The 144,179-nt window shown below is 38.2% G+C and overlaps 6 protein-coding genes across 7 annotated transcripts in view; 2 read left to right on the top strand and 4 right to left on the bottom strand.

Moving 5' to 3' along the window:
• LOC134639832 (cytochrome P450 3A40-like) overlaps nt 1-2,309 on the bottom strand; it is a 6,123-nt gene extending 3,814 nt beyond the window's left edge. Inside the window, exons 1-5 of the mRNA XM_063491286.1 lie at nt 2,260-2,309; nt 2,055-2,148; nt 1,793-1,845; nt 1,160-1,259; nt 611-727 (exon numbers count right to left, since the gene is read on the bottom strand). Of these exons, the coding sequence (XP_063347356.1) occupies nt 611-727; nt 1,160-1,259; nt 1,793-1,845; nt 2,055-2,148; nt 2,260-2,309 (414 nt within the window). The remainder of the gene's footprint in view (nt 1-610; nt 728-1,159; nt 1,260-1,792; nt 1,846-2,054; nt 2,149-2,259) is intronic.
• A 2,464-nt stretch (nt 2,310-4,773) lies between these two features.
• On the bottom strand, nt 4,774-27,375 carry desi2 (desumoylating isopeptidase 2). The gene is made up of 5 exons (XM_063491832.1): nt 26,732-27,375; nt 16,641-16,713; nt 16,316-16,409; nt 13,719-13,860; nt 4,774-6,639 (listed from the first exon to the last, which is right to left on the bottom strand). The coding sequence occupies exons 1-5, from the start codon at nt 26,768-26,770 to the stop codon at nt 6,355-6,357; spliced, it is 633 nt and encodes a 210-aa protein (XP_063347902.1). The 5' UTR covers nt 26,771-27,375; the 3' UTR covers nt 4,774-6,354.
• A 2,586-nt stretch (nt 27,376-29,961) lies between these two features.
• Nucleotides 29,962-34,626, bottom strand: mtrf1l (mitochondrial translational release factor 1-like). 2 transcript variants are annotated; one of them, XM_063491547.1, is made up of 8 exons: nt 33,283-34,626; nt 33,090-33,169; nt 32,813-32,917; nt 32,565-32,643; nt 31,432-31,595; nt 31,129-31,246; nt 30,606-30,742; nt 29,962-30,378 (listed from the first exon to the last, which is right to left on the bottom strand). In XM_063491547.1, exons 1-8 carry the CDS (start codon nt 33,680-33,682, stop codon nt 30,166-30,168), a joined length of 1,296 nt encoding a protein of 431 aa, XP_063347617.1. In that variant the 5' UTR covers nt 33,683-34,626; the 3' UTR covers nt 29,962-30,165. The 2 variants fall into 2 exon arrangements, with proteins under 2 accessions (XP_063347617.1, XP_063347618.1); XM_063491548.1 differs by lacking the exon at nt 33,283-34,626 and having other exon boundaries at nt 32,813-32,895.
• Nucleotides 34,627-40,768: 6,142 nt separating this feature from the next.
• Nucleotides 40,769-43,769, top strand: fbxo5 (F-box protein 5). Its single transcript, XM_063491830.1, has 6 exons — nt 40,769-40,887; nt 41,422-41,992; nt 42,084-42,254; nt 42,415-42,505; nt 42,861-43,082; nt 43,247-43,769. Exons 2-6 carry the CDS (start codon nt 41,439-41,441, stop codon nt 43,499-43,501), a joined length of 1,293 nt encoding a protein of 430 aa, XP_063347900.1. The 5' UTR covers nt 40,769-40,887; nt 41,422-41,438; the 3' UTR covers nt 43,502-43,769.
• A 14,260-nt stretch (nt 43,770-58,029) lies between these two features.
• On the bottom strand, nt 58,030-63,714 carry vip (vasoactive intestinal peptide). Its single transcript, XM_063491437.1, has 6 exons — nt 63,556-63,714; nt 62,579-62,683; nt 61,960-62,064; nt 61,089-61,214; nt 60,257-60,362; nt 58,030-59,574 (listed from the first exon to the last, which is right to left on the bottom strand). Coding segments are annotated over exons 1-6 (453 nt in total). The 5' UTR covers nt 63,558-63,714; the 3' UTR covers nt 58,030-59,565.
• Nucleotides 63,715-85,402: 21,688 nt separating this feature from the next.
• anapc1 (anaphase promoting complex subunit 1) lies at nt 85,403-143,789 on the top strand. Its single transcript, XM_063491695.1, has 53 exons — nt 85,403-85,562; nt 86,362-86,601; nt 86,966-87,130; nt 87,346-87,388; nt 87,474-87,571; nt 89,037-89,119; nt 89,345-89,418; nt 89,503-89,648; nt 89,727-89,884; nt 90,151-90,279; nt 90,414-90,632; nt 91,008-91,103; nt 91,221-91,311; nt 92,118-92,183; nt 92,299-92,436; nt 92,547-92,690; nt 95,246-95,306; nt 97,592-97,647; nt 98,489-98,620; nt 98,934-99,008; nt 100,893-101,015; nt 101,801-101,970; nt 104,976-105,067; nt 106,036-106,184; nt 107,045-107,123; nt 109,262-109,298; nt 109,521-109,594; nt 110,040-110,218; nt 110,352-110,438; nt 110,529-110,668; nt 110,883-111,001; nt 111,307-111,437; nt 112,193-112,333; nt 114,272-114,424; nt 114,655-114,736; nt 115,181-115,272; nt 115,692-115,826; nt 116,348-116,430; nt 117,516-117,594; nt 117,706-117,780; nt 119,573-119,625; nt 119,703-119,856; nt 119,964-120,157; nt 123,890-123,976; nt 125,150-125,267; nt 128,131-128,208; nt 129,566-129,633; nt 129,784-129,922; nt 131,794-131,880; nt 136,105-136,200; nt 136,855-137,044; nt 141,797-141,928; nt 142,165-143,789. Exons 2-53 carry the CDS (start codon nt 86,386-86,388, stop codon nt 142,305-142,307), a joined length of 5,949 nt encoding a protein of 1,982 aa, XP_063347765.1. The 5' UTR covers nt 85,403-85,562; nt 86,362-86,385; the 3' UTR covers nt 142,308-143,789.
• The last annotated feature ends 390 nt before the right edge of the window (nt 143,790-144,179 follow it).

Raw genomic sequence — 144,179 nt, 5'->3', positions numbered from 1 at the left:
GGCAACGGGTGAAGTGTCTTGCCCAAGGACACAACGACCGAGACTGTCCAAGCCGGGGCTCGAACCGGCAACCTTCCGATTACAAGGCGAACTCCTAACTCTTAAGCCACGATCGCCCCACTAATAGGTGCAATGACACCTTTTGAATAAGGGGGCAGCCAAAAGTGTCTGTTATTTGGTTATATTTTGAGCCGTGGACAACATGTAGCTATACTTATTTGCACACTTTGGGAACTTAAAAAAGGAACGGCAAGTACCAGAACACAATTCACTTTAAATTCAGGGCTTTAATTAATGTCAATTGAAGTGGAAATAGTGAAACGAGGCTATTAGGAGCTACAAAAAATGCCTTATTTTAGTGATTTCCTGAAATACCTCAAATTACCGTGTACCTTTATGGCAGTATTATTCAAAGAAACAGCTAAATGTTAGTGATTTTATATATTATGTGTAAAGGTACCAAAACTTTTTAATGATGCCTGTATAAGTAGTTTGAGGGAAAAAACCCAATATAAAGTGATGACATTTGAACAAGAAATAAATCTATTACTTTTGTTGTAAGCACACATGAAACATAGACGTGGTTAATGAACCCACATATGATATCGACCTGTTTCAGTCTTCCGCTGGTGAAGCATGGAGACAGAGTGTTGCGAATCCGTTTCCACCTTTCGTCTTTCACTTCTGCCACTGCATCATCCAGAGGTTCACTGAAGAAACCAGAATCCTTTGAAAAGGAAAAGGAAAAACTACTCTTAGTGTTTACAGTTTGTTTCCACCAACATCTTCCAGTCCCCTAACAACTCGTGTAGTTTGCTCAGATAATGTAATATCATTTGTAATATCTTGTAGCATCATTTCTGTGATAGCTCTATATTATGCATTTTCATGTAGGACTTTGTTTGGACAGATCAATGCATATGGAATTAGAACAGTTTGGACAGGCCAGAGTAAAATGTAATTATTAACCTGCCCTTCTACCCCATGTTAATGATATATCCAGGGGGGAGGACATATGTGACATATGTCAATTTAGCTTTCCAAAAAAAAAGCAAAAGATAAAACTCTTTTGGGGAGTGTTGCGCTGACAGGACGTCCAAAGGTTTCACGATTTGCTGAATTTTCAGTCTACTGTACGATAAAAAGCGGAGCCTCTTACCCTGCGGTTGGTAAATAAAGAGTAGCACTCTTTCACCATCACAGTTTTAACAATCTCAGGGTCGGTCACCATTAACACCGGCGTATGTCCATCGTACAACCTGCAAAAAAGAAAAGAGCCTTTCACAGTAGCATAAATCACAGCAAATCATTTAAGGCATTATTACACATCTGGATATGTAAACCACCTTCAGTTAATCAAAGAGGTTTTTTCATCTGTGCAGGTAGTAAAATTACACATTGATGGTGATTACATCGATTACACATGATGCTATGAATGGGATATCACAGTCCTATTATTAATAAATAAATAAATGACAATGGAGTAAGAAATTTTATAGAGTTTATTTTTGTAGGTTTTCATATGCTTCTCATTTCAGATTCCCTGAACTCATATTTTGACTTGAATTCGTTTGGCAAAAATCTTTTATCCCTAAAATAAAGAAAATTGGATGCTACGCTTCCACTAAAAGAGATCTGCTTCAGGCCAAAAGGAGAAACAGCTTCATGAAAAATGGGAGCCAGTGAATATTTTTCCCACCCTGTCCCAGTGATCATGGCTCACAGACAGAATTTGATATCAACAGACCTCCTGGTGATTTCTTGTATGTATACTGATGAAGCAAGAACTCACCCCCAGATGTCCCCATACTTGGCATGGCACTCTCTGTCAAAAGCAAGAAATCCCTACAAGAAGTTACAAGAAAAGCTGTTTTAGTGTTAAAAAGCCACTGAATAGGACATGTGCATCCAAAGTATACAGAGAGATCAGGCAGGTCACTGAGACTGATGATCGATAAGTTCATTAAAAAAACCCTCATCTCGAGTTCTCAAAGATCAAATCAGTCAGCTCTTCATATCCCAGTCTCTAAGGTGAGTTTGGTTTCTGTGCGTACCTTCCTCATGCCCAGCATCGTTCCAATAAAAGGCAGGGGCCTCGGTCCAGGTATCCCCAGCTTTTTGAAGAACCGATATGGCCATATTCCATATCTGTGTTACAAAAAAGAAAAAATCTGGGATCATCAGTTGGACAGTAAAAAAAAAAAAAAAAAAAAACTCTGCCAGGATGACACCCAGCTATTGCTTTGGAGGAATACTCACAGTAATATCAAAGTAAAAAGCAGGGCCAGCAAAGTCCAGGTGAAAAACATTTTAACTTTGTTCCAACAAACAGGAGAGGAAATGTGGCTGCGAGCTGGAAAACAAGCGACCTTAAAGCCTCTCCGTGGCCAACGGACTCTGAGACAAATAATATGTACAAAGGTTCAGAGGCTTCTTAATCTTCTTTTGTTTGCATTTTCACTGTTTGCATTAACAGTTGAATCAGAAGAAAAAACACCCTTTTGCCATCACATAGGGGCTCTGTAACATGTCACCTAACCTAATCTATCTGGCTTATTATTATTATTCTTTTTCCACAATAACCCAGGAGACCCAAAGAGATAAAGATACTGATCAAACATCAGCGGCACGGGTTACTGTGACATGATTAAACCCATCAGTGTGCCAAGGGTCAATGTTTAATAAACCAATGAATGGAGTTTACAGCCTTAAAATGCACTCTGCTACTACTCACACTTTTTAATTATATGCACTTATTTATGGCTTATTAGTGACAAATATGCACCACATAGTTTTTTATTACTTTATTCATGTTAAAAAAAAGTGTGATCCCAAATGATTTGATGAATTTAAAATACAATTAATAAAAAGACATGTTTTGAGATATATTTTTTGAGTGTCATTTCAGATTTTAACTTTCTTTTCAGGTAACTTCACTTGCAGTATACTCGTAAGATTTTACACAGCAGGATAGAATAAAAGTAATCTGTTCTTTAACAGGCCTTAAAATTAGGTAAATAAAACCTCAAATAACCAAAACATGACTTATTATCCTATCTTATTATTTATTTAAGAAAAAGCACTTACGAGAGTTGATGAGATGACTGTCAACACATGTGAGCACCTCTAGGAAAGCAGAGATTTGGGAGTTTGCTGAGTTGCATTTAGGTGTGTTTTTAACACAATGCCAAGGATCAATGACCTTAAATAACTAACTTCTGCTGCTGATCTGTCTAGGATAATTTGAGTTCATCATTCTGTAGTGAGAAAGATTACTCATAGGTGGGTTTAGTTCTCAGTAGAAAGACGTGTCAACCCTCCAAGTCACACTCTGTACTACAGCTTATTTCTGAAATTAAGCAAAGTCCTCCTAAAACAAATATTGATCAATGAAATAAATGTTTAAACCCTAAAGAGAACACTCTGCTTGCAAACTAACATGTTTAAACCAAAAACAAGGGGAATCTTTAATCACATTACTAGAACTAAATCTGTCAGAGCCATAAAACTAATTCGCCATGACACAAACACAGTCACAGATTGTATATTTTCTTTAATAACTTTCCAACAGATACAAATGTGTTCGGCTCCATCTAAAGTCTCTGCAAGTTCACTGTGAAACGGATGAAGTCAGTTTTTCTGTGTTTTGAATGATTGAGGTTTCCCGGTCTGCATTCATAGCTCACAAAGGTGGCGCAAAAATCTCACAAGTTATCACTTTAAAGGATATTTACTCCTCTGAGAAAATAAATGCACACAAGGAATGAGGATGATTACAATTCATAGGTTGCCAACGTAAAAAGAAAAAAAAGAAAGTGACGTTACAGCCATCTTTGGTCATTTTAATTTACTATACCTTAAATTTGGCAATCACAAGTAAAGTAATAACTAAGCTTGTTGATGATTAGTGTTTAATGATTTATTGTGTATTTGTCAACAGACAGATGATTGTATCACAGCTGAAAACCACCTGAAGCTATGAAGGTTACAGGAAACCTCAGTAACAGTACAAATAACAGCCAGCAGAGGGCGTCGTCAACAACAGTACGTGTGAGTGTGCATTATAAAGTTTATTTAGTGAAACATGAAAATAACTTTTAAAAATTAAATCCTTTCACTTCAAATCAGATAAAATATGCTGGTTTTTGTGTCTTTTACATGATTCCTGTAAAACTGCTTCAGTTTTGTTAGAAAGTCCCGAAAACAACATTTTTACCCGATAGTTGACACTGCCACAAAATGTTGCTAAAAATTAGCGTGAGCACAAAAAGAATACAACTAATCTCTTAAAGATGCAGACGCATTTGCAAATACACCCTGAAAACAGTGCTACATTTGTTAAGATTGATATTTTTTTGCAGTGTGTGAGAGATGTGTAGTAAATTTGGCCCAGATGGCAGCTCGTTGAAACCGCTTATACTATAAGTGGGGGCGCACGCTCCTACATTCATGCACAGACAGGAGAAGAAAAGAAAAAGAAAAAGTGTGCAGGCTCGCAAACAAGCATACAGGATGTAAACAAAAGCTTTTTCTTTAAATCTGAGCAAAGAGTAGAAAACTGCACTGCCACAGTGTGCTGCCGAAAAGCTCTATGGAGTGACCACTGCATTAGAAAAGCAACAGCGACGACGCAAATGAGCATGTGGGATAAAAAAGTTTAAAAGATCATATGTTACAAAGCCTTTTAGAGTCCTGAGTTTGAAGGCAAAACAGACAAAAAGGCCAGAGTCTTTATTTTGTAGAAATACTATAAGGAATTTTTTTTTTTTAAGGAAAAAAAAAAAAAAAAAAAAAAAAAAAAGGGTATCCAAGATCAGTTAGTCTTCATAACATGTTTTCAGAACATCCATGGCTCTTGTTTGGGACAATACACAATATGCAGCATATGTCTCCTTGTTAACAGGATATATATTTGTCTGAGTAAATCATGAGGTTTTCCCCACCAATAATCTTCCGATAATCAAACTTAACTAAACTGTGCAGCGATGTTTCAAAACAGCACCACGTTGTGTCGCTCCTAACTGGACACAGTGTGAAGAAAAAGACTGAGAAGTGCAGGCTGAAGAGAGGTCAGTTAAAGAAGAGCCCGTCTGCCTTCGCTTCTTCTTCAGACACATTTTTATACATTACAGACTGACATTGTGTCCTAAGTGTGAGCGTGGACCTCAATTTTTTCGGATAAAACGTTTTGCTTTATGCTTTTAAACTACTGGGAGATTTCCAGCACAACCAGAGTCTTCTACAGTTGACCAACGGAACACTTGTGGGTGCTCTAAGGCACCTTGGCAGCTGCTACTGAGAAAGAAATGTTTCCCATCTTAAATCAATCCCCCCTTCACTAGAACCTAACTACGAAATGATTTAGAAACATTTTACATTATTGGTGGTGAAATACTTGTTGCTACTTCATAATTATTAAGTAAATCCACGTCATTAGTTTGTTTTAATCAAAGCATGTGAGGTTATTCAGGATGGGAGGGAGGATCTGACATCATAGAAGAAAGGCGGGGGTCTCTGTGAAGCTAAGAAAGTCTTATGGATTGACAGTGGTTCTGGATCTGTTTGTTCTTGTCTATGCAGCTGATTGTAGTTCTGGTTTAGGCTGTTTACAAACCTACAGCCTGCTGTAATAAAAAATAAAAGGCAGAGGATCCAGCAATTTGAGGCAAAGGGTAAGAATTCCCAAAATCCACCTGTTACTTTCAAGATTTTAGCAGCCACCTGTCCCAGACCACATCTGAAATACAGCAGGCGGCAGTGGAAACATTTACCAGCCACAGATCAAATGATATCAGCGCTCAGCTCCTGGACATTTAAAACCACCAATAACTGGGAGGTCGCTCAAGACAATAAAATCCCCTCACAGACCTGCTGTACTTAAAAGTATAAGGCAGAGCATCCAGCACTTTTAATTCTTGTAGCAGTCCTCTGACATTTTTAACACAGCCATAAGCCTTAACAAACCTAAATCATACCCTTTTGGTGAGGATCAACACCACTGATAATAAAGCACTGGTATAGTTTGGATGTGGCTGGTAAACACATGAAGGAATTTGGCAGGTAAAATAATGAAAACATATTTGATGTGAAAAAGTTAAAATCTCAGATTGTTGAGAGCGAGGGCCACAGGTTTCCTGTCTTTGTCAGCAATAAGAGCTCCTTTCTTCGGCAGGAAGAAAACATTTCACTGCTCTGGATTTCTTCAAGTGTTTGGCTGACACCCCACCATGCATGAGGATAAGTCTGACAGGACCTTCGGCTGTAGATAGATCCATCAACTGCAGCAGGTTTTCTGTTACCTGGCTGCCAATGTAACGAGTCCAGCCCCCAATTTCCCAGCATGCCATGCAGCCTCTACCTGCGGGGCTGGTGACGAGAGTGTCGAGGCAAGGAGGAGGATGGGCTGGAGGACGAAGAAGGTGAGCAGGGTGACATGGAGGCCAGGGAGGCCAGGGAGGCTGTGGCGGCGGCATCCTCTGCCTCCTCCAGTTCGCCTCCGTGGAGCTCCTGGCTCACACTGGACTGTAAGGCAGCTGGGGTCAGCCACTCTTTGGGCAGGCAGCTCTGGAGGAATGGCACGCAGGAGCTGAAGTAGGCCAGGCGATTGACCCAGCGAGGGATCTCCCTGCCACACAGGATCTGAGAAGAAAGACAGGAAGGGAACATTTTAGTAAGTTCAGTACACAAGAAGTGAGTCCTTAAAGCAAATGTATATTCTTTTTTATGTGAATGAATAATATTACATTTTTCAACTCCATGCAAGTCGTCAAAATCAAGGGAAAAAGTAATCAGTCGTGTTTAGTGCCTATCATTTACATGTTTTGTTATGGTTTGCAGGTTTGTGGTACGTAATGAACTATATTCACACAAAAACAGCACAGACCCCTTTTTGCCTAGCAACTTCATATCTGTACTTTAACAAAAACACTTGTTACTCCAGCTACTAAAGAACTTAAAACCTCAGTCCTGATGGATCAAGCCATGCAATACAGCCATAACAGCAAATGATACAAAGTAAAATAAAATTAAATCAAAGAAGTCATTTCAGAGACAAAAGCTCTATCCACCTACTATTCAAGTCTTTTTATGTTAGGGACAGAATAAAGTTTGCTTAAAGGGAGGTGGAAGGGAACTACAGTGACTCCTCTCAGACAGAAGATGAACTGAGGATCTGCACAAAGACCCAGTACATGACAAACAAGGGTTAAACTGAACTGCGAATCATGCAACCCTACTATTTTTATGTCTAAGACTACAAATAACTGACCATAACTGGTGTATTTTAATTAGTAGTCAATACCACTGGTCCCTAACCTTTTTTGCGCCAAGGACCAGTTTATGTCTGACAATATTTTCATGGACCGGCCTTTAAGGTGTTACGGATAAACACAACAAAATAAAACCATTACCGGTACCAAAAAAGATTTATTCATAACACAACATCAAAAGACCCAGGGAAATCGAGTTAAAGATAACACCGATAAAAAAAAATAATGATAAAAACCAATAAAAACCCTGAAAACCATAAATTTCACACCCGTGCTCAACTCTCGCGGCCCGCTACCGGTCCGTGGCCCGGGGGTTGGGGACCGCTGGGCAATACAATACCAGTACAAATCATTGGTTACTAGACTGACAGAAAAATCAAAGGTTTACTTAAATTCAACTTATGTATGAAGCCCCAGTTCAAAACAAAATCTGACTCTATTAGCTTTACATTATAGAGTAAAGAACGAACCGAATGAGAGAGAAAAGACGAATGATACAGTAATGCTCCCAAGTCCTTTTAACAGGAAAATACCTTGAGAGGGAAGTATGGAAGGTTCTGCCACTGAGAAACACATTTTTGCCTTCCTTAAGTCAAAATTTCAGGATGTTATCTAGAACATTTAGATCATCTTAAAATTTGAGTTAAGTATCTAAAAATGTCAACTTATAAACTTAAACTTCTGGGAAAATAACTGGAAATTGAAAAGAATAACTTGAAATTGCGAGTCAAGTCAAAATTTTGACTGGCAGGATTGCGTAGGGCTTTTGTTTCAGTGGTGGAAATAAGTTTCCATGGGGAAGAGAGTGAGGGACATGAGCTGCGTAGAGAGAGTAACAAATAAAAAGTTGCAGAGTTTACTTCCACGTATTATATTATAGTATTTTCTGAATTTCCATATCACCAGTGAGTTGTGTCAGTAGGCAAGTGAAGTGCTAGAGCTTATATAAAATAACTGACTATGCCAACACTGAGGGAGATTAAGAGCAGTAATAAGTATTAAATGATATTCAATGAGGTGAAAACTTATTTATAAAAACTGTCACTTCTTGGTTAGTTTGTTCTCCATAAGAGAACTTGTCAGTGTTGTGAGAATGCTGTGGAGGAAATGAATCTGAAACAATGACTGCATAACCAGAAACTACATCCTGCCTGTGTCTTGAACTTCCAGGAAACTGAATCAGATTTCCTGACTTTCTATGCCATAAATAAATCTGTAATATGACTCTGTGCTAGTGATTTCTCAACCTACTGTAACAGTTTGTTCACGAGTACGTCTAGTTGGACCTTTTTCAGTCTGTGGTTGATGTTTCTCTCTCACAATCTTCCTTAACAACTAACATGCTTGCACAGGCAGACAGTCTATGTTAGGGCTAATTATGATTACTCAGCGCTATTAGAGGTTATTACAGCATAATGGGAAAAGTGGCTTCCAAGAAACTCAAAGTGTTTTCCCAGTGAAAGGGCTTAATTATGCTTTGATCATAACATTTATTGAAGCTGCTGACAAGCTGCTTTTACAGATGTGTAAGGAGACAGAGACAGTGGGTTTGCTTTTATCTACAAAAAAATTCTGACAAAGTGGCTGATTTTTGCTGATGATACTAGATTGCATAGCTTGTTTAGGCTCCAGCGATGAAGTTCTTCCACTTCTTCAGAGACTCAGCAAGGACTGCTCCTTGCAGAAGAGAAGGAGGTGGCCTACATTCACCAAAAGAAGCATCTAATCCTTAAATATCATCTCTTTAGTGTTTGGCTGACATGTGGCTGATATATAAGCCTCAAGCCTTCAGATCACCAACAGGCAATATTCATCCTATATAAAACGGTCTTTTCTAACAGATGCTGAACATGGTCCCACTTAAGCTCATGTGTGTCTGAGCTATCAATTCCTTTATCAATGCCTGCAGGTGCTATTAAAAGGAGTCACGGCAGGAAGGGCAAAGTGGTCCAAAGTGTAATTTCTATAACAGGATTACTTCAAATGGGTTGGAAACATCAGCAACAACAGAAACATTTTTCTATGCCATGTATTTGACACAATGTGTATGTGCACCACAAGCACTGCTGCTACTCTTTCCCAGCCGAGCAGCTCATCCGTACAGATTGTTAGCACAATTTTATTTGACTAAGAAAGCCTCAATGAAAATAAATATTCTTTCATTTTATCCAGTTTAGATGTTGACTGAGAGACTGATGCTACTACTGGCATTAGGGAGCAGTCTGTAGTCTGTTTGGGATTTTAGACGATAAAGCAGTTGTATGTACACTGAAAGTCTGTGCAGGTATTCCTTGTTTCCTCATTTACAATTAATTCCTATACAGTGGTCGTCGCTGTTTTGCAGATTTTTTGTGCAATTTTGCATGCTTTTTTTTTTTTTTTTTTTTTTAAAACAGCGCATTGTGTTCTGCATCCTGATTAGCTGTAGATTACTGTCAATCAATCTCGCCCTGTGCCTTCTGTACAGTACAGAATGCCTTCAGCTTGTCAAATTTACATAAATCTTCGATCGCTAGCAGTGTGACTCTGAAGTGCTGCACTGTATGTTTGTTAGTTTTCTCCCCAACAAACACAACAATGTCGACAAAACGTTTTGCACCATCAAAGACACCCACGGGAGCCTTTGGTTTCATTCTATAATACTGAATAGTGCTGGGCGATATGACGATATATATCGTGTGGACGACAGAAAAGTGTCTATCGTGCCATTTGTCTTCTATCGTTTATATCGTACCAACCCAAATTTTATAAAATATTACATAAAATATATCATTAACCCTTTACAACCGGTCGGAGCAGGCACACTCCGTTTTGCCTAACTATTTTTAAACCCCTGTAGAACTGGAACCACGTAAGGTAGTGCAATATTTTTTTTTTTTTTGCATGTGAAACCGGAGGAGTTGTACTTACATCTAATGCCATTAGCTTGTCCAAGGTCACGGTTTCCTTCCACATATAACTTTGCAAAAATTGCATAAGAAGCACTTGCAGCAACAAAAACATAATATTCCAAACTTGCAGCAACAAAAAGATAATATTCCAGAAACACGCTTTGCCGACGTTCATAAGACTTCCTACGTTGGCATATACGTCAGCGCGAACTATCGCATGTCCGCCATTACCTGCCCGAAACCGGAAGTGACGTCATTTTCGCGAAAGGGCCTTATAAGCCTATGTTGGTGTTTTTAAAAGACATGTTTGACTTTATGCTTTTCTGTATCGTTTCTGGGATGCTTAGAACTCAAATTACACTGTTGGAAATAGTTTATTTTGATGCATTATATTATTTATTTTCATTTTTCCTGTAGTATATAAAAATTAGTGTATCTCAAAAATAAAACTATGAAGACACTCAAAATAAATTTCTCGTGGTTGGAAACTTTTGTATTTACAGTTTTGAGGGATACACCTCTTAATTTTTTTTTTTAACTAGAAATATATGTAAAAAACAAAACAAAAACGATTTTCAATTTTTTTGTAGTTTATTGCACTACAAGTTTTTGCAATTTATGTAGTTACTATGGACTTAATGCATACATATTATTACAATTTGGGCTATAACGGTTGTATTGATATATGGAAACTTGAAATACTCCCACAAGTGGCACTACAGCATGTAAAAACATAAAGATAAGCTCTGGCGGACTTGGTTCTATGGTAGGTCTTAAAGGGTTAAATAGCCTGTGGCAAATAGATTAGTGTTGTCTTCTCACTATACATACTCTTAACTTTATGCAAGAAAAAACAAAGTATAAAAAAAAGATATTTTTCGCAAAGAAACTCCGTCTCGTGGTTTGCGAGCTGGTGCTGCTGTACGTGCACCCGGATTTGCGACATGCTTTACGGTAACTCAAAACAAAGACTGCACCCTCGGCACTCGCTGTTTACAGACTGCGTACTTTCTAGATGACCACAGGTCAGGTCGTATATCGTGATATATATCGTTATCGTGATATAAAATAATTCATATCGTGATAAATATTTTTTCCATATTGCCCAGCACTAATACTGAACTTATTTTTCTATGAAGGTTTGAACTTTTAGAGTGTTTAAACAAGAGAGAAAAGTGTGAACATATTCATGCCTGTCTGAGAAAAGTGTATAAAGTGTGTAGTGAGGGGTTTTACAGCCTAAAAAACAAATATAATAATTGCAAAAAATAAAGTTGGCTACTTCGCAGATTTCACCAATCACGGGTTATTTTTAGAAGGTAACTCCCGCAATAAACGAGGGACCACTGTACTCCTATATTTATTTTTATATTTTTGTATTCAATGCACTTATTGCTCTGTCACAAGAGCTAGACCTCCAATGTGTCAAAAAGGTGATCCTTCAACCTGATTTTTTATTTTCAGGTAGAGGATGAAGTTACAGGATGGGACATCTTACAAACAAATAAATAAATAAATATAAAAAATAAATGATGAACATGCCTCTGGTTTGGCTTCATCTTTGCCCTTGGACATTCATCATTATTTAATTGGAACCAGTTGGTTGCAGCTTAGTTTTCAAAAGCCTGAGATAGTCAATTTTACACTCTGTCCAAGTTTAGGGTCTGTGGTGAAATCGCAAGCATGCTAAAGGATGGGATTTCCACAGATGACCTAAAAAGAGCAGAAGTGCTCCCTGTGGTCCGCTGGTTCACAAGAAATCGATTTTAAATGAGAAATAAGTCAGGCATGACTGTAACTTTGAAATTCCTGATTCTTATCATACATTAGGTCTGGCTACATAAGACAGAACCATTGATTTAAAGCTGGAAAAAGTCTTGCAAAGCCAAACACAGTTATACGCATGCAGTACATATGGTACTTAAAGATAATCCACTCCCACAATCATGAGCATTTGGCTATGGTTAGCTGAAGGATAAACTACTCACATGCTTTTGTGGCAAATCTATCAACACAACCAAACAGCTGCATATTTAAATACTACAGTATTAAATATCTCTTTGAACTCTTCAGCAATATGTACATGCTTTAAATGTGCTTATCACCTCACAATGTGAAGGAACTTTCCGCGCACATCTGTGTTTCGACTAACAACCTTTCTTTGAAACAAACAAACAGTCTTCCAATTGGCTAGAGCCCCACATTGTGGCCAACATTTTATAAAACAGAGCCAAGTAAAGGTTTATAAATCTAGTCTTCTGTCAGACTACTAGGACTACAACACACTGAAAGGTTATTAGGAATTTCTACTGATCTGCTGTTAGAGTTCAGTGGTCTGCAGGGAGTACAGTATTGATTTTTCAAAAAGAAATCTGACATCTAAGTCATACACATCAAACATTCTTTCTGAAGATTTAATTTTTATGCTTGATCTTTCAAGCATCCTGCATTCCTGCAACAACAATCAATGTGTCCTGCCATTTTTTACTCTGTCGCTTTGAGTCAGCCTCTCAAGGTAATGCGGTTAGAGTAAGCATAAAAATCAAATCCTGAGATGGAAGATGGATGACTCTCGATGGTAAACCTGCATGTGTGCTTGATTTTATTTCCATGTACATGTCTGAATTTTATTGTATTGCACTGATGTGAAGTACTGTCTGCATTTAAGGTTTAGAAAATACCATGGTATGTTGTAAGGATGTGTCTTTTATTAATTGTCTGTGTTTCTACGCATTTGTTTGTGTGTGTGTGTGTGTGTGTGTGTGTGTTTGCGCGCATGCGTGTGTGTGTGTGTGTGTGTGTTTGCCAGCTGGCTCTGCATGTCTGGGCTTGTATCAGTGTCCTAATCCCCAACTCAGCATTAGATGCTAACTGTAAAACTCCCTGCTCATTAGTCACACCAGGATAAGCTGATTGAAACTACGTGCGCGTAAAACTATACTATATAAATAAACACGTGTGTGTGTGTGTGTGTGTGTGTGTGTGTGTATTTATATCCTTGTGGGGACATCTCATTGACATAATGCTTTCCCTCGCCGCATACCCTAACCCTAACCCTAAAAAATGAATGCCTAACCACCCTAAACCTAACTATAACCTAATTGTAACCCTGACACTAAAACAACATTTTGAGCCTCAAAAATGCCTTCAAACTCGTGAGGACCAGGATTTTGGTCCCCACAAGTATAGTAAACGTCCAATTTTTGGTCCCCACAAAGATGTTAATACCCGTCCACACACACAGGTGCTGTTCTTACACAGCACCTTCTTCCTGTATTTACTGTTGTTGTTCCCGCCCCAGACACATCTGACCAATGAGCGAACAGTCTCACATGGTTTTTTGAGTGATGCATTTTGGTTCGCTTGGTGTTTACTTGGATGTTTCTCTGTGTGAAAACAAACCAGATAATGGGGAAAGCTACAAGTTTACAAACTCATCAACTGATTTCAACCACAGTAAACAAACTATAGGTGCGAAATCACCGTAAGACTTGGCTTTTAAACTCAGCGCAGCTCAGAGTAATGTGCAATGAAATGGTGTGTGTTTTATTTAACCCACCTCCGACAGTGCTGAGGAGAAGTGGTTGCAGTTCTTGTGCATGAGGTGGTAGGCGTTGCCTTTGTACTCCTTCCCCATCTCTTCCACGATCCGCTCCACATCCTCTTCTGTGAAGTCTGTGCTTCCCAGGACAATAGCTTCTCTGCAGAGACAAACAGGCAGAAGGTACTGATGTTACTGAAAGAGCATCTTCTGGGAAAGCAATGTTTCTAATCCAATTCTACTTTTTACCATTTTCATTTATTGATATATTCTTTACTGTTTGTCTTTACTGTTTCTGTCAGTGGAGTCTGGCTGAGCGTGACTGTTCCACTTCGTGTTGGAAAAAGCTGTCTGACAGCAGATAAAATAGTGAAAAATGTTCAACACTGTGTGCATTTAAACAACTGATTTTTTTAACATTCTATCCAGTACAACCATGTTGCACATTTTTTGAAGAAAACATTGACATATTGTTTGTTATTTGCCATTCAGCCAAAAAAATAAGTAATTAACTTTGAGAACATTTTAAACGTGATCTGAGTTTTTGGCTTTAACATCAAATGAAATAAAATGAAATGAAATTATTATGATTTTAGTATGAGAGAGTGCTTTATTCACTGGGATAGGCCTCAGCTCTGTGGATAATAAGCAGGCATTTGTCACAGATGATCCATATTTGGTCTAGTGGCCTGCTTGGAGACAGTTACTGTGTGTGCGTATGTGTGTGTGTGACAGGCGGAGTCTGTCTAAAGCCACAGGGCAAATCAACTAGAGCAGAAGTAATACTCAGCAGCAGAGTAGGTCTGAGTAGACAAGCACACAAACATACTGAACTGATTTTCTGAAATCAATTGTTGTGTTTTGTACATTTGGGCTGCACATTCCTAAAGAGCATCATGTGCATCTTTCGCAGGATGGAAAAAAACAAAAACAAATCAGAAACATTGCACATTTTGCTGCAGTCCACTACAAAAACAGCTTTTAAAAGACAGCTGGCGATATGGTAAAAAGCTGCACTGATTTGCAGTGTATTTGCAAAACTCTAATTATTAGACTATACTTGAAAAGTACATCAACAATTATGAATTTTATTTAATTTTATTACAGCCAAACACTGTGTTCAAGCCTAAACACAATTTAGCCTGGTGAGTTAAATAAAATATTATTGCCCCCACAGATGTCATGAAAGTATAAATGATCCATAAAGAAAAATGTCCAACTTTCCAGCAGTAATAGTATATATATTTTTTTCTTTTTGTTGTAAAGGTTTAATACATCCAGCCTTGAGTGGCCATAAGAGGAACTGCAGTCTGCAGTTTGTTAGTGTTACGTTTTCAGCTTCAGCGCGTTCCTCAAAATAAAGTAAAAGAGAAAACTTGCAGTTTCAGTTCAAGATAAATTGAGCTTTTTTCACATCTCAATCTTCTGTTTTATTCAGTCTTTGACCAAGACATAGGCCATGAACTGTTACAAAAAGGCATTAAAATGTTTGACACATTATGTACAGGAGCTCGCTTTGCTGTAGGAGCAATACCCAAATTCATTAAACAGCTCAACTAACAGCTGACCAACTGATCAAATGAGTATAAAGAACAGGCACATGAATCTCTAACTTATCTAGGGAACAAATCAGTGCTTTCTAACTTGGCCAATGGCCGATTGACCAAAACAGTCACTATACACGCGTACTGTATGCGCTACCCAGCACCTACCAGCATCTCCACCTAAACCAAACTACTGTCAGTAGTCAAAAGACATTTGACACACTGTCTGACTTTCCGAGCTGATCACTCTGCTCTACACATAATCTTATTGTGGAAGAATGACATGAACAATCAGGCATCTAATGAGCAGAATGGACTTAACTGAGATTGTCCTTGCACAGCAAACAACCTAAAAGGCTGTTAACGGTTATTAAAACCTACACCAAGTAAGTAATGATAAGTGACTTCTAATAGCTGTTTAGATAGGTGCATATAAAATAGGTGCCTGCATCATGCCTTTGGGGCAGAACCTGGCACTCTTAATTAGAAAATGTTCTAGCATAAACTTAAAAGTGGTCTCAGGTGTGCCTTGAAGTTCAGCCCCATAGGAACAAAGGATGGCTGTGTTTGTCTTTGTTGTTGTGGGTTGCTGGAATATCTTGCAGCACAGATTTTCTATTTTTCCATGTTTAGAACTATTTCTACTGATTCCCAATAACTTCCCCTCCCTTGTGTGCCAGCTGGCAACCCTTGCAGTTATTCATTTTTCCAAAGATCCTGTGTTACTTCAACCTACTGAGGTAACTGCGCAGATAAGGGTGGACCCAAATAGATTTATGATACATTCCTCATTGGCATCATTTTACTGCCCAGCCCTTGGAGCGTGAACGACTGTCCTCTCGTCACTACTGAGTTTAATAGCTAATAGACTAACAAACTTCTGAGCGGTAACCTGACTGACTCGCCATTTGAATAACATTCTACATTAAACAGGCCAACTCCTTTACTGTAAAAACTCCATCAAGCATGTTGTGAGCTGCCTAGGCTGTTGCGAAAGATATTTAGCAAAACAGAACACATGCATATCTGTACTTGTATGTCTCATATAAACACCAATTATCCCACACTTACTTGAACTTAAAGGTCTCGCCAAGCTCAGTTGCATCACCTGGTGTAATCTCAAAGATCCCTGAGAATGGGTACGGGTGTCCGCCATAGGCAAACTCTAAACACACAAGAACACACAAATTTGAGCTGCTGATGTAACAAAAGCCATTAGCAGATAACATACAGTTTTATATATACACTATATACAAGTATGTTTAGACATGCCCGGAAGGGAAAACAGTGGTGTGTATATATATATCCTGAGCTATAAAATAAGCATCCTCTCTGTAACACTATCCTTAGGCAGATGACTTGATGTAGGCGGAGTCTTATGTCTGGGTAACCTTACCTCTTCCATAGATCTCAATCCCTGAGTGAAAGACTCCGATGCCCAGAGAGCTGGTGAACTCATTGATCCAGTACTGAAGGAGAAACACAGAATAACACATTTGTTAAATAACAGTAAAATAATAATGCACGTTTTCTACACCTATTGATTTAATATATTTAAATTTTTAGTCTACAAAATGTCAGCGAAAACAATCCATCACAATTTCCCACAGGCCAACATGAAAGTTTTTCTTGTTAAACCGTTCAAAATGTAAACATATCATAGTAAAGTGAAAGAAACAGCAACAAGAATCAAATTAAAAAATATGTGCTAAAACAATGTAATATCAAATTTATATGGATATTCTTCAGGAAGAAGACAACACCTCCCTCTCACTGAGGTAGAAAGAAGGAATGAGGAGTATGCACAGACAGCTCCAGGGCATCTCTAAGTCCTTGCTGTTACAGACAGACAGTGAATCATTGCATAACTACAAGTGATAGTTCAAATTTTTTACCTCTGAAAGACGGGAAATTCCTTCAAAATGTAGCCTCCACTGCAATAAACCCACAGACGGCAGCTGAAAAGGCAATATGTTTGACATCCTGCAGCTATGCAAACCTTATTACTGAATTGTCATTGTCCTATTGTACCTTGGCACTTATCCAGACTTCATATCAGAATAATCAAATTCAACGTAAGCTACAAAACACATTTACAGACTTTTCTGTGGGAATTTATGACCACAGTGCAGATGTTATCCCTGATGCTTACACAAGATTTCTTTACATGCAGACAATGAAAGTCAAGCTGCACAAAAATAAATCAATAACTGCTGCACTAATCTTTGAAACTGCTATCCATCTTTTCTGTAGTATGTCTGCTAAACATTGTGTCTACAAGGTGATTGGGCAGGCTGTTGCTAGGCAGAATTTTCACTCAAAAAACATTATTTCACAAAAGATGGAGCAGAGAAGAGTTTTGGTGAAGCATCTCAGGAAGCTGAATAATAATCTCTAAATCTAATATTTGTTCATACATCAAACATCTTTCTACATCTATACTGATCAATCCAGTATGCACTCTCAAACAAGCTGCAGGCAGATGCAAGTGTACTGATGTGATGTAACATGTATTCATCTTTCAAGATGATGCATTTTAGTGAAAAACTAGTCATGTTGCTTTTTTGGGGGAAATGCTATTCATATCTATGTGTAAGTATAGAGTACTATAATCACTGCATTACAAACCTGAAGCAATCACATGATTGGTCAGGACAGGTCTAAACCTAAAACCTTACTGCTGTGAGTCAACAATCCTATCCACTGCTTCACTGTGCCATGTCATCAGTTAATTGATTATTCTCTTGGACCTGATTAATTTTAAAGTTTGATGCTGTTGACGTTTCTTCAAACCAAATCAAGTGCTGATCAGCATGATTAAAACATGGCAAGATCACCAATAGCAGTTCCTTTCTGCCAGTGCACTGTAACAAAGGTGACAGATTTCTTACCATGCAAATCTGTCTACAAAAACAAATTGTCTCAAAGTCTACAAAAAATATACACCTACACAGTCATGTAAAAAAATAAAGGTTTTCTAATCTGCAGTCCTGTGAAAAACTAATTCTGATTCTTTTTTTCAGCCATTATGTTGCAGATTTGCAGTTGTGTTTGGGATCGTTGTCCTGTTGCATGACTTAATTTTGGCTGAGCTTTAGCTGCTGGACAGATGGGCTCACATTTGATTCTAGAATACTTTGGTATACAGACGAATTTGTGGTCAACTCGCTGACTTCAAGATTCCCAGGTCTTACGGCTGCCAAACAAGCCCAAATAATCACCCCTGTAACACCATGCTTGGCAGCTTGCTCCTGGTAACACTTCCAAACAAGCCATACATGTCTTTTTCTAACAGTTAACTGAGGCCTGTAGAGTCTGAGATGTAGCGCTTGGAGTTTTAACAGTTTCTTTGAGCTCTGTGTTATGCTGACCATTTAAAGACATCAATTCTGATATTAGGAATCTGTTGAAATCGATTTTAAGTATTATTTGGATTTGTATATTATATTAGAGCTTTCCATCCTACATGTTTGAGGCATTACATGCGTTTAACCAGAGTGACAATAAACAACTTGATTACGTGAAAATGACATATTTTATTAGTGTGTACACACAGAGGCTTTCCTTCTTGACATGGAAACAGCTTCCAATGCAAACTACAGTTATCAGGTATCACAGAAGACAGCATGCTATTTAAAACAGTTATCACATTTCCTGTCTGTCATTATGCAAATACATTATGTGGCTGCTTAAAGTCACTTGTGGCAGAGCTGCTGATCTCCGCCACATCTGCAATGCAAAATATAACCTCTGTGGAATGTAAGAGTTTAAAAACGAACTGATCACAAAGGCTTTGCGGATGCTACCTGCTGGATGCCCTTCCGGATGCAATGCTCCCCGTTTTTCCAGTCTTGGGAGTGGAAAAAAAGCACTAGGAGTACACTGGATGTATTCTTCAACTCTACTAAAATATCTAAAACAGTTACAGTGCACCTTAAACGCTTTATCCACTATCTGATGTGCTTCTTTCAATTTTTCCTTATTTGAATTCAGATGGCTGGGGCTGCCGTGTTCACAGCCAGAGCTCTGTGATTGAGATGACCATACTAGGATATCCTCTCACTGACATCATACAGAGCCAAGAGCCTCCAAATGCATGAAACCAAGCTGAAACCTAAGCTTTAGGCTATACTATAGCCACATAGTCACATATACACACATACATACATACATACACACATACACACAATTTTACACCCTTAAACTTTGAGGGAACTGAATTTAAAACAGAATCTGCATTCTGATCAAATACAACATTTACTGAGGCTTTGGCACAACTTTTGTTTTTTCAAACCCACATTTCAAACTTCTCATGCTGCTGGGTTTCTGTTTCCTGAACTATATATGGGTCAAATGTTGTGCAAAGAAAGCCACAGCATGAGTCTGTCAGTAGTTTTGTTTGAAGAAGCAAAAATGCCACTGTATATCCGCATTTTACCAGAGTCCAGCTACAGCTTGTGCATTTAGAGCTTTCAGACATATCTCTCACTATAGAGACCTTTTTGATTTTGATAAAGGTCAGTAATAAAGGACCAACATTGAGTCCAAAAACTAACACAATAAAGCATCTCATTTTTCCATTTCCTAACATTACTTCTGGTAGGGTTTTTCCCACCAAAGTGTTTCTCACATCAGCTGATCTCCTACGGATATGAAATCATGTCTGTATCAGTTCTGAAGAGGTTTCTTTGAGCCCAGGAACAGCAGCCATCTGTGTGTGCACCAGCTGGTTCTCACTGACTGAGAAGCCTTGGCTGCTGGCTCCTTTTTAAAACATTTTCTACATTTCTGTTACAGGAATGGTGACAGAAGCCAGTTTAGAAGACTTGAACACACATCAGCATTTGAGCTGCTAAAAATAAACAGATACCCCCAAAAACTTCCTTAACTGACTTTATATAAGGCGAAACATAAACAGCAGGTTGGTGAACTAACACCCAATGGCAGTGTAGTATGTGCCAATATGTCCTTGTAGAACGTGTGTAGGAGTTATTTTAAGAAAACTAATCTGCATCGAAATGCAAAATGACTGTCTCCCGCTCCGTTAACAGGAGTAACAAAGACAAATAGTCTGTTACGCTGCTACTCCTCGCCCCTGTCGGTGGTGAAATAAGACTCTTATCTTAGACCTCATTACTTCAAAGCTTGTTAAAACCTGTGTGCTGTAGAGAACAGGCTGAGTGTTTATGAATGAATTAAAAGACAGATAATGAAAGGAACAGGAGACAGAGAGGTGGATGAATGCTTGCTGTAGTTTGCTCTGTAGTTTTCTTCTGTTTTTAAGTTGTTAAGATGTACACCGCTGATTTGAAAGTGTAGCGGAAACAAGCGGACTGAAACTAAGCTCAAAACAGAAATCGATGGAAGGAAACTACTATCAGCCACAAGATGGGTTCTGGTGAATTTTACCTTCATCTGCAACAATAGTTTGCTCTAGTTTTACCCACAAAGTTATCTTAAATCTCCTATGCAAAGTGCGTTACATTTTTTTTTTTTTTTTTTTAAACACTCAGCAGGTTTACACTGAACTAGGCAATTGATTAATAAAAAAAAATTAAGATCATTGCTGATTCCTGTGAGCTCTTTGTACTGCTGTCTGTTGATTTTATTAACACAAAATTTTGACATTCCCATAACCTGTGGTGTAGCGTTAAGACACTTGCCTTACACACAAAGGATTTCAGAGTTCAGATATTGTTTCCATTACTGATAGGCTTTAGATTGCATTGCATTAGTTTTTGTTTGTATATAATAAAGTGAATACTGAGTGAGTGAATCAAATGTGAGGAACTTGTATTAAGAGACTGTTTATTATGGAAATAAAATCTCCAGTTTCATGTCTGCTGTTAGCTCTAATTAAAAAGACTGAGAAGTACAGTAAATTAGGTCTGGTTCCAAACTCGGACTGACTACAATTACATAATAAAAACAGAGGTGAAAGCTGCCATCATTGCAATGTTTAATAAATGATAACCTTGACCACACACCCAAGCTATAGTACTATTTTAATCGGTTTAGATTTCTTCCATTATAGATGCTGCACTACATTCCACTAGCAGAGATTTATGTGACTGTAACAACACAGTACACTCCCAACTTCTTTTGTCTTGGCCCACATTACCTTGTAAACTAGGTGGCAAAAAAGAAAAGGAGGAATCATGACTGCTGCATTTCCCTAATTGATCCACACAAAGACACTGCAGCCAACACATAGCCTGCTCTGCTGAGTATCAGGCTACATTACACAGTTAAACCTAATATCCTAACATGTCCTCTCACACGCTCGGAGACAAAGAAACCCGTGGTGCTGGCTGGCAGGCAGACAGGTGGTGTGCAGATAATGCTGTCTCATTAGAGCAGTGCACTAAACCACTCAGAGCTGTCCAGGAAATCCACTTAGCTGAGATGTGAGCAGGACTGTGGGGAGGACCTGACAGAATGGGAATTGGGGAAAAAGCAGTGGTTTGGGGCTGAGGGGGCGCCTGTAATCATGTCTGTACATACACTCTTGACAGTCACGTGACATTATCGATCCTCAAAGGGGATGGGGACTTATTATCAATCTTTTTGAGTAGATGCTCACAGTTGTGCTCCAAGAAGAACAACAGAGCAGGCAGACTCACACACACACTGCATAAAATGCCACCATGGTGATGCTCTTGAGATTGAGGTAAGGATCCTGAGTTGTTACTCAACTGTCTTGACCTCTGCAATCATCTGATCTTTGCAATTTTCTCACCTCCTTTTACATTAAATGTTAGCCCTAAGCTTACACCTCCCAATAAAACAGGCCCCATTGCGACCATCAAATAAACTGCATGACAAAACACAGCCTCCTTATTCACTTCTATGAGAACATAATCGCAGGAAATTAGAGCTGTTTGCTCAAGTGGATGACTAAGAAGAAACAACCTATAAATTAGAAAACTGGTTTAAAGTGACATAATCATCAAAGTCATCTAAATATTTCCTGATTTACAACTGCTGTTCAGACATTTTTTTTCAAATCTGATACCACTTTGGGGGTTTAAAAACTTTAAAAAATGAAACAGTTTTGTTGTCCCACTGACATTTTAATGTTGTAAAGGTTTAATGAATGCAGACATTATTACTGAGGTGAAGTATAACATTTTCTGAGAAGTCTTTAGAATTTCTACAGTTGTAAAGTGGCCTCACAAGAGCAAAACAACAGAGCCATCTCTTCTGTCCTTAAAGTGTTTTGACTTTATTTTCTGTCCTTAAAGAATATTTTAGATGGTAAAATATTCTAACTGGAATTTTGGCAACATCAGAAAAAACAGTCCAACATCAGTCCAAGTTAGTAAAAGAAGCATATCACTCTCCATCTATCAGTGGTCTGTTATTCTCTGTTTCCTTAAATCCAAGATTATATTTTGTAAGCTAAAACGATAGCCTCATAGAAATCCAATTTTTATTTTTTCTATTTAACTAAAATATTAACATTTTATTCCAGCTCAAAGAGAGTTATTGTGGAAATACACTACCACTACTTTTCTTATTTAGGAGTTATGATGCATTTGCAAAGCATGAAGCTAAATCACTTAGCTTAGATAGTCTGCTTTTCTCCAAACTTTACAAATGCACCCATCTGGGCTTGATTATTAGATTATTATTGTTAATATAATAATTAATGTTTTAAAGGTAAAATGTGCACAACGGGGTGGGGGGGTGGGGGCTCCACAAATAACTTCTATTTGTATCTTTCCAATGTGGACTGGTAGTTGGTACTAGTAATGATTCATGGCTAAAATATGCATAGAACACAAGTAAAAGAAAACCCTGTTCCTGGTGGCCCAGTAACAGTGACTCAATCTATAAGCTGATGGTCCCCCACCAAGTGACTCAACCAGCCTCCAAGCAAATCAGTCAAACAACACTCACTGGAATTGATCTATGGTGCAGTAGAGCAAAATTGATGTTTTTTCTTTGAATGCAAAACACATTTACACAGAACCTCCATACAAGTGCAGTACTATGCAACAGTTTTAGGAAGGTGTGAAAAAATGGTGGTAAACAAAGAATGGTTCCAGAAATATAAATAATTATTCTTTTTTTAAATCAGTTTTTTAAAATCAATATTTGATGTTACTACCAGCATCAATTCCTATAGGTACACTTGCACAAAGTCAGGGATTTTGTAGGATCATAGTCAGAGGTATGATCAACCAATTATACCAAACAGGTGCTAATGATCATCAATGTCGCACGTAGGTTGAAACACAGTCATTAACTGAAACAGAAGCAGCTGTGTAGGAGGCTTAAAACTGGATGAGGAACAGCCTCTGCTACCAAGGTGAGGTTGTGAAAGAGTTTCATTTCATGGCAAGATTGAGCACATCAACAAGCACAAGGTAATTTACTGCATCAGTAAGGTCTCTCCCAGACAAAGATTTCAAAGCAGACTGGGGTTTCAAGATGTGCTGTTCAAGCTCTTTTGAAGAAGCACAAAGAAACTGGCAACGCTTAGGATCATAGACGCAGTGGTTGGCCAAGGAAACTTAGTGCAGCAGATGAAAGAACATCAAGCTTGTTACCCTTCAAAATTGGAAAATGTCCAGCAGTGCTATCAGCTCAGAACTGCCAGAAACCAGTGGGACCCAAGTACACCCAGCTATTGTCCGGAGAAGACTACCGTGGCCAAAAGTGGTCTTCATGGAAGAGCTGCAACCAAAAAGCGATACCTCCGATGTATGCACAAAAACATAGAAACTGGGGTACAGAAAAATGGCAGCAGGTACTCTGGACTGATGAGTCAAAATTTGAAATATTTGGCAGTAGCACAAGGCAGTTTGTTCATCGAAGGGCTGGAAAGCGGTACCATAATGAGTGTGTGCAGGCAACAGTGAAGCATGGTGGAGGTTCCTTGAACGTTTGGGGCTGCATTTCTGCAAATGGAGTTGGAGATTTGGTCAGGATTAATGGTGTTCTCAATGCTGAGAAATATAGAAAGATACTCATCCATCATGCAATACCATCAAAGAGGCATATGATTGGCCCCAAATTTATTCTGCAGCAGGACAACGACCCCAAATATACAGCCAAAGTCATTAAGAACTAGCTTCAACGTAAAGAAGAACAAGAAGTACTGGAAGTCGAATGTGTCTGAGATTACATGAAGAGACAAAAGGATGTGAGGAAGCCTACGTCCACAGAAGATCTGTGGTTAGTTCTCCAAGACGTTTAGAACAACCTACCAGACGGGTTCCTTCAAAAACTGTGTGCAAGTGTGCCTAGAAGAATTGATGCCGTTTTGAAGGCAAAGGGTGGTCACACTAAATATTGATTTGATTCAGATTTCTCTTTTGTTTATTCACTCCATTTTGTTGCTTGATGAAAATAAATGATTAGCACTTCCATTTTTGAAAGCATTCTTTGTTTACAGCATTTTTTCACACCTGCCAAAAACTTTCGCACAGTACTGTATACTTACACTTAAACTGAGGTGCAAAACCATTAGTTCTGCTGTACTGTTATTATCGTCGTGGGGGTCATTGCATGTACAAAGCAAAACTGATTTTTATTTAGGTCAACTGTCAAAAGTGAAGGAAAGGAAGCCAATTAACAACCAGCAGACAGCAAAATGTACCCACCAGTCAGTGATCATGCCACTAGCAGGTCACCCCTCCTACAGTACTTAGGTCTGAACTGTCTGATTAAAAGAAAGAGGAAGCCTTTAAAAAGTGCTGGAATGAATGACTGGACTCCTGCCACAGTGTGAATGTTTGCCGCGGCACCAGTTTCCACACAAACATCACAAATATGCATGGTTCAGAGTGGATCGTTAGGCAGAAGCAAAAAACACACAATTTCTTCTGTATGCAAAATATGTCCTTCAGTCTCTACTGTTGATTCTCAAATATATTCTAAAAATCCTACACATGTGTCTTTTAGATGTGTATGAGTAGCATCTGAAAGCAACGGCCCCTGCAGCTATTCACATGAATGGAAGCAAGACAGAAATAAAAGCTCTTCAGACTTTACAGAGAATGCAAGTCATGTGGAAAGCAAGAGAAAGTGAAAGAAAGTAATGAAGAGAACAGGAAGGGAGAAAAAGGGGAATAAAGAATAAGAACCTAAGGAAGAAAGGAATGAATATATACTAATGTAGATAATTTGTAATCGTGCAACACACTACTTCTTTCTACTGACTCTCAAAGGTCTGTTTAATGAATCTCTGGCTTTCAGTGTTAATCCATTTCAACCCATGTGACCCCAAACCTCTGCAGATATATTGACCAGCAGCTGCAGAGGGACATCAGTAAATAGAACAAAAGCAGGACCAAGAAGAAAAGAATCGAGTCCTAAAAAAGGCCCTTTATATTTTACCAGGGAGTAACATGTTCAAGTATGGAAGACCGACATGATTCACAATGGACAGGTCACAAAGGAATAACAGCATCTAAATGCAGCAAAAGCCAAGTGTACATACACAGGATGTTGTGGTTTTCCAGCCAGGAGTTCATGCACACTGTCCCAGAGCACTACCCCGATCTGTTTTATAACCTCAAGCAAGACCCACTTTAAATGTAATCTTCAGCCATATTAAAGCCATATCAATCAATGATTCATCAATACATCAATTTCCAGAACCCATCCCCACTGACTCATCCCAGCATGGTGACAACATAGTGACTCAATTTATTGAACCTCAGACTAATGCTATAACAAAGAGTCGATAGCATGTCCTATGTAGCAGAAATTACCATGCGACTTTCACATCTGCTTTTGGTTTGGTGTTTAGAGTGAACTGAAATCCTTAAGATGCAAAACTAGGCTTAGTTAAATAGTGACTTCCCGTAAAGCCTAAACTTTTACTAGTTGTTTTTTTTTTTGTCTGTAGCCCACAGTGGACCAGTTTTGTGACAGTCCTGTCATGGAAAATAATTAAAATATAGCCAGAACAAAGGGAGATTAAATATACGGACCAGCAAGTCAGCTGTGGGTTTCAAGTTGCTTAATTTTCGTTCTTGAATCTTTTCACACTGCTTTTCCTGTCGCCATTTGCAAACCGGTTTATTTTTGGTTCCACTGAACGGATACCAAAACAATGTTGGATCTAATACAAATAGACAAAAACCTTTCTAAAAGCATCATACGACAATAACGCGTACATGAATTGGTTCAGCCTCTTGCAACCCTGACTCACTCACTGTGTTTTGCAAGCAAACAACTGAGGGGGAATAAGCAAACTAATTACTAAAGATGGAACTGCATTAAACGGCAGTTGCTTTGGTGTTGTGTTAGTATGCCGAATTGAAGAGTGGTTCGTAATTACGCGAAAATGCTTTTAAGTGCTCTTCTTCCATTATTGTACATGTGCTGATAACCGAGGAGGAATTAAAATCGCATTTTTATAACGCGCTTCAGCGTTGTGTCCTGGCAAAATAATACTCATCTCAAACATACTTCTTAGATCAAGTGATAACAAATAAGTAAGAAAACGTTCACGTTTCCGCTTCTGCTTACCATATCATAGACATTTAGGATAATCGGCTCGTTTGCCATCACTGGGCATCAGGATTTTCTTCTCCCAGCGTCCCTTCTTCTCTCCGGGTTCTCTTCCTTCGGTGCGAGATCCAAACTCTCGCTCTCCTCCTCTTATTATTATTATTATTGCTGGCTCTTTCTCGAAAGATGTTCACCTTGGTAATTCAACTTCGCAACCCGGTGTAAAAATGCTAGAGTTCCGATGATGTTTTCACCGTCCAACATCTGACTGACTTTATCCAAATATCCCCCGACAGAGCAGCAGCAGAGGCGGACAGATGAATCTATCGGTTACCAAAACTGACTTGCTAAACCCGATCGGCTACCGAGGTCGCCGCGAAAAAACACTGACTTTACAGGGAGAATTTTCTCTTCCAGAAGACGCCGTGCCGCGGAAAAAAGTCAAATTCATTTTCCCAAACAAACTGCTTAGTTAAATCACATAATGTAGGTACATAAAAAGGAAATTCCCTGTGTAAAAAAATGACTTGCTACTCCCTTATTAGCCCCGGCTAACGGTAGCAATGGAGCTGCAGGCAGGATGCGACTGCTGGGAGAAATTGGACGATGTTGAGGAGTAAAGCGATGAGCCCATCACTCTATTAAGCTCCCTTAGCGCACTGAGCATTATGGGTGATGTAGTTTATAAAGAAAACGAGCGCCCAACCAAACTACACTGCTCAAAAATAAATAAATAAATAAAGGGAACACTTAAACAACACAATTTAACTCCAAGTCAATCGCACTTCTGTGAAATCAAACTGTCCACTTAGGAAGCAACACTGATTGACAATCAATTTCACATGCTGTTGTGAAAATGAAATAGATAACTGGTGGAAATTATGGGCAATTAGCAAGACATCCCCAATAAAGGAATGGTTTTTCAGTTGGTGACCACAGACCTCAATACCTATATGCTTTCTGGCTGATTTTTTTGGTCACTTTTGACCAAATGCTGGCGGTAATTTCACTCTAGTGGTAGCATGAGACGGAGTCTGCAACCCACACAATTTGCTCATGTAGTGCAGCTCATCCAGGATGGCACATCAGTGCAAGTTGTGGCAAGAAAATTTTTTTGTGTCTGTCAGCGTAGTGTCCAGAGCATGGAGGAGACAGGCCAGTACATCAGGAGATGTGGAGGAGGCCATAGGAGGGCAACAACCAAGCAGCAGGACCGCTACCTCCGCCTTTGTACAAGGAGGAACAGAAGGAGCACTGCCAGAGCCCTGCAAAATGACCCCCAGCAGGCCATAAATGTGCATGTGTCTGCTCAAACGGTCAGAAGCAGACTCCATGAGGGTGGCATGAGAGCCCGACGTCTACAGGTGGGGGTTGTGCGTACAGCCCAACATCGTGCAGGACGTTTGGCATTTGCCAGAGAACACCAAGATTGGCAACTTCGCTACCGGTGTCCTGTGCTCTTCACAGATGAAAGCAGGTTGACACTGAGCACATGTGACAGACGTGACAGAGTCTGGAGATGCCGTGGAGACTGCTGCCTGCAACATCCTCCAGCATGACTGGTTTGGCAGTGGGTCAGTAATGGTGTGGGGTGGCATTTCTTTGGGGGCTGCACAGCCACATGTGCTCGCCAGAGGTAGTCTGACTGCCATTAGGTACCGAGATGAGCTCCTCAGACCCCTTGTGAGACCATATGCTGATGCGGTTGGCCCTGGGTTCCTCCTAATGCAAGACAATGCTAGACTTCATGTTGCTGGAGTGTATCAGCAGTTCCTGCAAGACAAAGGCATTGATGCTATGGACTGGCCCGCCCATTCCCCAGACCTGAAATCCAATTGAGCACATCTGGGACATCTTGTCTCGCTCCATCCACCAACGCCACATTGCACCACAGACTGTCCAGGAGTTGGCGGATGCTTTAGTCCAGGTCTGGGAGGAAATCCCTCAAAAGACCATCCGCCACCTCGTCAGGAGCATGCCCAGGCGTTGTAGGGAGGTCATACAGGCACGTGGAGGCCACACACACTACTGAGCCTCATTTGGACTTGTTTTAAGGATATTACATCAAGTTTTTACATCTTTAATCAAAATTGTATTTTTAATGCTAAAATCAAATTATTGTTCTGGTCCACGAATCTACTATTTTTCTGTTTTTTTTGTAAAACAGTAAAGCATGTTATTTTTTTTTTATTAAGATGCCAAATTAAAGTAATCCACTTGCATTCCTGAGCAGAAAAAATAGTTATGCTTGATTCATTTGTAACCAGTGAGCGAGATCAAATTGAGGTAAACAAACGTGAATTCAGTTTGGTATTTAAATAATAAATAAAAATATAACTTTTAAACAAGTTTTTAAAAGATTTCTAAAATATTTGTGTTTCCTTGGTTTTAGGACAGATGGTCTAATAAATTTATTAAGTACTGTAAATCACTGGGCTTGATTTTCAGACTTTTTTTTTGCTACCCCATGCTCCAAGATAGATGACAGTATATGATTAAAAGCACCGCGCAAGAGATTAAATAGCATTTTGTACTGAATAACTGTTTTGCATTTTGGTGGAACAAGTTTTTAAAGTCTTTACTGAAGCGTTTCCATAGTTTAGTGGTTAACATGTTTGCCTAAAAACATCCCTAGTTTGAGACCAGAGTTCATAACCCTGGATAAATAGGAGGGTTGTAGAAAGGCATCTGGTGTCAAATCTGTGCTAAATCAAATATATAGCTCCATCTGCTGTGATGACCTCTTGGGTAGTAAGGAAGCAGAGAAAATTTATAATCCTGCTTAAGCAGTACGAACATTTAACATAAAAAAAAAAAAATCACCCAAAGTTTTTTTCAGCTTCTCCCTTGGTCACAGTGAGTCACCACAGTGAGTGGGTAGCTTCACGTGTATGATTCGGTGATTTGGCTTATTGGGGTTGGGTAATAGATCAGGAGGGGCTAGTGTCACCTTGCCCTCCATCTCAACGCACCCCCTGCAGAAGAGCTCAGACTGTCCTGGCAGCAGATTCCTGCCTTGTCCTGGATCCAGTTAATACTTGTTACACATCTGGCAGCATTTTTTGAAGGCTGCCCAGCATGAGACGATCACTGGAGAATCCATCTGCTATTATAATGAAAACAGATGAAGAATCTGCTGTGTTCATTTTCATTTCTGTTGCGTTACATGTGTTAGAATTACATTTTAGAATTTCTCTTTCTTCAACTCATGAGGTACCAAAACATAAGACTTTGTGATCACTGTGCAGTTCAGACATTTTATTTGCCACTTTTTTTTGTTTGTTGTGACGCCGCTTATCACTTTCAGATACGCATCTCGTATCAGGCACTGCTGAGATTTGTGCCCACTTTCAATGCATCATCTTCTCTTTCCCCACACAGTTTTCACAGTCTAGGAATGACCAGCATTACATTATTATCTGAAATAAATGCACATTCTGTCAGAGACAAACTCATGAGCCGTCCTGACTGTTTTCTCCCAGCAGTTCCATGAGAATCTCCTGGTTGGAAAACTCCTGAAGTGAGGAGTTCATCTCGTCCAGAAGATCCTCTCCCAGCAGGAAGCTTTTTAAATCGTGCAGAGTCATGCCGATCCGGTGGTCTGTTATGCGATCTTGGGAAAAGTTGTAGGTCCGAATCTTCTCTGATCGTCCTTTAGTGCCGATCTGGAGGAGAAGGAAGAGGAGAAGCACTGAATTTAGCAATGTTTGTTATTTCTAGCAACAAAACCACTAATATCTTACCCCTGTTTTCATTATATTTTCACACCAGTCAAATTCAACATCATGTCAGTGTTTTAGAGACAAAGCATCACATCTGTATTTTATGTTGTATTTTATGATTTCCACCTGTGGTTTACCTTTAACTGTATTTGTATCTCGCTGTGTCCCACCTGTATTTTCCGCTGGTTGTAGCGTTTGCTGGTCTCCTCTTCCAGCTTCATGCTGTACAGTTTTGCTCTCAGGGACTTCATGGCTTTCTCCCTGTTCTTCAGTTGGGACCGCTCCTGCTGGCATTCTGCAACCACACCTGCCCAACAAACACACAATAAAGATCTACTTTACTGCATTTATCCATCCTTACATTTTCTTCCCCTTATCTAATTCAGGGTCAAGGGGGATCTGGAGCCTATCCACTGGATAAGAACCAGGGTACAGCCTGGATAGGTTGCCAGTCTGTCGCAGTACTAATACATATGCACAAACAACCATTCACGCTCACATTCACACCTACAGTCAGCTTACAATCACCAATTAACCTAGCTCCTTTCAACCACTTTAAACAGCACTGTCATCTCCTTTCATGAATAGTCTATCAAAAACAGTCTATTTTCCCCATTTGTGGAAAGAATAAAAGATGCCCGAAACTTGTTTGCCATGTATTGCATTCAGTTTCGTGCTATGTCCAGTTTTTACCTGTAGGAAGATGAACTATCCTGACAGCGCTGTCTGTGGTGTTAACATGTTGACCTCCAGCTCCACTCGCCCTCTTAGTGTCTATCCTGAGGTCCTTTGGGTTTATTGTGAAAGAGATCTGACAAGAACACACACAAACACTACGAATTACATATACTACATATATTTAGATCAGCAGCAGCTAAACAGAACAAAACACTCTGGAAACTTTGTAAGTTTATTGAGGATTCATTTGAGCAAACTGAGCTGTTTTAACAGCATCCTTGTTATTTGGATACATCCATCTATCGTGTGCAGCTGTACCTCAGTGGGCTGGGGCAGCACAGCCACAGTCATGGTGCTGGTGTGCATCCGGCCCTGTTTTTCAGTCTTGGGAACCCTCTGAACGCGATGAACTCCTGCCTCAAACTTCATCCTTTTGTAGCTCTGAGGGCCGCTGATACTAGCTGAGGCGTGACGTAGTCCACCTGTTCATATGTGAGCAGTGAAAAAATGTAAATTCAGTTTTTTATTTGGCAAATAATTAACATAGATTAACATAAATAAATCTAATATTTGTGTATATTGTTTTTTGGGTTTTATTTTGTTTTTTTTACAATAAGTGGTCTAAGGAATTTGTTAAGCACTGTAGCATAAAAAAGCTGAATTCCCTGATGTTGTTTTATTATAACAACCACTAAAATGTCACTACTCTAATACAAAAACAGATGGAAAAAATTTAGGTATGTTTTGAGTGAATTGAGTCTTTTAATGTGACCATGAATAAAGTATTTGATTTGGTGCATGTTTTTAGATTACAAGTTTAAAAATGAACTTTTCCCCACTGTTTACTGGCACTATTTGAATCCATACCGCCGAACATTCAGCATCTCTGTGACACAAGGGCTCCCTCTTGTGCTTGATATAAGTTATTACAATTTTACTAAATCAAAACCTCAGGCCTTTGCTGTTTTTTGTAAACACATATTTCGCAAATCTACTTTTTCTTCTTTTTTTAATTAGACAACACCTCATAACCTAAATTTCAGTCACTAAGAATAATTCTTGATTAGTTTTGATTCTTCTCTTAAATTTGTTAAACAAGCATTTCTGTTTCTCTGTGAAGTTTTCTTAGTGTATGGCATTATTTTTGTTTGTGCTTTCTTTTGTCTTTTAGGATTATTACTTTGCTATGAATATATCATTGAGTAAATATAGTAATTTGAAATTTGGCTTCTGTAAACTACATGATTTCATATATATGATGCTGAGCTTGTGTCTTTAACTGAACAGATCTATTTTAATTTCTTTCCTTCATTTGGAAATCCAATAAATAAATGAAGGGAATCTTTTTTAAAAAACTGTAATGATAGTTTTCTTAAAAGGTTTAACCCTGATATGATGGCAAAAATAAATTTGTGGAAGATTTTGTAATAGAAATGTATGTGTCCACTGACCTAGCTCACTGGTTGTGTGCTCCAGGATGTCAAAGGACCAGCCGTGGTGATGAGCAAAGCCCTGGTACATGTCAAACACCTTAAGGGGAGAGGAGAACATAGAAGTTGGCATGTAAATAGAGAAAAAAAACCCTTTCGCTTTATTCTTTATTGCAGATGGCATGTGTGTCTGTGAGCATCCTGTTTTTGGCCTGCTGCAATAGCAATATTCAATTTAAAATAACTAATACACATATGTACTTCCTGACCTCAGCAGTGAACAGCATGGCTTCTTGACCACCAACGCCAGCGGTGACCTCCAGGACGAGGTCACTCAGATCAGTCTCCTCCTCTGGAATCAATAGATCCAGAATCTGATTTGATGATGCATGTTGATTAACAAGAGAAATGTGATAATGTGTCAGCTGTGCGACAAGTGTAACAACACTGAAAATGCAAAGAGAAACGCTGTCAGCGCGCTCAATAAGATTTACCAACAGCTCGGTTGAGACCTTGATATCACAAAGTGAAAAATCAAGATTCTACCTTTTGTCTAAGAGTTTGAATATCTTCCAAACAGCCTGCTCTCTCCACCTCTGCCAGTTCCCGCAAAGATGGGTCTTCATCTTTGAGGAAAAACAGACACAAATACAATTTTTACCATGATCTGAGAGTAATTCTACTCTCACAAAGTGAGAGCCAACTGTGGCTTAGTAATTAGAGATCTTTCTCCACAAACCTTTCAGAAGCGTCTCAGTCTCTGCAATCTCTTTTTGCTTGGTGTCCAGCTCTCTGATGGTCTGGATAAGAGGAGCCAGCAGGGACACTTTGGTCCTCTTGGCCTTCAGTTCATCCTCACTGCACTGCTCCTCTCCCAAATTACCACTGATGGCTTGTAAACATTCGCTGTACTGTGCCTCAGTCTTCCTCAGGTGCTCCTGCAGAAACTTCCTGGCAAAAATCTCATCCACTGACAGCAACTTCACCATCAGTGGTGTGCTGGTGTAAAGAGTTCTTTTAGCTCTATTTTCAACAGTTTGGTTTAAGACATATGGTGGTTTTTGAAAGCGAGGTATCCATAGGTTATAGGCAGACTCTTTTCCTCTGGGCAGAAGGTTTACAAGTCTTCTGTAAGCCATTTTACATGTAGATGTGGCTGAAATATTCACTGCGTAGTAAACAGACTTGATTTTTGCCGGTCTCTAGTCCATTTAGCCAAATCTCATTCAAAAATACAAAAGTTGGTATTTATTTATGTTTTAACACAAATAAATTACTCCCAGATGCTAGGGACCATTTTTAACCCGAGGACAACACAAGGGTTACGATACAGCCTATATAGTGAAGAGAAATTCTTCAATTCGGCGTAAATATAACACGGTAGTGATAATTTTACTTTTTTAAAATTTTGTAACAGGTTCAAATCAGTGGTGAGCAGCTATAATGCGGAATACTACAACCAACAACAGATTATTCTTTTGGATTTAGAAAATCTTTGACAAAACATGGCTGATGGGCGGGGTTTTTACTATTAAGTCTGAACTAATCTACAAAAACATGATATGAATATCTGAGGAGGTAAACGACTCACTGAAGGTTCCCTGCTAGCTCAACGTGATCATGAAATCAAATGTCAAGCCGCCGAATGCGTTAATCCATTTTTCCAGTTAGCGGTGGCTATATCGGAACAGGCTCCAGTCATTAATTCTTTAAACATTGTCTAGAAACGTCCTATTAACATCATTTACAAACAGCTTGCGTCGTTACCACCTTGCTAAAGGGCGCAGACATATTGAACATTTTCTTCTTTTTTTCATATTTATTGCGGTTGGGAAACAGCTTTACAGTTTGCTGCTGCCACCTTCTGGATGGTGCTGTGTACTGCACCTGGCCACAGTGAAAAACTAAAGAATGGGTTACCAGTCCAATGTTCCCTCTAAGCTGCGCACGTGCGCAATTGCGCACTGCTGGCACGGTCTCTGCGCACAGAAAATCTGCGTTGCGCACAAAAAAAATCTAACCTGAATTGAAATTAAAATTAATACTTCAACAATCCTGTTTTGCAGTGTTCGTCAGTAAGTGACTGGCTGCTCCCGTATGGGATTAGAACGATGCCACCTTATCCCATAGTCCAGCCAATAATGCGATTTACATTCGTATATACGCAGCCAATCAACGTCGTTGACAGGCTATGACAGCGTCCTTATGTGCCGACACGGGGGTTTTAGCTGGCAAAGCGGCGTGGCTGATGTGGAGTGAAGCCACGTTAATGACAACGTGTACAACCATTGGAGATGTGAGCAGGACAGACGGAACAATTGACGGAAAAAGTGTGGACTTTATACCAGTTTTTAAATTGTGTTGATAGGCCACGTAAAACCAGAGTTGTGATAAAAAATATGCAATGTTTGGTTTTCTTCCTGAATACTATCGTTGTTTATATTTACTGCGGGAAGAAACGGTAAAAACGGCGTTTTATAAGCACTCTCCGCCTGTGAGCAAAAACAAACCCCACCACCCTCTCCCTTTCCTATTCGTCCAAAAAAGTACCATGTCGACCAATCAAAAAATGATATGGCAACGTGGCATCTAGTTGTTAAGAAACGGGGGTGTTTTGAGATGTGAGAGATTTGAGACGTTTAGCGCAAATCTTGTGTAGTTAGTGTGTAGTGTAGTCAATAGTTTTGTTGTGTGTGTCAGAAAAATGAGACGACTGCTGAATGTTACAGGTGTTACAGGAGTGATACATCTCCTGTTGTCAGGCCTGCAGGTATCAGGCTGTTGTTCTCCTTTATCTCATAGTGGACAGAAATTATTTTTTGGAGTGGCACAAATAATTTGTGTGGCATCAAATTTGATGCAGAACAGCTGATTGTTCTGTAAATAGTTTGAAATGTTTATTTAAAAATGCCTTGGCTGCATTTAAAAAAAAAATAGCTGCAAAAAACTTTGTTGTTTGCCAAACTGAGTTAGTTTTTTGAAGAAGTAACTATATAATTAATTGCCCAACATTGGTCATTATATACTGTATTTTGCAGACAGAGAGTTACAGGACTCTCTCCCAGACCACAGACTCATACTCATAATACAAGTCAGAGCTTTATAAAAAAAATTTAAAAAGAAAGAAAGTTGTGTTTTCGAAATTGGAGTTCAAGTTATTTTACTTCCAATAGTGTTAACATACTACACAGGTCATGAACAAGATTTTTTTTATTTTAATTGTAAGTGGGCTAAAGCAGTTAATTAAAAGTAGTCTAACGTAAATGTAAACGCTGTAATTTGATTATTTTAATAAACTATGTAACTTGGATGGATTCGATGCTGGCGTGACCACAGTGCACACGTCTGATGTCGCTCACAGTGGTCCAAGGGATCGCTCAGGGAGTTTGTGTGTTCGCTCATACACGTGAAAAATTAGAGGGAACATTGATTACCACCCATGATCTGAAATTGTGGTAAACAATAACAACAGCAACAATAACAACAACAATAATGATAATAATAATAACGCTGTTCCCATGCACAGTCACAGTAGCTCTACTCAACTATTTAGCCATAAGCTTGCAAGTTTACTGTAGTAACTTGACCTTTTTTTTTAACCTCTTCTGATTTCATTATGCTTCCAGCTTCAGTTTGACAGTAATTTCATATTTACTTCTAATTTTTGACTACCAATTTGTTAACTTGGAAGAGATAGTCTAATTCAAATTAGACTACATACTGATGTTTTTGGTTTTTTATGGTATAATTTATCATATATTCCCAAACCGGCATGAAAGTTGAATAAAAATGGCATTTTCTTCATATTTGTGACTAAGAATTTCATGTCATTCAACATGTTTATTACCCATTTCTGAAGGATATAACTATTTACCCTTCAGAAACTGTCACAACTGAAGAAGCCTCTCAGATGAGAGGTGAACCGTCTTCATGTAACTTAAAGAAGTCCAATTTGTTTCTTTCCAATCTCCTTAGACTTCTAAAAAAAGAATTTAAGATGGAATGACCCCCCTGTTATTCTTTGACCAAACTTATTGAAACTAACCTTAGATATGAGCACATCTTCTTCTTTGAGCTAATGATATAAATGAATACTAAATTCAGTAAGTTTCCCATCCTTGATGAACTTGTCAACAAAATCCACACTGTAAATGCTACTTGAACAGACAAGGAAAAGACAAATATCAGATATGTTGTCATAAATTATATTTTAGAAATACATTTGAATGAATTTAGCCTATTGGATGTGCAAATGTGTAATGTTAATAAATCCCTGACCCCCAAGATAAACATATCCTTTCCATATATAATTATACTAATCAGTCTTGCATAATCTTGCTGCTACTAATTAACAAGGCTACTTTGTTTTTAATTAACTGTGGGGGTGGGGGGTTTCGAGTGGCCTCTCATGGCATTTGGAGTCAATGATATTGCATGTGAATTGTAGACCCCTCCACTGCTTGGGCATGGTGTGAATCATTAGGATAAATTAACATGTCACTTGAATATAATGCTGAAACCCATATTATACTGGAAGTAACTGGCAATCAAGAGGATGAGCAGGGACCATATGTGGTCTGGGGTGCAGGTATTTCACTGTGTTCTGTCTTAAATCTGGGAATGTATGTGCATATAAACAATAATTCATCGGCACACATGCATGAACAAAACTCTCTAATATCAGCATCAATACAAACACATCATTTTGCTTGGTACATACTTTGCATTACTGCTTGCTCTGGCCCATAGTAGATTGCTCAGTGCTTGAAATAGACACCAGGAAAAATAGCACACAGTTTCCTTATGTGAAATTTAATGGAAAATATTACTGCTTTTAAAGTTTAAAGTCGTATACAACAGACTGTTAAATAACATTACTACATATACACATTTAGCTTGCAGAAACTGTAAGCTAAATAGCAAAGAATGGCCTTTGTGGCTTTTACAAAAACGATTCGGTCACCTGAGCATTTTATTGACTTTAAGCTGCTTTGAAATGTATCTGTGACAGCTTTCAACCAGAACGACTAAACTTGTAAATTAGAGTTTGACAACAGGATCAAGAGACTAAACTTATCAGAGTGGACTCCAGTATGCAAAATGAACCCTCACATACATCTTCAGTGACCCTCTCTCATGTTTTCTCCCAGTTGATCAACAATTCCCATTTCACTGTCCTGTAAATATTAAATTATACAGAGATCCTGATGATGTTTTTTATGACTTAAATAACAGAAAAGTGTTAGAGATAAAAGCTGAGATACTGTCTGGAAATAAACCTACATTACATCCCCCAGCTTCCCCCACTGGTTTCAGCGAAAAAGCTACTTAACACATTCCAGGCAGGGTGTGAACTTAACCATCCTGCACATTATCTGCATTGTAGAGCTTTTGTTTGTCAAGCAGTGGGGATCATGGCAGAATTGGGGAAAGAGTCTCTTATTCATGTTTTCCATGTAAGAACAGGCTCAATAAAACCCAGTGATGAAAATTGTTGTTTCCATTTAAATGTTTGAAGCATCCTGAAACGGGAGTGTTTGTTTCAGTCATAAATATTAATCAGGTACACTTATTAAACATCCGTGGGCCTTTCAAACTTTTCAGAAACCCTGCAAATAATTAATTGGTAATTGAATTTACCAGTATTTACCAAACAATGGCTGATGTTCATCGTATGCCTAATTGGTTAAAGGCTGTGTGTTAAAGATTTTTAATAATAAATTCTATAAATTCTTTAATAAATTCTATTTAAACAGTAGTATCGATTTTCACCCAAAATATCCTAATTAGTGCATGCAGAATTTTATTTTTTCCAGTGTTAACAACACAGAATTATTCAATAGTAACTCTAATTTCAAGCTGCATTAGATTCCGAACATACCAACTTTAAAAAAAAAAGACTTTAACCTCCTCTAAGACCCGAACTCTTCCACGGCATGCATTTTTAATTTCTCTTTGATATTTGGTCACATTGGGGCCCGATGAATGTAAAAACAAAGAATTACCAGATTTTTTTTAATTTTATTTTTTACCTTATTTTTGTTTTTAAGAAAAATAAGACCCACATATGAGGATATTCGTTTAAAATTTTGATAAAACTATAGCAGTATAATGTCCTCGTAAGTGGATATCAGGCCCTTGTAGAGCAAAATTCAGTATTTTGGTCTAAATAACCCAAAATGTGATGTCCACATATGTCAGGGGTGTCCAAACTTTTTTCGCTGAGGGCCACATACATAAAAATATAGGAGGGGCCGGGCCACTTACTAGAAATTAGGTATATAACCTTAACTTTACTGTATTAAAAATCACTTAAAAGTGGTCAAATGTGTTATATTGTTGAATATAATTAAAGACAAAACTGCCTTCATCACAGTTTTCCATAAATGGATCTTTATTGGTTTATTCAGAAAAAGCTTTGGTAGCTCATTCTCAGAACAGCAGCCTCGGATTTCTTCTTAGACAGAAGATTTACAGCACAGAGAAAAAACAATAAAGGGGAAAATGGGACGGGTAAATTTCAAGTTTGTTATTTAAGTTATTAGGCTTAGCAACACACCTATCACACGTTAGTTTGAAACGATTATCACCATTAACAGACTGAACTGGACTTAATAACAGGAGTGCATATAATTTTAGTAAATTATTCTGGTGAGTATCAGCTGCGCTGGGTATGTAAATCGGACCATCCAGCTGCGGTGCTGATCGTACGCCACTCGTGCCAAAAATCCGGACAAATGTCACTTGATCAAGGAGCAGATCTGCATCAGATGAGATCAGCTGACTTTGCGTGTGCGTGCGCTGTGCACAGCGGTGTGTACTCTGTGTGTTAACAAGAAAAACGCATATAAGAAAGCGGTGCGCAAAAGCAGGGTAGTGACAGAATTGATGCGCATTATTGATATTTGAAGCATGTGTACCTGCACATTAACACACGGGTACTGTGGAATATATTTTTACTCACCTAAAGCGCTCGTGCTCTCGTCCACTCCCCGCAAAGAAATTAGCAGCTGTGCGGTGTCTGTGGCATCAGCGCTCTCATCGCATGCGATGGAGTAAAAATCAAAAGCACAGCTTTATCACACAGCTGCAGTTTAATGTTGGCTGACGAGTCTTCAATGCGTCGCACAACTGTACTTCTGGACATGCTGACGTTGTTGAAGTCCTGCACTGTTTCCGGGCACATTATTTCGGTGACTTTAACGAGGCCGTGTTTTATGAGGTCTCCATCTGAAAAAGGCTTGCCATGTCTTGCGATGAGTTGGGCGACCTCATAGCTGGCTATTGGAGCCTTTTCCTGGACAATTTGAGCACGAAAAAAAATACTGTTGCTGACCCCGCAGGAGAGCTAGCATTTGCTTTAATTTCTGCTCTGGCTCAGCACCAGTGTAGGATGCATAGGCCTGATGTTTGGTTTAATAATGACGTCGTGCATTATACTCTTTCATAACGGCCACAGTTTCATTGCAGATCAAACAGACACACTTCCCCTTGAATTCTTTGAAGAAATATTCACTCTCCCACCTTGTCTGAAATTTTCTGCATTCACTTTCTATCTTTCGCTTCTTTGGTTTTGGCCATGTTTAGTAACTTGGGGGTAAATTTCTTCTGTGATTGTCCTTTTTGGTGGAGCAACTGCCTTGATCAACAGCAGCTCCCCCTGGTGTTAAAACTAAGAAGTGCAATACATTCAAGAAAAAGTTGAAGTGCGGGCCATATTCTATTCTATTTATAAAATTACTTGCGGGCCAATTGAAACTGGACCGCGGGCCGCAATTGGCCCGCGGGCCGGACTTTGGACACGCCTGACATATGTGGACGCCAGGTCCTAGGAGGTTAAAAGGCTTATTTCGCGTGTACCATGATGTAGAATGAAGTGCCATATTCAAAATATAGGATTTGGAAATATTATTTTGTTTTTTGCACATTTGCGGTCTGCAAAATATGCTAAGTTCCGGAGGATGCCACGATTTTCAAATCGGCTAACGTTTAGAAACTTCTTACGTTTAGGTGCGTGAGATATATCTTTTTACATTAGCTTCAAACGCTGAATGGCGCTTAGAAAGGCCATGTTTTTTTCACGACAGTTTTGCAGTGGGAACACGTTCACTGCGTGGTGACGTCACCGAAACTGAAGCCAGCTTTCATTTGTTGACGTTTTAAAGAGACAACCTCCCCTTGTACTGTGATTGGTTTGCGCCATTTGCGCACCGATTTCAAAAGAGTGGCTGCAACTGGCGGATTTTCAGTTGAGGAGTATTTAATCTGGGAAGAGCGGGCGACAGTCGAAAAGATACTTGACCTGCTAAAAGGACTCTTCTGTGGATAACGATATAACAGTAAGGTAAGAGGAGTTACGTACCTTTTCTAAACCTTTAACAGCTCTTTAGCGGAATGTTATTCTGCTCGCGGTATGAGGAGTTTGTCGTAAGTAGCTTCTTAGTTGCAAACTACTTACCATATTATGATCTAAGACCACGCAAATGTAGCTCGGTAGTATTACATAATTTTATTTAACGCCCACCACACTCTCATTAATGTCCAGTTCATGTTATTTGACATACGTTTGACCAAAGACACCATAAATGGGCGAAAACCGAGTAGCTTCACGTCATCGCTACATTTCCGCCAAATTTGCATCGCGCCAAAATCAAGACTTTGGAAAACTATCTTATTGAAAAGTTTCCAACCTTTATGTCCCCTTTTAAACAACAGTGTTTATATTATAGCTTTATTCCCTGTCTAGCCACTCATAGGTTAAATTTGATGTTTAATGTGGCCTGGTTAGCTTGCATTTGGGAAGCTGTGTTGCATTCAGTCCCGTGGACACCGTAAAACCTAACTTAACACAATCTTGTTATTTCTCTCCTGTACTTAGAAATCTGCAAAGTGCATATGTCTCATTCTAACGGAATCATGAAGTTTGCCGCGCGCGAATCTCCAAGAGCCTCTGCCGTGAAGGCCAAAGCTTCCCCAGTGAAAGAGCCCATCCCCATGACACCTCAGTGTTCCCCCGTAAAGGTGACCACAGTGTTGTTCTCTCCCAAGAACAACACCAGTGCAATCCACGACAAGGAAAACAGCACTGGCATAGTGCATGACAGGACTCTGGAGTTTGAGGACAGTGGTTATCTGTCTCTGCAAAACAGTCGGATTGAATATCACCATGAGAACGAAGAGGATGACCACATCCTGGGAAAGCCCACAGTAGTGTCGTCTACTGCTATAAATCAAGGAATACCACATAATTCTCCTTCCAAATGTCAAGTAAGGAGCACCCCTATTCAACTGGAGGCAGTCTGCACTCCTGTGGTTCGTCCCCAGAGGAGAACTGCAGTATACTCGTCGTCCACCCCATCCGGCCATCACAGCGACAGGCACCTGCCTGTACTGAACTTCCAGCGGGTTGTGTGTGAAGAACTTGCTAAGAGCTATGAGAAGAATAAGAGGTAAGATTTTGACATCTCGTTTGACTGGGTGTTCATCTGGATTGGTTTACACTTGGGCAGCTATGAAATGTTGTCTTTCTGTGCGTGTTAGGTACGACTGGAGCATTGTCACAAAAGTTGCAGAGAATTTTCTTTTGGATCGGGTGATTGGACGTCAGATGGGCTTGGAGTACATCGATATCTTTCAGTCTCTGCTGGCCAGAAACATGAGATGTATCCTGACAAAGATCCTGGCCTTTCTGGAAGACTTGGACCTCATTAGGTAAGCTACAAACCCTTCACTTTGTCCTATCTGGATAAATGTATTTGGCAGTAAGGAAATTTGAATTTAGATGATATCAGAATTAATTTTTGAATCTTTGTAACTGTTAATTTTGTGCTCTTATTAATCGCATGTTACTTTTCCTTTTTTAACTTCACAGTTGTAAGACAGTGAGCAGGACTTGGATGAAAATCATCTGCGAAGATACAGCAGCTCTAAGGCGGTGTCAGCGAGCTGAGCAGGAACTCGGGGTGAGGAAACTCGCGCAACATGACACTGATTCAGACAATGCTTTTGTGCTTCAGGCCATCAGTGTGATTCTTATCAAGTAGTTACATCGTAAGAAAGACCACAACCTACCATACAGGTCTTCTTACAAGTTATTTAAAAGAACAGCTGTACATGTAAGGAAAACATGTAACGGGTGGTCGTTAGAGCTATAAGAAAGGATGGCGCATTCACAATTCATGTCATTCTTTCTATAAGGCAACCTGAATAAGAATATTTAGTTTCGAGTCTTTATTTTGTTTTTCTTGCAACAATATGAATAACAGTATACTGCTAAAGCTGCAAATGTTCTAATCTATTTGATTAATTCATTTTTAGGAATCAAGAAACTCTCTGAGACAGAGGGGTATTGGTTTGACAAGAGATGTGGCCGTCTCCAGGATGGTGCTGTCCTGCATGCAGACCATGGCTTCCTCAAAGACTCCATCTTCATCATCCTCCTCGTCCACCCCCAGCTGCATGACCACCAGACGGGCTGCTGCCTCTCAGAGGGGCAGCACACCCACCTCCCGATGCTCACGCTTCAACGAGTACATCCAGGTGAGCATCGTTTTCAACAATTCACTCTGATGCAACAGAACTGAAAAACAACCTGATGGCCAAGATTAATTTTCCAAATGATGTTTTCACTGTAGGAAATGCATAAATGTTCCTTATGGCCTTGTTTTTAACAAACCACCATGTTTCATTCTTTCTATCTCCAGGCTGCCAGCACTCTGAAGCAACACGAGTCTCTTCGTGCCTGCAAACGCTGCGGCTCACCAGCGACACATCTGAATGAGGTTCAGAAAGCTACGTGCACTCGCCTTAGTTGTCTCTTCACCTTCTGCACTCGCTGTCAGGAGTCTTTCCACGGCTCGACCCCCTGCAGAACCGTGACTCCCCGAGCCAACTTCTCTAAGACATCACCGCTCCTACCGGGGAGCGCTCGCAGCAAGAGGAACGTCAGGCGACTGTGACGGAAGCTTTGTGGAATTTTATTCAGATTTATTTTATTTTTTAAAACGCAGCTAACCTCTGAGCCGTTAGTGTTTCCACTAGCACTGTCCAAACTTCGGACAAGAGTGGAAGTTTTTATATAAGCTCGACCTGAAAATGTCTTCACTGCATGTATTTTTCCTAAAACCTGTATACGGAAGTCAACCCTGAGTGAAACACTCAAAGAACGACTGACACAACCGAACACAAAATATAACCTGATTGTGAGAAGTCGATGCCAAAAACAAAATAAAGACTTATTTTATTTTAAATGAAATGTATGTAAATATATTGTAACTTTTAGATAATGTAAATTGTTTAGTAGTTTTAAATAAATTTTTGATACTCAGGAAATATGAATAAGTATTAAAGTTTATTGTATTGTACTTCATTTCCTCTAAATACATGTTTCTTTAAAACCTTACCTTGTGTTATTCTACTTATTTTTAAAAACACAACATTTATCTCAGGGAAGCTGAATAAAGCTTCTGCACTCATCAGTTTAGTTTGCAATAAGAAGTGATGTGCCTTTGCCATCAGTTTAACACTGCTTTGAAGTTTGAATTCTGTATATTTAAACTGCTAAATCAAAATTTAAATTTTCGCAGTTTAGTTTAAGTGATACTTAAGTCGGTTTTATTTATATGGTACCAATTCAGCTTAGCCTGTTTCATTACCTATAGAAGACAGTAGCGGCATTTAAATTAATGGCAAGCATGAAAGGAAAAGCTCTGCTCTGCTCTGAAATCCTACAGCAACATAACTAAAGGATAGTGGTTTAAGGTCTCCTGATCCTGCTTTTATCAAAAAGGAAAGTGAAGCGTTCACTTAAAAGTGCAGATGGTCTGTTCCCTGATCAAAACTGGGAGCTGTTTCCACACAAGTGGTTTGATGGCTGAAGGCTCTTTCTCCTTTTCTACTTTCTCAAACTCTGAAATGACAAACATGCAGCCTGTAAACAAAGCACCTTATTGGGTTAATACTATACTACAAGATTTTTTTAAACATGTAATACTAAATAATATGACTATTAAACTTTAATGCTTGATGACTACTTTCAGGCTGGATTGCAGAAACCTCAGAAAAACTTTGAGTATAACACCAACTACTGCATTTAAAGCTCCTAAGTATTCAAAATATTTCTCTTTTTAATAATTTCCCACAGAGCCGCTGTAATCAATATGCAGCCCCAATGGCCACGTTTTATACATCAGATGTGAACAATTTGTTTTCAATTCTATTTGCCAGCTTTTATTACAGCAGAGGGCAGTGTTGCTTGCTACCTCTCCATCTCCTGTCCACTGAAGTAATCTATAACTGTGACTATGACTTAAATGAAAAAAGCCTCTCAGTTCCAAAGCTCTCTTGTGAAATATTAAATTTCTTTAAATACGATGAATTAAAGCCTGATTGTAAAAGCATTTCAAGCTGTATAAACAGCAACAAACTATGAGGAAAGGTCCGGGAAATCACATAAACAGGCAATTTTACCTAAAAGATAAAAATCCCATATACAGACACACAGACTAATTCAAAAGGAAAGTTAAGCTTTTCTGTATTTTTTTTTTGACCATTTGTCAACTTATGAAATTTGACTGTTATTTTGCTCTTCACTTGGAAAATACAGGACATTTAAATGAACTGAAGTGATCTTGCAGTATCTTTCTGCAAGATACTGTGGATTATAGGATAACTGGTCATGTATGCTTGTACGGATTTATGTTAACACTGTTTAAATAAAACAGATGAATTATGGAGAGTCTATTTTACAGAGTATTAAAAGAAAAAAACACATTTACGCCCAGAAAATGTACAATCCGGTCTCATGTTTTATGAGGTGTACCTGTAGTGTATATACCTACCATGTACATCTTCTTACACAGGGTCAGTTTTTGGGGAAAAAAACTAAATAAATAGTACTTTAAAAAGTGAATTCATTGTGGCAGGCTAGCATGGTGACTCATGCTTAGGACAAACATGAAAAAGTACAGTTTTCGCTTCCTCTTGCTGTCTTTATACTCATGAGTACAGCACTGGACCCAGTCTTGCAAATTCAGGCCAGAGGGGAGTGTTGACATTAATCACATATTTACATAATTTTCCTCAAAATTTCATGGTCCAACATCCTTTTATTACAGTGAAGATTCAAAATAAATTATTTTCGTTCACCTGTGTTAATCTTCTTTATCTTGCTGTACGATCATCGTATAGCCACAGTCCTGTGAAACTCAAGGCCCCACCTGGCTCCTTGATCACCTCATAAAGGAGCTGCCTTGGAGGCGCATTTCCTCCAAGCTTCAGCAAAGATGCGACTCTCATGCAACTCTCATGTGCACATTAATCTTCAGTGGTGAATCACCACTGAAGATTAATGTGCACCTTTCTTTGCTGAAGGGCTTAACATGTAGTTAGTGAGGGAGGTGATGCTTTCAAGCATCCATACATTTTCTGCTACATATTGTTACGCTGGGGAAGATCCTTGACTACATTTTCCTCAGCGGTGTTCCACCATAATAATTTGGGGTTGTGTGCTCATGTAGGAGTGTTACATGATGTTCAATGAGGTCTTAATAACACCACAGTGAACCTGAGGAAGCCCTTGCTGTGGCATTCATGGGTATCTCGTGAACACCCCAGTTTTTAATGCTTTACAAAAGGATTGGAGATTCTGGACAAAAGTTTTTGAAGTGTGTTACATTTATCAAAGTTATTATATTAATAATTTTCCAATACCCATCATAAACTCAGTTCTGCTTTTGGATAAAGTGCCTGCAAAACCTGAAGTGCCAGTTTAACATTAGCATTTAAATGCATTTTTTTCCATCCCTGAGAGTCTGACCTTGTGCTCTTGGAAAATCTGCTTTTAAAATAAACCCTCACAAGCATTTGAAAAGTTCCTCCTGGAATGAAAATATCTGTCTTCAGTTTCCTCTTAAAAATCTTTGCTTGCATCAGTCATCGTTTGTTTAGAAGAGTTATGAAGCCGCAAATAGCATCACTGACATTACATGATTGCCTCTGACATTTGGAGAACAGCCCATTTGTCTCTCACCTCTTTCTCTCTCCCTCTCTTTATCTATACCTCGCTCGCTTTTCGCTGACTTGCTGTGTGTGTGCGTGTGTGTGTGTGTGTGGTTTGTTGGGATGACGCATAAAAACATAAGCCAGCATTCATTTAGCTCTTGCATGGAAATGATTTCTGTTTAGCAAGATGGAGCTGTGATGTGGTTCTCAGAAAAACCTCGATGCACTACAGATGTGCGCTTGTCAGAGGTCACTGTGAAATAGCTGGTGTACATTTAAGGTTTGCAGTTAAGTTTCTTTGATTTTGGCCTCGTAAAAAAAACACATTTCAAAAATCCGTGTGGACATGTAATGTGAGAAACCTAAAAGAAAAAAAAAAACAACATTAATCTTAACATTAGCCTCCTGAGAACCAGCCTATCCATTAATGTCCTCTGTAAAGGCCGTTTGTTTTTGGTCTATATCTTTTGACTTATTTGAGCTATCCTACTAAGTCCTGATGTATTAAATAGAGGACATCCGGGGCTTTCCATTGATATCGCATGTGTTTGGGTAGCCTCTTTTAGCTCCAAAGAGGAAGGAAATCACAAAAAAAGTTCAATGTGAAGATTCTTTTTTCCTCTGTTCTCGGGAGGATAGGCCAACTAGAGTACCTAGAAGTTTTGCATTTGCTGTCTTATTTCCAGTGTTTAGGACTCAACAAAATCATCCTTATTGATTTTATTAGTTACGCCTGAAGCCTGTTATTGTGTCCAAATTTAAGATGAGCCACCAGGCCCGAACGCTGTCAGTGGAGACAAAAACATTGGCTCTTTTAAATCAAAAGCAAAGGCGATTGTTGCATTTTATGACTATTGTTCTGGGTTCTTTTGGGATATATGACTATTAATGTCAGCCAGTGCAAAATGAACTTTACAATGAACCAATAAGTGTCCATCCTATATAATGAAACAGTTTTATACTGAAAACAAACAGGTTGCTTATCTTGGCATGAAAACTGAAAACACTGGACTGGCCTGATTCTTGTTTTTTGTTTAGGAACCTCACAGTTTTAATCAGAGCCATACTGACGTGTTTTATATTCGTGTAAGCTTACAGAGAAAAATGTAAGAAATATACTTGAGGTATTTTAAAAATATTATCTCGCCGCAATTTGATCTCTGATAATTTGAGTTATGGAAGGTGCCACTCTGGAAGTCGCAGACCCTAATGAAATATGTTTGCTTAACAAATGAATGAGCCAGTAATATTTATTTTTACATATTAAAATAAAACGAGTCTTCTTTTTCCAACACATTTGTAAGCCAAATGAACACAAATGACCAAATGCAAAGACAGTGATTTGGCTTGAAAGTAACTGAGGAGCCACAGATGTGCTGGTAGAGAGAAAAGCAGCAGCTGTACGCCTGACATGTAAGAAAATGTCATGATGATGGAACTAAATGGACGATTTTGTAAAACGTGAGAGCTGCTGATGGAGCTGTTGCAGCGGCTGGTGATTAATCTGTGCTGTGGCCTTTTGCTCCCCCTGCAACCGAGGCTCATTTATCCCGCGGGTTTATTGATCGCCTGCCGCAGCGAGACACATCTCCAACACAATCAGACCTGATGCTGCTTATTGTAAAAGTCATTAGGCTCGTCTTCCACCTGTGTGTGTGTGGTTTACTATGTGTGTTAATAAACAGGTGTTTAGCAGACACCATGGCTACTTAATCACAGCGTGCAGGTTTGGACCTGAAGCCTCCTGATGACATAAAGCGTCACCACATGGTGAAATCCATGTCTTTATTTCTGCCGTCATCCCTCTTGAGTTTCTCCTGTCACTATTTTTGGTGTTTTATCTGCCTCTTTTGAAGTTCACTATTTTTCTGCTTTTTTGCATAAATAGCTCATTTTAGCCCAAGGACAGAGGGTGCGGGGGTTGGTGTATGTCAAGGCAACATCCGGACCATGTGAGCTGTGTGCTTTTCAGGTTGATGATCCTGATGTGCAGTGACTTCCACAGGTCAATTGGCCATGTGTCACCAAAGTTGAACTGTAAAAGCCCTGAAATTAAGCTGTCATTCGAGCGCCTCCAGCACAGCAAGAATGAAACAGGAAGTGAATCAAGAATGGAGCACAACAAACAAACCAAGTTCACTGCTGTGCTGCAAGCAGGCTCAAATGTTTTGTAACCTTAATCCATGAGAGAAAGTTTGCCATCTCCCTTTGAGAAACATCCAGCTTCATATGTTTTATATGTTTTCGTGGGAAATATTTATCCTGTACCCTTTAAGCAGCTCTAGCTGTTGTATTGAGACAATAATTTATTGTATGTCTGTACTTACCAAGTCTCATGATAAACACATTTATTTCGATGACAAAGGCAGCCCGGACACCCAAATCATCCTTTGGGAAACAAGCGATGTACCAGATTGAGTCACTGGGCAACACAGAGGCAAAATGAGCTATGGTGGCCTTTTCCAGTTTGCTTACCTACCACCCGTGATGTAGCTTGTGATTTTTTTTTAATGCTCAAATTTATTTATCATTGTGCATGTACAAAGTATAATGTGTACAGAAATAATATTATAGATAAACACAGGGACCCTCTACATTAGGCAAACAGATCCTTAATAATTCAAGTCACGATTGTGCATTAGTTTTACATATTTTGGGGCCTTGCAGGTCTTGGCCCCATGGGGAACTGCACGCTCTTCTTGGCTGGTAATCCAGCCTTGAATAATAAACACAATTGCGCAACCAGTTGCTATTAGAATACATGGTGGCTTTCATATTTACACCTAAATTAAGGGGTTTAGATAATCTGGCTTTAGCTGTTGTTCAGGGGTCTTGTGTGTGTGTGTGTGTGTGTGTGTGTGTGTGTGTGTATGTGTGTGTGTGTGTGTGTGTGTCTGTGTGCGCCTTTTTAAAAATTTGCGACTGCCTGCCTGCTTGTGCTCTTGTCAGTTCTGATTTAATCTGGTGATGTACAGTTCAACAATGATCTCATCCATTCCAAGTAATTGTAAATGTTCTAAAAATAGGAGACGGGTTTTAATGAAAGTTCTAGTGTGATAGAATCAGATCTAATCAGATTTCAGTTGTTTAAAAGAAAAGCCGTAAGAATTTCTGTGTGTACATATCATTGCTTGGACTTTCCTGTTCTGTTTATTCTTAAATATGTTCTGCTTGATGCTTAGTTTGCTCATTGCTTTCCTTTGTATAGTTCTCAGTTCCGGTTTCTGTTTGTTTATTTTTTCTCTTAGTGTTCCCCATCTAACCCTTTTTTGTCAATCTCTTTTGTTAAGTTCTTGCATGAGTGATGTCACTCCCAAGCTCTGACAGCTGACTTCCGAGGTACCTAGAACATGGCATTTGTCTCCCCATGTAGTTACGCTTTCACGTCCTGTTTTATTTTAATTGCTATTTGTCTCATGTATATATTTGTACTTTTTTTGCCTCGTCATCAGTGATTTGGTTCATATGTACTTTGTGTTACCCAGCTATGTGTTTTAAATTTTGTTACCTTATGCTTAAAGCTGCCTTTGTGTGTTCCCTGGACTCGCTGGATTCTGTTGCCTTTCCTTTAATTGGCTTTATTTTCCTTTGGACTGCTTCAGCACCTGTTTATTGAAAATATATTTAAAATTTATGCTTGCCTACCTCTAATCATCCATCCATCCTCTGCCTCTTACTCAGGGTCGCGGGGAGGCTGGAGCCTATCCCAGCTGTCTTAGGCCGAAAGGCAGGGTACACCCTGGACAGGCCGCCAGTCTGTCGCACAGCTAATACAGAGAGTCAGACAACCATTCACACTCACACCTATGGGCAATTTTGAGTTTCTAATTAACCTATCCCCACTAACTGCATGTCTTTGGACTGCGGGAGGAAGATGGAGTACCCGGAGAGAACCCACACAAACACAGGGAGCGCATGCAAAGTCCACACAGAAAGACTCTGGCCCTGAAATCGAACACAGGATCTTCTTGCTGTAAGGCAACAGCGCCAACCACTGTGCCACCCTTAGATTCCTATTCCTTAACATGAAAGTGTGATAGAAAACAGGTTTGATAGACATAGAGTAAAATGCTGACAAAATTTTTCTGTACTCTTCCCCAGATTTGTGCCTCGATACAATCCTGGACTTCATGGAAGCTTTTAACCTATAGTCTTCAACCCACTAATCCCACTGGTGTTAGTGGGTTAATAACAGTCCTTATATTTAAAATGATCTTAGTCTGTCCAATTATTAAAGCTAAAAGCCTGCACTTCAGCATGTCATTGGCTTTTAATACTTAACTGAACCTTAAACCTTGACCTTAAATAACGCAAACAACTTATGAATATGAAAGGACTTGTTATTTAAAGAATCCTCCTCTCACAGTGGTGCATATTCAAACAGTGTCACACCTCTTTTATACACAGAAGGTTAAAAAAAAATATTCTCACAAAGGATACACCTTTGCATCAATTATATTTCCTCTGGTAAACCTCTTCTCTCCTGTCTCTGACCCTAAAATCCTTCTCAGTATGCCATGCTGAAGGTTGTCTCACTTCCTAAAATGCAGCTGATGACAGATGACAGAGGAGACAAGATAAGATAAGATAAGATAAGATATCTTATCTTAAGAGGCACACATTAGAGAATTGAGAAAATACTAAACACAAGCGGGTGAAATGAATAAAAGCACATGAGAAAAGTAAAGCTGTTGCATGAAGACTAACACTAAACATGATGACAGAGAATTAACACTGGAAACATTAGAAATTGGATACCACAGGGAATTTACTTCATCTGGATCTGTTTTGTTTTTTTTGTTTTGGTTTTTTTTTTCATTTTTGATAGCCTTGCAGATGTGTCTGCGCATGCAAACAGTTTGTGAAACCCACCATTGCAAAAATTGCTGTGAGACTAGACTGCAAAATTAATTTCAAAAGCTCCAGGGCAGCTGATAAATGGACTTGTACAAATATCAAAAGGGCTTTCATTTCTGTTTGACCCAGGTTTTGTGTGCAAAGCTGACTTTTCACCTAACGAGCTGATATTAAATAATTTCTGCTGTTTGTTGTATGAGCAAAGTGGAGAGAACATGAACTTACTAAAGGTTTGCAACCAAGTCTTGTGTTATCAGTGAACAGTGCTGAGAGAAAAAAACAACAACAAGGTGCTAAGTTGAGCAGTATGCTGGATTTATGACTCTGTGGATGCATGTGTGTCTTCAGCAGAATCGTAGAAGAAGCAGTTGAGCTTTAGCAAGCGCACACATTCAGATGGACGCATACACCCACCCACAGTGCTCGGTGTTAAAAGGCTGCAGCCCTATCTCTCCGTCTATTTTTACTCTGTTTTGGTCCATTAAGATCAGCAGTGATGATAGTTAATGAGTGAAGCCCCTCGACAAAGCAGGCAGTAATCACAGACACACACACACACATGCCCACACTATTGATGTGTAGGCTAATGCATGTGTTTAAAACCATGCACACTTTAAAAACTTTATGTATATATTTGTATAAAGTATATAAGGTATACACTACTGCCATGCTTAAATGAGGACATAGTTACCTGTGTATCTTTTGAACTTTTCTATTTACAGTGGCATTAATTTTTCTTCTTTAAAGAAATTCAAAAGCAAGAGGTTTGAATTTATTTTGGATTTACTTTAAATCACATGTAGTTTAAAGTATACCAGTAGGCCGAACTATAGACCGCTCTACTAATATTTGGTTAAATGTCCCTGAGCAAGCAACATCTCAACCAGACACTTTTTTAGCAACAAGCTTCTGGCATAATTCTATCTGTCTACCAGTCATCTGGGCAGAACTGGTAGACTTCCTTTAAACTAGCTGGTTTCCTGGCACATTCCATAAACCTAGCGTGCTTTATCCATTCCAAAACAAATTTTGCTGGGTATTTGGGACTGTTCATTCATTGAAGGTTCATGCCCATGATGACTGTATGTAAACTGACCACACTGGTAGCTGTAACGGAGTATAGCAGATATCAGTAGTAGATGTCAGTAGTCTTTTTTCAAGACTGCACTGGACAATGAATGAATTCATTATCTCTGATGTTTTTTGCTTTACTTCCTGTCATGTGTTCCTAAAGGAAAAACTAATTCTATGATCTCTGCAGGCAGTTCTGGTTGGCAACGTGGCAGAAGATGACAGCTACGGTAGTGAAAATGGTAAGGCATGCTAAGCATCAGCATGTCAACGTCATCACTGTGAGCATTTAGCTCAAAGCATCACTGTGCAAACACAGTTTGAAATTGGTGATTGCTTTTACTGAATCAGCGAAGTAATTTAAGTTTTTCACCCACAACAAGTAGCACCTTCTAATTATAAGATCGTTGCATGTGGGTCTACTCTGCAGAACGTTGCTTATGACATTTATGAGTCAAATATCTGCTGCCATTTTGACACCTGTAAACAAAGTGAGTCACAACTGAAAGCAAGCAATTACATTTTTACCTAATGCCAGAATTCGGTCATTTGGGGGCAAGCATGGTTTACCCTTTGGTTTATTTAAGGACCTTCTAGTAAAAATGGCAAAGGACAGTAAAAATGAATCATAACATAAGCATCAGTTAAAAGAGAAATCCGAAATATAGATTAGCATTGAGCTATGAAGAAGAGTTGTTTAACATGTTCACTGTTAACCTTTGATTTAACCAGAGTATTTCAAGTTATCTGTTATACATGAACAAAGGCAGCTTGTTCTTCTCCACTAAGGTCATGTTGATTCTTCAGCTTGATTTAGAGAAATTCTAACATCACAGACAATTTTAACAGTTAACAGTTATCACGAAAGAAAACTGTTAGAAAATCAGTAGTCTTTTCCTTTCCTTGTCAGCAGATGGTGACAACAAAACTTAAATATCAAAGTGTAAAATGTTGTTACTTAAGGTAGACGTGACAGGTTTGTGCATGCAAAGGAGAGACTGTACATAAAAGATGGGCATAGCCACTCAGGGATACAATCTGGGGGTAGTTATCATAAGTGCCTAAACACTGGTGGAACTATTTATCTTTTGAAGCAAACTTCAGCTTCAGCTTGGGCTTGGTTTTTTACCCTCATAAGTTGACACTATGTGTGGAACTTGTCCGAATTATCAAGAAGTATTGCTTTTGGGAAAACTGGAGCCTGCTAAACTCCATGGATGAGCCTTTCAAGAGCCAAAAGTTTAGCAATAGGAAAGAGAAAAACAGAGAGTTTGTTTAAAACAAAAATTATAGTAAAAAAACAAAGAAATCTTTATGTGATGATCCTTTACTTGATTCCTGAGTTGATGCTTTGCTGATCAGTGAGAAAGCTACCAATTAGAGAGCTTTCTACGTAAACTTCATCTCAGGGAACCTTTCTCTCCCACAGTGGGAGTCATTACAAAGCAAAGCTGTGGAAACTCACAGTGGGATAACTGAGACGTCTCCTAAATGGCATGAAGAATGACAACATGGATGAAAGCACAGCTACATTCAGACCTTTAGTCATGATACAATCATTCAGACATGACACAACAGACCTGCAGTCCATTATCTAGTGTGACACACTTACATTAAAACTGTGAAGACCAACTAAATAGGAATCAAAGGTGTAACATACTTATTTACTTCTAAAAGCTGAATTGTGATTATATCAGAAATTGTGTTAATAAACTATAATAGGCAAACTATACAACAGAACAAGATGCATTCATTTGTGTTTATGGAGTGACATAATGAGTGTGTGAGCCATTAGCACTGCTATTTTGACCTTTTCTTGTAAAATAAAAGAAGAAAAAGAAAAAAAAATCATATCACCTTAGGTTTTTCCACTAATCAGCTCTTTATGTAGCACCCAGTCCAAATCTTATTGATTCCTTATTGAAACATACATTCATGGTAAAAAAAAAAACAAGGCAAAACAAAACCAAAGTACACCCTCTGTCAATGCCAAGGTTTTATGTATCTGAACATAATAAAAAACCTGTACCTCATAATGCAGCAATAACCTGAAGTAACTGTCATCTTGTTGTTTATGAATATCTCGCATTGTTGTGGAGAAATTTTGGGCCACTCTTCTTGACAATAGTGCTCATGAACATTGAGGTTTCCAAGTATTCATTCATAATTGAGAACCCAGAGTGATGCCTTAATTACTTCTTCATCTGCTAATGAAGGCGGTGACGAGCAGTATAGCTTGCAGCATTGTAGCCTTCATTTTTAACTGTATGTTCCTACAATAGAATGGCTTTAAAGGCTCTTTGAACAGGTTTTAAAATGTTCTTTTTGTTATCGGGGTTTGTGTAGGTAAGCACTAAAACAAAGATCTTGTATGTTCTCATTAGGATTTGTGTCAGTGGGTGGGACTATAACCTCAGCTTTATATTGTTAACTGGAAGTTATGTGAGAATGTATTTCAGGCTGCGTTACAGAGTAATGTGAAAGTAATGTAACGAGTAGAGTAATAAAGCAATTTTTTTTGGAAGTTAATGAAGTAACATGCTAGATTGCATTTAAGAATACTAACAAGGAATCTGTAGTAAATTACTTTTTTGGAGTAAAAATTCAACACTAATTTTGTGTTTTCATTTCATTTGCATTTACCGTGTGTTGAGACCTGTTAAAGAACAGATTTATTATTTTTATGCCCTAATTTGCAAAACCTTAGAACTGAAAGAAGATGTTTTTGTTTGTTTGTTTGTTTGTTTTGACTCTACAACTTTTCAAGTTTGAGAATTACACTTTTTGGGGGGCATGCATTTATTTTTTGTTCTACAATACTTGCTGCAGAAGAGAAAGAAGATGTCTCTTTTCTCAAGACATCACTGGACAGTGAATTCAGTATTTCTGATGTTTTTTGTTTTTTTCCTGTAATGTGTTCATAAAGGAAAAACTGATCTGGCAGTTCTGGTTGGCAACATGGCAGAAGATGACTGATTACTTGACAAATGTTTGCATGTCTAGCTCATTGAGGAAAATGGTAAGCAGTGTAAATGCTAATCATCAACATGCCAACATCATCACTGTGAGCATTTAAAGTAGCTCAAAGCATCACTGTGTCCAAGCACAGTTTGAAATTGGTCCATTTTACTGAATCAGCAAAGTAATTTAAATCTTTCACCCACACCAAGTGACACCTTCTGATTGTAAGATCTTATAAGATTTTTTGGTTTGTTTATCAAATTATGGCCTAAAATACCTGAGCCTGTTTGTAGAAAAAAATAAAATAAAGTAGCCATCTGCACAAGTCTGAATGGACACAAGCATATTTGACTTAAATGGCTGCATATAAAGCTTTTTTCTTTCATGAACACTAACTGTCAGTAGCTTACCATCATTTTCTAGTGCACATATATTTAATTTATCCAATGACATAAATTCCTGAATTTAATATCTATAGTTTGTGGATGTTCTCATTCTTTATTGGTCAATGACCATCAACACAAGTGTAACTGAAAACCCTGATTTAGCTTTACAGCATGATAAGAAACATACCAATCAGGTTTATTGTCAAGAAAGATTTGAGATCAAGTTGACATTTTTTAATATTATTTTTGTTTCCAAACTAACTTTAGTTTCAAGCAATTATTTTATACTATTACTAAACCAAATGTTTCTTTATTTTCTTTCTAAAAACAAAAAAGTATCATCCAGCAAGATAAAGGGAGACAAACACATCTGACAATCACGTGTTCTTCTGTTTCAGCTTCTCGAATGCAAATTCTTCTGAAAGGGCAGCATTTAGTATTGCAATCTTGTTGCAAACACCTTCCTCTCCTCTCTACAGGTGGTTTTAGCTTTTCTTTTCAAGCCTGTGTCATCTCCAGTGATGCCTCAAGTGAGTGGAAAGACACATCATCACCCTTTTTGCTATGACTCGACTGCTTTAAGCTGATAGGATGGCAGCAGTAACTCAAATAACCCCTCATCACAACCTTGTTACAGCCAACCTTGAACCTTGAAGTAGATACAGCAACAGAACACAACGCTGGGTAAAGTAATTAAGTAAAGTATGTAAAGTTTAATTTTACATACATAAAGTCGCAAAGTGTTAATGACAATCTGACAAAGAACAAAGGGAGACAGTGACTATAAACGCACAGAGGGGTGATAGGGGCAGAATGGAGACACCTGGGAGACAACGCAGAACTAAATCCGAAAATATGAAATAGGGAATTAAAAACTAAGACATGGGAACAGAGACAGATGACTATCAAAATAAAGAAAATGGCAAGACAGAAAAAGCTAAGAAGGTCTGAGAATATTAACATAAAGAAACCAACCACAAATAACTGCTGAAAGTAAAAGAATACAAAACTCCAAATGCCACAAATGCAAGAATACAAAATATCAATAGACATAACAATAGACAAAAAACAAGGATCCAGCCCCATCCCAGGGCAAACATTTAGAAGAACCACATTAGAAAATAAAATAAAATAAAAACAAAAAGATGTAAAACTCATAAGATCCCAGTGTCACTGTCCATGGTGCTGAAATTCCTCCTTATTGTTTTCTAGAGTCTCCAAGGGTCTTTGAGCAATAAGTTGAGTTACTTATTGCCAAATATTCTTCTCCCCTAGAAAATGTACAAGTTCAAGACTCTATGTGATAAGTAGTCCTACAGTAATTTAGAAACAACAACTGAGGAATCACAGGTTATAATACGCCACATTAATTTTAACTTGTGACTGAGATGACCTAAAACAAACTTTATATAAAAGAACTTCTTTAATGTGGTGTGGTCAACATATTTTTCACAGGGGGCATGCTCTTTTTGTTTTCTTTATGATCATCTCAACATCTGTATTTTTTACTAACTGACTTATTTATTAATTTTTTTTTAAAGCTATAGATGTTTTCCGGTTGACTGACCGTGAATCTAAATAAATGACATAATTGTCCTGAAAGACACATGAAGTGTGGATCGCCATTGGCAACACATTGCCTTTTGTTAAAAATAGATCCTGATAGGATCCCCACACAGAAACACCTGCTTCTCTGGGCACTGAAAATGGTTGAGGCAAAAGAAATGCACTCAGGGTATATCCAGTTTGTTTATGTCACTGTCACAAATCTTTATGTCAATCAGATGAAACCCACAGGGATAAAGTAAAGGCCGCTTGGTGCTTCATGCTCATATGTGTCGACATGTTGTCATCTACACGTTATGTTCATCGTGTTTTCATTGAGAAGCCCCGATTGGTTGACCCAGAGTAGCAATAATATTTTAAAACAGTTAAAATCTGATGGGGAAAAAGGATTGTGTAAGAGAGATAGCATTCTGTTTTAATGTTCGGCTTTCAGGAAAAACAACTCACATGCTGATTTTGACCCAAAAACATTTGCCTCCTTGTCTGAAACACATTTAAGAATGAAAAAAAAACCCAACTCCAACCTTTTGCCAACTTTTCTTTAGATTCCCACTAAACAAACTTTTGTCCTCAAACGTATGTTCAGCTGGTTGTAGAAGGCAATGAGCTCTCTACTCATCAAACAATCAGGCAGACAAAACACATCAGCTTTGAAAAATAAACCAAAATCTTTTATTTGGTGACTGGTTTACATCACTAAATACACTAAAGGCAGGTCTATGCACAGTTATAACTTCTTTGCTCTACATACTGAATAATGTAAAGTGATTATATGCATCTGTGTCCATTCAATGTGTGTCCTCCTCGCCTGTGAATCCCCCATGAAAAGAACATTTATGAATTCTCTGACAACTTGGTGTGCGCACAGATCATGACTGCAATACTGAAAATGATTGGGATAACACTTTAATTTAACACAACCGTACATTAAAGAGCAATAAATTTATCTATCCTGTTGAAAGGAAATCAATCAAATCTTCCACTGTCAATCTAATGACTATTGTTCTGTTGACATTAAGTGGGTCAACTGAACATTTCTAAATGAACAAATTTACAAACGGTACCTCTGGCTGGAAACCAAATAAATCACATTTCATTTATAGTTTGAGTGGACAAATGCTTTACTTAAACGTGAGAGGATTACAGATACCCTGAAATGAAGACATAAAAAACAATGGAGTTTTATTAACATTCAACATGTCAACTAATTGATTAAATTTAATGGAAAAGTTATACCATTAGAAATAATCAGGGGAAATTATCCATTGAAAATTAATAGAAAAAAGTAATCTTAAAATCAAAATGTGACAAGTAGTCTGATGAAATTTGCATAAAGCTGTAATTTCACTAAAAGTTAACACTGTTAATGTTCCACTGAAGATCAGTTGTACCAATGCTCCACTGATAGTTAATGAAATGAGTCTGAATTTAATCCCATAGATTTGAATGCTAAATTTAAAATTAATTTGACAAGTGCTGGTTAGTTAAAACCAAAGTAAATATGCCAACTGAAATTTACTGAGAATGTTCTCTGTGCAAATGAAATTGGACTGAGTGTTATTATTTTAGTTTAACTTGACTGGGTCATTTAAAATCCCAAAAGCAGATAGGGTCAAATATCCTTAGATAAAATTATGAATTTTTTTTTCCACTGGAAGTTAAACCTTTGTCTGACAAATTAAGGTTTGTGAGAGATTAATCATGTTTATCTTCCAATGAAAGTTCGATACTGGCCAGTAAAGCCAGTATATCCACTGAAAATCAACCAGTATGCTATTAAAAAAAAACACTTTTCTATCAATAGTCAATGGCTCAAATTTTCAACTGAAAGTTCATGGGACACATTTCTCTTAAATTTAACACTGCTGTTGTTCCCCAGAAATGGTTAACAGAACAAGAGCGACCTCCTTTTAATCCACTGCTGCCATTTGTTGACACATGCATGTTGCCCAGTGCGGCCCGAAAATTCTTTTGCGATTAGCATTGTGTGTATATATGTGGTATATATACAGTGAAAACGTGTACTGTGTAGATGAACAGATAGCTAGATAACCACATTGGAGAACACATCATTGTTGGTTGACTTTTGAATGTCCTTTGGATTAATACGGTGTTGTTTTTTCCTAATGAATGGTTTCATGAGGATGACTTGAGGTATTCACTCGAGCATGGACTTCTCCTCAAAGTGCCTGCAAAAAGAACAGCAAAAAACAGGCAGAGAGGTTAAAAACTGCAATACATAATACAGCATTGACTAATAGTCTGGTACTAATTGTGTGAAAATTGTGTGAAAAGTTACTTCAGAAATTTAGCTTCATACTTGTCATAAAACTGGACCTTTTAACATTGTTTGTGCTTTTGGTGCCTTTTAGCACTTTTTAATTAATTAGCACTGACTATCTGGTAATATGTCTGTGCATTGCAGCTGTACAGTTTATAAATGTAGGCTGATAACTACGCTTGCTGGCATTAGCATGCCTCACGTTTTAAGGCTCCAAAATTCTGAGTCAAAAGAAACCAATAGGTGTCATTGATGTTGATGCTTTTCCCCCCACATGCTCCAAACACATTATTAACTACGTATACTGCAGGAAGAACATTTGATTTTTTCTGAGCAGGGCAGCTCCATTGCTGATACTTTGAACAATGTCTGGAGCACATGTTGCAAAAGTAGCACCAAAACTGAGCAGATGATGTGGAGTCAAATAATGTTTTCACCTGATGTTAGCATTAAAAAAAACAATGCTACACTAGCAATGGCCTCAAATCAAATATGAGTGGAGCTTCAGTTAGGAATGATTTATGTCATTGTGTGCTACACGTGTAATTGCAAGTAACTGTGTATAAGTGTGCATATGTGTCTGTACTTACCAGCTGATAGTTGTTTAGGAGATGGTCTACGTTTATGTCATCGTAGCTCTCCTGGAAGGTTTTGGGTTCATCCCTGGACTCCTCGCTGGTTACAGGATCTTCTAGGCTGTGTGGTGTAAGGACATCGGGGAGGTCAGAGGGTTTCAAGATCCACACAATTTTTTTTATTTTTAAATAAACACCTGACAGGTCTAAATAATCTGAAAGACTTGTCAATTGTTCAGTGTATTTTCTTCTAGTTAGATGAGTGTACTGCTTTTATTTGTGTATTAAGTGATTGAAGTGACAAAGTTTTGAAGATGCACAAACATATATATTAACCAAAGTTGATTTTATTCCATTTGAGGTTCTAAAAGTCTTTTTCTTCACATAATCGAATGGACAAATTATCACCCTTATTAATCCGACGGACTCTGTATTTATTGTTTTTGTAGGAAAGTAGCTTTACAAATACATGTCCGGGTAATTCAAACAGTCTAGTCAATGAACCTCAAAATGAGGATTTCTTAAAGCAAAAGCTGCATGTTTTGCACAACATTCAGCTAAATTTGCTTTACTCAATACCCAAATAAAAAATGTATAAATACATTTGAGCAGAGCCACTTTATCAATTTACCAACTGGTTATTGTGATTTGCAACCATCAAGCTCATTTATACATCAAATAAAACCAGCATCCATCAAAATGGAGTGAAGTAATCAAAGTAAATGTTCTTTTAGCTCCATTATTTTCTTAATGTATTCTTCTCTTCATCCATAAGCAGCTTCAGAAACTAAGAAAGCTATTTGTGTATACAGTGAGATAAAAAGTGAACACAAGGACTGATTCCTACCTTCTCTTTCCTGATAAGACAGAGTTCAGGTACTTCTTGACAGCCATCTGTTTGCGGAAGCGGCTGTAGTTGTCTGTAAAGATAGCGTCTGTGTGACGCTTTGCTGGCTCGTCCATCAGCTCATCACTGAACAGAAGAGATGACAGCAGAGTGATACCATAGCTCAGAGGGCAGCAGGTCTTAATGCAAACTCAGTGCAGCTCATGGTCTGTGACTCATGTTGTCATGTGTGTGTGCATGGGTGTGTGTTCCTCTAGAATATATAAAAACATGATGTGATGTCACTGATTAACCTTTAAAATATGTGTGCAATTACAAAAAGCATGAACTCTTTCAATTGTAAATATAAGTAAATATAACATTTCTATGAAGTCTTCATGGACTCATTTCTTTTATTTGTATTTAATTCTATTATATGACTAAATGTTTTCGATGAAATAAAATATGAACTTTGGGGGTTTGGAGAAAAATCAACTTTCAACCTAATTTATAGCTTTAAGGTAAAAAACAAACAAACTGTACTTTACTTTTATTAGCACCCATATTTTGATGGTTTATGGTCAACAACTGGTCCTTGACTGTGGTTTTGGTCAATGAACAAAGAAATTTTCTACAGATAATGAGCTTTGTTTATTTATTCATTTATTTAGAATTTTCTGAAACCTTCACATTTCTTTATAATCCGAAAATATTTTAAACGCCTCTAAATGCTTCTCAAGTCCGGATTGACAGATTTACACACGAGTTTATTAAGCCTAAACACGAATCATTATATACATTTAATAAAAAGAACAGGGTTGGGCATAAGAAAGAACCACTGCTTTCTCAAAAGCGAAATTTAGCATGCTTTTTGGGGGATTATTTCACCTACCTGACCCGCTTTCCAATCAGAGACTCCAGGTACCTCCGTGCTGATAGCTGTCCCAGGAGTTTGCTGTATCCGCTGGTAAACAGACCGTCTGCGTGTCTCGTCGCTCTGCACAGATTCACAAGGCATTCGCATTAAAAACCCGGATACTTTTAATCCAAACTAAACCGGAGACATACCCATTGTGGTTATGATTGTAACAGAATCTTTTATTGCTTTTGCCGTATGAAAAATTATGTAAGTTTCTCAGTAATATGATAGTGTAATGATAAATAATGATCAAATATCTCAAATTTTACCCCCAACAAGTTTCTTAAATAGTTCCAAAGTGGTCGCTATTGTAGAAGTCCGATGCTTACATTTAATGAACGGTTGATTCAGCTATGAAAACAGTTAATCGCATACCTCATTGTATTTATTACCGAGGAAACTTTCCCCCCTCTTTCAGTTTCATATCCATGTCATCTGCGCTCAGCAAAACCAATAAATTAAACACTTTACTCAAGAACATAAAAGTTTCAGCTCCAGAGTCGAAAGACAAAGCTGTTTGTCCTACCATACAGTGTTGGGTACATTTCCTTCTCTATACATTTTTTTGGAAATAACACGTGTTTGCCCTTACCTTATGGTTGTGTGCGGTAGACTTAGGGTCCGGGAGTACAACACACTGCACAGGGCTATTAGGAGAAGCAGGTGGGGGCCGGTTCGTTGTACCATCGCTTTATACCTGAAGATGGAAATGGTGAAGGGTTATGCTCATTCGGTCTGGAACACAGAAAGTATATCTGATCGTGCCAACAGGGGAAGGATATCCTTTATCCGGAATTACGCGCAACAGTCCAGTTCAGTTTCTCGAGGCAAATGCAGAGAAGAGAGGACTATTTGTGGAACGAACTCTAACAAATTTCCCCTTTGGTGCCGATCTTGACATAGAGAAGACAAGAAGCCATCGGAATCCAATGCGCAATTGCGCGCGTCACCGTCACAGGGTAGGACTAAAGATTTAATTCCACAACTAATTGGCACAACTAATCTGACGTGGTATTGAAATGTATAATTTAAAAGAGTTATTGAGAAAACGCTTGCGATCTCCATCAAAATACCACGAGTAAATTTATCACCGGAAGTCTAAATATCTTTATCAGTAACTTTCTGTTTCAAAATTTCTTTTTAACTACTCAGTTCCGTGACTCTCAGTGCAGTGAGAGTTCGATGTTGACTGAAGAAACGAAATAAAAGCGTTTATCTTCGAAAGGCTGTCAGGGAAATAACCGTTACCAAACACTGTAAAAGCAACTCAGTTTAATTTTGTCAGGAAATAAAAACATCTGGCGCGGTCCCATGCGTAATTGTGCACAGCGCGAATGTGTCGAGGAGTTTTATTACCCTTCGTCAAGAAGTGTAATGCCTCCAATTGCTGTTTAAACCAAAACAAGTAGCTTATTCAATGTAAAACACAACTTTCAGTTATTTGTAAAGAGTTTCCAAAAGCAGATGGAAGCGGGCATAACACCAAAACTAAAATCCCACCAAACACGAAAACAAACACAAATTCTCAAAGGAACCCCAGAATTACTATGATACAAATGAAAATCTTACATGTACGCTAGAGAAAGTTGTCTGGTTTGGTTCTCTCTTCTGTGCTGCCCAGACTCCTGATCTTGAGTCGCTTCTTTATGTCCACACTGCTGCTCCGATGTTTCCTCACTCTCGTTCTCCTTTGTCTTTCTGTTTACCTTCAGCTCTGCTGCCGTTTTATACACCTGGATATTCCTCAAGAAGCATCAGACTCATCAGGGGCCTGAGACGTCAGTGGGTCGCTGCTTTCGTCATTGGTGTTGCTCACGGAACCAAAGAGGCCTATGGTGGAATTAGTGGGGAGTGTTATTCTGTTTCTTCTGATTAAACGCAGGAATAACTAACTTATATGCCAGGGTTGATGTTGACTCATCTGATCATTTCCCCATGAGCTCCTCATCGTGCAAAACTATAGTGCAGGTCAGGGAGAACTGGAAATTGGACTGGAAATGAAACCGAAAGCTCTGAGACCTGGATGAAAACTAGAATAAGAATAAAACAGCTGTGAATTTCAAATGTTAGCATGATTTTATAAATGTTATTGTATAGTAGCCCTTTGTTGTCATCCTGAAAATGGGCATTTGAACAGTGCATGAACAATGGAGTTTAAAAAGACTTGATTATTTTAGCTGTGGATGAATATAAATCATGAACTTGGAAGCTTTTTCTGACTGATTTTCTGAGATACAGTGCAGATTATGTTTTTGATTTTTAGATCTGGAGCATAAAAACGTTCATGCGAAAGGTCAATATAGAACAAAAATTAAAAGCCACACCTTAAAAAATCATGAACTCTTTTGTTTAATACCTTTTTTCTTTTAATGAGCTGCTTTTTAAAGGCTTCCTGGTTTCAGAAACAATGTCATCAAAGTAGATTTAACAGTAAAAATGCAACGTGGAGCCACTGTGGCAACTAAAATATTTAATTAAAAATAATTAAAAACATTCATCATGTTCTTCATATTTATTTTAATGCCAACACATCTCTCAGACATTTCAGTGTGCATTTCATTGTCTGATGAAAATTTCTGATAACTAGTGGAGTGTGATATGGGATGTTTTACACAATTTCCATTGGCCTTTGAGTGTTGAGACACTCTGATAATAAATTATTTTAATTAGTGTATACATGTGCATATAATAACCACATGTTTTCTTCACTTTTATTCAGCATATCTGAGGTTTTACCATTCCATCTCTCTCAACCAGAGTTTAAAAGTGTTCAAAAGCTATAAATGTATGCAAAGTGTTGAAGAAGAAGATGTGTTCTTGCTTATTTTTATTTCCACCTATTTAATCACTGACACAAACAGTAATTCCACAACAATGCTAGCAAAAAAAATCCTCTATTGCTGCTATTTATACCTTCTTGTTTAAATCTAAAGTGAGTGCTGAGCATCATTGATAGTGCTGAAAAGAAAATGCCATGGATATTGCAGATTACACCTACAATAAACAAAAAAAATTACAGGATGTTTGCAAAGTACTGATGCTGCTTTCTATTTCAGGTTGTATTGGGCTTTAAACAAAAGAATAGCATACAGGACTGAAGTGTTCCTGAGTCCACCCACAGTGTCCCTGATGAGTCTGATTTGCTCTGCTGGAATGGCACAGTGAAATAGCTGTGACGTCAGTTGGCGCCTCATCCATCCATCTTTCCGTCCATCCAAATGAGTGTGAACCATTTAGCCAATATCACCGGAGAGGGAAAAGATGATTGGCTCAGACATGGGAAACAGAGAGAGAAAGCGTGACTGTGTGCTGCCTTTAGGTGAGAGTGTAGAGCTGAAAAAATAAGCACGGAAACAATACACAGGATTGTTGTTGAATTAAACAGATAAACACAATCCTGTTACAATTATGTGTCAACTTGCACAAATTTTATAGATGTTTTGAAGATATGAAATATTCGATCTGTGTCATGGTTCCTGGTTTTGGCTTTAGGGTTTTGAGTCATTTTGTGAATTCATATTTAATATTCTGTGCATTCTGTTTGATTTCGCTGTCTAGCTTTTAAGTTTTTGATTATATTTAGACTGAGTTTTTTTTCTTTTTGTTTTCATTTTAGGAATCTTGAGCATTAATTCTTGTTGTCATGAAGCACAGAATTAGGATCCAAATGCAGGCTGCAGAAACAGGGACAAGCTGTTTAGTCTATGGAACTAGTTTTGAATACTTGGTCTTTATTTAGCTTCTGTTTTGATGAATTCCTCATGCATTTACTTCCCTCTGTGTTTCTGTCTGCTCTTTCCTCTTTCTTGTTTTCCTGTGTTTATCCACGTTTATACTCCAGTATTCCCTTGTCTCTGTCTTTATGTTTGGCATGAGTCTTTTTGTCTCTGTGTTCAGTAATGTGTCTTCTGGGTTGCTTCCTATTTCACTTTGATAGATGGCTCTTTCTAGGGTCTTATTTAAAGGTCTTCTGATCATCTTGATCATTTTCAGTTGTGTTTTGTTCCATGGCTATTCTTTATCAGCCCTAACTCTATAAATAGTCTCTGTTAGTCTCCATAGTTCTGGCCGGTGTGTTACTTTGTTCGTCGCTCCTAGTCCAACTTTGAACTGACTCTTAATAGTTAATGTGTTTGACTAATTACTTCTTTTTTTTTTAACTTTAATAATGTTAAAAACAAATCTTTTTAATATTTAAGTATTCACCTTTTTTGTTTACCCTTTTTTCCCCTCAGAAATTTTATTCAGAATTTACCTGCAGTTGAATATTTACCTGTGCCTGAAATCGCTCAATATCTTCTTACTTATAACTTTCAAAAGTTTAACATATTTCCCAGTTTTTAGCATTTGATTTAAGTTGCCAATAAATTGTAATTTATGCTGATATTTATGTATATATCATTGTATATTTTTGTATATTTTCCCATCCTGTGTTGTTATAAAGGGTCCAGGGATAATCCAGGGATTATTTCTATTTTACTTGCATTATTAATATTATTATTATTGATTTATATTTCCTAAGTAGACACATCTAAAAAATGCAATGAGCTCTGCTTCATTGTTTCAGCACTTATTCAGAAGCAGGTCTCTGGTGCTCTCAAGAGACACAAGTTTATGAAAGAGAGGGGGAAAAAAGCCCAGTCATCAAAACAAGTTAGTTAGGGTCCATCAAACATTTGTGCCCAGGAGTCTGTAACTTGATCTGGGCACAACCACAATACAAATAAACAGTTATTGATAATGAAGATGACAGAAGAATGAAAAGAAACAACTTAGGCCTGAGGCTGATCTTTGGAGAAGGCTAAATATTGGTGGCTGCTCCAGATTTGGCAGGAGGCAAGGGAAGGTCACAGAACAGTAGACTGGATGATGTCCTACTGTACATGGTCCATGTTCTGTGTTTAACTTTGAGGCTTAAAGTTATCAACTCTCTGAGAAATGAATCAAAAAACAGTGCAGTTCTTGTTTTATTAATCAGTATGCCATAAGAATGTTTTTAGTATACAATCTGTTGCACAAAACAGGTACTGTGCATTCAATTTCACAAAAAATATATAAAAGATTTTGAGGGCCAACTGTTATGTGGAGTGAAAATCCTGCAACCTATTACATTAAGTACACGCAGAACAGAAGTAAATTAGAATTTAATCAGGGAAATGCCAAAAATAAACATGTGTTTCTTATTGGGGGTTCAGATTTGGCTCACTAATGGCCACTGTGCATCTCTCCCTGTAACGATCCTGGGTCTTTTGACCCAGCGTTTTGATTTTTAGCTTATCTTGATGTTTATGGTTTATGTTTAAGTCCTTTAGGTTCATTTCTACTATGCCTAATTTGCAAGTATAGTTCATTGTCTTTTAGATTCCCCTTGTGTCTGCCACCCCTGTGTTTAAGTTTCCCTTGCCCTTTATGTGTTTCATGTCTGTGCGTCTTGTGTTGTCAAGTTCGTGTTGTCATGTCTGCGGTAAATGCTGTTTCCTGTTTTACTGTGAAAGTCCCTGTCCTGTATGCTGTGTGTCTAGTTTTGCTTCCCCTATCTCGTTAGGTCTGATTTCTCTCAGCTGTGTTCTCACCTGTTCCCCATCCTGTCATGATCTTTCTGTGTACTTAAGTCTTCTGTCCTCCTTTGTTCAGTGTCAGGTTGTGTGTTGTCTTTTGCGCCATGGCTCCATGTTCCAGGTAACTTTGTATCCACGTATTCATGTTTAGGGTATTTCATATTTATTTTTAGTTTCCTCAGTTTAGGTTATTGTTTATTCTTATCTTTGTTTGCCTTATGCATTACTTTGTATTTCTCCATCAGCCATAATAAACGGCTTGCTTTTTGTTAATTTCAGTTTTGTTTCACATTCCTTTGTGTCTGCATTTGGGTCCAGTATTCACAATACATTCTGCATATTGTGACACTCCCAGTATTAGGTATTTTATTATATATTTATCTTATCATATTAAAAAAAAATTAAACTTGCATCATTTATATTAGCAGTGAGTAACATTGTATGTGATGTTTAGTACATGGTTTTGCATTTACTTAACTGATTACTTCACCACATGTTCTACATTATCATATCCTCCTAAATGGACTGTATTTATATAGTACTTTTCTGAACTTATCTAAATTTGACTGCTAAAAGTTTCAGCCAGTAATATTGTGGATCTCATCAAAATTATGAATAAATTTTGAATACAGGAAAGTACCATCAGATATTGATCAACAATGCCTTTCTGTCTGGAAAACATTTGATGGCTCAATTTTCAGCATCAGAATAATCATAAGCACACTGCCAATGCAGTAAAAGCCACATGGATAGAGAAACGCATAAAGAGACAATGTCAGTCTAAAGGCACCCAGCATTCAAAGAAGATCTTTCTATGCCCTCCTGGAAGCCCGAAGAACTATTCCTGAAGACTATTTCAAGAATTCACTATCATGAAGAATAAAAGGCAGTCATACCAAATGTTGACTTTCAAGCTTGTTAGAATTCTAAAAACTCTGTTTTTGTGACTTGTGGTGTATTTTTATGTGTGTTTACATGTTTCAGTAAATCAGTGCACCTAGTTCTAATTTTCCCAGCAAGATATAAAAAATAAGGAGTGATTTTTGCTGAGTTTGTCTGAATGGAAAATGTAAAAAATATGATTCATTTTTGCTTGCATTTGCGGTTGTTCACCTGATGATCACTGCAAATTTTATTTACCTCTTTGTGACAAGAAAGTCTCTGGGCCCCTATCTGGTCCTCATAGTCAGCAGATGAACCGCCCTTTACCTCCTAGCCCTCCCTCTTCTCAGTCATGATGGCACTATGTGAAACCTTAATGTGATCAGTCCAGAAAGAAAGTAGATTATGTAGAAGTCCATGGAGAAAGAGCTGGTCTAATTGACAGCAGTGATTGGAGGCAGGTCTGTGCAGGAAGAGGAAGCTGATGGAGGAAAAACATCAGCATTAATATGTGGGTCTTGATGGAATGTACGGAGGAAAACGTTCCTATAGACATGTAATGGGTCACCTCTGCACACAAGCTGGCACAGAGCACTGAGGTCAACAGGAATCTGATGCCTTTTTCTTTTTTAAAAGATTTTATTTGGCACCTTAAATACCGCTACTAGAGTAGTACTGAGTTCACATCTACTAAAGCAACTAACTTTGTTATTTCTTAACTCAAATCTTCTTTTGCTTTTGTGTCCTTACAGTCACTATTATGCAACAATCCATAAGTAACTCACCAGGCTGGATCATGGCTCATTAGGGGAAGAAATAAGCCCTGGTTCTGCACCAGTCAAGCACCATTCATTGAGGTCTGTGTGCCTTCTGTATAGCAGATATACATAACAATATAACAGATAATAATATACTTCATACAAATTAAATTAATCTGTGTTAGTTCTGTGGTTAAGAAAATATGTAAGCTCCATATAAGCACAATAGTGTGCTGAGAACTAAACAATATACCCGGCCATTGAATAGTGAAATAATCTTAGCCTTTCTTGAGAATTCATAATGCAAGTGATGTCACCTGAATAACTGACGACTGTGTAAAGCATTTGATGAAACCAGCAAAGATCAGCTGAAACCAGCATGACATTTCTGTGAATTTTTGCAGTGTAGTTGTGTATTGAATATTATCTGTTTGCACTTAGCATGGTCACAATAAATGGGTGCACACTGAACCAAGCATTAGCTGTGTAGGTTTCTCTGAAACAGTCAAATGCAGGACACAGTTTTAATGAAATCATCACATGTAGGGTTGACAGCTGGAACTTTGATTAGGTAAGTGTTTTCAAGTGATCTAACAGGAGTTGGGGCTTCCCTTCTCTTTTACCAGGGCAGTACTTAGAGCGCTGGAGCACATGAGATGGCTGGTTAAGTGAGAGTTTGACAGACAGGTTTGAAGGTAGGCATTTAGCAAGGTTTCCAACAGAATTCCTACAACGAAGGAGAAGACAGACAGGTTAGTACAACTTTTTATACTTGAGTAAGCAGGTAAGTTAGCCTAAACTATAACATCAAATATGAGATGAGCCTTTGTGTTCTTTTTGGTCAGCGGTGGTTTTCACCTAGGGACTCCCCAATGGATGAAGTTTTTGCCCAGTCGCTTTCTTATTGCTGAATCACAACCTAAATTCAAGTGGCCTGCAGTTCATTAGATGTTGCTCCGGCCACTCCTGGAAATATTCATCTCTGTTCCAAGTTTTCTCCATTTGTGGAGAATAGCTTGCATTGTGGTTCACTGGAAATGGTTTTGTAACCCTTTCCGGTCTGACAGATGTCAATAACTATATTTTTTCATGTGTTAGAGTTTATTAAGCTTGTGGGATGATGTGTTATTTTTTAGTGGGATAATGCAATTACCTTTTCACAAAGGGCGAGGCAAGTTTGATCAGGATCATTTAGAAACTTTTACTTAGGCTGCCGTTGTCTAGTATTAAAATTTGTTTGAACTCTTTTAAATAGCGGGGCAATAATCTAGCAAGGAGTGGTGATGGTGGAATCCAAGTTTAAGTACAGCACTGATTAAAGATGGAGATCAGGTGTCCCTGCTGAGACTTTGGCTACCATTGCAAAAGACTGGTTATTGACATTTATGCTTACATTCACAAAGAGGAGCGAGATGGAGAGTGAAGGCAGGCCTACACCTGGAAGACATAGAGGGCCGCTGGCATTAACAAGTCTGTCAGACTGATTCTGCAAAATGAGTCAAGTCAACTACAAAGAGATATCAAATAACCACAAACCAATGAAAACCAAGTACAGAAGGAACACAAGCTGATTTAAAATGACTGCAAAGTAACAGAAAAAAGAAAGCGACACAACCAGATCACAAAGGGGCAGAACATATACAGTCTGATGTAAAAAACAAAACACAAAACAAAACAACTTCGAGATCCAATAATTATAAGGAATAAACACACTAATAATAAACTCAACTGTGGAAAAGAGATGTAAAGGGACAAAAAAAAGGTGGAGGGTGGAGGGGTGCAATCCATCTGCATTCATTAAAGGTTACAAATGTGGGAAAAATTATGAGTGAAATCCAATTTTAGGTCCAAATGGTGTCTGTGTGAGACTCGGCAGCGTGACTCTCCCACCTGATGGTGTGAAGAGGGGAATCCCCTCGCTTGCTGAGTGCCTTCTCTGCACCACATTATCCAATTAGCAAGCCACATAGAGCGACAACGCTGATGGCAGATTGCTGCCTGCAGCCTGATGGGACTCACTGGGGTCTCTCTGCCACCTTAGTTATTCTCTCTCGTGAGTTTATGTGGCAGGTAGGAGAGACAAAGTAAAGATACTGAGATAAAAGTGTAAAGGAAAGATAGATGATGATAGAAAGTGTGTAAGAGAGATAGAAACCAAGGCAGAGGCAAGCGACTGAAATAAAGATGGAGAGAGATGAAAGGAAAACAGGATCGAGGGATCCAAATGAACTTGGAAAAAAAATGCAAGCAAGTTAAGGAAATAAAAGCCTATCTGTCTTTTCTTTTTTTTCAGGTCAAGCTTAAAATAAAGGGAAAAGGAAAAGGACGCTTGAGTGTGAAATATATGAAAAGGCCAGGGAAAGTTTAAATTTTCTGTTAACAGTAGTGTTCAAAACATATGATGCATGCCTACGGGGCGACCGTGGCTCAGGGGGTTGGGAAGGGCACCTGTAACCGGAAGGTCGCCGGTTCGATCCCCGGCCTCTCTGTCCTGGTCGTTGTGTCCTTGGGCAAGACACTTTACCCTACCGCCTACTGGTGTTGGCCAGAGGGGCCGATGGCGCGATATGGCAGCCTCGCCTCTGTCAGTCTGCCCCAGGGCAGCTGTGGCTACAACCGTAGCTTGCCTCCACCAGTGTGTGAATGTGAGCGTGAATGAATAATGTCATTGTAAAGCGCTATATAAATCCAATGCATTATTATTATGCCTATTTGATGCTCTAAATTAATTTTAATGACAGGAAAATGTTATGAAATGTTTACGCCGAATTAAGATGTTTGTCATATCGCACAATGACAGACAGATGACTCATGTATGTGGTGTATAGTCTCTGAAAACAGACAGTTTTAAGAAAAATTACCCAAAATGACCCAAAAAAGGTTCCTCACTATAACCATGAAACCCTGAAATGCATTACCTCATCTTATCTGCATATATTTTCCTATATGTATTTAATCCTTGGGATTTTTCTAATAGTAGTAGGAATACATTTATGTTAACTGTAAAAATATAGTAAAAAAAAAAAAGAGTATGAATGACTTCTCTTCCCACTGGTGATTGTGTAGCGAGGATGATATCAAGACATCCCTCTACAGACGAATGGCAGGCCTTTGCACTCGTCTGAAATGTCGTCATAGGTGATGTTTCAAACTGGTTTTCGTCTCCCATGTGAAAAGATTCTTCTCTTCCAGGCTCAGCATGGACCCAGTTGGGTTAGGTGATGGATTGCCATTGACAACCAGAGGAGATTAGTCTGATACATTACAGCTAAACTCCCCTGATGGTTTAAACCTAGTTTACTGCAGCAGGATACAGGCTGCATTCAGAATTGAAAATGAAGACTGGGCCAACAGTGCCGGATGAAATTTGGGAAATGAACATCATTAATGCTGTAATGCAAATGACATGTTTATGACACCTAACTTCCTCCCTAATGAACTCAATAATAGCATTAACTGCTATGTGCCATTTTAGAAAGTCTATAGGTTGGAAAAAAGTAAAACAATTAAGACTTTTGTATTCCTTAGCTTGCAAACAGTTAAACTGTCTTGGGAAAATGTGGCGAGAATCTGACTGATATCATTTTTAAGTCATGTGAAACACCGAGCTGCACTCAGACTGTGATTAGCCTGTCACATCGTAACAAGTCAACTTGAATAATCATATAGGTCATTCAAGCTGAGTGACCATAAAGGTAATATGTCGCTACCCACTGAATTCAACTTATAGTAATGTAATGTAGTGTAGCACAATGATTTTACTGTTCAAATTTAAGCACTAAAATAATTTGGAAAGGTTTAGGGAATAGTAAGGTTGTCATATTTAGGTACTAGTGAGACTCACCAAGCAGACTCAGCTTAGAGCTGAAGGAAGTTCGGTACAACACTGAATGGTTAAGGGGGAGCTAGCTAAGTATTAGCAGGTTATCCAGGAGGCAAGTATTGTGAGTCAGTGAGCTAATGGAATCAGAGTCAGCTTTACTCGGGAAAGCACAGTGACAGAGCGTTTGATGAATCCTGACTCGACATCTGTGTTTCCAAAGAAGAGTGGGTTGAGTACAGGTAAATCTGTGTCTCTGGAGTCAAGAGGATGACAAGGGGTGACAGAATAGCAGGAGCAGTCGCCAACCAGTTGGTAAGTTGATCTTTGAGCTAACAGATTACAATCAGGATTTCCAGGTAGGTTGCTACAGAAAGCTCAGATGAACATGGTGAAAAAATAAGAAGCTTCAAAATGGGTTACAAACTGAGGCAGCTGTATTAAAGGGAATGGTCTGGCATTGAATGCGGTCCCCCAAGTCCTTCTCATACTCATTGCTTAATGACTCCATTACCAACAGGTGAGAAAATACTGACTGACCCTGATGAACTGATGAACACCCTTAGGTGGAATACTTGAGAATATAGAGTTGAAAGAGAGAGAGGGGGGGACAAAACCTGACTCATAATACACGATTGGATTTAGGTTGATTCCACCCTCACAGAAATGGTGATAGCCTTGGCATTTGAAAAAGACCATACGCCGAGCAGTAATACACTTCACTAAGTTGCTTTTTGTTTGTTTTAATTGCTTTGGTGCTGCTGAGTAGGCTAAATAAAAATAAATAAATTAAAAACCAGCATCTGGATTGTGATTTTAGTTTTTGAAAACACAAATTCACTTATCAGCTCTTTATGTGTACTTTAAAGGACTCGCACTCATGCTTTCTCCGACCAATAGATCAAATGTTTTAATTATTAAAATAACTGGAAAAAGGCAACAAATTAATACATTAAAAAGATTGAACCATCAAACTTTGATATATTTTTTTGGGGGGGGGGGGGATTTGAGGCTCCTCCTTTTCCATGAAAAGGTCTGGTGATCATCAGATACAGCTAACAAACTAATAACAGGTCAAAACGAAGCATCTCGCTGGTTGATCCAATCAATTACTAGCCTTAGGTTGGAATAGGTGCACTCTGTTGTCTCTTATAATAATAAATGCAAGGTTAGTGATCATTCATTGTTAAAAAGAAGATAGAGATGTGCAGTGCAATAAACATGCATCGGGCTGTAGTCTCCCATAATAAAGTCAGCGTTGGTGAATCCATCTATTCACTCTGACATGCTCCCGACAAGGCTGGTGTTGTACTTTTTGTATCTTTGACTAAGCAAAGGTCCATTTGGGTCTGAATGACTACAGTTTTATAATCAGAGGGTGAAATCAAAGCTTTGTGTACAACCTGGTTGAAAGTTATGATTTCAGGACATAAACAAAAGATAAGGTTGACGAGATTATCTGGGTTGAAGAAAGAGTCCGAAAAATCCCCATCTGTACCAATACTGAACATGCAGAATAAGAAGCACACAGGGATATATATACAGACACTTGACAAAGGTGAAGGTGAAGGACAGGACTATTTATACACACTGGATAATCAGGGAAGTGGAAACAAGACTAGACAAGAGTCGATAGGAGTAGACAATCAGGACAAACACGGGGGAAGAAAAAATACTCAAGCCACATGCACGTAAAATAAAAAAAGAACATTAAAAAAATGTATACAATAGACACTGGCATTACAGGAAAACAAAACACAAAACCCAGATCGATGACGGATCCCAGGGATCATAACACAAGCACAAGGGCACAATGACACAAACTCAGACAGCTGCAGAGACCACTAATAAAAACGTGCTCTCGTTATACTCTTTTCTTGAATGCCCGGCCTTGCCCTTGATTTTTTGATGTACAAGTCCGTAAGGTCACACCATGTTGAGGGGAGTGGGATAAACCAAGATTGTCATGGAGCCTTGTATTCACTTGGATTTGAGCAGACTCTTACGTGCAGTAACACTGGCGTAACACTATATGTGACTTCCTCCTTTGATAAAGTCATAAACACAAAGGCTCTTGGGCGTGACTATAACATGAAATCTACATTTTGTTTAACATTTTGTATTCCATTGTACTATTTTACTGATCTAAGCTAAATTGGTTCCAAGTTCTAGGCTCTGCTTGGCATGACAAGAGACTAGTATTAATGTTAAAGATAATCTAAGTACAGGAATAACACACAGCCCTGTCAGCATATGAGACATACGGTATATTATTGTCGTAAAAGAACCTGCATTATAGTTCACACACCAACAGAGAGATTCATCTTGTTGTGTAACTTCCTCTTTCACTCAGGCACACTTACACACTCATCGGAGCTCAAGTCCCTGGAGGCTGCTTTAACAAAGGTCTTGTTCTTGTTCAGATCAATTAGACGACCAGAGCTCTTCATTGCATCCTCAGTTAACTAAATACATAAATACATTTGGCCTGGTTTGAGCCCCATGGCAGACATTACGCACAGCAATGCCATCTTGAGACTTTAATTGGTGAAACACACACTAGTGCAAACATGCACACGAACATTCCCATCATTAGCCCTGATTAACCAGAAAAGGCCTGCCAATGATGTACCTATCTGGCTCTCATGAGGACCAATCATATTAGTTTGGTTTTCCTGTTCGGGAAATTGTATGGCACATGACCATGGCCTTCCTTTCATCTCTCCATCAAAAAAAAAAAAAAATCTTTCTTTATATAATACATTTTGCTTTGAGAATGTGTGATGTATCACCTGAAGCTCTCTGCAGGGAGAGAAAGTGTAATAGCATCTAACCAGAGTAAAATATTCTTTTTCATTTTTTTTTCACAGCAGACATTTTAACCTGTCAGAAAAGTGCAACTAATAAGTAATATCATAATGGCTGCATGCTATTTACTGTAGGTGAGGGTTTTCTTTTGTGCAGACTGGGTCACCAGCAGGCTGAATATCACAGAGTCATCATTAAAGTCATTCTTTACAGCTGAGCTTTTCTGCAATGACATGTCAAAGTGTGCTGAGATAGGTCCCTTTCAACATCTCTATTAAGGATATTTGATGTTATGTGGCCATAAACTATGAATTTCATGTAGAATTTGCTGTTAGTACACAAATAAAAAATTTCTGCCCGTTTGAAATAACTACTGATGATGCTAATCACAACCTAATACTTTTTCTTGTTTGTTACACACTTTCAAAAACTGTTTTTTGTCTTTAGAATTGTATTATATTATTATTGTTATTGTTATCTTTACAAATTTCTCCCATTTCAAGAAAATAACTCAATTGACTTATCTTTTCTATCCAGGTTACAAATCTTACTAAAAGAAAATAAAACCCAATGTGTCTGAGAATTTAGATTGTGTTGGATTTATTTAACTATTTGTTTGTTTAAACTTTTAGACAAGACTTTTTAGTGATGCTAAAGACAATTTTTGTAAATGTCATTTTTTCTTTGTTTGTAATTGCAGACAATGTGCCTATTTCATTTAAAATAAGTGAACTGAATTCAAGATAATTTTTAACAATACTTGTGTATATGGAGTTTTTTTTTTTTATCAAGGAAAACTTCTGCAATGGCAACTAAAAATAACTTCAAATCCTCAGTTTAATAATTCATTCATTTCATTGTTCTCACACTGCAGAAACGTCATAAAGACATACAGGCCTTGGATGAACTACAATTTCCTGCTTCTAAATTGAGAAATTGAAATCTTAGCAACATGGTATCTAACCAGATGCTTTCTCTGGACAGCTTTACTTTGGCCTCTAGTAACAATGTCAGGAATCTTGGAGTCATTTTTGACCAGGATATGTCCTTCGATGTGCATATTAAACAAATATGTAGGACTACTTTCTTGCATTTAAGCAATATTCCTAAGCTTTCCTTTTTGACAAAGCTTATGATCAGAACTAGATCTGGTGATCCTGAACCCACACTTGTGCTGCTTCATGCTTCTTATGATTAATGATTCATGTTTATTGAGGTCGAAAAATCATGTTTTTGAATGTTTGTGTTATCACTAAGAAATTAATCATTAGTTATTATTAAACTCTGCCTCCCTTCCACAGCCCAAACAGATCACGGCAGATGGGTGCGCCTTCCTTAACCCGATTCTACTTGAGGTTTCTTCCTGTTAAAATTTTAACAGTACCATTCACTGTTACTGTATTATAGACCATGAGATCAAGTATTTTGAGAAAGGCAGTGGATCTGAGGTTGATGAAATAGCATTTTAAAATATCACAATGACTCTGTTTTTACTATTTATGACAAAACACTGTCAGGCAGCAAACCGACATGATGAGATGATGTTAAGATGACAAATACTTGAGGAATTCTAGGCTATATACAGATGAGGACAAAATTCTTAGTCCACCTTTTAAAATTTAACGTTATTGTCAAAATTTTCCCAAGTGCTTTTTTAATAGAGTATGTGATTTTCAGCATATCATTTGGTATGGTATCTAAAGAAAAGTTTGTCACATAGTACAACTATTTCAGGAAAAAATTAAAATGACCAGGGTCAGTTTAATTAGCCCCCTGAATAACTGACCTTTTTATTAAGCCAAAGCACAAAGTACTGATGGGCAATGATGTGCTTTAACTTTGCAATGCTCAATGTTTGTAAATTCAAGTTAAAGCTGAGACTGATCTTCCAATTTAAACACAGTATAAAAGCAAGGGCTTGAGCTGTCACTTGTGCAAGCATCATGTCAAAACCAAAAGAAATTAGTTTAGACTTGAGAAAAAGAACTGATGATTTCCACAAAGCAGGAGATGGATAAATAGAGCATTTCCAAGAGTTAAGAACTAGAGTGGGAAGTATTATCAAGAAATTCAAAGAGTGTCACACAGTACAGAACAAGCCTGGCAGGGGTAGGGAGCAAAAGATTTCAAATGTCAAAAAAAATATCAAGAGCTTTTTCTGAAGACATTAGTGAATAAAGTCAGGAATTGGCAAAGAACTCTCATTGTCTCAAAGTAGACAATCACTTCAACCTTGCACAGGAATGGACTACAGACCAAGAAAAACTCCTCTGCTGCAGAACAGACACCTTCTAACCATACTGAAGTATGCATACGGAAAGTGCGCCACAAAGGTCAGGTGAGACAGAATTATAGGTCTTTCACAATTCTGCTTGTCATGGTCAACAGGCAGGCCAGACTCAAATGCAGGAGTCAGAAAGCTGGTTAAGTGAATTTATTGCTTATAGTTCATGTAGTAAAGTAGCTATTTACAGAATCTTCTTGCAAGGGATAATCCACGGTCTTTATTTACAAAACAATCTTCAGGTAGTGAGTCCAAGTCTGCAGAGTTGAATCCTTGCAAGCACACAATCTCCTCCACAGTTCTCTCCCTCACATGAACACCATAGCTGGGAAACAGCCAGGATTCTGCACAAAGGAGATGAGAGATTAACAGTCCTCAGAGAGATAAATAAATCCAGACTTCCAGGACAGCAGGATTCACTAAAACAGGCAGAGCAACAGTCAGTCAAAGAATGAAGGTTTGCCTCCAGCTTAAGTAGGCTGCCAGCAGATTAACTGATGATGAACAGGTTCTCGCAGGTGTGCCAAGAGGAGGGCGGAGATCCAGGAAGACCCCCCCCCGAAAGGTAAGGCATGGTTATCCACACACACACACACACACACACACACACACACACACACAGAGAGAGAGAGAGAGAGAGAGAGAGAGAGAGAGAGAGAGAGAGAGATCTGGCGGGGATGTCTAGGAGGAATGGAGGACCATGACAGCTTCTTATGTTTAAAAAAAGAAGGGAGAGGCATATGACGGAAAGAACACCATCCCCACAGTAAGACATGGTGTGCTTTAGCAGCTTTGAGAGTGGAACTGGGAATCTCATCAATGTAGAAGGAATCATGAAGAAAGAAGAATATGTGAAGATTCTAAAAGTAAACCTCAAGCAGCCAGCAGGGGGATCCAGGTCAAACTGGCCCTGACTTCTATCGCATTGGGATATTCAGCTCACCCACACACTAACAATTTGTAGGGTGAAATGAAGGCCAAAGTCAGAAGACTATCAAATCTGGAAAGCTTCAGAGACTAGCCAAAGAAGTGGGAATGAGATTGTTTAAGAGAGGTGTGTAAGACTTCTTGAAAACATCAGAAAATTACTACAGGCAAAAGGATGACTAGTTATTAACATGATTTTGATCCTGCTAGTTTTCTTTTTTTTTTTGCTTAATAATTTTGCTTCTGTGTCGAAACTAAAATAAAAAAATAAATAAAATAAAAATAATTTAAGCATCCAAAACAAAATTAGGATGTTTGTAAAGGCTGTGTTGAAAAACCCTTGCTCTGTTTAAGAGCACTTGGCAAATACTTTTGAAAAATAAATTGTTATTGGACTAATAATTCTGTATATAAGCAATATCTCCAGGTCCCCTTCTTTTATTGAGTCATATCTCTCTATATAAATACAAATAACATATATGAAAGTTTCAATATGTAATACAGATTAGATTTTTAGATTAAATGGGGTATATGATATGATATCTAATTCGTTTTAGCGTATTTCTGATATTGCCAAACACCAAAGTTATACAGCAGTCGAATGCCTTTGGATATATGGTAAATGGACTTGTTTACCTGGCTTTATACAACTCGTGCATTCACCCAATCATACCCATTCACTTCTAAGGTTTTATCTAAGATTTTTAGTGCTTCTATCTAGCATTCACTCACAGTCACACTCCTATGGATACATCGGAGGGCAACATGGGGTTAGTATCTTGCCCAAGGATATTTGGCATGTAGACTGGAGAAGCCTGGGGTCGAACCACCGACCTTCCAGTGAGTAGGTGACCTGCTCTGAGCTACCTGAGCTACAGCCACCCCAAATATACAGGGTGATTTAGTATTACATGAAAATGGTCACCAGTATATAGGCACTGATGCAAACTGAAAACTGTTATTGATACAAATGGTTCCTTGGAATAACTTTATTTGCCAGTACATAAGCTCATCCCTGTGTCATATCATTAGGAGAAGGTGCTGCTCCCTACACACTGTGCTCATCAAATCTGTGAATCTCAATCATTGTGTTGCACACACTGAAGGATCTCAGCTTCCTTGGGAAACAGAACCTGCTCGCTCCCTTTTTGTACACAGCTTCTGTGTTAGTCTTTCAGTTCATTCTGCTAGTGTGGTACTTGTACTCCTCTGCCACATGAACATCCTGTCCCTGGACATGTTGTTAGCCTTTTCTCTCTGAAGTTGGCCACCATTTCTCCGGTTTTATGTTCAGAAGCAAATGATTACTTCCAGATCACTCCTCAAAATAATACTCTCAAAACTAGCAGCTTCCCAAATTAAACATGAATCATGATATGAATTAACTATTTATAAAACTTTTAACACACTCACAAACAAGTAGGTCATATCTTAATCACAAAAGTTTTAGGCAGGTGAGAAAAAATGCTGTAAACAAAGAACGCTTTCAAAAATGGAAGTGTTAATCATTTATTTTCATCAATGAACAAAATGCAGTGAATGAACAAAAGAGAAATCTAAATCAAATCAATATTTGGTGTGACCACCCTTTGCCTTCAAAACAGCATCAATTCTTCTAGGTACACTTGCACACAGTTTTAAGAAGCAACTCGGCTGGTAGGTTGCTCCAAACATCTTGGAGAACTAACCACAGATCTTCTGTGGATATAGGCTTCTTCACATCCTTCCTCACTTCCAGTACTTCTTTCTCTTCTTTATGCTGAAGATAGTTCTTAATGACTTTGGCTGTATGTTTGGGGTCATTATCCTGCAAAACAAATACATCTGGGGCCAATAAACAATCATTTATATTTCTGAAAGCATTCTTTGTTTAAAGCAATTCACACCTGCCTAAAACATTCGTACAGTACATAGTATATGTATATATACATTTATATATTAATCTTAATGGTTTATTAATCTACTGAGACTTTGTATTTAATCTTACTCTAACTTTTTAAATGACACCATGAACACATTATGCATGAGCTTTTTTATCAAGAAAAACATGTATGTCTCTATTTCTAAATCACATACTAAGGGGGAGTAATACATTATAAAAGTGCTCTGACCTTTCCCTCCTGCCTGTCACCAACATTTCCCACTACTGAAGATTCGTCAGAGTATTTCTGTAAGTGGCATGACACAGAGCTGTACTGAAAGTCTGAGGTGTACAGCCCGTGTAACATACCAGTTTACACTCTCACAAACATTTCCACGTATTTATAAATCATCCAGTGCTATTAGACTGTCATATACAAGTTTAACTTTTAAACACGAAGGAAATACTAATGAAAACTAAACACTCAAAATTAACACATTTATATTACTCATCCCTCTGAAATTGACATTAATTATTCTTCAGGGGAATTAAATTTGCATTGTTTTTAAGTGTCAAATCTAACCTTACAATGGAAGTGGTAAGCCTGCATTTTATAATTTTATAATTTATAATAACCTTGCATGAGAAGTGACTGAGGATACTGAACGTAAAACTTAAAGTACAGAGCTTTAGACACCCTTCAATATAACATATCCAGTACTGAGAGGCTTGAAAATTACCATAAAGTGGAACCAAAGCCTCTCTTACATAACATAAACAAAAACTGAAATTTTTACGTTTAGGACATGGTGCTGAAATACATTAGATTATATGGGTGCTTCTGATGTATTTGTCAAACTGCTTTTTAAGCAGTAACTGAGCAACAGCTGTGATGGAGTGAAATGTTACAAAGAGCCATCAGTCTACTCAGATACTTTCTTTGCTGCTCACTTGGAACATTTAAGCAATTTCTCTCAACTACTAGAGTGCGACTTTATCAGTGTCCCTCCCCAGCCGGCTTCAGTGCGTCACCACAGCCCCTCAATAATGAAGTCTGAGCATCTATGGCAAGATGACCTCACCAAAAAGAGCCAATCTGCCACAGCTAAAAGAGTGTAATGAGGTATCTGTCATGGTTATGTGAGCGTTTTATGTTGAGATATAGTGTTGTAAAGTCTTCATTTTCATGGAAAGGCAGCATGAAAAAAATCCAATTTTATCCAATATAATAACAGCTTGTGCAATAATTCTGTCTTGGATTTGTTCTTTTGTACTCAGCAACACCTTAGAAGGTTGCGCTGCAGTAGAATTTACATAAATCAACTCCGTTTCTACAACTTTTACTGTTTATATAGTTTTTCTTAGGGCCAAATAAGTCAAGCTGATATATAAAAAACACATTCTGATTTATAATGCCATGGAATTTAATGATCCTTGTCTTTTTCTAAATGAGGAAACTTTGTTTATGACAACAAAATCATCAGTTGAAGTTATGAAATTTTGTGTGTCGATCGATGAATAGATGATCCTCGAGAGTTAAAAACTTTTTCCTCCCTAAAAAATATTGTATTAGTTAGAAATTAGGAATCAGTAATTACTACATTTTTGCTAATTAATTATTGTCCAGTTACTTTTGAGAGTCTGAAAATGGGAGACTGTATAAAAAGCAATGCAAATCCTAAACATTTCATATGACAATATAAGATTTATTAAACCCACTGCAATGAATTAAGGCTGAATCTGCACTTTCTTTATATTTTCATTGCCCGATTTAAAATCAGTGTGTTGTTGTACAAATGCAAAATTACAAAAAAATTTAATTTTTGTCCATGTATTTAAGGATCTACCTGTAAACATTTTACAAGGGCAACAACCTGCCATGGAAGAAGAATAGGAGAAATGATGTGGACTGCACATTCTTTTAGTGTTAGAAACATGCTTATGAGTCCAAGCTTGTGCCATGGTCCTCAGTATTTGACCCAGTGTTTTGAGTTTGTTATTCTTTGTTCTTAGTTAAGAGTTTTTTCTCATTTATGATTTCCTGTGTTCTTGGAATGAAGGAGTTTTTTGGTTCTTGGTTATAATTTAGTCCTCAAGTTTCATCTCCAAAAGTTGATTCTGTTCCTCCAAACGAAACGTTTCTCCCACAAAACGCTACGTCCAGATGAACAGAATCAACTTTTGGAGATTTACTTTCCTGGATGATTGAGAATGCATCAAGTCCTCAAGTTTCAGTTAACGTCTATTTTCAACAAGCATTCTGCTTAGGGTTATTTGATTTTTGAGTTTTCCTTAGTTCTTTGTCATGTCCTCCCTCATTTGTTGTGTGTCTCCCTGCACTGTGTTCCAGTGTTTTCTGCCCCTGTTTAGGTTTGTTCTGTGAGCTACCAGCACCATAACAGAGTGTTTGAGTTGACTCTCGTACCCCATGTTCTGTATTTCGGTCAAAATCTTGCCTGTTACATAACTGAACAGGACAGAGAACTGTAGAAAATATGAAGATGCTGAGAAGTGCAAAAGATTTTTGGCAGTATTTGTTTTTATTTCAGTATAATTAATGTTTTCTCATGCAAATGTGGGTCTTTTCATGCTTTACAAAGTAAACCTAGAATGTGAAGCTCAAGGTTTTTGCGATCAGCATCTGGAGAGTATTCACTGATACAGATCAGTCAATTATACTCAGAATGAGGCAATAGTTTGGGGCAGAAGTCATTTAGTGTTAGTGAAAGCATGCAGGAGATGATGATGAGAATTCAATTTAGAGCCAAAAATTGGTGTTATTTTCAGGCAATTATGTGAAATACACAATAGACCGGGAAAAGACAACAACTGTTAGTCAGAGATGGAATAACATTCTCTCACTTTATTTATCTGCCTTCCCTTCCCTGACAGACACATACTCCCCAGTGAGCTGCAGTGATATCATTTGGAAGAGTTAACTCATTCAGATCATACCTTGTTGCAGTGCGACATCCATCACATCCATGAGCACCGAGCCACTCCCAGCTTCCTACATCAGTGTATTTTCTCATGACTGCGTTGTGCAGACTTTGATTTCTTTGAGGCAGAAGGATGAAATTCATGACATAACTGCTCTTAATTGGAGTAGGCCTAAATGGTTTTTTTTCTTACAAATAACTACAGTAATGATGTAAACTATAGCTTTTCAAACATAGCAAAACTTGTTGTTCAAAATGTGATTAGAAAATTAATAAAAGAAGTTAAACATTTAAACAGATGTGATATTCTTTTAAATGTAACATAAAAATTACAGTTTTCTTTGAATATTGAGTCTAAATATCTGTGTGACTTTGAAGACATGCTGTTAATCACCCACTACTTCCCCCATTAAATATCAGCATATTTACTCCTAATTGAGGTGACAGTTATTTTCTCTGCTCTGTTTATAATATCCTCCAAGTTTAACATCGTCATCAAGTCTGGAAGTCAAACATCACTATTTGAGATGTGGACGGTTTTTGCATCCAAACCTCATTTTGGTTATCAACTAATTTAAATAATTTTCAATGTTTTTTTCAGTTTTGTTTCATGTATTTTATTTAGCATACAAATAAAAAGTTAATTAATTTATTTATTATTATTATTAATTAAGTACTGAAAAATACATCTGATCTGTTCAATAAACCGAAATAGCTGTCAGCCAGATAGTTACTGTTGCTGGTTATTTTTAAATGTATCATAAACATACAAGAAATTAAATATAAATATTTCATTATTTTAAGTGCAAAGGATTTCATCCTCAAAAATCATGGTTGTTGTCAAACCACTGTAGTCACTCTAGGACACTTACAGTGGAACTATTATGGTCAAAGTATATTTAAACAGAGTGACTTTGCATTATTCACAGTTCTATCATATATTAGACCTTGGTGAAATGTATTCCCTGTCTAAAAATATTTTAGATTATCTTTCTTTAAAGCCATTCTTCTTTTAAATCCAATTTGTTCTGATAGACTGGCCCTCACATATAGAAGGATTGAACAGCAGAAATATGGGGATAATGCATAATTAAATTGCAGCTTTAAATAACTTTAATAGATATTCAAAAACATTTTATTGCTACAAGACATAATATTTGTAGTATTATGCAGTATTATTTATATCCTCGACATCTCTGAGCCTCTTGCTTTCCTTTCCGAAAGCTTTCACCTTACTGGAAGCCTCAAGTGCAAATTTACCAATAGTCTCTAATAGTAAATGTCCCTAAAGAAAGACATAAACAACTGAGTTTCGTTTTATTTATTTATTTTTCATCTTCATATATCTGTATATACCTAGATTTTCTACAAATACTATTATTTTATTTTTTAAATTATATTTTATATTAATTATATTATATTTTTAATTTGTGGCTGAATTACTTACATAAGACATCCTGATCGTCACAGTCTTTCATAGTAATGTCCATAGCTCTGACGGAGGCAGCCTATCAGCTGTCAACATATCGCCTCCTCGCTGCTGATTGGCTGACTCGTGGAGGAATGGGATGTCGGGACAGCAAAGATGTCCGCGCTCATTTGAAAACCTGCTATAGGCGAATACGGAATTTGCCACTTGTTTTTATGTTTGTAGGGTGACAACGTTGTGCTCAAGCGAGACGCATTGAAAGGAAAGATAAGGACTCCGCGACAAGGGCCAGACTATTCCTTATTATCAGGTTAGCGGCTAAATGTCTCCCTGTAAGCTGAAAGCTAGCTGCAGCTAACGGTAGCTAGCATGCTAGTCGGGCCGTTTCAATGGTGTTTAGTGTCAGCATGCAGACTCATAGCTGACTGTCAAGTTGTATATTTATGTAATTTACAGCGTCTTAGTGTCTGTAGAGTACCGAACTTTGTTTGGGGGAGTTTTTGAGGTAAGAACTTCCAGCTAACTTCTAGCATGTCGCGTCTATCAAAGTCAACAGAAACTTGCTACCGTGGAAGTCCTGTGGAAATTGTTAATGAGATTTCTATCCCCTACTATGTTGACCCCTCTAACGGGATAGTTTTAGTAATAGTAAAGGTCCAGTGAGCCTGCTTCAGCCAGCTAAGTTGTCGATGTGTTAATAGAGAACATTATTTAGCCACCAGTAATGCAATCTGTCCTTCAGTCAAGTAAATTAAATAAAGTTATTTACGCAGAGGAAGTTTATTTACACCTCATCTTATACTCACTGGTATTCACAGTACTTTACAGATAAGCTACTGATACAAGTAATGTCATCATTAATGTTATAAAGAGAAAATGACAGAAGAGAACAGTTTATGTGAAACTCTTTGTTCTTAAGTACTACAATAAACTTGTCTCGAGGATCTATACTTTATTTTTTATCGTATTAAATAATGGATATGAATACTACAGCTAAACGGACTGGTATGGCGCAAATTGGTGATGCTCTTCAGTTGTATTGTGTCTGAAAAAAAGTCTTGCTTGCTTTTAAATACTGTTATTTATACCTCAAACTCTGTTCTTCCCAGAAATAATGCTGATATCTGAAACTCATGTCGGAAGTCGTGTATGAAGAGACAGCCACGATGATTGCCGCAGGGGAATTGCAGTCATTTGTCCCGTTTGGCCGCGAGCACTGCAGGAACCATCCAAACGCCTTCAACCTGCAGCTCAGAGAGCTCCAGCCTGCCTCCGAGCTGTGGGCATCAGATGGTGCTGCTGGCCTGGTGGGGTCCCTGCAGGAAGTCAGTCTGCAGGAGAGAGAGAGGGTGAGAGTGTCTAGTATTATGATCTATAATTTTTCATAATAGGAGTGGGCCATCTAACAGTCTTATTTAATGGATAGCCTGAATTGTTCTCCTGACCTGCTCTTCAGAGGAACTGGTGTGTATTAAACAGTAAAAATATAAGAAGGAAAATGGTAAATAGAATACACCTAAAGGATTTAAATTAGTTTTTTCATTAACATATCTTTAATTACTTTCAATCTTTAATTCATTTTTTTACACTAATATAGTCAGTGCAATTGTTACAACACTGCTGCACTGCTTTCATGAAGGCAGTACTTAATGTGTTGTTAAGCTCAAATGTGGTTTTGATTTTGTTTTTGTGTTGATGTGTTTTGAATGACAGGAATTTTGGCAGCTTAGGAAGGGCTGCAAGGGAGTCAAAGAGGAAGATGTGGAATTTGAAGAAGAACTCTATGCAGCAGGAAACGTGGTTGTCTGGAGCCAGGGTAGTAGGGCTCAAGCTTCCAGTGTATATAAGGCCTTCACTGTTGACAGCCCAGTGCAGCAGGTCTGTTTCTGATTGTTTTGTGTACTGCATGGTCTCTCATAATTGTGCTTGTCCATTCTCATTTCTAAGTGCAAATTAGGGACCATTTTGTTTTCTGTCAGGAATCAGTATGGCTTTTGCTTTACTATATAGATTGTATATCGTCCACGATGATTGTCAGGATTCTGTGCTCTAAGACTTGAAACAGTTTTTTTTTTTTTTTAAATTATCTCCAGGCCTTGTGGTGCAACTTTGCTGCTCCTCACAAGAAGAATGATGGTACTGTGTCTTTTTGTGCAGTTTTTTGCTTATTCATATTGCAGTCCTGATGAACAAAACACAGAATGTTTTTAATGTTTTGCAGAGGAAGAAGTGGAGCTCACAGTGTGTATTGTCCAGAGTAGCTGTGTTAATGTTCACACCATGACTGGAAAAGACTTCATCTCACCACTGCCCTTCCAGGTGAGGTATAGAGCAATATTAATGGGGAATGTTTATATCCAGAGAAAGAGATGGGTCTACACATGAGCCACAAAATTCTTTTAAATCTGTGTGACTCAGTTGGACCTCCACTACCTAAACTTCCACCTCAACACAGATGCAAGCTGACATACAGCAGTAACTGCAGGCTTCTTTGTGTGTCTCCCATGTTCCAGAACACTGCTGAATAAAAGGATAATTTGATTAGTGGATGCATAAGTCTCTGAAACGTTACCCCACCTCGCAGCTGAACTAAAACCACACAACCCACCACGTTTGGATTAGGGATATTTCTCAGAGCCATTATTGGTTGACCATTTTCTGGTTAACCAGTAATGATAGAAAATTTGCATCACTGATAGTGGGAAGTAAGTGTGTGTGAGTTGTGTGTGTGTGCATAGCTATGTGTATTTAGGAGTGTCTTTCACTCAGTAGTCTGTTGCACACCAACAAAATATAATTTGATTTAGGGATGTGTTTTCAACGTTTGAGTTTTGTTTTTTTGTTTTTTTAAACTTGAGGCATGTGGAGTTCGTGATAAAGCATTTGATATTTTCTTACGGGAAAGGTTGGACATACACTCTTACTAAATAACTGAATTTAATAAAGAGGCAAGCAAACCGTGGGTTGGTGTTGTGAGAAAGGCAAGAAACACCTTGTGAGAGCCTTTGTGACAGGAAGAATCCCCACTGCTGTGGTGTCCCTGACACTGAAGCTCTCAGGGTGTTGCACTTTTCTTAACCTTTCAGTGCTGTTTTTAAGTGGCAGAGAATATCATTAGTATTAGTTTCAATAGAAAGTTATTCAAGATAATTTAAAAATAGTACAAGTAACTGTTTTTTTTTTTAAATAAGAATTTTAATAGCTGAATTAGAAGCCACTTGGTTGGGATGTAAAATGCAAAGTTTTGTGAATATTGTCAGTTTTTCAATATTAATTTATATAAGGCTGTATTAAACTACTCTAGGAAAGCAAAGAAAACAAGTGGCGCATCTAGCCTTAAAATAAATATCTGACAGAGACTTTATTCATGATTGTTAGACAAAATTTAACCTAACTATGAATTTTATTATTTACTGGTCGTGATGGATATGTGTAAACAGAGTGCAGTTTTTTGTATTGTTTTAAATGCAGATCAAAATATTGAACAGTTTAACATTTAAGGGGGCAACATGGACACCCAAGTTTGTGAATGCAATAACTTAAGAATGAAGTCACATAGGATTTTGAAAATTATACCATAGGTGTATCTACTAAAAATCTTGTACTAGTTTGAATCTCAGAAACCTTGACCTCATGAGAACAAGGCGATGTAAAATTTGGAAATTCATACTTCTACTAAGAGGCTGGGGAGTACCATCGGCTACCATCAGTGTTATTAAAAATTGTTGATACCAGACATCTGTTAAAAATGTTTCATGAGTCTGCACTGTCTTTTCTTTTCAAGGTGTCAAATGTGTGGGCAACAAAGTTTGGACTTCTTATGGAACGTAAAAACACAGCAAATGATGCACAATTCAGCCCCCCTGGGTATATGCTCACACTCTGCACTTGCAATCACATGCCTTCACAAGTACATGACACATGTTTCGATTAATCAATGCATCCATGTGAAATAATGTTGTGACAGACATTTCTACAATGATAACAGCCTCACAAAGCTACACTGACCTACATAAACAAACATAAAACAGTGCAGGAAGTATATAACCGAGGGATTGAGCTCTTTTTTTTTTTTTCTCCCCCCCCATACAGGGAACCTCTGCCCACAGTGTTCAGCATGCTGCATCCTCTAGATGAGATCGCACCAGTTGTGTGTAAACCTGCAGGTATGAGACACTGATCTTCTCAGAATGAGATCTTGTGAACTTATTTCATGTTTTTCCTGAATTTGTGCATATTCTTTTTTCCAGGCCTGTTTGAAGGCTCCCGTGTGCAGTATGTGTCTGACTCCGCCATGAAGATAGTGTTCACCTGCTGTCAGCCATCTATAGTTGTATCATATGACACAGTTCAAGGAATACACTCTGTCTGGACTCTGCGCAAAGTCACACATGATGTGAGTGATCATGAATACACACAAACACACTAAAACCAACTAAGTTCTTCCTAAACTAGAGCCTTTTAACCCTAACAGGAACGCTCTACAGTCCTGCGGTGTTCGGCAGAACCGGTTGGGACACCGTTGGGTCTGATGGCTTCAGGGTTTCTCACTTCTCATTTGCGGAATGTCTCCCGTCTTGACTCCCCTGGTGGCACTGGTCCAAGTGGGCATGGTCTTGGGACTGGAACAAGGTACTGAAAGTGGAGCAGCCTAATCAAGTGATTAGCAGACGGGCAGGAATTAGTTAGCGTCTTGTTACATTTCTGAGTAATTTCTAAAGCAAAAGTCCCACTGTCTAAAGACAGCTCCTCAGTTATTGGGGTTGCTGCTGTGTCATACAGACAGAACAATAAAGTGATACTTAATGGATTATATTACCTTAAAAAATAATTACAAGTTAAAAACTTAGAGACCAAAACGTCAACATCTGACCTGGTTACTGTTTTTCTTTCTGCAGTGCTGTTGGTTCCAGCTCTCCCCTCCACTACAGTGCTTTGCACAGCCACCAGAGCAGGATTGTCACATCCTCACCAGGAATTCATTCTCGAGTTCATTCTCCGAGTATATCCAACATGGCCGCCCTCAGGTGAGGTTAACCTAGCCAAAGAGGGCCATACTCTTTTCTGAAAGCACCTACTCATTCACTTTGTGACAACAGGTAAAATAAAAACATAATAGGTAAAAACTGAAAAATGCTTATCTGCTGTCCTCCTGTCTCAGCCGTGCCCACTCTCCAGGCATGGCAGCTCCATCCTTTTCAGGTGTGGCTCGTTTCAACACGTCTTTGCATAGCTCATCCCCCAGGGGGCACCATGGCTTGTTAGCATCTCCCAACAGTACTGTCAATGAGACAGTGTTGGTCCCAGAGATGGAACCTATCATACCTGACCTCTGCATGGAGCAGCTGTGGAGTGAGGCGGTCACTGCTGGCTCCAACAGGTAATTGGCAGCATTGAACTCTAACTTCAAAACTGTTGACCATTTTTAGCTCAAAAATCGCTCTTAAAAATGTAAAAATTGCTTTTAAGCTTGTAGCTCTTTTTTCGTATTGTAAATGTGAGACTATTTTAATCAGTAAAGGAAAAAGCAATATGCAATGAAAACTTGAATGGTCTTGCAAAGTTGTTCATTAGCCTTTAGATCAAAGTTTGTGAGCAACTTGTTCTTCGTGTTTGCATAATACACAACTTTTTTTTTTTTTAAAGACATCATTTGTATTCTATGTAATACAGTTCTTTCTGTTGCTTTAGGCTGTTCCGATTTAGCAAATTCTGCTGTTTGACATCAGTTAGCATCTCTTTTTACCATTTACAGGGAAATGAGCAGCCAGGCATCTAAAGTATTCCTGATCTCTGATCTCTGTGAGAATCACTATCTGTGTTTCCTGGTGGAATCTCACCAACAGCTCAGGTAAACAAACATACACACATCTCTGCATGTGTCCAAACATCTTTCTCCACCCTAATTTGTTGTGAAATGTGAGTTCACAAGTTAACTTTTTTTTCATGATCATTTTATTTTCTGCAGATGTGTGAAGTTTATTGAGAGCAATGATACGTCACAGCTCATCTTCCCCTCTGTCACAACCATCCCTGCTAAAGATGCAGAGCCTCTGCAGGTACATTATAAAATTCTATCATTGGAGAGTTGAAAGGGAAAGCGCAAAAGTTAAAACGGGGGAAAACACAGAATTCATTAGAGTCAAGCGTCTGTATCAAGTTTATGGTGCTGTACTGTGCTGAAAATAGCCCTTAGCAAGCTCTTCCACCTTAACAAATTCTTGCATGGGTGGTGTAAAGTTGTAAACATTGTGTAGGAGGCCTTCCTGTATTTTTTTTTTTTTTTTAAATCTTATCCGGATGATTACAAGTTTTGCAAGATATAATTAAGGATTTCCTTGCTACCTACAGGAGCTAATGTGTGTGTATATATATGAGATAAATCTCTTCCGCAGAGGATTTTGTGAAAAACTGTAATTAAAACTTTAAAAATAAAATTAAAAACTGTAATTATTGATCATCGTGGTTGTTATGTCCGGTCCATGCCTATCAAAAAAGTCCAATAGCAAAATGTTTTTTCTAGTTTAGATCAGGTAGGTCATTCTTTCCTGAAACTTTTAGTTTTCTCCATCGTCTGGATGGTAAAACTACCATGTGACCTGAGGTCTCCCAGGAAAACTATGGAGTTGGATGCTTGAATTTTGGAGCAGAAACCAGTGATTTATATTTATTCATTATCATTTCAACTTTAAGTTATTTTTTTAAGTATGCACATTTATAGGTTCTAGCATCTTGTGTGAATATTTGATAATTTTCTTTGTATTAAGTTGTTGACAGTTGGGGAAATTACAGCAGGAGGTTTTTGTTTGTTTGTTTTTTGGAGTAACATTCAATGTGTTTCTAACAATGAAATTTTGCTGCTCAGAGTATAGATGCCATGCTAGTTCTGGAGGCCTGTGGTAGTTTGGTTCTCTATACAGGAATCACCAGGGTAAGCACAGCTTCCTTTGCTTACTGTGGATGTCAATTGAGTTCTGAGATTTTTATTTATTTATTTTTTAAACGGTGTAATGAATCATGCGATTGCTTTCTTGGTTGTCACGTAGGTCAGCAAGGTGTTTGTCCCTGGACTGTTGTCACCCTCCTTCAGCCTGACCAATCACCTCCCTCACCGCAGCACTCCGGTGGAAACTGTTAGCACACCTGCTAACGCTGGCAGTAGGCATCTCCAAAGACTTGATGAGGTATTAACATGCGTTGTAAATACACTTTTCTTTGCTTTTTAAGTATGTACTGTATATCTGGTACATTTGACTCCTTTGGTTCACCTCTCTATTTTAACACATCTCTTCAGGATGCCATGCCTTCACCAGTGACAGGGCTAAGGGGTCCAAACATTAAACACCATGATGCTTCCTTTTTGGAGGATTACACATTTCAGCCAGCCACACCCTACATCAATGCCTTACGTGATCCTGTCTGCAACCGGGTGACTTTGGTAGGTTTTCTGTGTTAAACATAGATGGCATTGATCCCTTTTTTTTCTCAATAATAGGTAAAACATATGTTTTGTAATCAAGGGGGATTAACTCAGATGATCGGTCATCCACACACTCACAGCCAGTACAAGAAACAGATGATATAATCAAATCAAAGCCAAAACAAAACACAAGTTCAAATTAATATTTGGTGTCCAAATTTTTTTACTCATCAGAGTTTAATGACATATACAGAGTTGATTATTAGAAGGGGACTTTTCTGATACAAACTGCCAAAAGATGGTTGTCAGCTGTCAGTGCAGTGGAGGGTAAAAACGCATCAAAGTGAAATTTGGACTGACTGCTACTGCACCACGACAACATAGTGAGACTCTCCCTTCAGGTGTTGTTTCTTGTTTCTAATGTCTATGTGTGTCTGCACAAGTGATTCAGGCCCATTCATATTTGTGAATGACGGTTACAAAAGCAACGCTGTTTGTGTTTCTGCCTCTTGGGTTAATCCTGTCAGACTTGGTCTAGACACTCTCTTCAGCTCCAGGACTTTACATTATTCTCTAAGTTACACACCAGCCAAACATCACTGTTTCTTTCTCTTATACATCATCAGAAAGCTTTCTGTCTGCAGGCTGCTGCTCTTTTGGCTTTGCTCATTGAATTTCTGTTTGAGACCTCAATATGTCAATCCAGAGACTAATTGTTCCTAATGCGGCGCACTGGACTTTTCAAACCTCTAGCTCCTGTTGAGTTTCACATCAGGGTTTCTTTCATGAAAAGATGACAAGAACAGGACAAAACCTGCTGGAGAAAATGTGACAAGAGGTTTTGGTCTGTTTTTCCATCTAGAGCACAGCTATTCAAAATAATTGGAAATATACAGTTATGATCCTGGTGAAAGTTGCATGCTCTCAGTGACTGATTTGGTTATGTTTTTTTCCAGCTCATGATATTAGCTGTGATGCAGCTGGTAGAATAATTGGATATAACTTGCTGCAACAGAAAAATGCTGCTGTATACATAATTGCAGGAGAAGAAATGCTCGGAATTACCGCAACTTGTGAACTGATTACTCGTAAAGTATAGCAATAATAATAAAAATAAATTTTATTTATTAAAGCGCCTTTCAAGACACCCAAGGACACTTTACAATTGGATAAAACACATAATGGAAAAATGAAAAAATAAAGAACAATAAAACAAGAGCACAAGCAATTATGAAATATTAAGTGAACCCTATAATTTATATATCTTGTTGAGTTTTCTTTAGCATCAAGAAGCTGCTTCTGAGACTTGCACATCAACAGGAAGAATTGTTAGAGCGTTCATGTAACTGTTTCAGTTCATCAGTATTTCTGGGATGTCTTGATTAAACCCAGCAGAGAGAGGAAGTCATTACTTGGCAGCTGAATTTGGTTGAAGATGGGACTCTTTTGATTTGACCATTTCAACACACGTTTTAAAAAATTCTGTTATTCTGTTGTTGACTTACTGGTGTGCTTTAGGTCATTGTCTTGCTGCATCACCAACACCACCAACTCTCCCAAGTTTCAGGTCACAAAGGCCCTGAAATCCACCTGAGGTGCACCCTAGAAAGGTCGCCAGTCCATCACAAGGCTAATAGAGAGAGACAGTCCTCATTCACATTCACAGTCACACCAGAATTGGACACCAGAAATGCCTTGACCCGACATAAAGAATACAATTTAGAATTCATCGTTCTTTTAACAAAGACTCAAGGCATCCCTAACACAACTAAACCATTCTTCAGAGTTGCGTAGACGTTTAGGTGTTGTTGTGCAGTGCTATTTTTTTTTTTCACTTCTAAACTAAACATTGTTAATTTTCACCGAAGGTCCAGTTTTAGCTTGCCTAACAACAAAGCATTTTTCAAGAAGTTTTGTTAAACCTCCATTTTGTCTTTTGCAAACATGGGATGTTTTGTAATTATGTTTTTAATGGTTACTTTCTATTCTGTCCTTCAAAACTTTTCTTTTTCAATCTTTTTCTTATAATGAACAGAGGTGTTAGCAAGTTTTATTTATGGTGTGATCTTTACAGGATGTACAGGCAGAGATTAATTATAGATGAAGATCAGACTACTTATTTTATGACAAATCAATACAGGAATCTTTATTTGAAATATTTCGAAGCATTTTGTTTCAAGTTATGGGTTGAAAATTTCATGTGTGTTGCACTTTTGACAAAATGCTGTAAGATTGCCTGATGCGACATCAGTGATTGGAGTAGTGCTTGAAAGTTTAATCAGCTTAAGTTGCAGCCAGGAAGTTTCTGACTGCATGTAATTAAATGTTATTTGCTGTTGTTTAGTGTTTCTGGCGAGTCTGTCTAGTATACCCGAAGACAATGAGTTATCGCACACACCAGTTTCTTTTTTCTGTTCTATTCTGAGATTTACAATCAGGCTTTCTCTGTTGAGGTCTTTTATCAGTTTTGTGCTTACAAACAGTTGTTTTGCACTGATATGAAATTGATGTGAAATTGAACTTAAAGAGTATAATTTAAATGTATGCACAATCTGTCTCCACAATTTCTCCAGGAACTAAGCATCGGCACAATGCTGAGGATTTCTATCCCAGAGATTGCTACTTCAGACCTGGGTGAGTCACACATACATACATTTAAAAAAATAAATAAATCAAAGAAACACTCTCACACATTTAAGAGTTGACATTGCAGCCGACAGTGTTGGCGTGTACATTTTAAGTGAGACCACACACAGATCGCTTAGTCAGTGCGGTGAGGTCCTTTAATTAGGTTTGAGAGCCTCTCTGCATCGTGTCCACAGTGACATATAATCTTGATGTCTTGAGGATGCCATTATGAGGCAGACACACATGGGCAGCAAGCACAAAACATTACACTAATAAACACTTTCACAACACCAGAATAGTTTAGTTTTTTTTTTTAAATCTATTAAAGAGGATAGTTAAAAAATGTAATGTAAATAATAGATGTAGCTCAAATCTTTATATATGGCTTAACAGAATTATGTTGTGCATCATAACTACTTCAGGAAATGGAAAGGAAAGGTCGTACATGTATGAACTGAAAGCGAAATGTAATGTGTGTCTGAACCTCTGGTAATAAAATATCTGGAAACAGATGGCCTGCTATGCTGAGGTGAATTGGAAAGATGACACAGTTGTTTTTAGATCTGCAGATGCACAGATATCCACATCTGCTCTTACTGTGTAATCTCTTACACAGGCTTGATGTAAAAACTAGTCAACAAATCTATTTAGTGTTTTCACTGTTTTTAAAAAGCCTGTTCTTTTGCTAAACCATTAACATCAGTTCACAGTGGGAATAAAAATGGGGGGATCTTTTTCTTTTAAATCAGGTAGTACTAAAAGCTTTTAGCAGCTTTTATCTAAACAAATGTGAGGCAGCATCTTTGCCACTGCTGATGAAACCACTGTTGCCACATCTTTTTCTTTTTTTGGTTAAGATTTTCACCTTTTGGCTTTACTGAAATGTCATTATCCTTTCAGTTGTTTAAAAGTACCTGCGGGGCGGGGGGGGGGGGGGGGGGGTTTAATAACATTTCACAATTTTAAGATCCAACAAACAGATTTGCATAAAATATTTTCTTGCTATGTTGTACCACAACAACCTTTGAGTATCTAATCAACATTTTTAGATAATCACCCAAAGGTATTAACTTAAAAAAACTGAACGCCTTTTTTAACTTTAAACTTTCCAAACTTTTCCAAAGATTCTGACTGTCTGCTCTGTCTGCTTCGTTTTCTTATGTAAGATTTTCCACATGAAATGGAAAATTACTGTTTGTTTTTCTGGAAAGTCCACTCAGCTGGTAAAACAAACTCTATGGTATAACAGCAGACAGACCTATTCATTTCCCCGATGATTTCATTTCCCAATAGCACATAGTAGCTGATGACCATGTACTTTGTAATAATTAAACTAAATTACAGATATTTTTTTTCTAACCAATTAACTTTGAGGTCAGCTGGATGATTTCATCTGTTGTCTACCACTAGTGGGTCTACTGTGACCATGAACCTTCTCTTCTAGCTTTTGTTAGGTTTTATTTTTAAAGCCTTCATTGTCACTAAGCAGTGTGTATCACTCTTGCTGCCTTGTGTACCTGCCTTTGTGTCTTGTTCATATGTTGCTCTCCATTATTTTGTAATCGATCCTGTAGACAAGGCTTTCTTCCTCTAATGAAATGGCATTTAGCTACCTCTTTCTTGACCTTTCCAACTCTGGGTGTCCAATTAAGATTCCCAGTGATGTTGATTAAGAATCTGATTGGCCAGAGTTGTTAGGAGACATGGTAGTGCTAATTACTGTTGTTGTGGTAGTTAGTTTGTAATTTCCATTTTTCTTTTCGGGGTGTAGAGGATAATAGGTGGAAATTGTCAGGTCAGGATGAGATTCATTAAAAAATCTGTTAAAGATAATTGTATTGCGCTTTTTTTTTTGTGTTTGTTTCTAAACTTCCATTTGTCTGTGGTTGGTAGCACAAGTATTAGAAAGTTTTAGCTCTAGTTTTAAGCCTAGAATTCAGGCAGTGGTTTTACTGAATTTAAGACTTTTAAAATAGCATTTCCACCAATTTCTAAAGCTGAGAGAATCCAACCAGCAACCTTTTATGTATTTTATCTTTTCCTGTTTTGAAATTATTGCATCTTAGTAAAACTAATGTATTGTTTTCTCACATTCTCAATGATTATTATTTCTTAAACGTAATATAACTAATAAAACTGTACAATGGTTATCTAATTCCATCCATTCTGTAGAAAAAATGTTAGTAAATGTGTGTTTTCTGAATTGCCTCATATGATTGTGAATTTGACACCTAGCTACCATGAACTGTGACACTTTTGCTATTTCCCTTGTTTCCCTTTGTGTATTTCAGTGAGAAAGTGCCTTGAGACAATTCGTTTTGTCCTGCCTAAGGAAGCTGCTATGAAGGTTGGTGGAAGTGAACATGTGGAATTTCAGTTACAAATTATGTAATAGTTAAAAACTTGACACTATGCGCAGACAAGCAAAGATTCAGAATAACAACTTAACCAGTCTGCCAATAATTTTAATTCAGTGCATTATTACCTCTACCAAGGAGGTGTGTGTGTGTGCGTGCGTGTTCGTTCAGATGATTACTCAAAAAAACTATTGATGGGTTTGCATGAAAATTCTACCTGTGATTGGTCAGTCTGGATCTGGATCTTTACCCATGATTGAATTTTTTGGGAAAGGTTTCACACAATTGAATTTGGCCATCGTATGTTCGCAAATGCATTTCAAACTGAAATGAAGGGCAAATAAATTGAGAAACCTTGTGTTGATGGTCTTAAGTAAATGTATTTGCAATTTAATCCAAATCCAGACATCCAGAAGGATGTCTGAATCTGGGACTTGTGTATGATGTGTAGGAAATTTTATACTCAGGAAAGGTAACCTCAGGCTGTGCTATTTATAAGCACTGAAACCTTTAGAGCGTAAGATCTCCATCATGTTTATTTAAATGTTACTCAGTCGTGGTTAGTGTATAGAGTATGACATCAGAGTTGACCAACTGTCTCCAACTAATCAAGAAGGAAAAACAAAGAAGGAAATGTATACAATAACCCAGCCTCATTAGGCTTTGGCAGAAATTGTATAGGATCTCAATAGGTAGAGTAGGAGGCTGAATGACAAAATTATGTTTTTCAGGCCTTTATTTTCACACAAACATGCAGATATACTCTTTATTTTCATTGCAATGATCTAGAGAAACTCCATTTAGTTTTGCTAAATTCTTTAAATGCAACAGGTTTTGGTGAAATGGTATAACATCTACAATGCACCTGGAGGTCCCAGTGCCCACACAGAGTGGAGCCTGTTTGTCACCTGCTTCATGACACTGATGGGCTACAACACAGAGCGCCTGACCTGGACACGAAATGTGAGTCAGCATTTGTATTTTGTTTTTTAAACTGTAATTGTAATTTCCAGTTAATGTATTGTAGAAATGGCTTTCCGTACCAATTTGTTTCATAATTAATGACATTTGCAGTCATACTGAGTAGATTTAAAAATGAAACTTTCAGTAAAATCATTTTGTACGTTAATACAAAATGATTCTTGGCAGCCAAAGGCCTGGTCTGCTTTGAACTATTTTTTTAAAAAAATTCTTGACTAGAAAAATCCTATTGTGGCTTTAAACTGTAATTTGCATGTCTTGACCTTGCTCCCTGTCCTCCTTCCTACTTTCACAGCTGCATTTTGAAATGCCTCTCTCTCCAGTGATTGCAGCCAAGAAGGCTCGTCCCTCCGATGGAGGATCTGATGAGGTGTGTTACTAAAGTGTGAGCTGTTGTGATGTTTTAGAGCACAATTATCAAGCTTTGATTACAGCTTGTAGACTTATAATCCCTTAACAATCAATTATGCATGCAAGGGGTGTATCACATAGTGAGACAGTGAATCAAGTGTTATAAAAGAAAACAGCAAAAAGAAAGTGCTTCAATACTCTTGAATATACTTATATATTATACTTATATACTTTTGAATCCCCCAAATTGCAGATTTTAGAAAGTAATATATATCACTAATGATTTCTAGTCTCATGAAACATCCCTTGACTTCTTTCCATGTCTTAATTTTCTCAGTTACTAAAGTTATATTTGTTCTATATACTGCTTGTGGTGGCCCCTTGGCCAGAATTTCCTGGAAAAAGAATTTCTTGTTTCTCTGTAAGAGTTCCCTGGCTAAATAAATGATATAAAATAGTGTAAAAATTATTATTATTTTTCTTTCTGATATTAAACAGTAATTTTAAAGGTCAAGAAAGCTTTAGAAACTGTTGTTTTGAAACTGTTTCAGCTGTTTTCATTTTAGCTTGTTTGCTGTTTACTTTTGCTATTGTGTTTATAAGTTTTTAAGGACATAATAAAGCCTTTAACCTAAAGATTTTAAAAATACATTTTAGTAAAAAAGAAAAAAAGAAAAGAAGCAACCAGAAGTAAACCAGTACAGTCATGGAGAACTCTGCGTGATGGGAAAGCCCAGTTTACTCTTAGGACGAGGGCAGTAGGGGGGGACTGTAATCTGTCCTACAATCCTAAACATAGTTACACATATTTGTGCTTTTCTCATTGAGGAGATTCACATAGGCACAATGTGTTCCCTTTCCCCTTGCTGTAACCCTGAAACCCCTCTGAAACCCAAGTCTTAACCCTTGAAATGGCCCCTCCACAGTCTTCTTTAAATATTCCTAATTATTGGTTGGCTTCTTAAGCAATGTGTTCTCATTAGAGCAAAATATGGTTGGAAAATGTCAGTTAGCTGGAGGCTTAGGCTGTACTGTGTGCGTGTGCGTGTGTGTGTGTGTTTGACCTGAAGAAATGTGTGAGTCACATTAGACTGGAGGACAGTGTCAGCTTCTTACCTCTTTTGTCTTCATGCTGCATCAAAGATGTAAAGATGAGGACAAAATTGTTAGAATTATTTCATTTCTGAAGGTTTTCCCAAGTCCTGTTAAACAGAGCAAGGTATGTTCAGCATAGCTTTTTCCAAACATCCCAATTTTTAATTTGGATACCTAAATTATTTTAGTTTGCCCACAGAAACACAATTATTTCACGAAAAACAAAATCAAACTGAAAATTATAAGCCCCCCGATGATAGAATGGACCTTTGTCTTCAGTTCACCTCACACATTTTCAATAGGATTTAAGTCAGGGCTTTGTGCTGTAACATCATTTTGGTCTTTAAAATCTAGTGCTTCATATTTTGGGTCATCGTTGTGTTGGCAGACGAACTGACAATCCAGACCCAGTTTGCTGCTGACTGCTTGAAGTTTTCTTTCAAAACTAAATTGATGAAATTCCCAGTTCCAGTTCCATAATACTCCCCACCACTGTGTTTCACTATAGGGATGGTGTTCTTTGAATTGCATGCCTCTCCCTTTTTTCTCCAAACTCGTTCATCATTCATATTATTGTTTCTATTTTGCTAACGATCTGCATCCCCTTACCAATCAAATTATAAACAATGGAGAGCCATGAGTTGGACCAAAATGCGGTCTGTCTTGTCAAGTGACCAAATGCACAGAAATGTCTCAAAGATCATTTTGCAGTTCACATAACATTTTAATGACTATATTTGATGTTTTGGTCTCTGGTTTAAAAAGCTATCTTTTTGACTGGCGTTTATCTTTGTTTCTCTCCCTGTAGGACTGGGACTACTTGATGGGGTCCCATTACCACCGTCAGATGAATTTCTTGCCCGTTGCCACTTCACTGGATGCCAGTGACGGCAATACTACAGTCACTTCAGAAACTGAAGGCCTGTGCACTGTATGTACCAAACAATGGGTGAATCCATATACTGCATGTTCTTTGATTCTGTTTGTTTGTTGGTGTTTTTGGGCTTAGCCATTATGGGTATGATTTGTTGGAATAAGAGTTAATGCTCACAAATAGAGGTGTAATCAACCATACTACTTCTTCTTCCATCACCACCTTATTTTTTTTCTCATTCAAATTTCCTGATAAAACAATGAGAGATTCCCAGCACACTGATTGTAGGTATATTCAGTATGCCTGCAGACTTTTGTGAACTAGCAAACTTTAGTCATGTTGATTTGACTGACCTTCTTTTGAGTGTCCTTGCTTCTGTTTTCATAGCACTGCTGATTTGTATTGCTTTATACACAGAGGTGCTTTCTGTTATTTAGCCTATATTCCTTGCTGTTATTGTTGTGGACAAAATAGTTGAAACATGAAATATTATTAGAAAAGGGAGCTCAACACTGCAACAATACCACCTTTTAATTTGGTTAAAGGAAAACCACAGTAAGTAAGAAATTGTGCAAAGAACATAACACCGAATTTCATTTGGTGTTATTGAAGGGCTGCTGGAGCTCACTTTAACTGTGGGGACAATTCTGGCAAAGAAGAGCAAAAGACATTGGCATGCATTTACTTGTAGTCTTCCTGATTGTTTTTGCACGATATCATGTCAGTATAAGTTTGCTGTTATATCTCCAGGCAATTACAAAATCTCCTGTTACATTCTATTTAACCTGTTCCCCCTTTAATTTAATGTTTCTGCTCTTTCTTTTTGCCACTGAATGTCCTAGGCTTCTTCTCCCCCGAGTCCATCTCTGAAGTTGGACAGTTCAGCTCCTCTGTTCCCTCACATCCCTGCCCTCTTCTATGTCCTCCATCTACTCTATCAGGAACTGCAGCTGGATGAGCTGCAGCGAGCAAGAGCTTCATCACTAGTCTGCCTGCTGCAACAGCTGGCTAGGTAACCATTCTTCTAGCTGTCTCTGTGTGTGCGTGTTTGAGGTTTTTGTTTCTTTTTTCTTGTACAAGGAAATAAAGTTACATTCAGTTGGCTTTGGCTGTCCAGATGACAGAATCTTTCTATAAGATACTTGTCCAACATTTTTACAAGATACTGTTTATTTTTATGAGGCGTAAAGAAATGCTAGCCTTGAGCTGGGCGACATTTATCAAAACAAACAGAACCTTGTTTAATTTTCCACTGGTGAGCTCAAACCACAAGAAAAAAAAAAACACACATCATTGTTTTCTGTGAAAGCTTGTGTTGTGTGCCATCCATGCTCTTTACTGAGAAATATACTTCAGCAGGTTGTTAAGTGACCTCGGTTATTGGTGACAATGACAGTAACAGAATAGAGAGAGTGGGAGAATGAAGTACTCTTAGAGTAATTGGCCTGTATTGTCAGTATGTGGGTTGTTATGCAAATATGGTTCTAATTTTTGCATTCTCTGTACTTTATTAACTGGTTAAGCTGGTTAAATGATGATTCTGATAGTTTCATTAGGCATTTAACTGGCACGATAACCGTTTTAAATAAGTAATCTCAATGCCTTAAATGAGCAGTTGCTTTAATTCTCTTTGCAGAATTTACAGGGAGTTTTAGGATGACCTATTTTTAAGTTAAATCTAAAACAACCTGGTAACATAATGTCAAGACATGACCAGTCTGTTTCCTCTGTGCCTGTGAACTGGAGAGACCAGTTGCTTTAGTTTTGAAAGCAAAAATTAATTTCAACTGTTTCAGCTTCAAGGCTAACTCTAAAACCTAAAACCTAAACTTTTATCATAGAGCCATGCTATTGCATTGCATAATCATTGTGGTTTGTCATTACCTTCCTTAGTCTTGGTTGAAAAGGACACTGGATAAGAGCATATGTTGCTCTATACAGATATATTCAACATTAATGGTGCTTTAACAGAATGAACTAGTCACAAATCAACTTTGCAATGTGCTCTAATCCTCACTCATACCATCATGGATTCTGGCTTTTGAAATGTGCAGTAATAACAAACCAGATGGTGCTTCTTTAGCCCAGATGATACAACACTCATAGTTCAAAATATATGATGGAATTCCCTTCTTTTTCAATTTGATAGTGATGATAAATATTATTCCGAGTTTAACTGCTTTAAAGTGGTGAACCCATCATTGTCAGTTTTGAAAAACTCAGTCTTTCTGTGTTGTTCTTTTTCATTTTTTTTTCTCTGGATTAGGTTATTTTTGGTGCAATCCCAAAAACATGTAAGACAGAAAAATCCTCCCTACATTTCCAATAGTGTTATAAATATTTTTTAAGTAGCTTGGTTATATGAGGCTTTGCTTTACTTGTAATCTAACTAAACACTTTCTTGATGAGTTTTTTTGTCTTAATTGGTCATGTCAAGTATTAGTGAATACAGTGTGATATTTATATTCTACTGACATTTGATATTTGCTTATATATCCATTTGTTAAGTAAATTATGGTCCCTTTTTTTTTTTTTTTAATACTACAGTCACATTAGGGAAAACTGTGGTTGGAGACTATGGCACAAGTAGAGATCAAAACTGTAACCGGTTTTTATGTTCAAAACGACTTCGGTGTTTCAGAGCAGTGATAAAACAGCAATAAGATGGAGTCCATCTGCTATTTTTGCTGTTGAATGGGGTCAAGTTGGCAATTATATGCAATCTGTGTTGTGTTGCTGGTGACGTTTACATACACAAAAATTGCACAGTATAAATTGTTGCAAGAATCTTAGAGTTTTGAAACAGTAATTCATAAAATCCACCTCAAAAAGTGACATAGTTATTTCAGGACTGTGATTTAACTGTCAAATGACACAGGTGGTCAGTAACCTGGATTTTATATAGGAATAGAACCTGAATACAGTTGGCAACCAGTTGAGTCAAGAACACTACTGCAAAGAGACACATCACAGATGAGTTGCACTCATTGGCACAGACTGATTCATATTGATTTTTGCAATCTGTTTGCATTTATAAATTAGAAGGCAGTTATTTGCACTTACCTTCGCCTGTGTGTTTGAGAGTGGTTGGAGTTAGTCAACAATGGACCGCAGCTGGTTGGAGACAGGTTTCCTCCCTCAAAGTGACCTTTATAATTGCTTTGCAATCCAAAATGGTCAGTTTTAGGGTCACCGCAACTAATTTGGCTGTTTGCAATCACAGGATAATCACCAGGTTTTTGTTTTTTTTTCCTAGTCCCTACAGTGGTTGGTTTTTACTCTAGTGTGACTGAACCATTAGAGTCAACAGTGGCTGATACACCAATGAATAGTCACATTTTGGTCACTGATATATCATTACTTTGACCATACATTGCTCCCCGATTCCTCATAGAACCACATCTTGTGCATCTCCAGTTTCAAAACATGAAGAATGCAATGGGGGGGGGGTTATTCTCATCTCGAGGCTTTATGGCAGCCACAGCCATCTTCCAGTTACAGTTTATCGTTAGCATTAATTAATATAGACGCTTAAAAAAAAGAACCAACTTAGAGAGGGAGCACAAGACATGGCTAGAAGTAGAAGAAATAAAGAATTCAGATGAAAAAGATTACAAACCTGGATAACTGTACGCGTCTTACTGTGTCCCTGTGCAAAGTGCACACATAGCTAGAATCTGTAGGAATCAGGGGTTTGTACCAAGATTAAAAAATATTGATTATCTGATGCTAAGCTGAATGATAATGATTCATTGCTGTTAATTACTTTCACTGTGTATTCAATTACAACCTGAAATGCGTTAAATGTCACAGAGGCTATTTGAGCCATTTTTAGACTTTTCTTAATTACTTGCAGCTATTTAGTCTAAAACTGTGCAGTGAAATATGCATGTGTGAGTCCTAGTACATGGTAGACTTAATAACCCATTGATAGAAGGTTATAAACCTTATGTTCTTCTAAGTAGAAAAAAAAAATTCTGTTAAAGAATGCTAATGTATGTTTGTTTCTGTTTGCAGAGATCTTCAGCTTGAAGAGTATGTGGATCTGTACTGGAGAGACTACCCTTCAATAATTAGTGGCTTCACTGAGAGCTGCTTGATAGACCAGGGTAAGGCTTATTTAATTGTCTGTAACATTATCAAGTCAGGAAACGGACAAGACATGTTAAACAGGAGGATGGATGGTCTGCTGCTGGTAAAAGCTGTTTTAGCAGCCTTCCTTTGTATTTCTTGGACTCCTAAAGGTGCTGCAAATGTAAACAAATGCAAAAAAAATTTGCATGACGTGGAGTCACTGTAACGTTTAATCTTCCCTCAGTCCAGCTGTGGTTTTCAAAAACTGAGCTAAGCATGCTAAAATATAAACTGAAGGCCGATATTAAGATTAAAAGGCAAGTCAAGATACTTCTGTATCACAAAGTTTTGACATGTTGGTAGAATTTTACATAGCTTGTCAATTGTTGAATTGTGTGTTGCTGTGTTTTGTTTTGTTTTGTTTTGTTTTTTTTGTTCTTTGTTTTTTGTTTTTTTCTTCTTCTTTCTAAATATGAGATGAGTGTAATGTTACCTTATGTAGGCCAAGTGGTGATTGGTTATGAGATAGAGCACCATTGAACAGAGGAATAGTTTTTTACACGCTTTTGAGGCCATTGCACAGTTTCTTTCCACAGGGGTGGACTTTCCTGCTTCCTGGTAATTTCCTGCTTGTGATTGACCCGATTGGGTTTTGAGTGTGAAATTCTACCGATGGGCATTCCCAACACATAGCACTTAAAATTAGTCTGAATATAAACAAGGTTTAGTTAAAAATAAAGACTCAGTGCGGGGGAAGTTTTCTTGTTGTCACTTTAAGTTTTCGTGACAGATGTCCTAAAAATTATGTGAACACCTGTCAGGTGGTTATTTGCTTTGTGACATGGATACTTGCAGGGTTGAATATAAAGTGTTGCTGTTATTTTGTGCACGTGGTTTTCTGTGAAAGGATGAAGTGACATAACCATCCAGCTCCCTTTTATCTCTTGTTCTTTTACCTCACCCACCACCTTTCTCCCTCCTCGTCCTCACCTGCCTTTCTTAGCAATGATTGGCCAAATGCAGCAGCCGTCTTTTCTGAGACCAGAGCCTCCCTGTGTGTTCAGCTGGCTCAGTAGCTGCTTGAGAGGAGAGGAGAGCCCACCTTTCCCCTACCTGCCGGGTATCTGTCAGAGGACCAGACTGCTGGTTGTGGTACGATTAAAGCACATCTGTCATTTTATAAAATAACTTTCTCCCAAGTATAGTGAGTGTAGCTTACTATCCATCTATATATCTCCAAGAAGTTAATGCAGTCCCTTTTTCCTTTTTCTTAACTTTATCTTAACTGCTTTATAGTATTGTTAGAAAACCACAATTAATGAACCATATTTCATTACCTTTTTTTTTCTTATTTCAAAAGTAAAATATTAAGCACCACATGTGCAGGTGACACTCTCAGGCATTTGTACTTTCGCAGTGTAAAATTGATGTTGCTCTTCCCTTTTTTGCATAGAAATGGATATGCAGTGCTAAATAAGAAGGGCCTAAGTTTTGGTGCCACATCACTCTTAAAAAGACAGTACTCAACAGAGAGACATGGATACAACATTGGTCATATTATCATGTTTGTTCACATATTTGTTTACATATTTATGTGCTTTGATTATGACTGTGGCACAATTTTTCATTACCGTGTACTGGCTCATATTTCGATGCGCACAGTATCTACCTGAATCTGCAGTAGGAAGAGTAAAGTAAAGTGTGAGAGCACTCTAGGTCCCCTCCTTGTAAGCCTAAATGCCTCTTGATTAAAGGTTTTCCCCGTCACCACTTAGTTCTTCACTCCATCCTGTTCTGAGGTTCATATTCATCCATTAAAAAGCTCTGATCACATCTGTTCATTGCAGTTCACGGAACAGTTTTATTTAAATGATCTCTTTCTTTTTTCTTTAGAAAATATAACTGCTCTTCACTGGAAATGTCAATATTTATTTTTGTATGCAGTATAAATGTATACTGTGTAAGTGTTTTTGTGTCATATTTACATCTCTTCTCTTAACCTTTTTTTTCAGAGTTATGCTCTCTATGTGATTGGAAATGAAAACGCTACTTCAACAGATGTATCCAAGTACCTAGCCAAGCTTTCTGCAGGTTTGTTAGTGACTAACCTTTAAGATCATTTTCTTGCATGCTGCACTGTGTGTTTCTCTGTGGTATGCATGTTTGGGTTCATTTATTGACAAATGGTAAATGGCCTGCATTTGTATAGCGCTTTACTCAGTCCCTAAGGACCCCAAAGCGCTTTTCACTACATTCAGTCATTCACCCATTCACACACACATTCACACACTGGCAATGGCAAGCTACATTGTAGCCACAGCTGCCCTGGGGCGCACTGACAGAGGCGAGGCTGCCGGACACTGGCACCACCGGGCCCTCTGACCACCACCAGTAGGCAAACATGGGGTTAGTATCTTGCCCAAGGATATTTGGCATGCAGCCAGGAGGCAGCCTGGGATCGAACCACCGACCTTCTGATTAGTGGTTGACCTGCTCTGCCACCTGAGCTACAGCCACCCCAACCACCCCTTATTACCTGCCAGTCTCCTGCCTTCATGCTTCAGGGCCCAGTAGCACAGACAGAAAGATGAGTGACGCAGGTTTGTGTGTCACCTGATTTCCTTTGTTTACTTCAACAAAAAAACAATACAGCGATAAGGTGACAGTTGTTGCTGCAGGTGTTTGATGAGCTTTTGTCTTGACTTGGACACTGGCTTTGTGTGAGAGATGCTTGAGAATCCAGAGTGACTTTTTGAGCACTATGTTGCTATTTTTAATAAACAGATGCCATCCCACACAAACACAATCCCACACTCATCAGGAACAAAATGTTGCCTTTATTTTAACCACTCATTTTAGTGTTCTTTTTTGGTGACAGTTTTTACTACAGATTTGAAAATGCTTTAATATATTTACCGTATTTTTTGGACCATAAGGCATTCTGTCGACGAACGGGTCTGTTTTCATACATAAGGCGCACTGGATTATAAGGCACATTAAGCGAAACATAGACAAAGACATGCAGTTTGTGGGGATAGGTTAATTGATTAATCCAAATTGCCCATAGGTGTGAATACAGGAGTGAATGTGAGCGCGAATGGTTGTCTGTCTCTGTGTGTTAGCCCTGCAACAGACTGGCGACCTGTCCAGGGTATACCCCGCCTCTCGCCCTATGACAGTTGGGATAGGCTCCAGCGCCCCCTGTGACCCTGAAAAGGATAAGCGAATGGATGGATTCTTGCTTCTCGAAGCTGCTCTATTCCCATGTTGTTGCAGTATATTAATGACTAACCTCGTATTGTGGATGGATTATCTCAGTTGTTCTCCTGACTGAAGTTTAGTCCGTTTACAGCATACCGGCCATGCGACTGCATTTGTCCCTAACCATCGGAAACCCTCACGTTAATTTTTATGGAGTGGAAAAAAGTTAGCGTTCATCCTCCAGCTTCAATGTGTTTGTTATGCTAACATAGTTGTCTCGCTAGTGATCACGTAGCACATCATTATATACTAGCTAGCCCAACTTCAGTAACCCTACAAACATCACTGCTGTTTAGTTTTCTGTCTTCGTTTATGTTGGAAGTGATAGCAGAGCTGTACGTTTGAATTTTTTCAGAAATCTCTTAGTCAGAACATGCTATATCATGTTTAGGTGGAAACTAGCGAGCTAACTTCCTGCTAACTTCCTCTTAAATGTAATACATTGTTTTCATGGATGCCTGGATGTTAAACTTAATTGTTACACCTGGTAAAGCAGCAACGCTGATCGTCTTATTAAAGCTGAAAGAATTTAGACAGTTTTTAACTCTCAGTGATGCTGCAGTGTTCATTTGACTTTGGGACCTGAAGCAGACGGAGTTTTGGACCCAGATTACTCAGTCTGCGAGGCCCCTGACTACAGTAGCCGTAATGCTCCGACAATCCATCTAGCGGTGCGGCTTCATAGCTTGCCAAAGTTGTACTAAAACATTTTGACAGATTTTTCAGCACCGTGTACCACATAAAATTGGTTCGAGGTCAGTAAGCACAATCAGAATTCATACATAAGGCGCACCGGATTATAAGGCGCACTGTCAGTTTTTGATAAAATTAAAGGATTTTAAGTACGCCTTATAGTGCAGAAAATCTGGTAAGAGCTGCAAAAAGAGTGCCAAGCCTGATTTGTAAATTTGTTGACCTGTTTTCCTTGCTGCTCATCTTCATCACCCCCCCTCTCTTATTTTCATCAGGCCAGAAATCCTCTGCCACTGAACCCCAAATAAGAAGGTAATTCATCTGACAGAAACAAGAGCAAGAGCTTTTAAATTTCTTTTCTTTTTTTTAAGGCATTGAAACAGCTAAAATGAATTCTGACATACATGATAGCAGTAAATTCTTTTGTATTTTTTTCTGTTTGTTAATATACCCCTAAAGATCAACTTGTAAACATTTTAGACCTAATAACAGTTAAAGTTTTCAGTTAATTTCTCTTGTATGTATGTTTTCTAGACAGAGCAGTGTTAAAGTGATGTCCTCCAGTGAAAATCTGGCTGAGCAGCTGGTGGTCTGGCTCACCTCACAGGGTAAGAGAAGCATGTCTCTTGAAAAAATGAATCTATATTCAGAAAGGAATGTTGAAGCTATATCCTCTTTTTCGCCACCACAGTGGTTTACATGCATATTCACACATTCACACCTGTCCACTGAAACCAGTCTGTGAACCTGAATGTGCTTTCTCACTGCTGGGTGACATGTTTGCTGTGCGAATAAAGGTTTTAATATTGGTTTTTAATATAAGTGTGCTTCTTAAATCTTTTTATTTTAAAATGGGTAATAATCTAACCTATGAAATTTTAGTTGTTCAGCTGTGAGCTGACAATAGCATAAAGCATGTACATACAACAGTTGTAGCAGCTTTTGAGTTTCACCAACCTGTTTTTGTGTATTTATGTTAGCGCTCAAAGGACACTGCCTCTAAAGCAGAATATTCCTTGTTTCTAAAAAACTGTGCATTTTTCACTGGTTTAGGTTTCACCCTGAAAGATTTGGAGTCGGTCCCCTTTGGTGTGGCTTTGCCTATTAGAGAGGCAATCTACCGGTGCCGGGAGCAGCCGTGTTCTGATTGGTCAGAGGAGGTCTGTCTTCTGATTGGAAGACAAGATCTTATCAAACAAGCCCACAAAATGACCCTTGCAAGGAGCAAAGCTGTGAGTGTAAAATAAGTTAAAACCTAAATTATTTAGATAAAGATGGAGTTCAGTGTCTGCAGATTCTAAAGTAAGAAAGTAAGTTTTGAAAGTTTTGGTTCTTTTTGACCTTATAATTTGTGTGTTTCTCCAGTCTGTAAGTTCAGGCCTGTCCTTGGAACCTCCTGCAACCACAGAACCAGATGAGGAGGAGGATGGGATGTCAGACATTGTTCAAGAGGTAAACAAATTGATAAACATGTATATATATTTTTTGTTAGTAGTATGTTTTGTGGAAAAAATTCAGATATTTATGTCTTCTTCTCACTAGGTCACAGGACTGATTTGGAGTCAGGATCTGAGGGTCCAAGAGGTCAGGAGGCTTCTGCAGAGCTCCAGACCTGTCCGGGTTAGTGTTGTCCAGCTGCCAGAGGTGTCTGACCATGAGTACATAGAGGAGAAAGAGAACAAGTGAGTATAATGCATGCATTTGTCATGAACATCTTTGGTCTTGAAACAGAGACAGCAAAACACAAGTTCTGAAAAGGCATATGCAGTGTATATTTCTGTACTGTTCTGTGTTGCCTTTCTTCTCCCCTAATCTGTGTAGTAAACTTTTTTTTAGAATCTATGCTGTTTCCATAGTTTTTATCACCTGCCCTGTCCATGTCCTTGCCTTCTTTAGACTCCTGCAGCTGTGTCAAAGGACCATGGCCCTGCCAGTTGGCAGGGGCCTCTTCACTCTCTTCTCTTATCACCCAGTACCGACTGAACCTTTACCTGTCCCAAAACTCAACCTCACAGGTATTTTAAGTTTTAAATATGTGTGTTCAGCCAAAAAATAAAATCTACTAGAACAAGTTGAAGAGAATGTGGAAATTTGTAAATGGTTCATTTAAAGGAAGATAAAATTAGTTTGTGCAGTAATAAAAGCTGTTGCAGTACAATTTATCACTGCCCTAGAGGAAACATACCCCCCCCCACCTCCTGATTTAATAGTAATCTTACTGTTAAATCAGGAGCAAAATATTCCAAAGTTTAAGAGGATTAACGATTTAATAACTACATGCGTTTGCAGATTATTTCCCATTTTTATTTTTCTTCCTCAGGCCGCGCCCTTCCGAGGAATACTGTGGTAGATCTGAACAGTGGAAACATTGACGTTCCTCCCAATATGACTAGCTGGCCCAGTTTTCATAACGGAGTAGCTGCTGGGCTTAAAATAGCCCCTGCCTCACAGGTGAGACTGAAATCATTGCAGCACTACCTTTAATCAATCAGTCTGTTAATTAGTATATACCCAAAAATGTTAATGTAAGACAATGTTTTTAAAAATTTAACTCACATATTTTTCTAGTAGCTCTAGCTGTAATTCTGTAGAATAGTTAATACTGGCTAGCTTGTTCCACAGCTTCAATTTTATCCAACATTGTTAAATTAACCTTAAATGTAAAACATTTTACATTGCTTATTCAACATCAAGTTTATTTACTACTTAACTATTTCTAATATCATTGTTATGTCAAACTGGAGAGTATTGAAAAAATATGATATTGATGCTAACAGATTTAAGCGTTTGATAAATATTTATTCATACTGTTCAGCTGGTTTTAGCTTTTAGCTTTTAACTCTGGCTAAAGCTACTGTCATGGTGTGATTACCTTCTGTCTGTTTCTTCATAATTCACAAGAATGGAGACTTCCAGAGTTTTTTTGTCAGATTTTTAGTGAATCTTTAGTGAATCTTGCACACAATGAGCCACATTAGTTACTATGTCACTGTTGTTCTGGTTCAAGTGTCTTTTATTATTTGCCCAGTGTAATGGTAAATGGATATTAAAACTGCATTCCCTCATTGAGCACAAATAAAATATTCTAAGAATTGTAAATATTCAAACAACCTCACTCTTGCAGCAAAGACATTTATTAGTGTTATACAAATAAATGACAGTTTAATTGTGTGTTTTTTTTTGTTTGTTTGTTTGTTTAATTTTAGGTGGACTCAGCCTGGATTGCCTACAACAAGCCAAAGAGCCCTGAGCTGGCTAATGAGTATGCAGGCTTCCTTATGGCCTTGGGACTCAATGGACACCTCACCAAGTTGGCCACGCTGAACATACACGACTACCTCACAAAGGTGCACACCTGTCTACACACAGGCTTACATGTGCTGGAACAATTTCAGTATTTCTTTCCCATGTTGAGTTTTACAGCAGAAAGTAAGAAGTGTGCATAAGTACATGTGTAACACTCTACACTCAAAGAATACTTTAAATGCTCAGCTTAGAGCTGGTTGTGCTCTAAATTTTGTTTTCTTGCAGTAATTTAGAGCTCCCACTTCTCACACGAACACGCCCAACTTAAAAAGAACAATAAGATGAAAACAAATTTGAAGTTAAATACAGTTTATACATAAACATGCGTCATAGTTTAGCAGCTAGTCAAAGTGAAACTTTCCCTTGTGAGAACTTAGATATGAGACAAGTCCTTCCAGCTTTCGGGTGAGAAAAACAACAGGATGTCGCAAGCCAAATCTTATTTTTTCTAAATTCAAATGTCTGTGTGAAAGGGTATTTGAAGATTGCTGAGCCTTTGAACCTCATCCATACTGAGTATCCACGCTATGTTTAAGACTGACTCATTTTCATTTCCCGTTTTGAGTTTTGATTTTTGATTAAGTGTAAATTTAAGCTGTGGTTGATGATAATCACAGTTATTTCCCTGTATTAGTCATTCTTGTATGGATGCAATATAAGTTTGCTCAGTCCTAATTGTATTCTACACCATGTCCTGCTATTTTGAGTTCTTTTTTTCCCCTCTGTAGCCTTTTGCCCTCTCTGGTTTTAAAAGATTTTTGCTTAGCCTTGAAAGCTTAAACATGCGCTTACGTGGTAATGTTTTTCACTGCAAATTTTTATTGTATGCATTTAATGTTTAATTATATTGTTGGTATAAAAACCATAATGGTGAATCTTGGAACTCAACTGCCCTAATATCGAGATTTCACCAGTATATATTTCTTTTATTTGAAATTATACACTTTAAAATAGCTTTATAGTATCTCATTCATAGTCTCCTAACTAATTGATCTTTTAAAATAAAGGCTCAGAAATAAATATCCACAGCTCGACACACAAGAATGAACTAATCAGATGCAGAGAGTTGATGGTAAAATATGTCACAGGCTCCAGTGTGAATGAAAGCAATGAACGTGGTTGAAGCGTGTTTGTTGCTAGTGGTTTTTTGACAGTTTCTATTCTTGCTGTGATAGAGAATTGCATACTGAGGATCAGAATTCATTAGAATTGTTTATGACTGTGGTTTTAAAAAGAATTTGGGGGGGATGCCATTCACCTTTTAAACATTCCAGTTTGCTTCAGCGTTTTACAAGCAAAAACTGTGTCATTCTAGTATCTAGTATCTAGTTTTTCAGTTTGTATTTTAACTTGTATTTGACCCATGATTTTTGACATCCCTGGAAGAGAGCAACTCATATTTTACAATTTCATAAAAGGTTCCAACGGTTATCTTCACAGACTAGTAAATGGTTAATCACAGGTAGTGATTTTCTGAGCTTTTTGTCTACATTGTCATTCAATACAAGAATATTTTCATTTACTTTTAGTCAAATGATAACATGATGTCTAAATTATGAAGGCTAAGGAAGGCTGTCCAACAGATGGCCTCTTACTTCATGGCATGTGTTCACTATGTACGGCAATCACCTATTTCATGCTGTTTGTGTTAAAACATGTTGTGGTCGGTCAAACAAATGTGCACACAGGGGTCTAATGAAAACTGTCTGTCATGATCTCAGATACGAGAGTCACAGATCAAGCCAGTTAGACTGCATTTTTTTTAGTGCAAAAGCGCATGCATTACACTGCATTTTAAATAAGTAATAGTCTAAATTTTATTAAAAGTGACTACTATTTGAAGAAAAGCTGTTTGACAATATTTCTCTACTGTTAGCTTTTGCTAGGTGTATGAAATATTAGAAAGTTGTTGTTTATCACTTATAATTGCAGATGCAGTTTTTATTGTGATTTAATGTCTGGGTGCCTCTGTCTCTCAGGGCCATGAAATGACCAGCATTGGGCTCCTCCTGGGTGTGTCTTCAGCCAAACTGGGCACCATGGACATGTCGATCACTCGCCTACTTGGCATACACATTCCTGCCCTTCTCCCGCCCACTTCCACTGAGCTGGACGTGCCACACAATGTTCAGGTAAGAGTGAGTACGTATAAAGAAGAAGAAGATAAAGCTAATTTCGATTAATTCCGTCTTCACAAGGGGTCGCCACAGCAAGTAGTGCTGCATGTTTGATTTGTCAGAGTTTCACGCTAGATGCCCTTCCTGTCGCACCCCCGAAGAGATTTCTTTTTATCCTCCCTGGATGATCATTTAGTTCTTCATCTGTTTTTTTTTTTCTTTGTTTTTTTCTTTTTCTGTTACAGGTTGCAGCTGTAATTGGCATCGGGCTGGTGTACCAAGGAACAGGCCACAGACACAATGCTGAAGTCTTGCTGTCTGAGATAGGTGTGTGTGTGTGTGTGTGTGTGTGTGTGTGCAAAAGGGAGACAACACAATGGAAATAAAATTACCTAAAAGTTTAAATCCGATACATTAAAAGCTGTTAATTAAAGAGCTGGATATGAATTTCACTGAAGTAAATAAACAGTATTTTATATATGTAACACCTTGGGGAAAAAAAAAGTGCACAATATAATTTGGGTTTTGGACTATTATTTAATTGCCAAATGAATGTTAATGGATAGGTGTCTCTCAAACTGCAAGAAAAATACTCTGTTTTCTTGAATAGACATTGTAAACAGTCAGGTTAGAAGTTCTGCTTAAGCTCTGTTGCTCCATTTTAAACTCTGCATCCAGTCTCAATGTTGAATTTTTATTTTTACTTTAATTATGGTTCTAAATTTATCTTGCCATGCATAGATGGTAACTTTTGGTCTGTCTGTTGTTCAGGTCGACCCCCTGGACCAGAGATGGAATATTGTACAGACAGAGAGTCCTATTCATTAGCAGCTGGGCTCGCTCTTGGTATGGTCTGTCTGGGGGTAAGTCAAACAAAAAAATAAAAAATAAAAATTAATAAATAAATATATATATATACGTTGCCATTTTCCATTTGTTTGTTGCAATAGTAACTAATTTAAAAAAAAAAAGTAACAGCTTCTCACAAAACCCGATTGTTATGTTTATATTTTTTGAACACACACACTTTTTTCTGTTATTAAGCCACAGAAGTTCTTTTAAAAGTCCCTTGGATACCTGCTCACTTCTGTAAGAGAAACCTCAAATCATAATATTTTCAGGTGTTAATGATGCTTGAAGCCCAGTAATAAAGGGACGGAAGTTCAAATATTGGTTTCCTTTGACATCTGTCTCTGCCTGTCTCTTGTTTCTTATCTCTACTCTCATCCTTCTCTGTCCTGCACTTACCTTGCTTGTGCTTCCTTCCCCTTTCTCCTCATAGCATGGCAGCAACCTGATTGGGATGACAGACCTGAATGTCCCTGAGCAGTTGTATCAGTACATGGTTGGGGGACATCGCAGAGCTCAGGCTGGGGCCAACCGGGAGAGGCACAAATCCCCCAGCTACCAAATCAAGGTACATGAAAGAAACCCTCTTTTTTTTTTTTTGTCTACAGTGTAGCAGTGTTATTTCAATGCGATAAAATAATACTGAAGAATGTGACTGTATAAATACTAAAGAATTTTACCATACAATAAGAACTGCAGCTCAAAAACTATTTCATGGTTCTTTATATGTTCAGTCTGTACTGATGTATTGTTTTTTTCCCCACTAATAGGAAAGGATTTGGTAAACAAATCCTCATTTATTTATTTTTTTCATATTCGTATTAGTTGATGTTTGTTCTCAGTTTATTGTTGTCACATGTGCCAATGTAGAATGTGTAAGAAATCTCTAAAGTAGCACAAGTAGACAATATTGCATTAAATAAACTATCCCAATTGCAAAAGCTAGTTGTCATATTTAATTATGTAGGTGTGAAGGGGTTTTGCAGTTGGTACACACCTCTCTTTAGATGAAGTTTGACAGAATGATTTGATGAAACAGTGGACTGACTTCTGTGATTCGCTAATTAAGCCTACCAATGGTCATTTCAGGAGGGTGACACTATTAATGTAGATGTGACATGTCCAGGCGCCACGCTGGCCCTCGCCATGATCTACCTCAAGACCAACAACAGGTGGGAGGAAAAAAAGCGTTTACATTTTTGTACTTTCCATGTGTTGACCAGTTTAACTGCTACCACCAGCTACCTTTGGTCCAGGGTACTTTTTTTAATCTCTTGTATTATTTCAGTCATATTATCTATTGTCATTCCTATTTTTCTTCACATTGTGTTACATTTGTAGTACAATGTAAATCACACACAAACATTTGTCATACAGCTTGTTCCAAACATTCATGGAGTTTACAGCATTCTGTGAATGTATGGTCTCTAAGATTTTGTGTCTATTCGAGTAATCCTAGATTGACTGCCGAGACATGAGGCCTCTTCTGCTAATTCTCGTTCTTCATGTCATTAAAAATTGTTTTTGTTTACTTCATGCTGGAGTTGCCCTCATGCTGCCAGATCAAATTTGGCATCAGTCACATGACTCCTAGGTGTAGGATTACAGCCAGTTTCAGAGACATGGAATAAGCCTAGTCCTGGCTAGAGGAAAAATTATGTGACGATCTCCAAAATAAAATAAAAAAGTTTTGATATGAGAATAGGTTTATTCCATGTCTTGGAAAGGCGACTTAAAGACTTCTGTTTTAGATTTATCTCCATTCTACTGACCTCCTAAAATTTGTATACAAAGAGTATAGGCATACTCTTCATGGTGTGACAAAACAATCTAAAAAGAGATACTCTGCTGACAAGTGTTTTATTTTATTAGGAGAAACAGAACTAGATAGAATAAACTGAAAAAAAAGATATAAATAAAAATATTACATTAAATATTTACCCCCCAAAAATGTAATACCGGTGGTATAGCACTAGAAGTAGCAAACTGTTCCAAGGGCACAGAATCATTCCACCATAATTACTCTATAATGCTGGTGGTGTGTTTCCTTAAAATGGCCAAAATGTGCTGTGCTGTGTTCGACTTTCTAACCACTTCTTGCCCACATGAACCGTAACTGGAGCACCATAACCTATTTGATGGAAAAAATAGTGACATTACACTACATCAGACTGAGCTCATCTGCTATCTGTTGTTTGAGAGGGTGCTGAAAGAAGGTATTAACACTCCCTTTTCTCATCATGGTTTCGCCCACTAGGTCGATTGCTGATTGGCTGAAACCTCCAGATACTTTGTTCCTCCTGGACTTCATTAAGCCAGAGTTTCTGCTGCTGAGGGTTAGTGTGGATCTAACTCTGTGTGTTTCTGTGTGTGATCATTTTTCCTACCTTTCTATATTTTAATCTGATATACCTGCGTCTCTTCTTCTTTTCTCTCTACCCCTAAAGACTCTGGCCCGGTGTATTATCATGTGGGATGAAATCCTGCCTAATACTATCTGGGTCAAGAGTAACATCCCACAGGTGAGAACAAGCACAAGCACACGCACCCCACACCACACACACACACACACACACACACACAAACAGGACCGAGTGGACATGTTTGGAGCCATGATGCCACACACCCTGCAACAAATCAATAACTTGCAAAGAAAATTCCATTTGTGACGTTTGATTTATTTGTGTAGATGGAGGCAGGTTTACCCTTTTTCAGTTAACTAATTTAACCAATTCTGGTGGCTTATTTTGTGGAAGGTGCACTGATATTGGTTCTTGGTAATTGCTGTAACAGCATAATGACTTTAGCTACATTCTGTTAATAAAAGCATTTCCCCTGGTCTGTAGTAGTACTTTACTGATGCACCCAAAGACGGATGGGTAGTTTACATGAGCAGAAATGGCGTCAGTGGATAAACAAGAAAAATGCTATTTCTAAAAACAGAAAGGTTATCTGAACAAAATACAACATGGAAACATCTTAGAGATGTTTCAACAAACGACTGGGAGAGTAAACATTAAAAAATGTCAAACGTGTATATGTAACTATAGTTATAGAACGGTGAAAGCCTGTGCGGCCGCTAGGCTTGAGAAATGGCAGGAAAATAAGCTGTGTCTGATAACACTGTGAATAATTACAGTGACTTTAAAACAAATATTGAAGTCTGCATATTAGCCTTTAACTTCCTATGTCCTTATAGGCTTACTGCTAACATAAACTCAGATAAAATTTGACCAAGGTCAAAATTTTATCTGTAAATCAACCAAGCATTTACCTGTAGATGTGGATAGTTCACTGCAGTGTTTGTTGCTTGATATCTTCATGAGGAAGAAAATTCAATGTATTGGTCAGCAACACTGCCAGAAATATTTTCCCCTTGGGGACAGTATGAAATAATTAATTCAGCCTTGTTCTGCCTTTTTATGACAAAAAGGGAAAAAATAATCCCATACTTTTAATCTTTAATAACATAAATTTATTCCATTTGATGTTTTTTTTTTCTCTCAAATAGATAACTAAAAAGACTGTCAGCATGATAGCAACTCAGTTTAATTTCACTCCCATATTTTATGTTTTTCTTCTGGTTGTCCACGCCCCCCTGCAATGACTTTATCCCCCAGTAGGGGGGCCCACCCCCACAGTTTAAGAAACACTGCTACAGTGTAATTTACACCACTGGATATAAATATGTAAAACTACATTTTTGTGGTTTGTATTTTGAATGGCAATAGATACTAGTAACTAGAACCGTGGCACGCTCAAAACACGTTATTGCCCTTCTAATCAGGTATGAATAGCTGCATTATAGTCAGCACTATACAGAGATTTATGCTTTTATATCTTTTAATTCCTTCCATCCATTTTCTGAAGTTCACCCTGTGCAGTGTCATGTGGTAGCTGGAACCTATGCCAGCTGCAACAGGACCCAGGCAGGGTACATCCTGGACAGCTTGCTGCAGAACCAGTATAGAGAGAGAGAGAGACCGTCAGGCTAATTCAGAATCACCAGTTAACCTAACCTAGCCCCAGTAACTGCATGTCTTTGGATTATGGGATGAAGCTGGAGTACCCACTCAACTGGCCACACACAAACATGAGAGAGCAAGCAAACTCTAAACCACTGTGTCACCTTACTACCTATGATTTTTCTTTTGCCCTTTCCTCCCTGATGTTTACTTTCTATTTCCATAGTTTTATCATGAGAATTTTGTGAGTTTTCAGTTAATTTAGCAAATAAATACTGTCAAAAGTATTATTTCTGAAACCTGACCACTCATGTCTATATTTTGTTTTCAACTTTCATTTTGTTTTCAGATCATGAGGGGGACTTTTGACCCTTCAGAGGACATTAACATGGAGACGATGGCGTAAGTATTTAAGCCAAAAACATCAACTCATGTTATACATTTGAGTTCTGCTAAATGATTGTATTTGTTTCTCTTAGCCAAGCCCAAGACTACATTACAGCTGGGGCCTGTTTGGCACTTGGCTTACGGTTTGCTGGCTCTGCCAACTCTGATGCCTTTGACTGCCTTTATTGCTTGGCCAGGACCCACATGACAATCATGTCCGTTGCTGGTACAGCTGCTGTGGGTGCTGTGAGTGTTTTATATTTTTGACTTTGTTAACAGTAAGAAACAATGTTGTGCTACCTGATCTACTTACAGTTAAAATATTTTCTCTTTGATTTCTTTTTCTTCCCTAGCACACATTTTACAACCTCCAGACCTGCCTGTCAATGATTCTGCTGGCTATGTCCATGGTGATGTCCGGTACAGGAAACCTGAAGGTCCTGCAGCTTTGTCGTTTCTTCCACAAGCGGACTGGTGGTGAAATGAACTATGGCTTCCACATGGCTCATCACATGGCACTGGGTCTGCTCTTTCTGGGAGGAGGCAGGTGAGATGGGAACAATCAAAATATGGCCATTTTCCTAATCCCATTGAAATTTATTAAAATATATTCCTTATTGCAAGTAAAGAAAACTAGTATAAAACTATAATACATTTGAATTCATATCAATTACTATCAATTACTATCAACTGTCAATTATTCATTCATAGCTGAAGTGCATTTTCAGGCCAAAAATCAAAAGGCTTTTGTCAAGTTGCTTTGGGGAAAGGGTAGAGCGGCTGGTAAAGCAATTTCTGTAATCACTGAACTTATGTTTTTACTTGAACATAAAGATCAGTTAGCCTAACTTGTAGTTAGCCTAACTCTTGGCTAGCGATGGCTTACTCTGTCCTAAATTACTTTTTGATGAGGTGACAAATAATTCAGTTTCTAAATATAGGTTTTTCTTTTTTATTGGCTTTTTTTAAAAATCATTTTTGTTTCCAAAAAGCATCAACTAGACCATTTGCTGCATTTTATTTTCAGCTGTAGATGAATACATATTTAGTGTTGTAATGATGATATCTTAACAATGGTGACTCCAGTATTCAAGATACTGGAGAAACATCTCACACAATGCAACAATGTGGTTCTCTGATGTAGATTTTCTGAAGAACTGTAAAGCTTGGAAGTACAGTAGTAATAAATATAACAATAAGAAGAAAAAACTGTACAATATACTCATAGATAAATGCAAATGTTTACATACATAAAATTATTTCAAGATTATACAACAGGCAAGGTACCAAGAAGGTGGGCATTGTTTTAAACTTCCACAACAACCTCTAAGGAATCATGCTTCAAAAAATAAATACACACACACACTTTGATGTAGCTCATGCTTCTTGAATGAAGGAAGACACTGAGGTTTCAGTTATATTCTGTATGTAGGCTGTCATATGACACCTAAATTGAACAATTGCATGCATCCATCCATCCATCCATACATGCAAGCCCACACCCACCCTGCTTTTTTCTGGGAAAGACCATATGCAACACGTACACATGCACAGCGTGGGTTGGCCACACAAATACAAAAAAGTCTGCTTTGAGTGCTGTGTTCCACATAATGAATGACATTCATGCACACATGTGCACGCAAACACACACCCAAGCCAGGTTCCTCAAACCGCTGACCCTGGTCTGTGTATTTTGAAGAGAAACAACAGCTCCCACTCTTTCATCACATTCTGCAAAAACGTCTCTCCACCTACAGCCATAATCAGATGGACCTTTTCATTTCATTCAGGTCACATTTTATTTTAGACCTGCCAGCTGAAAGCCCACACACTGTAAGGACTGCAGGTTTGAATGCTCTGCACGATAGCATATATTTTCATAAGCAGTTTGTCTTGTGTCATTTCAGAGATTGTAGGTCATGCTGGGTAGCAGAGTCATGCTATGTCACTGTCACGTTTCCTGCAGTCTCGCTGTCTGCTCGTATGTCATTTCGTTTCTCTGTTTCCATTGAAAATGTTCTGGTCACATTTGCTTTCCACTTATTTAGCAGTTATCATTACATCATGGCCCTTCTTTTTTTCCTCATTCAATTTCTCACGTATGTTTTTCCTATTTACGTTTGGTCTCTTTATTTGGTGATCCTTTTTGTTCTTTGTTTCCCCTTTCCTCAACCTCACTTCTTCTTTATTTACTTATTTAATTTCCTCTTCCCATTGGATCTCAATTGAGATAGAGCTTGGTAATTGTCCCCCAGTAGGAAACTGAAGTGACGCAAACTGTGTCTGACACAGCTGGATTTCACATTGAATAATTTTTAAACTGTCACCTCCCTAGTACAAAGACTGTTTGATGTCTGATTGTCCCCATGTGATAACTGGACAGACATTGTGAGCCAGTGTTCATTTGCCCTACGCAGTTCACCCTACAGCACCCTTATTCTGCCTCAGATGTTGTATTTCTAGTAGTAAGAACACTGTCTGCCCATTCTCACTGCTTATGTGAGAATGGGCAGCTCAATCCAGTTCTTCCAACAGTGTACACAGTTTGTGTGAAGAGGGCTTAGATCTGTATTTCAAAGGTGACTGTGGCTTTTCTATCACGAGTTCTTTCTGTTTGCATGAGTTTCAGTTTGTACTAGTTTGTTAAGCATGAGCACATAAGATATATTATACTTGTCCCACTGACACTGACTAAAATGCCAGACTCAGAACTGGAGTTAGATTCTGCTAATTGCCCCTATTTTGTTTGGATTTATTTCTTTTTCTTTTTTGTTTTGGCTCAGTCTCCTGGAAGTTCATTCATTTCAACAGAATTTGAAAATGTCAAGCGCACCACAAAAGGAAAGTGACTCAAAAGAACTGATTGTTAGCCTTCATCCCTCTGTTAGTCTAAGCAGCAGCCAGACGCCCAGATGGTAGGAAGCTTCAGTCGTGTAATGTTGCTGTTAGTCAGTTTGACTGACTCAGTGTTACAAGCAGAAAAAAAATCTTTATTTGCTTAAAATAGAAAACTGATGATGCTTCACTAAAGCACCTCATTGGACTGAGGTGCTTTTAGTGTAGCGGTATAAAGTAAACAGTATTTTGGTAGAGAGCACTGCAGTGGCTCCCAATTGTTTTAGGATTTTAAGGACATCCTGTTTGTCCTTGTTTTCCCTTTGCCATATGTCATTGCCTGTTTTGAAACCAGAGTTTTGAGTGCAATTATTAGAAGGCTATGGGGGTACAATAAGGGTATTCAGTCTCAAGGAATGTATAAGCAAAAGTAAGACATTTAGTTTAACAGAAGTGTAGATTTTTCTTATTGTGATTGTTTTGTCATTTTTGTGCCCCAAAGCCCAAACAATTTTCACTTTTATCAAGAACTGAGAAGCTGGAAATAGAGTTTGGTTGTTTTTTGCTTGAAGCATGATTATTGTGTTATCTGTCTACTGTGTACTTGCTGCAGGACTTCTGTAACACCCTCCAAGAAACTCTGGCATGCTGACCCTGAAGTTTGGAACTACTAGACTAGAGGAATTAAAAGTATTAAGGAGCCATTAAATGAAGAGCAACATCCTTTATCCCAGTTGAACCTCAGTAACCTTCCAGACACAAGAAGCCTTTATTGTCTGACTAATGGGGTCATTGTAATAATGTTGAGTCAAAGTAGATGCTTAACTGCCAGCTATTACGTTTAAGAGGCTCTACTGCAGTTTTTGAAGGTTTTAACTGGATTACAGCACTCATTTGCTTTAACTAACAGAACACAAAGTTTATGTGGAAGAATGTGTTTTGCTTTTATACACAAGGTTCTTCAAATATATATTTAGATTACAAAAACAGTGCAAAAGTCTTGAGGAATATCTTATTTCTTAATATTTTGCTATGGATCAGAATTCCATTAATTTTGACAATATCCCCAGAAAAGCTGGCTGAAATTCAGACCATGAAAGAGCCTACAGATAGCTGTAGACACTGTTGTAGCTCTTGCTTGACCTTCGTACAAAATGACAACAATTTGAACCAAACATTTCAAAGACCTCACTCCATAAGACCTGCTGCCACTAAGTTTCAGTGTAAGGTTACTTGGAAGTCTGGATCATTGGTGACTCAAGACTTTTGTACAGTACTCTATTGGTTAAGTTTATTGTTGTCGTTTTTCTTTACAATGGCTTCTGTAATTAAGTTCTCCTTACAAACCCATCAGTATGTACTGAACATGTTTTAATGTTTTGTGAAAAGAAAGAACAGTGAATTTTTTATTTTTTTAGTGATGATGTTTGATGTCATCTTTCAGGTACACCCTCAGTACCTCCAATTCAGCCATCGCTGCTCTGCTGTGTGCCCTGTATCCACACTTCCCTGCTCACAGCACTGACAACCGGTGAGACTAATGCATATGCGCACAATATTAAAATAAGAGTTTAGTTGATAACCCGTGTAAGTACCAAAAAGTAGCAATAGAGACTTATAAAAATGTGATTTTTGTGATCATTTCATTAGTGATGGACAGATGATTGCTTGTGTGGCTCTCTCATGTGTTTTTGTACTAGTTGTTGTACAGCTTCTATAAAATTTGCACAGTGCTTTACACTAATTTTAGATGTGCACGATTTAAGCTTGCATGTTTCCCACCAAAATATTTTTGGTGTTTATTCTGAAAAGAAATAAGAAGACGATGCAAGAAATGCATTGAAGCATCTTTCTGTCAGTTTAGCTTAAAATAAGTGCAGTGTGCTTAAAAATATTTGTGGTGCTTGCTTTTGCGCTGGCACTGCACATCCATTTATCTGTGCAAGAACCAGCAGTAGTCATTATGCTCAAGTTAAATCTTCCCTGATATTGGTTTTCCATCACTTTTATATCTTTATGAAGTATTTCCCATACTCATTGGCCAGATTTGTTGTAAAAAAAAAAAAAGAAAGATGATAATGTAAGAAGTATGCCGTCTGTGATATTCTGGCACTCATTAGCTGATGTGCTTTCGGCATGGTATCCACAAGCTCAGAATCCGTCTCTGCTCTTTGATTGCCAAAAAAGTACTGGACAACCTGCACAAATCCTTCCCCGATTCTGCTGATTCAGTTGGCTTTAGTTTCCTTTTAAATTTATTTTCAACTATCATTTCAGAGACTTAAGACCCAACAAAAACCCCTTCCTTAATTCTGACTTCACTTTTCTTGAATGCTGAAATCCATTGCTGTTTTTGTTGAGTCAGCCTAGTTGTCCAATACTTAGAATACCATAGCTAAAATGGTAGGAAAACTTTTCAAGCACCACTACACCTCTGCTCCTTTAACCAGTATCGGAGTTGGGAGTGTTAATGCCCCAATATGGTGTAGAGATTATGTAACCTTGAAGTGGCGTATGATCGGTTAAATTCAGAATGGCACACCTGCAGTAAAAAAACTAAGCTTGTCTCAATTTTGGAGAATAACAACACAATTCTCTGTCATTCTTTATATTAACAAACAATATTGAATGTCTATCCGTTCATATTAGTAAATTAAAAAAAACAAAAAACAAATGCATATTTGTATTTCTGTGTTTGCTGTAGCTACCACCTGCAGGCCCTTCGGCACCTGGCTGTGCTGGCTGCAGAGCCTCGACTGCTCGTCCCTGTGGATGTGGACTCCCTGAAGCCTTGCTATGCCCTTTTAGAGGTCACTTACAAGGTGAGGTTACAAGAAACATGTACCAACCTAATACCTGTGAATGACCATTGGGTTCATGTTTCAAAATTGAACATAGTTTTCCCTGTCCCAAAGCCACCTTTGAAACCACCTCTCATTCTTTGTCACAGCTCATTGTCACAAACTGCACCACTGTGCTCTGTGCTCCACTTTTACATTCACACAAAAGCAAATGTACGTTCTGACTCAGACTGTAGAGTGTAGTGCACAATGGTTTCTGTTCGTTTTGAGGTGTTAGAAAAACTTGCCTGTCCACTATACCACTGTGTTCTGCTTTTTTATCAGTGTTAACTGCTCTTAGCTAGTCAACTTCCTCTACAGTTGATTTCATACACTTTCAAACTAAATCGTCTTCATGTCAGTGTAAAATCAGCTACCGTGGTCTCATCTCATTCATATCGGTGCTATTTTAAAATTTTAAGAGCAGCAGTTTTATGCCAGCTTATGAGTAGCTAATATATATGTATATATTTGCTACTAATTTTACATTTAACTGATTAGCAATAATTCAGCTGTTCATACAATTGTTTTCCTTTTTCTGCACATCTGGTTGTTATACATAAATATATAGTCTCTTCCTATGTTAACTTTAGTTGACTTTCTGGTATGTAGACATGCATAGTTTTATATGCCACTCATTGTTTTCCTCGTTGTTATTTTTGATCAAGTATCCTTGATTTTGAAAGACAAAAGATGTGCTTTCAAATTAATCTGTGACAATTTCATTAAATAAAAGCTGGCCTCACTGCCTATGTGCTCTTAGTTAAACATGTTGCATGTAAATGGAGGAAAGTCATTGCACTGCACCTTAGTTTTCTCCAAAACTGGTATCCAGCACTGTGTAGGTTTCAGTTTTAAATAAGAGAAAGTGAAAATAGCATAACTGCTTAGCAAAACCTCTCTCTAAAGTCTTCAAGGATAAAAAAGTTGCTAGTATTAAGGGCAACACACACATCCCAAGTGTTAAAACACAGCAGCAATTGTTTTCTGTGTCAGCAAGTACATTGTTAGAATTTTATGTACGTCACTGTGGCATTATTAGGATGCCATAGTGACGCACATTGGTGCCGTTTCCCAGTATCAATGGTTGTCAACCATTCATGTGTGAAGGTAAATACTTTCCATAGAAATTGCTGGCTTTTTTTTGGAATATCTGTAAAAGCAAATATTTGACACTCTTGGGAACAAAGCCAATAGGTAATGGGAATTTACTCAAATAAATGACAGGCGACACTGGCATTGTGTAGTTATTGTCATACTTTAAACAAAACTAGCTATAACATATGATCAAAAATACATCGTCAAAATGGATCGCCAACATAAAAAAATCGTAATAGTAGGAAGAACTTTTTTTTTTTTTTTTCTTTTTTTTTTTACACCTTCAAATGTGTAAAATACACACAAAAATATAATCTGGGATTAATTGGGGAGCATTCTTCTCTGCTTTTGGCAATTGCTCATTCCTTCAGAACTTAATTCTCTGCTAATTTAGTCCACAAGCAGACCATTTGACATTGGGTGTCTTGGAACAGTTGGTCTCAACATGCTTGTGTCTAAAATGAGAGGAAATCAGTTGAGAGGTGTGTCAGGAAAAAGTCTTTACTCATTTTTTTTTAAAAGAAAAGGACTACAGAGCAAAACCAGTGACTTTTGAAATGATGTGCTCTGAGCAAGAAAATTGTTTTGTCATAGTAGTACTGTTGTAGAGTGATGAAATGAGGAAGGGAGAAATGATGCAAGATCCTTCTTTGTAACCTCCATGGTGCCTCTAGCTCTAGTGAATTTTAGCATGTCCAGCAAATAGTGTCTGCTCCAAAACCTTTTTCAGTTACTTCATATAGTCGTTGTCATTTTCATTAATATTTTATTGAGTCACTTATGATCTTTTCTTTGCTGGTTTCGTAGTTTGACAAAACGCTGAGGAAGCCCAAAGAGATGGGAATTTACACATTTCAAAAAAACAACCGCCATATAGAAGCTTACATTCATCCATTTTTCTTCTTCTAATCCAGTTAAGAGTCGTGGAGGGCTGGAGCGTATCCCAGCTGTAACAGGGCAAAAGGCACTGGTTGCCAGATTGTTGTAGGGCTAGATAAATTTGTGCACAGACTCATTACTTTAATCCCTTTGTGTGTCTTTTGCTTTTCATCTTCAACTGTTGCTAAAACTTATTAAACTGTTATTTGTGTTTTAAACAGCAAGATCTATAAATTCTGCTGCTGGGAGAGATCAGTGACTGTGTAAATGTTTTCTACAGTCATTGAGAGAGATAAACAGTGAAATATAGAATTGAATTGAACTCTTTATGCATTTCCACAGATAAAGAAAGATGGAGGCTTGTCAGGACTACCTTCAATAGAATGGCTCAGTTAAATTTTAATCACAGTGGAATGCTCAGTTAGTGTGTGTGTGTGTGTGTGTGTGTGTGTGTGTGTGTGTGTGTGTGTGTGTGTGTGTGTGTGTGTGTGTGTGTGTGTGTGTGTGTGTGTGTGTGTAAGTGTGCTTTTTAAGATCTGTGAAAACTTACTCAGACTTGGAGATGGTTAGTTTCAAAATGAATTTAAGTGAATTAATTTAGGGGTGCTGTCCCTCATGTTGTTATACTGTTACATTCACATACAATCTGCTATTCTATACTGCTGTTGCAGTTTTTTGGTGACACTGTGTGTAAATATAGATCAAATGTGTATCGTTTTGTATGTTTCAGTTCTATAAAATATTATGTGTATTAATACCCTGTACTGATAAAAGGGTGATAGTGCACTTTGGTGCAATTGTAAGGTGCTTAGAGATCTTACAGGCAAACTTTGTGAGTGTGAGTGACACTATTTCCTCTTTTTTTCAGGAGACTAAGTGGTATGACGAGACAACAGTAGAACTGATGGCTCCTACCTTGCTTCCTGAGCTGCAACTTCTCAAACGGGTAAAGCCAGAGAATAGTTGTTCTTCTTCTTTGCCTTTATTTGGCTGCTCCCTGTAGGGGTTGCCACATTTCCGTCCGTCCGTCCGTCCGTCCATCCATCCATCAATCACACCTCACCCTGGCAGCATCCTTGTCAGATGCCCGAACCACCTCAACTGGCTTCTCTTGAAGTGGAGGAGTAGTGGCTCTACGCTGACCCTCTCCCGGATGGCTGAACTCCTCAGCCTATCTCCAAGGGAAAGGCCAGCTGCTCTTCAGATAAAGCTCATTTCCACTGCTTGTATCCACATTCTCATTTTGGGTCACTATCAAAAGATTGTGACCATAAGGTGATACAGATCAACCTGTAAATTAAAAGCTTGACGTTTACGCTCAGCTTTCTCTTCACCACGACAGACTGGTACAGCGTCCATATCACTACAGTCGCTGCACAAATCTGTCTGTCAGTCTCCCATTCCCTTGTGAACAAGACCCCGAGATACTTAAAATCCTCCACTTGGGGCAGTAACTGGTCCCTGACCCAGAGTGGGCACACACCACCCTTTTCTGGCTGAGTTCCATGGACTCAGACTTGGAGGTGCTGATTCTCATTCACTCTGCTTCACACTCTGCTGTGAACCACTCCGGTGCGAGCTGGAGGCCACCGCCTGATAAAGCCAACAGAATCACATCATCTCCAAAAAGCAGAGACAAGATTCTGAGACCGCCCAAGTGGAAGGCTTCCACCACTTGACTACACCTAGAAATTCTGTCCATAAAAAAATTATGAACAGAATAGTTGAGAATAGGGCAGACATGGATGAGTTCAACATCCACAAGTCTGACTTATTGCAGGCTATGCAGACAACACTCCTGCAATGGTTGTATAAGGATCGAATAGCTCATAGCAACGGGCCAGACACCCCCTACTCCCGAAGCACCTCCCTTCAGAACACTTCGAGGGACACGGTCGAATTCCAAATCCACAAAACACATGTAGACTGATTGGGCAAACTCCCATAAAGGGGGTAAAGAGTGAGGCCACGACGAGGCCGAAAACCGCATTGTTCCACCTGCATCCAAGGTTCAACTAACGGACAGACTCTCCTTTCCAACACCCTGGCATAGACTTTCCTGGGAAGACCGAGGAGTGTGATCCCCCTATAGCTGGAGCACACACTTTGGTCCCCCTTATCGAAGATGGGAATCTCACCCCGTTCCTACCATCATCTGCTGTTCTCTAGAACAGAAGTTTGCAGTTTCCTTATTAACAGCACTGATTTCTTATGCCACCCAAAATCATTTTAATTGCAGTAACCATTCCCTGGACTTCTAAAAAATCTCTTTTTTGTTATTTTTGTCAATATATTTTTTTCAGGTAAAAGTGAAAGGGCCGCGATACTGGGAACTGTCTGTAGACCTCAGCAAAGAAACACAGCATCTAAAGCAAGTATAGAGAGAACATGTATAACTTTGGTAGAGGGTTACAGTAATGATTCTGCTAAATGATAAGGACCATAATTCCTTCTTTTTATTGTAAATGTATAAGTGGAATCTAGGTGGAAATGCGAATCTTACTTTTGTTATCTCTCTAAGGTCCATCTTGTCGAGAGATGGGGTGTTGTATGTAAAACTACGGGCTGGCCAGCTGCCCTACAAGGACGACCCTCAAGGTTGGAAGAGCCTGCTAGCCACCACAGTCAACCACCGCAGCTCTGGAGTCAAAGCCTTCAAGGTAAAACTGTCACACCAACCTGAAAATCATAACAACATACCAGCCTGTGGGTTATGTTATAAGGGAAGTTCAACATGAGCAGGCTTTCATTGTGTTAGGTAATGTGGCTAAACCTAAAACCCCAGTCGGAGAGAAGTTGTATTTGCAGTTACCTCCGACTACAGTAATTTCCACTGCTATAACTTTACATTTGGGCTTCATTCATCATATTAGCAACGTAAGCAACTTCCTATGTATAAATCATATTCTCCCAGCAGAGGATTACACTTAAAATATGCTATATGCTGTAAATAAAAGGAATTGGAGAAAAACAGCTGATGTTAAACTGAAAGTCTGAACATAACCTGTTTTCATTCACGTTATGTGTTCAGCTAATGTTACCATTGTGATTTAGCTAGTGAAAAAGCGAGCCATATTTGTAAACAGGAAACCCTGACTTGGAGCTCAGCATAGGTGCTAACCGATTAATTTTGTTTCATTGTAAACTCTGAAGCAACTGTGCTAAATGCAATGAATATCCATCTTTTTAAAAAATTAGATTAAGTTTGCTACTATCAGCCAGAGCATCAGCATTGTATTCACTTTCTGTAGTGTACTTGTTAGTGGTGAGAGTCCATTAACATGTGGCAGGTTAATGAAGGCTTTAGTACATTTTTAAGCATAAGCATTATCAAGCTTTTTTGTTTACGCTTTTCTCCTAATACACATAGACAAAAATCTACAGGTGGTGGAAAATTTTAGATGCGTTGTAGTTGAAGTGAGACAATTTAATATTACAAATTTGAAAAGAACAGCTATTTTATTCTTAGTTTTCTATAGGTTATCTTATTTTTTGTCTTGTGTCTCTCCCTCCCTAATAGACAAAGTTTTACCACACAGTGCCAAATGCAAAGCTCAACTTGCACCGCACCCTTGTTAGTTTGAGTCAGTTTGCATCTTTCCAGTGAGTTCATCTGCAAACGAGCTCCTTCAACAATTTGCTTACTGTACTGCACACAGCTTTCAGAAGCCTGAGATAAGCAAGGGTTTTAGTAGGAAGTCGGATACTACTAATCCACAGACGCTCATGGTTCCCTTTTTCTTTTAGATTTATAATGCGCATTAATAAATATAGTTTGATCAACAGAGGGGCCAGATGCATCTTACAGATCCTGTGTCAGATCTTTGGTGTATATTTTCCTATTTCTTAAGAACATGACTTTCAGATACTGTTGATTTGCAGTGAATAGTTTTGGGGGGGTCTGGGGGAGTCTATACCAATCTATACCAATTTAAGTTTTCCATAGCATTTTGCTTCTTACAAACCCTTCTTTAAAAATTGATTGACAAACACATTAATAGGAGTGACTGGAAATGAATTGACCTCCTCCCCAGTGAATGCTTCTGTCCAGTCTTGGCAGGTTATCACTAAATGTTCAGTAGGCAGCTGTGTGGTTGACAGACTATTTACTGGTTTCCTGATGGTCTCAGTGTACGCTGTCAATATACTTAGAAGTCCAGAGGGGGAAAAACAAACACTATTTATTCCACTTGTCTACAATCTCCTCCTCCTCACTTAATTTCTTCTTCTTCTATTTTCATCTTTCTTTCTGATCTTCAATGTTGCAATTTTGACATAGTCTCCTCTTTTTCCTCTGTTTTGTCTCGTGTTTATATAATACTTTAAGATGAATTTGATTTGTTTGAAAAGTGTTAACTGCATAAAATTTCATTTATTTCTTCAGATCACATCTCTTGTGCCCCTTCCTTATATTAAATGTCTTCTTCTTTCAAATGTTTCTTTATCTGTCTTTTGTATCCTTCCCTTTCTCTCTTTCTCCTCCATATGTTAATTTATAGTAATATTACAATTGTTTTATGTTTTTCTGCAGCCTGAAGCCATCTCTACGTTCACCTCTGAGCCAGCTCTTGTCTCCTTTGCCGAGCTCTTCTGTAAAACGTCTGAAGGGATGAAACATGTGAGTTTTACATCCAGAAATAGATATGGATACACTCTGAAGGCAGGTTTCCTCCATAATTGCTTATCCCTGCAGTCATGTTACTGTTGTGGGTGAGCAACAGAGAGCCTGTGGCTGGTTTGACCAAACACAAGGAGTATTATGGTATTGCAAAACACTCAGCCTTAAACAGATTTTTTTTCTTAAGAGATGCCAGCTCAGTGGTGAGTTATGGTTTACTGTAAGATTTCTAAAGCAAATGTGTTGAATATAAATGCAAACAAAAGGTAACAAAACGTGTTTTCATTTATCCAGATGCATCCAGCATTTTCCCTTTTTTCTTTTTTTCTTTTTTTTAACAGAACTGACCATTTTTACCCCTCAGTCATAAAGGGCTGATGGGTTATTATCGTCACCCCACCAGGCAGGGGGCTGGCTCCTGGCACCGGATATTAGTGTATGCGATAACCTGAGATCAAGGTGATGCAAGAGCTTCAAACTCTTGAAGGAGTTTGATTCTCAGTGACCTTGACCTCAAGGTCAAAATAGGTTTTCTGAAAATCCTTTAAATCCAATACTGAAGAAGGAAATTCCAAATTAAACAGATAGGTGCATCTACTAAAAATCTTGGATGAATTTGATTCTCGGTCACCTTGATCTCAAGGTCAGAGTAAGTTTTCTGAAATGCAATAACTTGAGAAAAACTGCAAAAATGCACCATAGCTGTGCCTACTAGGAGGCTGAGGGGTAACACTTCGTAGTTGCCAGTATTTTTAGAGAGTTATTCCAGCAAGAGTTTGTCAATTTTCCAAGGAAGCCTGACCTTTCAAAGGAATTTAACCATTTTATATCTCACAGCTTTGTTGTTAACATAGTTGGCAATGAAATATAGTTACATTGTAAACAAAACTCCTCTACCCTTTAGAGTAAACAAGGAGCCATGATTGTGGAGGAGCTCTAACTTAAGCAATGGAAAAATACAAAAAGCTAATTAAATGTCTTCCCAGATTCATGTTAGACAAAACCCAAATAGGTCAGTTTTGTGTTAGATGATAAACAACAATTTTCATACACCATGTATTCCTGTATCCTGATTCGGGTCTTGTGCAGGACAACCCATCCATGAGCATGATTTTATATTGTTACAAATATATTAAAAAGAATTGTTGTCTATATAAAGAATAAAGACAATTTCAGGAAACTGCTATAGCAAACGATAAACGTAAAGATGAAAAATCAAGGAAAACTAACTACAAACAACCATATCAGCCTTTAGAAGAGATTAGCTTAAATTAAAAGCATATAGGAAGCATTGACCAGACTCTGTGTCACTGTTTTATATGTTACAAATGTAATATGTCTGTACAATCACACACAAAACAAGTTTCAAGTACAGCTACAGTAGATCTTGGTAGAAATGTGGGAAATATTCAAGACCTTGACTTTGACTCAACATGCCAACAAGAGTGAAATAACAGGCATGCACATGGCCCTCTGAGGCCAGTCTGCATAATGCAGATATGCTGAAGTTTTCCAAGTAGCATTTTTCCTGTATTCATTACTTTTAAGTTGAGTATATTAGCAAATATTTGTTGATCAGCTCTAAATATTTGCTGCTAGTTTGAAAATATTTGGTCATAAAGGCAAAGTATTGAATAAATTCAAAACTCACACAGGTTATTACCCCTTAACATTCCTGCACATTTTTAACATCTGTACTATATTTTACCTCAATTTTGACCTCAAAGTCACACATTCTGTGCCTTTAATGAGCTGATCATTACTTTTAGCAATAAATTTGGCAAATGTGAAATCACAGAACTCACAAAAAAGATTGGCTTTAAAGTAAGAATAGTTTTTAGGATATTTCAGTCAAAACAGGTTTGCATACAAGCTTAATGAAAAAAATAAACTGTAATGACGGCCAAAAAATGCTTACCTTACAGCTGGTTGACTTTTAGGTGGTTGAAATATGGCACAGGTTTTACACGCATTCTATAGATTGTTCTGACCAATGCTTGATCTTCTTATTAATCACTTGACTCTTATTTTGAGTAAAGTGGCTGCTTCGTCACATCTGGGTAATTGGTTAGATTGCACGGAGGTCATTGGTTTCAACTTGCATGGTGAAATGGAAGAAAATTAATCATGTTGAAGCATAGTGTTCTGTAATTAAATTTAAGAACAGGAGGACATCTCTTTGCTGTTCGTCTAGTTTTATCAGTTCAATCTCAGCATTTCTGCCTCTACATTACTTGTTTATTAAATGTGAACATAGTCTGTAAATTCAGGAAATTGTTTTCTGGCGTGTAATTGCAAGATTCGTTGCTGTCTGGTATTAATGTGGGGTGAAATAGCTCCATGCCTAGATTTTAAATATACAGATCCCAACAGGCTCCGTATTTCTCCTTGTCAGTAGAGTGTGCCTAAAGTGAACAGATGGCCTTAAAAGTAATGAATTTAGTTTTTAATCAGGGTTCAGCCTCTATATAAGGAACTGATTAAGATGTGTTCTGTGGTCTGTACAAACTTCAGTTAAATTCATATGATTTTAGACAGCAACACAATTTTAATACACTAAACATGTGGCTGATTGCAGGCTTTCAGCTTGAATTCAAGGGTTTTAACAAAAGTGTTGCATTCATTGTTTAGGAGAGAGACATTTTTACCCCTCAGCTGTGAAAGGCTGATGGGCTATTGTCGTCACCCACTGGGCAGGCAGGCGGTGTGGTCAGCCAAGTTTGTAAATGTGATAACTTGACAACGAAGAGATGTACGATTTTGAAATTGATACCAGCGGGTGTATCTACTAAAAATCTTCGGATCTAGCGACCTCGAGATCGAGGTCAGAGGTCAGGTTTTCTGAAAGTCTTGTGAATGCGAATGAAACTCGAGAACAAGGCAACGTAGGATCTTGAACGTCCATAGGTGGCTGAGGCTGTGGAGGGATAGCCGTGATTCCAAATGCTGAACTTGCATTTGGTACCGTTGCCCTGGAAAGCCCAATGAGATGTTAATACAAGTGAAAGAGGCCATTAGGATTAAGTCAAAGTAAACCAATCACCTTTAAAAGAAGGAATCCATTGGTGAGCCAGTTAAAGAAAATCCCTTCACAAAATCTATCGAGAAGACTCCTTCATTGATGTAAATGCAGGGGGTTTACAACAAGGTGCAAGCCAGAAAACACTCAAAAGAGCCTGCACATTTCTGAGAAAAACATCCCTTGGACAGAAGAAAGATTAGCTTCCCAGAATGATGGGAAAAGAAAAGTTTGGAGAAGGAGCTTATGATCTGAAGCATACTATTTCATCTGTAAAACATAGTAGGGACAATGTTATATGGTTATATAGGCATGTATAGCTGTCACAGGAACTTGGTTACTAGTGGTTATAGATTATGTGACAGAAGAAGTAGTTTTAAAGTGCACAGGGCTATATTCTCTGCTCAGAATCAACAAAGTGCTTCAGAGTGGAAGTGATTGTTGTGGAAATTTGTTAATAAAGCCTGCAGACACAATGAGTTGTAACAGCACCTTTATTTCAACTATCTCATGCATAAGGAGGGACGTCAGTCAGGGGGGCACTGAGAGTCGTCTCAAAGTTGATGGTCTCGGTGGTGGCTAAAACACACGACTCTGTGAATCCTCCATTTTCTCCGCTTCAACAGCTGGTAGGACAAAGGTACCTTTTCCCTCAGGGGTGATCAGCCCGTCCACGGAACCGTTGTTCAGCGACCACACGAACCACCCTGTTCACAGCGCCATTTTGTTGTGGAAGTTTTCCATTTAAATAAAGCCTGCAGCGGTAGCTAACATCCTTTAATAAAAACACAAAAACAGAAACCAAGCTTGGTAGAGAGACTGCTTATCATCTGCCCCGCGATAATGCATTCTCTCCACCAAGCTTGGTTTCTGTTTTTGTGTTTTTATTAAAGGATGTTAGCTACCGCTCACTGCTTGTCTGCAGGCTTTAAATGGAAAACTTCCGCAACATGGATAATGACACAAAACATACTCCAAATACAATGCAAAGGTTTCTCAAACGGGAGAATATGGACATTTTTCAGTGGCCAACAGTATAAGCGGTTAATGCACATATTTAGTAAACCTAAAATCTTTTGTAAAGCTTAGAAGTCTGAACTTAAATCACATCTCTTTTTTGAAAGGGAGACATATTTTTCTGGATGTTGTGTGACCTCGAGCCTTGTCGAATTGTCACACGCTCACTCCATGTTTTGTCTTTGCAGAGAGAAGATACTCTAGTGTTGTTCTCAGCTATGCTGTACGAATGTGTGACGCAGGAGTGTCCAGAGATGCTGCCCACGTATATTGCTATCGAGCAGGTAACGCAAACGCACAGATTGTGTGAGAAAGAGGCGACTCTTCCCTGTCAGTACATTTTAGCAATTGTAAAGCAATTAAACAACCAAGTAACAGTAACACAAACGTTCCAGAAAAGAAATTCCATCAAATGAAATACTAGTGTATGTCAGGTTGGCTTAAGTTTTAAATTACTAAGTGAAATGAGCTGAAAAAAATATTTACCTTAAAGTTAGAAAATTCATTTACAAACACATAATATTCTTTGAATCATGGTTATCAAAAATTTAGACCAATAACAGGGTATTACTGTACGTATATACATCATACATATGCATATATATCAGATAAATTGGAAGGTGTATTAGAATGTCAAGTGGTCTTTCCTACTTTTTAGTTTTACCTGTTACATTTAAAGTTCCTTTGTCTCATACCACAGAATTTTTATAGCCTGTTTTTCCCCTGGAGTACAGAGTTTTGTTTTGTTTTTTAAAATACAAATTCATACAGAAATAAAGCTGTGGCTAACAAACCACAAAAAAATAAGCTAATGTCCTAATCAAATCATTTTGCAAGGTTTTTAAATGTCCACTGGTAGATACGCCTGACAGACCTTCAGTAAGTGCTCTACATCTGTTAAGACACATGAACACATTGCCTTTGCTGGTGTCTCTCAGGCAGTGTCAGCTCTGCGTCGGGGTGATTTGCTGCAGACCTTTCCCTTGTGGCAGTTGCGTCTGGTAGTGGAATTGTGGGACAGCAGGATGCAGCGAGGTCCTGCGAACCGCCGCGACACCCTGCTTACCTCTGAATTTCTGCCGGTCATGAAGAATGCGGTGGATGCCACGCTCGACAGCTGGCTCAAAGGTGAAGAGAGATTACATGTTCAGACCTTTTCTTTAATTGGGTCCATAGTTTTATTTTGGGTTTTTTTGGACAAAGACACATTTTGCAGCTTTTCCTCCGTAAACCACCACAAGTGTTGAATTTGTATTTTTCACTGAGATAGAAGAAGAAATGAAGAGATATCAGTTCAAATGAAGGAGGCCATCTTTAGACTGAGAAACCAGAGTAAATCTATTAGAGAGGAACCACTTTAGGAGTGACCAGACAATCAATCCGGTACATTCTTGAAACGGATGAATGCACTGGCCACCTCAGCAACACCCAAAGGCCTAAAAGAGCACAGAAGATAACTAAAGTACATAACGACGGAATTATTTCTGTGGTTAAGAAAAAACAACAACTTCACAACAGGGCTATACTCGAAAGAATAACCTGAACCATAGGATATCATAACCCAAAGCACAGGATGACCTGACCCAAAGGATAAAGCAAGAGAAATCTAAGACTTTCTCAAGGCAATGGGATATTATACAATGGTCAAGTTGGTCATTTGATCTTAACCTTGTAGAGCATGCTTTTCAGTTATTGAAGACAAAAATGAACATAGAGACCCACAAACAAACATTTGCTAAAGGCGGTTAGTAAACACCTAGCAGCGCATTTAAGGGGAAAGGGAATCCACTGTGACTGTGTACAGAGGCATAACTACAAAAATGGTCTTCATTCAACAAATTGTGGGACTAACTGTAAGAGGGGTAATTCAAGGATTAATGAAGAGAGGTTAAATCTTACAAACCTTTTAGCTAAAGAGTCTGTCCTCAGGTTGAAACTAAAAATAGCCTAGTCAGGTCACAGAGGGACTAATTGATAGTGTTTAATACATTTTTTTAGCAGTTAAACCCAAGGTCACTAACTATATCTGCACTTGGTGTAGTTAATGATTAATCAAGATGTGACAATCATTAAAACTAATAATGAAAATGACTTATTTCATCCTGGACTAAACACTCAGGGTGCATTGCAGTCATGTATAAAAACTGTTTTATGTATAACAAGTACGCCCTCCCCCCAAAAAAGCTGATGTATTTTATGTGCTAACAGGTCAGTTCCTGAGTTGAGGTTTTTGGTGTTTGCTTGCACAAACATCTGTCTTGCAAAGATCACATCTGTAACTAATTCTTTTTACCCAAAGCACTGCTGTTAAAATGTTAAGAAAGGAATGTTTCAACTCCAAATACATTCTTGACCAACAGAGATGGGGCTTTCCTCTGTGCTGTGTAACAAAGAATCTGTTTGCATTTCTTGTCTGGTTGCATTTACACCACGTTTAAACAGATGTAAAGCTGTGCTGAATGTGTTGGTAGAAGAAAGCACATGATGCGGGACAGATTGCTGATGTTTGCTGCTACAGATGTCTGATGTGGGTATCAATTGATGGTATCAAGATGAGAACAACATGAAGAATGCTGAGCAAAGGCTCAGATGTCTTACCCTATTCAGTAACACATTTAGCAAACACAGCTTCTGCTCACTGTGGGTCCTGCTCTCTGTCGAGTTGAAACGGTGTTAATAATTGTCTCTTATTCATTGAATAATAGATGGATTTTTTCAAGTGTTTCTTACTATATATATCAACAACGTCAGGGGGAATTTTTCAGCTCTCAGGTTTTAGACTGTCCTGAATGCTCCATTTATTTATTTATTTATTCATTCATTTATCTATCTGTATTTTTCCCCCTTCATTCTTGAATTTCTATAATCTCCTTTCAGCTGCTCGGAGGTGATCGCCACAGTGGATCATCTGCCTCCATCTCATCCAATCCCTAGCGCCCTCCTCTGTCATAACAGACAGGGGAGGAGACACTCCCTATCCTCCACTACATCCATAAATCTTCTCTGTATTCTTCCTCTTTTTCTCATCCTTTTTCTAACATATCCACAGTCCCTCTTCTGCGCATGTCCAAACCATCTAAATCTTGCCTCTTTAACTTTACCCTGAACTTTTATAATGAAAGAGGATTTCGTCCACGTCCACCTATTTATGAAGGGCAGCCAATCAGAAAAAATGGTTAAAAGGAAGAGGAACTGCAAGGGCTTGTTTCAGGCATTGGCTGAACTGAGGCCCTGCATCAAGGCCTAGTATACAATATATTATTATTTAGATTATTTAGAATTGTGAATCATAGAAAACTAATCTAACAGCATTCTCTGTTTTTGGTGTGCTTTGGATACCATCACCTTAGCCTCCAGTAAAACTGTGAAGAATCTTGGAGTCATTTTTGAGCAGGTTATGTCATTTAGTGTTCACATTAAGTAAAAATACAGAACTGCTTTCTTTCATCGACACAAACTCTCTAAAATTAGAAACATCCTCTCTAGGGTGAAAGCTACTTAATACATTTATTACTTCTACATGGGACTGTTGTGATTCATTGTTTTCAGGTTGTTCTCAAAGTTCTCTGAAAAGCCTTCAGTTGATCCAAAATAACAGAGCAAGAGTAGTGACACGGCTTTTCTTCTATGGCTCCCTGTTAAATTTAAAATCTTTCTCAATTACAAGGTTTTCAATAATCAGCCAGCATGATATCGTAAAGATTTCCTGGTACTTTATTTTCCCGTCACTTTGCTCTCAGACTGCTGGCTTACTTGTGGCTCCTAGAATTTCTAAAAGTAAAATCATAGGCAGAGCCTCCAGCTATTATGGACCTCTCATGTGGAACCAGCTGCTAGTCTCCCATAATTTGGGAGACAGGCATCGTCATTAAAAGGGGGTTGTTTTCACTGTTGCCTACTGCTTGTGCATAGGGGATTATCTGATTGGTGCAGTTTTCTCTGTAATATTGTGGGTGACCTTTGTTTTCATATTGTTCTGTTTGATTAAAATAGAGTTGAGTGGAGCAGGAAATTGGCGCAATAGTCCACTTTAAGGACAATGTGGCAAGTTGTATGAGAGAGAATCAGAAGGCCACCATATGACAGGTGTCAGCTGAGGAAAGTCAGCTGTTAGCTAGACATTGTTCAAAAGCAATCAGTTTTTTTTCTACTGATAAACAAGCTTGACATTGGATGCATTAATATCAGCAAGTATAGACTCTGTGGACACATAACATGTATAGATCGATAATAGATATAGTGAGCATTTATTTTTGCAGTGCCTGCATGTGACAAAGAGTTGGCTCTGCTGAGCAGCAGTGTCACATGCTGAGTATTTCACAGGCAGGATGTGTTTCAGCTTGTTTTCCTGTAACGGGTGTAGCACATTAATGTCATAGTTTAGAAGTTAAACAGCCTGTGTATATACTTAAACAAACACACATTCCATCACAGAATTTGCACACACAAGTACACTAACACACCCTCATGGTAATAAATGCACAATAAGCAGCGTGGGAAACAGGTGAAGTAGTTGGATGAGACTGCATTCATGAAATAATTCAAACATGCCTTTACTTTTATGTTTTGTGATGCCTCTCGCCTCTGGCAGACAGCTGAAAGGAAATCCAAACTAGCTTGACCTCAAGCATCAGGAATGTTGAAGTTCTCTGGAACTCAACCATGAATGAAATATGTATCAAGAGCTTGCTTGTTATTTTTATGATTCTTGTTTCAACCCTTGTATCTTTCTGAGAAGTGACTGCTTGCAGCAGTGAATTCATTCATAAAAGATACTGAGATACACAAGAAGTCACAGATATTTCCCAATGGGATTCTTTGAATTTCATGCAATACTGAAAAGGATCATTATCAATTAAAGATTAGTTTTGAATTGAGTTTTTGGAAAATGTAAGGAAATTCAGCAGCGTAGGACTTATTTTTCTGTGACCTTTTCTCACACAACTGCTCTGAGAGAGATGGAGATTTCCACCCTTAAAATCACCAGGGGCATTTCCTGTTGAAATATATTTAAGGATGCGTGCATAGCCTGGGGACAGAAACACATTTCTACAGTCTTGTGACATGATTACACAGTTTTGAGGTAAATTGGCTTGCTTGAAAGTAAGTCAAGGGGTGAATTTGCATGCCACATGCAGCAAATGTGCAGAACTGCATATTTGCCACATGGCTTGCTGACACGACGCACATTCCAGATAGCAACGAGTAAAGTTTTGTTTTGTTTTTACAAAATGTACTTGATAACGTCAATGCCACGGAGGGCAAACCATGAGTCTGTTGTTCTATCTGCTGTCACCTTTGCTAAAGTGGAACTGTAAACAGAGTTTAAATACTGCCTGTTGAACAGCTGCTACTTTGCTTTTAAGCAGCCTTTTATTACTCCAGTTTCAGTGCAGAACTGTCCTTCATAAAGTCCTTGGCTTTTGCCAGATCACTGGTGCTAAGCGTCAGTCTGGCCTAAGAGTTCCAGAGGGATAACAAGCAGATATCCTCTTTTGGGATAGTGAAAACTATGGGTCCTCTGGTTTTAGGCACAAAAATCACTTCTTTTTTTCCTTTTTTAGTTTTCTTTTGTTCATTCATTCAGTGTCTGTAATCCACATTGGCTCACTCGACCATGTATGAGCAAAGAAGACAAAAACATGACAGGTATCAGCATTAGTTTTTCATTATTCTATTTACTAGTCTCAACATACTCAAAACATTTGGAAAACATTAATAGTACAATTGTGTTAGTACTGTGACACAGCTAATTTAAAAAAAAGGAAAGAATGGAAAAAGGCATTTTCTAGTAAGATATTTGATAACCGGTATAAGCTTAAAAAAAAAATAATGTAAATAAAAAAAATATCTGTGTCTCATCTTTGTTTTCTCTCCTAGAAAACAGCTCGGTGTTGAGGACCTACATGAAGGGAGAGGCACTCTCAAAGGACACCCAATCAATCATGTTGGCCTGCTTCTTGGTGTACCGGTCAATCCCCTACCTCAAGAACGCACACACACAGCTGGAGGGTAAGACAAACATACGCTCACATGAAACTGCATTTGTACATTTGCATGTAAACATCCAGCATGCTGTTGACAGCATCAAGAATTTACCTCCATGACTTAGATCGCTACAATGTAACTAAGAGGGGGAAAGTAGCATTTCTACCATCATGATCATACAGAACTTGAAACCATTGTACAAAAAAATTCATATGATGAAAACTGTACACTTGTTTAAGGCTTTATTCTTTCACGTGCAGGCTGCAGCTCACTTGGGGACTTACTGTTACTTAGCAGCCAGTTGGGCATCCCTTTGAGAGATTTGCTGAGGCTCGTACCTGTCCTTCTGGGTTCTGCATCTGGACCACACACACTGCTGGGATTTCCACTGCAAGCATTTTGATTGTGATTCTCAGAACTCGTAAATGGGCTGGTAACCTCTCAGAGAAACACTTCAAAGCCTTACACTGCTGGCACCTGTGGGACTGATTTTCTACCTGTAACAGCTGCAAACAGGTGCAGCACGTGGGACAAAATGTGAGCATTAGACATCTTTTGTCTAAATGCAGCATGGCTGCCTTGAATGGAGAAGAACTGACTTTTTCCCTCTGAGGCTCTAGGAAATGAAATAACTAAAGTGATTATCTTTGTAACATATTTGTATTTAGGTTGGTTTTTTTTATGGTATAAAAAAAGGTTTAGGCTGCAGTAATCGTGCAGTTTAACCTTTTCAGATGGTTACTCAGAATTCCAGTGGCAGATAGAACAGAATGAACTGATCATCATAATTCAGCTGTTGTCATATACTAGTTTTCAAGCTGAGTTCAGTCCACTGGGTTGAGTGAACATGAAAAGCAAGAAAAGGCAATAAAAAGCAGAAGTACCTGCACACTCCATGAATACTGTTTTTATTCTATGGCTTAATGTGGGTGAATGAGACTCCTCAACATAATCAGGACATCATCTGCCTTCTTGTTTCCTCTTTTTTTTAAATCTCATTATGTCCACCACTTTGAAGATACTCTTTTTGAAAATGCTGCTGCATTTCCTGTGTTTTTATGTTTCTGACAAAGACTGGTTGCTTACTGCTCATTAAACCCTCACAAGAACTGCATTCATCTTTTTTGATGTGTTTTGCCAGTGTCCGTCATGCTTGTTTATTTAGCTCAGATCTTACTTTTGTGGTGCCAGCCTTACATCAGTGTGGATAAGATAAAGGTCGCTTTTTAAGTGATGCGTGAAACAAAATGGTCTGTGTTGTTTCAGGTGTCCTGCCACATGAAAGAAATCCCCTGATCTTCCAGTGATAGTTTTATAGTAAAGCAATGTCCTCCACAGGTGGGGCTCAGTTTGCTAGTTACTTGCACTGTTACTTGCTTTAGTTTGCTTTGTGAATCTTTACACCAACACAGAAACTGTGATATGGCCTGAGAACGTGAGGTCAGCATCTAATCCTCTAAATTTTTGCCTTTATTTAACCAAACCATAACGCATAAAACTGTGGAAGGTTTGAATTACGAATTTGTGTATCAATGAACACGAGAGGTAATCTGAATGGTCAGGTTAAAATGTGCTAGTAGTAACAAAAAAACACAATTTCTTATGAAGTAAATTATGCTGGTGTTTTGTTGAAGACATTTACAGACTTTTGTGTTTCTGTTGGATATTTGATGCTGAGCTTAGCCAGAAAATTTGACACCCCAGACTGTGGGACTTTCCTTTGCAGTTCATGACTGTAGCATAAGTGCTTAAAAATGCACTACTGCATGTAGTGGTGGAAATCCAAGATAGTGAAAACTAACTGACCATTTCTTGACGCTTTTCTCTTCCAAAGTGCTCACGGAGTCAGATTTCTATTTTTTTACATAAATGAAATGGGTAAAGACAGAAATTTTGAACAAAACTTAACTGATGTATATCTTAATGATGATAATACTAACTGTGTTGGATATATCGAAATTAAAATTTGGAGAAAAATAGTAAAAAGATTTCATTAAAAGACTTTAAGGGACTGTAAGGTCACTAATCCTCACATTAATAAGCTGCAACAGTGGCTCAGTGTGGTTCCCAGATGCTTTTTCTGTAGTAGCTGGAGTGCCATCAGGTTTTAAGTTTTATTATCAAACTAGCCTAGTTATGGTTGTCTATTCAAATGTGGATTCATTGCAAACAAGACCTTTTCAATACCCATTTTGTTCAAATTTAAATAAATATATCCAGCTGCAGCCCACATCCAAAGCAACATTACACTTCCTGTTTACAACTCCCAAAGAGT

The sequence above is a fragment of the Pelmatolapia mariae genome, linkage group LG13 (genome assembly GCF_036321145.2).
Source record: "Pelmatolapia mariae isolate MD_Pm_ZW linkage group LG13, Pm_UMD_F_2, whole genome shotgun sequence".
In the NCBI taxonomy this organism is placed as follows: Eukaryota; Metazoa; Chordata; class Actinopteri; order Cichliformes; family Cichlidae; genus Pelmatolapia; species Pelmatolapia mariae.
This window is presented reverse-complemented; position numbering and strand designations above follow the sequence as displayed.

Bases quoted from the DNA above. Each gene is read 5' to 3' on its own strand.
- fbxo5 (XM_063491830.1), top strand. From the start codon at position 41,439: ATGTCTCATTCTAACGGAATCATGAAGTTTGCCGCGCGCGAATCTCCA. The intron at 41,993-42,083 runs GTAAGATTTTGA...TGTGCGTGTTAG, and splicing joins AGCTATGAGAAGAATAAGAG to GTACGACTGGAGCATTGTCA. The intron at 42,506-42,860 runs GTGAGGAAACTC...ATTCATTTTTAG, and splicing joins GAGCTGAGCAGGAACTCGGG to GAATCAAGAAACTCTCTGAG.
- mtrf1l (XM_063491547.1), bottom strand. From the start codon at position 33,682: ATGGCTTACAGAAGACTTGTAAACCTTCTGCCCAGAGGAAAAGAGTCT. The intron at 32,918-33,089 runs GTAGAATCTTGA...TCATCAAATCAG, and splicing joins TTCAAACTCTTAGACAAAAG to ATTCTGGATCTATTGATTCC. The intron at 30,743-31,128 runs GTAAAAACTGGA...TTTGTTGGGCAG, and splicing joins GATAGTTCATCTTCCTACAG to GTGTGGTTGCAGAATGCCAG.
- vip (XM_063491437.1), bottom strand. The intron at 61,215-61,959 runs GTAGGTGAAATA...TCTTCTGTTCAG, and splicing joins CTGATTGGAAAGCGGGTCAG to TGATGAGCTGATGGACGAGC. The intron at 60,363-61,088 runs GTAGGAATCAGT...TACACCACACAG, and splicing joins GTCTTATCAGGAAAGAGAAG to CCTAGAAGATCCTGTAACCA.
- anapc1 (XM_063491695.1), top strand. From the start codon at position 86,386: ATGTCGGAAGTCGTGTATGAAGAGACAGCCACGATGATTGCCGCAGGG. The intron at 89,419-89,502 runs GTATGAGACACT...TCTTTTTTCCAG, and splicing joins AGTTGTGTGTAAACCTGCAG to GCCTGTTTGAAGGCTCCCGT. The intron at 125,268-128,130 runs GTGAGGTTACAA...TCTTTTTTTCAG, and splicing joins TTTTAGAGGTCACTTACAAG to GAGACTAAGTGGTATGACGA.
- desi2 (XM_063491832.1), bottom strand. From the start codon at position 26,770: ATGGCAAACGAGCCGATTATCCTAAATGTCTATGATATG. The intron at 16,714-26,731 runs GTAAGCAGAAGC...TTTCTCCTTCAG, and splicing joins TCCTAAATGTCTATGATATG to TACTGGATCAATGAGTTCAC. The intron at 13,861-16,315 runs GTAAGTGTGGGA...TTGTCTCTGCAG, and splicing joins GGCGAGACCTTTAAGTTCAA to AGAAGCTATTGTCCTGGGAA.